This window comes from Salvelinus fontinalis, unplaced genomic scaffold (genome assembly GCF_029448725.1).
Source record: "Salvelinus fontinalis isolate EN_2023a unplaced genomic scaffold, ASM2944872v1 scaffold_0003, whole genome shotgun sequence".
In the NCBI taxonomy this organism is placed as follows: Eukaryota; Metazoa; Chordata; class Actinopteri; order Salmoniformes; family Salmonidae; genus Salvelinus; species Salvelinus fontinalis.
Genome location: NW_026600212.1, coordinates 1,679 through 145,857, shown reverse-complemented (window position 1 = coordinate 145,857; position 144,179 = coordinate 1,679). Strand labels below are relative to the sequence as shown.

Here is a 144,179-nt window from a genome sequence, read left to right as displayed (position 1 = left end):
ATTATGGCTCTAACCTGGTAGTGGTAGTGGTGTGGTAGATACCTAGTGTCCATTATGGCTCTAATCTGGTAGTGGTAGTGGGGTGGTAGATACCTAGTCTCCATTATGGCTCTAATCTGATAGTGGTAGTGGGGTGGTAGATACCTAGTCTCCATTATGGCTCTAATCTGATAGTGGTAGTGGGGTGGTAGATGCCTAGTGCCTTTATGGCTCTAATCTGATAGTGGTAATGGGGTGGTAGATGCCTAGTGCCCTTATGGGTCTAATCTGATAGTGGTAGTGGGGTGGTAGATACCTAGTCTCCATTATGGCTCTAATCTGATAGTGGTAGAGGGGTGGTAGATACTTAGTCTCCATTATGGCTCTAATCTGATAGTGGTAGTGGGGTGGTAGATACCTAGTCTCCATTATGGCTCTAATCTGATAGTGGTATTGGGGTGGTAGATGTCTAGTGCCCTTATGGCTCTAATCTGATAGTGGTAGTGGGGTGGTAGATACCTAGTCTCCATTATGGCTCTAATCTAATAGTGGTAGTGGGGTGGTAGATGCCTAGTGCCTTTATGGCTCTAATCTGATAGTGGTAGTGGGGTGGTAGATACCTAGTCTCCATTATGGCTCTAATCTGATAGTGGTAGTGGGGTGGAAGATACCTACTCTCCATTATGGCTCTAATCTGATAGAGGTAGTGGGGTGGTAGATACCTTGTCTCCATTATGGCTCTAATCTGATAGTGGTAGTGGGGTGGTAGATACCTAGTCTCCATTATGGCTCTAATCTGATAGTGGCAGTGGGGTGGTAGATACTTAGTCTCCATTATGGCTCTAATCTGGTAGTGGTAGTGTTGTGGTAGATACCTAGTGTCCATTATGGCTCTAATCTGATAGTGGTAGTGGGGTGGTAGATACCTACTCTCCATTATGGCTCTAATCTGATAGTGGTAGTGGGGTGGTAGATGCCTAGTCTCCATTATGGCTCTAATCTGATAGTGGTAGTGGGGTGGTAGATGCCTAGTGCCTTTATGGCTCTAATCTGATAGTGGTAGTGGGGTGATAGATGCCTAGTGCCCTTATGGCTCTAATCTGATAGTGGTAGTGGGGTGGTAGATTCTAGTCTCCATTATGGCTCTATTCTGGTAGTGGTAGAGGGGTGGTAGATACCTAGTCTCCATTATGGCTCTAATCTGATAGTGGTAGTGGGGTGGTAGATACCTAGTCTCCATTATGGCTCTAATCTGATAGTGGTAATGGGGTGGTAGATACCTAGTCTCCATTATGGCTCTAATCTGATAGTGGTAGTGGGGTGGTAGATACCTAGTCTCCATTATGGCTCTAATCTGGTAGTGGTAGAGGGGTGGTAGATACCTAGTCTCCATTATGGCTCTAATGTGATAGTGGTAGTGGGGTGGTAGATACCTAGTCTCCATTATGGCTCTAATCTGATAGTGGTAATGGGGTGGTAGATACCTAGTCTCCATTATGGCTCTAATCTGATAGTGGTAGTGGGGTGGTAGATACCTAGTCTCCATTATGGCTCTAATCTGGTAGTGGTACTGTTGTGGTAGATACCTAGTCTCCATTATGGCTCTAATCTGGTAGTGGTAGTGGGGTGGTAGATACCTAGTCTCCATTATGGCTCTAATCTGATAGTGGTAGTGGGGTGGTAGATACCTAGTCTCCATTATGGCTCTAATCTGATAGTGGTAGTGGGGTGGTAGATGCCTAGTGCCCTTATGGCTCTAATCTGATAGTGGTAGTGGGGTGGTAGATACCTAGTCTCCATTATGGCTCTAATCTGATAGTGGTAGTGGGGTGGTAGATGCCTAGTGCCTTTATGGCTGTAATCTGATAGTGGTAGAGGGGTGATAGGTGCCTAGTGCCCTTATGGCTCTAATCTGATAGTGGTAGTGGGGTGGTAGATACCTAGTCTCCATTATGGCTCTAATCTGATAGTGGTAGTGGGGTGGTAGATGTCTAGTGCCCTTATGGCTTTAATCTGATAGTGGTAGATGTCTAGTCTCCATTATGGCTCTAATCTGATAGTGGTAGTGGGGTGGTAGATACCTAGTCTCCATTATGGCTCTAATCTAATAGTGGTAGTGGGGTGGTAGATGCCTAGTGCCTTTATGGCTCTAATCTGATAGTGGTAGTGGGGTGGTAGATACCTAGTCTCCATTTTGGCTCTAATCTGATAGTGATAGTGGGGTGGAAGATACCTACTCTCCATTATGGCTCTAATCTGATAGAGGTAGTGGGGTGGTAGATACCTAGTCTCCATTATGGCTCTAATCTGATAGTGGTAGTGGGGTGGTAGATACCTAGTCTCCATTATGGCTCTAATCTGATAGTGGCAGTGGGGTGGTAGATACTTAGTCTCCATTATGGCTCTAATCTGGTAGTGGTAGTGTTGTGGTAGATACCTAGTGTCCATTATGGCTCTAATCTGATAGTGTTAGTGGGGTGGTAGATACCTACTCTCCATTATGGCTCTAATCTGATAGTGGTAGTGGGGTGGTAGATGCCTAGTCTCCATTATGGCTCTAATCTGATAGTGGTAGTGGGGTGGTAGATGCCTAGTGCCTTTATGGCTCTAATCTGATAGTGGTAGTGGGGTGATAGATGCCTAGTGCCCTTATGGCTCTAATCTGATAGTGGTAGTGGGGTGGTAGATACCTAGTCTCCATTATGGCTCTAATCTGGTAGTGGTAGAGGGGTGGTAGATACCTAGTCTCCATTATGGCTCTAATCTGATAGTGGTAGTGGGGTGGTAGATACCTAGTCTCCATTATGGCTCTAATATGATAGTGGTAATGGGGTGGTAGATACCTAGTCTCCATTATGGCTCTAATCTGATAGTGGTAGTGGGGTGGTAGATACCTAGTCTCCATTATGGCTCTAATCTGGTAGTGGTAGAGGGGTGGTAGATACCTAGTCTCCATTATGGCTCTAATGTGATAGTGGTAGTGGGGTGGTAGATACCTAGTCTCCATTATGGCTCTAATCTGATAGTGGTAATGGGGTGGTAGATACCTAGTCTCCATTATGGCTCTAATCTGATAGTGGTAGCGGGGTGGTAGATACCTAGTCTCCATTATGGCTCTAATCTGGTAGTGGTACTGTTGTGGTAGATACCTAGTCTCCATTATGGCTCTAATCTGGTAGTGGTAGTGGGGTGGTAGATACCTAGTCTCCATTATGGCTCTAATCTGATAGTGGTAGTGGGGTGGTAGATACCTAGTCTCCATTATGGCTCTAATCTGATAGTGGTAGTGGGGTGGTAGATGCCTAGTGCCCTTATGGCTCTAATCTGATAGTGGTAGTGGGGTGGTAGATACCTAGTCTCCATTATGGCTCTAATCTGATAGTGGTAGTGGGGTGGTAGATGCCTAGTGCCTTTATGGCTGTAATCTGATAGTGGTAGAGGGGTGATAGGTGCCTAGTGCCCTTATGGCTCTAATCTGATAGTGGTAGTGGGGTGGTAGATGCCTAGTGCCCTTATGGCGCTAATCTGATAGTGGTAGTGTGGTGGTAGATGCCTAGTGCCCTTATGGCTATTTTCTGATAGTGGTAGTGGGGTGGTAGATGCCTAGTGCCTTTATGGCTCTAATCTGATAGTGGTAGTGTGGTGGTAGATACCTAGTCTCCATTATGGCTCTAATCTGATAGTGGTAGTGGGGTGGTAGATACCTAGTCTCCATTATGGCTCTAATCACATAGTGGTAGTGGGGTGGTAGATACCTAGTCTCCAGTATGGCTCTAATCTGGTAGTGGTGGAGTTGTGGTAGATACCTAGTCTCCATTATGGCTCTAATCTGGTAGTGGTAGTGGGGTGGTAGATACCTATTCTCCATTTTGGCTCTAATCTGATAGTGGTAGTGGGGTGGTAGATGCCTAGTGCCTTTATGGCTCTAATCTGATAGTGGTAGTGGGGTGGTAGATGCCTAGTGCCCTTATGGCTCTAATCTGATAGTGGTAGTGGGGTGGTAGATACCTAGTCTCCATTATGGCTCTAATCTGATAGTGGTAGTGGGGTGGTAGATGCCTAGTGCCTTTATGGCTCTAATCTGATAGTGGTAGTGGGGTGGTAGATGCCTAGTGCCTTTATGGCTGTAATCTGATAGTGGTAGAGGGGTGATAGGTGCCTAGTGCCCTTATGGCTCTAATCTGATAGTGGTAGTGGGGTGGTAGATGCCTAGTGCCCTTATGGCGCTAATCTGATAGTGGTAGTGTGGTGGTAGATGCCTAGTGCCCTTATGGCTATTTTCTGATAGTGGTAGTGGGGTGGTAGATGCCTAGTGCCTTTATGGCTCTAATCTGATAGTGGTAGTGGGGTGGTAGATACCTAGTCTCCATTATGGCTCTAATCTGATAGTGGTAGTTGGGTGGTAGATGTCTAGTTTCCATTATGGCTCTAATCTGATAGTGGTAGTGGGGTGGTAGATACCTAGTCTCCATTATGGCTCTAATCACATAGTGGTAGTGGGGTGGTAGATACCTAGTCTCCAGTATGGCTCTAATCTGGTAGTGGTGGAGTTGTGGTAGATACCTAGTCTCCATTATGGCTCTAATCTGGTAGTGGTAGTGGGGTGGTAGATACCTATTCTCCATTATGGCTCTAATCTGATAGTGGTAGTGGGGTGGTAGATGCCTAGTGCCTTTATGGCTCTAATCTGATAGTGGTAGTGGGGTGGTAGATGCCTAGTGCCCTTATGGCTCTAATCTGATAGTGGTAGTGGGGTGGTAGATACCTAGTCTCCATTATGGCTCTAATCTGATAGTGGTAGTGGGGTGGTAGATGCCTAGTGCCTTTATGGCTCTAATCTGATAGTGGTAGTGGGGTGGTAGATGCCTAGTACCTTTATGGCTCTAATCTGATAGTGGTAGTGGGGTGGTAGATGCCTAGTGCCTTTATGGCTCTAATCTGATAGTGGTAGTGGGGTGGTAGATGCCTAGTGCCTTTATGGATCTAATCTAATAGTGGTAGCGGGGCGGTAGATGCCTAGGGCCCTTATGGCGCTAATCTGATAGTGGTAGTGGGGTGGTAGATACCTAGTCTCCAGTATGGCTCTAATCTGATAGTGGTAGTGGGGTGGTAGATGTTTAGTTTCCATTATGGCTCTAATCTGATAGTGGTAGTGGGGTGGTAAATACCTAGTCTCCATTATGGCTCTAATCACATAGTGGTAGTGGGGTGGTAGATACCTAGTCTCCATTATGGCTCTAATCTGATAGAGGTAGAGGGGTGGTAGATACCTAGTCTCCATTATGGCTCTAATCTGATAGTGGTAGTGAGGTGGTAGATACCTAGTCTCCATTATGGCTCTAATCTGATAGTGGTAGTGGGGTGGTAAATGCCTAGTGCCTTTATGGCTCTAATCTGATAGTGGTAGTGGGGTGATAGATGCCTAGTGCCTTTATGGCTCTAATCTGATAGTGGTAGTGGGGTGGTAGATGCCTAGTGCCTTTATGGCTCTAATCTGATAGTGGTAGTGGGGTGGTAGACGCCTAGTGCCTTTATGGATCTAATCTAATAGTGGTAGCGGGGCGGTAGATGCCTAGGGCCCTTATGGCGCTAATCTGATAGTGGTAGTGGGGTGGTAGATACCTAGTCTCCATTATGGCTCTAATCTGATAGTGGTAGTGGGGTGGTAGATGTTTAGTTTCCATTATGGCTCTAATCTGATAGTGGTAGTGGGGTGGTAGATACCTAGTCTCCATTATGGCTCTAATCACATAGTGGTAGTGGGGTGGTAGATACCTAGTCTCCATTATGTCTCTAATCTGATAGAGGTAGAGGGGTGGTAGATACCTAGTCTCCATTATGGCTCTAATCTGATAGTGGTAGTGAGGTGGTAGATACCTAGTCTCCATTATGGCTCTAATCTGATAGTGGTAGTGGGGTGGTAAATGCCTAGTGCCTTTATGGCTCTAATCTGATAGTGGTAGTGGGGTGATAGATACCTAGTCTCCATTATGGCTCTAATCTGATAGTGGTAGTGGGGTGGTAGATACCTAGTCTCCATTATGGCTCTAATCTGGTAGTGGTAGTGGGGTGGTAGATACCTAGTCTCCATTATGGCTCTAATCTGGTAGTGGTAGTGGGGTGGTAGAGACCTAGTCTCCATTATTGCGCTAATCTGATAGTGGTAGTGGGGTGGTAGATGTTTAGTTTCCATTATGGCTCTAATCTGATAGTGGTAGTGGGGTGGTAAATACCTAGTCTCCATTATGGCTCTAATCACATAGTGGTAGTGGGGTGGTAGATACCTAGTCTCCATTATGGCTCTAATCTGATAGAGGTAGAGGGGTGGTAGATACCTAGTCTCCATTATGGCTCTAATCTGATAGTGGTAGTGAGGTGGTAGATACCTAGTCTCCATTATGGCTCTAATCTGATAGTGGTAGTGGGGTGGTAAATGCCTAGTGCCTTTATGGCTCTAATCTGATAGTGGTAGTGGGGTGATAGATGCCTAGTGCCTTTATGGCTCTAATCTGATAGTGGTAGTGGGGTGGTAGATGCCTAGTGCCTTTATGGCTCTAATCTGATAGTGGTAGTGGGGTGGTAGATGCCTAGTGCCTTTATGGATCTAATCTAATAGTGGTAGCGGGGCGGTAGATGCCTAGGGCCCTTATGGCGCTAATCTGATAGTGGTAGTGGGGTGGTAGATACCTAGTCTCCATTATGGCTCTAATCTGATAGTGGTAGTGGGGTGGTAGATGTTTAGTTTCCATTATGGCTCTAATCTGATAGTGGTAGTGGGGTGGTAGATACCTAGTCTCCATTATGGCTCTAATCACATAGTGGTAGTGGGGTGGTAGATACCTAGTCTCCATTATGTCTCTAATCTGATAGAGGTAGAGGGGTGGTAGATACCTAGTCTCCATTATGGCTCTAATCTGATAGTGGTAGTGAGGTGGTAGATACCTAGTCTCCATTATGGCTCTAATCTGATAGTGGTAGTGGGGTGGTAAATGCCTAGTGCCTTTATGGCTCTAATCTGATAGTGGTAGTGGGGTGATAGATACCTAGTCTCCATTATGGCTCTAATCTGATAGTGGTAGTGGGGTGGTAGATACCTAGTCTCCATTATGGCTCTAATCTGGTAGTGGTAGTGGGGTGGTAGATACCTAGTCTCCATTATGGCTCTAATCTGGTAGTGGTAGTGGGGTGGTAGAGACCTAGTCTCCATTATTGCGCTAATCTGATAGTGGTAGTGGGGTGGTAGATACCTAGTCTCCATTTTGGCTCTAATCTGATAGTGGTAGTGGGGTGGTAGATGCCTAGTGCCTCTATGGCTCTAATCTGATAGTGGTAGTGGGGTGGTAGATACCTAGTCTCCATTATGGCTCTTATCTGATAGTGGTAGTGGGGTGGTAGATACCTAGACTCCATTATGGCTCTAATCTGATAGTGGTAGTGGGGTGGTAGATGCCTAGTGCCTTCATGGCTGTAATCTGATAGTGGTAGTGTGGTGATAGATGCCTAGTGCCCTTATGGCTCTAATCTGATAGTGGTAGTGGGGTGGTAGATACCTAGTCTCCATTATGGCTCTAATCTGGTAGTGGTAGTGGGGTGGTAGAGACCTAGTCTCCATTATTGCGCTAATCTGATAGTGGTAGTGGGGTGGTAGATACCTAGTCTCCATTATGGCTCTTATCTGATAGTGGTAGTGGGGTGGTAGATGCCTAGTGCCTTTATGGCTCTAATCTGATAGTGGTAGCGGGGTGGTAGATGCCTAGTGCCCTTATGGCTATTTTCTGATAGTGGTAGTGGGGTGGGAGATACCTAGTCTCCATTATGGCTCTAATCTGGTAGTGGTAGAGGGGTGGTAGATACCTAGTCTCCATTATGTCTCTAATCTGATAGTGGTAGTGGGGTGGTAGATACCTAGTCTCCATTATGGCTCTAATCTGATAGTGGTAGTGGGGTGGAAGATACCTACTCTCCATTATGGCTCTAATCTGATAGTGGTAGTGGGGTGGTAGATACCTAGTCTCCATTATGGCTCTAATCTGATAGTGGGGTGGTAGATACCTAGTCTCCATTATGGCCCAAATCTGGTTGTGGTAGTGGTGTGGTAGATACCTAGTCTCCATTATGGCTCTAATCTGGTAGTGGTAGTGGGGTGGTAGATACCTAGTCTCCATTATGGCGCTAATCTGATAGTGGTAGTGGGGTGGTAGATACCTAGTCTCCATTTTGGCTCTAATCTGATAGTGGTAGTGGGGTGGTAGATGCCTAGTGCCTCTATGGCTCTAATCTGATAGTGGTAGTGGGGTGGTAGATACCTAGACTCCATTATGGCTCTAATCTGATAGTGGTAGTGGGGTGGTAGATGCCTTGTGCCTTCATGGCTGTAATCTGATAGTGGTAGTGGGGTGATAGATGCCTAGTGCCCTTATGGCTCTAATCTGATAGTGCTAGTGGGGTGGTAGATACCTAGTCTCCATTATGGCTCTAATCTGGTAGTGGTAGTGGGGTGGTAGAGACCTAGTCTCCATTATTGCGCTAATCTGATAGTGGTAGTGGGGTGGTAGATACCTAGTCTCCATTTTGGCTCTAATCTGATAGTGGTAGTGGGGTGGTAGATGCCTAGTGCCTCTATGGCTCTAATCTGATAGTGGTAGTGGGGTGGTAGATACCTAGTCTCCATTATGGCTCTTATCTGATAGTGGTAGTGGGGTGGTAGATACCTAGACTCCATTATGGCTCTAATCTGATAGTGGTAGTGGGGTGGTAGATGCCTAGTGCCTTCATGGCTGTAATCTGATAGTGGTAGTGTGGTGATAGATGCCTAGTGCCCTTATGGCTCTAATCTGATAGTGGTAGTGGGGTGGTAGATACCTAGTCTCCATTATGGCTCTAATCTGGTAGTGGTAGTGGGGTGGTAGAGACCTAGTCTCCATTATTGCGCTAATCTGATAGTGGTAGTGGGGTGGTAGATACCTAGTCTCCATTATGGCTCTTATCTGATAGTGGTAGTGGGGTGGTAGATGCCTAGTGCCTTTATGGCTCTAATCTGATAGTGGTAGCGGGGTGGTAGATGCCTAGTGCCCTTATGGCTATTTTCTGATAGTGGTAGTGGGGTGGGAGATACCTAGTCTCCATTATGGCTCTAATCTGGTAGTGGTAGAGGGGTGGTAGATACCTAGTCTCCATTATGTCTCTAATCTGATAGTGGTAGTGGGGTGGTAGATACCTAGTCTCCATTATGGCTCTAATCTGATAGTGGTAGTGGGGTGGAAGATACCTACTCTCCATTATGGCTCTAATCTGATAGTGGTAGTGGGGTGGTAGATACCTAGTCTCCATTATGGCTCTAATCTGATAGTGGGGTGGTAGATACCTAGTCTCCATTATGGCCCTAATCTGGTTGTGGTAGTGGTGTGGTAGATACCTAGTCTCCATTATGGCTCTAATCTGGTAGTGGTAGTGGGGTGGTAGATACCTAGTCTCCATTATGGCGCTAATCTGATAGTGGTAGTGGGGTGGTAGATACCTAGTCTCCATTTTGGCTCTAATCTGATAGTGGTAGTGGGGTGGTAGATGCCTAGTGCCTCTATGGCTCTAATCTGATAGTGGTAGTGGGGTGGTAGATACCTAGACTCCATTATGGCTCTAATCTGATAGTGGTAGTGGGGTGGTAGATGCCTTGTGCCTTCATGGCTGTAATCTGATAGTGGTAGTGGGGTGATAGATGCCTAGTGCCCTTATGGCTCTAATCTGATAGTGCTAGTGGGGTGGTAGATACCTAGTCTCCATTATGGCTCTAATCTGGTAGTGGTAGTGGGGTGGTAGAGACCTAGTCTCCATTATTGCGCTAATCTGATAGTGGTAGTGGGGTGGTAGATACCTAGTCTCCATTTAGGCTCTAATCTGATAGTGGTAGTGGGGTGGTAGATGCCTAGTCTCCATTATGGCTCTAATCTTATAGTGGTAGTGGGTTGATAGATGCCTAGTGCCCTTATGGCTCTAATCTGATAGTGGTAGTGGGGTGGTAGATACCTAGTCTCCATTATGGCTCTAATCTGATAGTGGTAGTGGGGTGGTAGATGCCTAGTGCCTTTATGGCTCTAATCTGATAGTGGTAGCGGGGTGGTAGATGCCTAGGGCCCTTATGGCGCTAATCTGATAGTGGTAGTGTGGTGGTAGATGCCTAGTGCCCTTATGGCTATTTTCTGATAGTGGTAGTGGGGTGGGAGATACCTAGTCTCCATTATGGCTCTAATCTGGTAATGGTAGAGGGGTGGTAGATACCTAGTCTCCATTATGGCTCTAATCTGATAGTGGTAGTGGGGTGGTAGATACCTAGTCTCCATTATGGCTCTAATCTGATAGTGGTAGTGGGGTGGAAGATACCTACTCTCCATTATGGCTCTAATCTGATAGAGGTAGTGGGGTGGTAGATACCTAGTCTCCATTATGGCTCTAATCTGATAGTGGTAGTGGGGTGGTAGATACCTAGTCTCCAGTATGGCTCTAATCTGGTAGTGGTAGAGGGGTGCTAGATACCTAGTCTCCATTATGGCTCTAATCTGATAGTGGTAGTGGGGTGGTAGATACCTAGTCTCCATTATGTCTCTAATCTGATAGTGGTAGTGGGGTGGAAGATACCTACTCTCCATTATGGCTCTAATCTGATAGAGGTAGTGGGGTGGTAGATACCTAGTCTCCATTATGGCTCTAATCTGATAGTGGTAGTGGGGTGGTAGATACCTAGTCTCCATTATGGCTCTAATCTGGTAGTGGTAGTGGGGTGGTAGATACCTAGTCTCCATTATGGCTCTAATCTGGTAGTGGTAGTGGGGTGGTAGATACCTAGTCTCCATTTTGGCTCTAGTCTGATAGTGGTAGTGGGGTGGTAGATACCTAGTCTCCATTATGGCTCTAATCTGATAGTGATAGTGGGGTGGACGATGCCTAGTGCCCTTATGGCGCTAATCTGATAGTGGTAGTGTGGTGGTAGATGCCTAGTGCCCTTATGGCTATTTTCTGATAGTGGTAGTGGGGTGGTAGATGCCTAGTGCCTTTATGGCTCTAATCTGATAGTGGTAGTGGGGTGGTAGATACCTAGTCTCCATTATGGCTCTAATCTGATAGTGGTAGTGGGGTGGTAGATACCTAGTCTCCATTATGGCTCTAATCACATAGTGGTAGTGGGGTGGTAGATACCTAGTCTCCATTATGGCTATAATCTGATAGAGCTAGAGGGGTGGTAGATACCTAGTGTCCATTATGGCTCTAATCTGGTAGTGGTAGTGGGGTGGTAGATACCTAGTCTCCATTATGGCTCTCATCTGATAGTGGTAGTGGGGTGGTAGATACCTAGTCTCCATTATGGCTCTAATCTGATAGTGGTAGTGGGGTGGTAGATGCCTAGTGCCTTTATGACTCTAATCTGATAGTGGTAGTGGGGTGGTAGATGCCTAGTGCCCTTATGGGTCTAATCTGATAGTGGTAGTGGGGTGGTAGATACCTAGTCTCCATTATGGCTCTAATCTGATAGTGGTAGTGGGGTGGCAGATGCCTAGTGCCTTTATGGCTCTAATCTGATAGTGGTAGTGGGGTGGTAGATGCCTAGTGCCCTTATGGCTATTTTCTAATAGTGGTAGTGGGGTGGTAGATGCCTAGTGCCTTTATGGCTCTAATCTGATAGTGGTAGTGGGGTGGTAGATGCCTAGTCTCCATTATGGCTCTAATCTGATAGTGGTAGTGGGGTGGTAGATGTCTAGTCTCCATTATGGCTCTAATCTGATAGTGGTAGTGGGGTGGTAGATACCTACTCTCCATTATGGCTCTAATCTGGTAGTGGTAGTGGGGTGGTAGATACCTTGTCTCCATTATGGCTATAATCTCATAGTGGTAGTGGGGTGGACGATACCTACTCTCCATTATGGCTCTAATCTGATAGTGGTAGTGGTGTGGTAGATACCTAGTCTCCATTATGGCTCTAATCTGGTAGTGGTAGTGGGGTGGTAGAAACCTAGTCTCCATTATGGCTCTAATCTGATAGTGGTAGTGGGGTGGTAGATGTCTAGTGCCTTTATGGCTCTAGTCTGATAGTGGTAGTGGGGTGGTAGATGCCTAGTGCCTTTATGGCTCTAATCTGATAGTGGTAGTGGGGTGATAGATGCCTAGTGCCCTTATGGCTCTAATCTGATAGTGGTAGTGGGGTGGTAGATACCTAGTCTCAATTATGGCTCTAATCTGATAGTGGTAGTGGGGTGGTAGATGCCTAGTGCCTTTTTGGCTCTAATCTGATAGTGGTAGTGGGGTGGTAGATACCTTGTCTCCATTATGGCTATAATCTCATAGTGGTAGTGGGGTGGACGATACCTACTCTCCATTATGGCTCTAATCTGATAGTGGTAGTGGTGTGGTAGATACCTAGTCTCCATTATGGCTCTAATCTGGTAGTGGTAGTGGGGTGATAGATACCTAGTCTCCATTATGGCTCTAATCTGATAGTGGTAGTGGGGTGGTAGATGTCTAGTGCCTTTATGGCTCTAGTCTGATAGTGGTAGTGGGGTGGTAGATGCCTAGTGCCTTTATGGCTCTAATCTGATAGTGGTAGTGGGGTGATAGATGCCTAGTGCCCTTATGGCTCTAATCTGATAGTGGTAGTGGGGTGGTAGATACCTAGTCTCAATTATGGCTCTAATCTGATAGTGGTAGTGGGGTGGTAGATGCCTAGTGCCTTTTTGGCTCTAATCTGATAGTGGTAGTGGGGTGGTAGATACCTAGTGCCCTTATGGCTCTAATCTTATAGAGGTAGTGGGGTGGTAGATACCTAGTCTCCATTATGGCTCTAATCTGATAGAGGTAGTGGGGTGGTAGATACCTAGTCTCCATTATGGCTCTATTCTGATAGTGGTAGTGGGGTAGTAGATACCTAGTCTCCATTAAGTCTCTAATCTGATAGAGGTAGAGGGGTGGTAGATACCTAGTCTCCATTATGGCTCTAATCTGATAGTGGTAGTGGGGTGGTAGATACCTAGTCTCCATTATGGCTCTAATCTGATAGTGGTAGTGGGGTGGGAGATACCTAGTCTCCATTATGGCTCTAATCTGATAGAGGTAGTGGGGTGGTAGATACCTAGTCTCCATTATGGCTCTAATCTGATAGTGGTAGTGGGGTGGTAGATACTTAGTCTCCATTATGGCTCTAATCACATAGTGGTAGTGGGGTGGTAGATACCTAGTCTCCATTATGGCTCTAATCTGATAGTGGTAGAGGGGTGGTAGATACCTAGTCTCCATTATGGCTCTAATCTGATAGTGGTAGTGGGGTGGTAGATACCTAGTCTCCATTATGGCTCTAATCTGATAGTGGTAGTGGGGTGGTAGATACCTAGTCTCCATTATGGCTCTAATATGATAGTGGTAGTGGGGTGGTAGATGCCTAGTGCCCTTATGGCTCTAATATGATAGTGGTAGTGGGGTGGTAGATACCTAGTCTCCATTATGGCTCTAATCTGATAGTGGTAGTGGGGTGGTAGATACCTAGTCTCCATTATGGCTCTAATATGATAGTGGTAGTGGGGTGGTAGATGCCTAGTGCCCTTATGGCTCTAATCTGATAGTGGTAGTGGGGTGGTAGATACCTAGTCTCCATTATGGCTCTAATCTGATAGTGGTAGTGGGGTGGTAGATGTCTAGTGCCCTTATGGCTCTAATCTGATAGTTGTAGCGGGGTGGTAGATGCCTAGTGCCCTTATGGCTCTAATCTGATAGTGTTAGTGTGGTGGTAGATGCCTAGTGCCCTTATGGCTCTAATCTGATAGTGTTAGTGTGGTGGTAGATGCCTAGTGCCCTTATGGCTCTAATCTGATAGTGTTAGTGTGGTGGTAGATGCCTAGTGCCCTTATGGCTCTAATCTGATAGTGGTAGTGGGGTGGTAGATACCTAGTCTCCATTATGGCTCTAATCTGATAGTGGTAGTGAGGTGGTAGATACCTAGTCTCCATTATGGCTCTAATCTGATAGTGGTAGTGGGGTGGGAGATACATAGTCTCCATTATGGCTCTAACCTGGTAGTGGTATTGGGGTGGGAGATACCTAGTCTCCATTATGGCTCTAATCTGATAGTGGTAGTGGGGTGGTAGATACCTAGTCTCCATTATGGCTCTAATCTGATAGTGGTAGTGGGGTGGTAGATGCCTAGTGCCCTTATGGCTCTAATATGATAGTGGTAGTGGGGTGGTAGATACCTAGTCTCCATTATGGCTCTAATCTGATAGTGGTAGTGGGGTGGCAGATGCCTAGTGCCTTTATGGCTCTAATCTGATAGTGGTAGTGGGGTGGTAGATGCCTAGTGCCCTTATGGCTATTTTCTGATAGTGGTAGTGGGGTGGTAGATGCCTAGTGCCTTTATGGCTCTAATCTGATAGTGGTAGTGGGGTGGTAGATACCTAGTCTCCATTATGGCTCTAATCTGATACTGGTAGTGGGGTGGTAGATGTCTAGTCTCCATTATGGCTCTAATCTGATAGTGGTAGTGGGGTGGTAGATGCCTAGTGCCCTTATGGCTCTAATCTGATAGTGGTAGTGGGGTGGTAGATACCTAGTCTCCATTATGGCTCTAATCTGATAGTGGTAGTGGGGTGGTAGATGTCTAGTGCCCTTATGGCTCTAATCTGATAGTGGTAGCGGGGTGGTAGATACCTAGTCTCCATTATGGCTCTAATCTGATAGTGGTAGTGTGGTGGTAGATGCCTAGTGCCCTTATGGCTCTAATCTGATAGTGGTAGTGAGGTGGTAGATACCTAGTCTCCATTATGGCTCTAATCTGGTAGTGGTAGAGGGGTGGTAGATACCTCGTCTCCATTATGGCTATAATCTGATAGTGGTAGTGGGGTGGTAGATACCTACTCTTCATTATGGCTCTAATCTGGTAGTGGTAGAGGGGTGGTAGATACCTCGTCTCCATTATGGCTCTAATCTGATAGTGGTATTGGGGTGGTAGATACCTAGTCTCCATCATGGCTCTAATCTGATAGTGGTAGTGGGGTGGGAGATACCTAGTCTCCATTATGGCTCTAATCTGATAGAGGTAGTGGGGTGGTAGATACCTAGTCTCCATTATGGCTCTAATCTGATAGTGGTAGTGGGGTGGTAGATACCTAGTCTCCATTATGGCTCTAATCTGATAGTGGTAGTGGGGTGGTAGATACCTAGTCTCCATTATGGCTCTAATATGATAGTGGTAGTGGGGTGGTAGATGCCTAGTGCCCTTATGGCTCTAATATGATAGTGGTAGTGGGGTGGTAGATACCTAGTCTCCATTATGGCTCTAATCTGATAGTGGTAGTGGGGTGGTAGATACCTAGTCTCCATTATGGCTCTAATATGATAGTGGTAGTGGGGTGGTAGATGCCTAGTGCCCTTATGGCTCTAATCTGATAGTGGTAGTGGGGTGGTAGATACCTAGTCTCCATTATGGCTCTAATCTGATAGTGGTAGTGGGGTGGTAGATGTCTAGTGCCCTTATGGCTCTAATCTGATAGTTGTAGCGGGGTGGTAGATGCCTAGTGCCCTTATGGCTCTAATCTGATAGTGTTAGTGTGGTAGATGCCTAGTGCCCTTATGGCTCTAATCTGATAGTGGTAGTGGGGTGGTAGATACCTAGTCTCTATTATAGCTATAATCTGATAGAGCTAGAGGGGTGGTAGATACCTAGTCTCCATTATGGCTCTAATCTGATAGTGGTAGTGAGGTGGTAGATGCCTAGTCTCCATTATGGCTCTAATCTGATAGTGGTAGTGGGGTGGGAGATACATAGTCTCCATTATGGCTCTAACCTGGTAGTGGTATTGGGGTGGGAGATACCTAGTGTCCATTATGGCTCTAATCTGGTAGTGGTAGTGGTGTGGTAGATACCTAGTCTCCATTATGGCTCTAATCTGATAGTGGTAGTGGGGTGGTAGATACCTAGTCTCCATTATGGCTCTAATCTGATAGTGGTAGTGGGGTGGTAGATACCTAGTCTCCATTATGGCTCTAATCTGATAGTGGTAGTGGGGTGGTAGATGCCTAGTGCCCTTATGGGTCTAATCTGATAGTGGTAGTGGGGTGGTAGATACCTAGTCTCCATTATGGCTCTAATCTGATAGTGGTAGTGGGGTGGCAGATGCCTAGTGCCTTTATGGCTCTAATCTGATAGTGGTAGTGGGGTGGTAGATGCCTAGTGCCCTTATGGCTTTTTTCTGATAGTGGTAGTGGGGTGGTAGATGCCTAGTGCCTTTATGGCTCTAATCTGATAGTGGTAGCGGGGTGGTAGATACCTAGTCTCCATTATGGCTCTAATCTGATAGTGGTAGTGTGGTGGTAGATGCCTAGTGCCCTTATGGCTCTCATCTGATAGTGGTAGTGGGGTGGTAGATACCTACTCTCCATTATGGCTCTAATCTGGTAGTGGTAGAGGGGTGGTAGATACCTCGTCTCCATTATGGCTATAATCTGATAGTGGTAGTGGGGTGGTAGATACCTAGTCTCCATTATGGCTCTAATCTCATAGTGGTAGTGGGGTGGACGATACCTACTCTCCATTATGGCTCTAATCTGATAGAGGTAGTGGGGTGGAAGATACCTAGTCTCCATTATGGCTCTAATTTGGTAGTGGTAGTGGTGTGGTAGATACCTAGTCTCCATTAAGGCTCTAATCTGGTAGTGGTAGTGGTGTGGAAGATACCTAGTCTCCATTATGGCTCTAATCTGGTAGTGGTAGTGGGGTGGTAGATACCTAGTCTCCATTATGGCTCTAATCTGATAGTGGTAGTGGGGTGGTAGATGTCTAGTGCCTTTATGGATCTAGTCTGATAGTGGTAGTGGGGTGGTAGATGCCTAGTGCCTTTATGGCTCTAATCTGATAGTGGTAGTGGGGTGATAGATGCCTAGTGCCCTTATGGCTCTAATCTGATAGTGGTAGTGGGGTGGTAGATACCTAGTCTCAATTATGGCTCTAATCTGATAGTGGTAGTGGGGTGGTAGATGCCTAGTCTCCATTATGGCTCTAATCTCATAGTGGTAGTGGGGTGGACGATACCTACTCTCCATTATGGCTCTAATCTGATAGAGGTAGTGGGGTGGAAGATACCTAGTCTCCATTATGGCTCTAATCTGGTAGTGGTAGTGGTGTGGTAGATACCTAGTCTCCATTAAGGCTCTAATCTGGTAGTGTTAGTGGTGTGGAAGATACCTAGTCTCCATTATGGCTCTAATCTGGTAGTGGTAGTGGGGTGGTAGATACCTAGTCTCCATTATGGCTCTAATCTGATAGTGGTAGTGGGGTGGTAGATGTCTAGTGCCTTTATGGCTCTAGTATGATAGTGGTAGTGGGGTGGTAGATGCCAAGTGCCCTTATGGCTCTAATCTTATAGAGGTAGTGGGGTGGTAGATACCTAGTCTCCATTATGGCTCTAATCTGATAGTGGTAGTGGGGTGGTAGATGTCTAGTGCCTTTATGGCTCTAATCTGATAGTGGTAGTGGGGTGATAGATGTCTAGTGCCCTTATGGCTCTAATCTGATAGTGGTAGTGGGGTGGTAGATACCTAGTCTCCATTATGGCTCTAATCACATAGTGGTAGTGGGGTGGTAGATACCTAGTCTCCATTAAGGCTCTAATCTGATAGAGGTAGAGGGGTGGTAGATACCTAGTCTCCATTATGGCTCTAATCACATAGTGGTAGTGGGTTGGTAGATACCTAGTCTCCATTAAGGCTCTAATCTGATAGAGGTAGTAGATACCTAGTCTCCATTATGGCTCTAATCTGATAGTGGTAGTAGGGTGGTAGATACCTAGTCTCCATTATGGCTCTAATCTGATAGTGGTAGTGGGGTGGAAGATACCTACTCTCCATTATGGCTCTAATCTGATAGAGGTAGTGGGGTGGTAGATACCTAGTCTCCATTATGGCTCTAATCTGATAGTGGTAGTGGGGTGGTAGATACCTAGTCTCCATTATGGCTCTAATTTGGTAGTGGTAGTGGGGTGGTAGATACCTAGTCTCCATTATGGCTCTAATCTGGTAGTGGTAGTGGGGTGGAAGATACCTAGTCTCCATTATGGCTCTAATCTGATAATGGTAGTGGGGTGGTAGATACCTAGTCTCCATTATGGCTCTAATCTGGTAGTGGTAGTGGTGTGGTAGATACCTAGTCTCCATTATGGCTCTAATCTGGTAGTGGTAGTGGGGTGGTAGATACCTAGTCTCCATTATGGCTCTAATCTGATAGTGGTAGTGGGGTGGTAGATACCTAGTCTCCATTATGGCTCTAATCTGATAGTGGTAGTGGGGTGGTAGATGCCTAGTGCCTTTATGGCTCTAATCTGATAGTGGTAGTGGGGTGGTAGATGCCTAGGGCCCTTATGGCTCTAATCTGATAGTGGTAGTGGGGTGGTAGATACCTAGTCTCCATTATGGCTCTAATCTGATAGTGGTAGTGGGGTGGTGGAGACCTAGTGCCTTTATGGCTCTAATCTGATAGTGGCAGCGGGGTGATAGATGCCTAGTGCCCTTATGGCTCTAATCTGATATTGGTAGTAGGGTGGTAGATACCTAGTCTCCATTATGGCTCTAATCTGATAGTGGTAGTGTTGTGGTAGATGCCTAGTGCCTTTATGGCTCTAATCTGATAGTGGTAGTGGGGTGGTAGATGCCAAGTGCCCTTATGGCTCTAATCTTATAGAGGTAGTGGGGTGGTAGATACCTAGTCTCCATTATGGCTCTAATCTGATAGAGGTAGTGGGGTGGTAGATACCTAGTCTCCATTATGGCTCCCATCTGATAGTGGTAGTGGGGTGGTAGATGCCTAGTCTCCATTATGGCTCTAATCTGGTAGTGGTAGAGGGGTGATAGATGCCTAGTGCCCTTATGGCTCTAATCTGATAGTGGTAGAGGGGTGGTAGATACCTAGTCTCCATTATGGCTCTAAACTGATAGTGGTAGTTGGGTGGTAGATGTCTAGTGCCCTTATGGCTCTAATCTGATAGTGGTAGCGGGGTGGTAGATGCCTAGTGCCCTTATGGCTCTAATCTGATAGTGGTAGTGGGGTGGTAGATACCTAGTCTCCATTATGGCTCTAATCTGATAGTGGTAGTGGGGTGGTAGATACCTAGTCTCCATTATGGCTCTAATCTGATTGAGGTAGAGGGGTGGTAGATACCTAGTCTCCATTATGGCTCTAATCTGATAGTGGTAGTGGGGTGGAAGATACCTATTCTCCATTATGGCTCTAATCTGATATTGAAAAGTGAAAGACTAAAGTTACATACATGGGATGCTTCAGTGAATTTCAGTCTGGAATAGAAAAGGCAGAAATAAAACAATTCAATAAGCATTCGCAGCCAGTCATCCAATCATCCAAAACATAGAAAACAAACATTAAATTCCTATAGAAGGCTGATATTATAATACAGTTATAATATAATATAATATAATACAGGTCAGGTCTACAGGTCAGGTCTATTATAATAAAGGCCAGGTCTTTTATAATACAGACCAGGTCTATTATAATACAGGCCAGGTCTGTTATAATACAGGCCAGGTCTATTATAATACAGGCCAGGTCTATTATAATACAGACCAGGTCTATTATAATACAGACCAGTTATAATATAATACAGGTCAGGTCTACAGGTCAGGTCTATTATAATACAGGCCAGGTCTATTATAATACAGGCCAGGTCTGTTATAATACAGACCAGGTCTATTAAAATACAGGCCAGGTCTATTAAAATTTAGGCCAGGTCTATTATAATACAGACCAGTTATAATATAACACAAGTCAGGTCTACAGGTCAGGTATATTATAATACAGGCCAGGTCTATTATAATACAGACCAGGTCTATTATAATACAGACCAGGTCAATTATAATACAGACCAGGTCTATTATAATACAGACCAGGTCTATTATAATACAGACCAGGTCTATTATAATACAGACCAGGTCTATTATAATACAGGTCAGGTCTATTATAATACAGGCCAGGTCTGTTATAATACAGACCAGGTCTATTATAATACAGGCCAGGTCTGTTATAATACAGGTCAGGTCTACAGACCAGGTCTATTATAATACAGACCAGGTCTATTAAAATACAGGCCAGGTCTATTATAATACAGGCCAGGTCTGTTATAATTCAGGTCAGGTCTATTATAATACAGACCAGGTCTATTATAATACAGACTAGGTCTATTATAATACAGACCAGGTCTATTATAATACAGGCCAGGTCTATTATAATACAGGCCAGTTATAATATAGTACAGGTCAGGTCTACAGGTCAGGTCTATTATAATCCAAGCCAGGTCTATTATAATACAGACCAGGTCTATTATAATACAATCCATGTCTATTATAATACAGGCCAGGTCTATTATAATACAGGCCAGGTCTGTTATAATACAGGCCAGGTCTGTTATAATACAGGCCAGGTCTAATATAATACAGGTCAGGTCTATTATAATACAGACCAGTTATAATATAATACAGGTCAGGTCTACAGGTCAGGTCTATTATAATAAAGGCCAGGTCTATTATAAAACAGGCCAGGTCTATTATAATACAGGTCAGGTCTATTATAATACAGGCCAGGTCTGTTATAATACAGGCCAGGTCTATTATAATGCAGGTCAGGTCTATTATAATACAGACCAGGTCTATTATAATACAGACCAGGTCTATTATAATACAGACCAGGTCTATTATAATACAGGCCAGGTCTATTATAATACAGACCAGGTCTATTATAATACAGACCAATTATAATATAATACAGGTCAGGTCTACAGGCCAGGTCTATTATAATACAGACCAGGTCTATTAAAATACAGGCCATATCTATTATAATACAGGCCAGGTCTATTATAATACAGGTCAGGTCTATTATAATACAGACCAGGTCTATTATAATACAGACAAATTATAATATAATACAGGTCAGGTCTACAGACCAGGTCTATTATAGTACAGACAAGGTCTATTAAAATACAGGTCAGGTCTATTATAATACAGACCAGGTCTATTATAATACAGACCAGTTATAATATAATACAGGTCAGGTCTACAGGTCAGGTCTATTATAATAAAGGCCAGGTCTATTATAATACAGGCCAGGTCTATTATAATCCAAGCCAGGTCTATTATAATACAGACCAGGTCTATTATAATACAATCCAGGTCTATTATAATACAGGCCAGGTCTATTATAATACAAGTCAGGTCTATTATAATACAGGCCAAGTCTGTTATAATACAGGCCAGGTCTAATATAATACAGGTCAGGTCTATTATAATACAGACCAGGTCTATTATAATACAGACCAGTTATAATATAATACAGGTCAGGTCTACAGGTCAGGTAAATTATAATAAAGGCCAGGTCTATTATAAAACAGGCCAGGTCTATTATAATACAGGTCAGGTCTGTTATAATACAGGCCAGGTCTATTATAATACAGGTCAGGTCTATTATAATACAGACCAGGTCTATTATAATACAGACCAGGTCTATTATAATACAGACCAGTTATAATATAATACAGGTCAGGTCTACAGGTCAGGTCTATTATAATAAAGGCCAGGTCTATTATAATACAGGCCAGGTCTATAATAATCCAAGCCAGGTCTATTATAATACAGACCAGGTCTATTATAATACAATCCAGGTCTATTATAATACAGTCCAGGTCTATTATAATACAGGCCAGGTCTATTATAATACAGGCCAGGTCTGTTATAATACAGGCCAGGTCTGTTATAGTGCCTCTATGGCTCTAATCTGATAGTGGTAGTGGGGTGGTAGATACCTAGACTCCATTATGGCTCTAATCTGATAGTGGTAGTGGGGTGGTAGATGCCTAGTGCCTTCATGGCTGTAATCTTATGGTAGATACCTAGTCTCCATTTAGTCTCCATTTAGGCTCTAATCTGATAGTGGTAGTGGGGTGGTAGATGCCTAGTCTCCATTATGGCTCTAATCTTATAGTGGTAGTGGGTTGATAGATGCCTAGTGCCCTTATGGCTCTAATCTGATAGTGGTAGTGGGGTGGTAGATACCTAGTCTCCATTATGGCTCTAATCTGATAGTGGTAGTGGGGTGGTAGATGCCTAGTGCCTTTATGGCTCTAATCTGATAGTGGTAGCGGGGTGGTAGATGCCTAGGGCCCTTATGGCGCTAATCTGATAGTGGTAGTGTGGTGGTAGATGCCTAGTGCCCTTATGGCTATTTTCTGATAGTGGTAGTGGGGTGGGAGATACCTAGTCTCCATTATGGCTCTAATCTGGTAATGGTAGAGGGGTGGTAGATACCTAGTCTCCATTATGGCTCTAATCTGATAGTGGTAGTGGGGTGGTAGATACCTAGTCTCCATTATGGCTCTAATCTGATAGTGGTAGTGGGGTGGAAGATACCTACTCTCCATTATGGCTCTAATCTGATAGAGGTAGTGGGGTGGTAGATACCTAGTCTCCATTATGGCTCTAATCTGATAGTGGTAGTGGGGTGGTAGATACCTAGTCTCCAGTATGGCTCTAATCTGGTAGTGGTAGAGGGGTGCTAGATACCTAGTCTCCATTATGGCTCTAATCTGATAGTGGTAGTGGGGTGGTAGATGCCTAGTGCCTTTATGGCTCTAATCTGATAGTGGTAGTGGGGTGGTAGATACCTAGTCTCCATTATGGCTCTAATCTGATAGTGGTAGTGGGGTGGTAGATACCTAGTCTCCATTATGGCTCTAATCACATAGTGGTAGTGGGGTGTTAGATACCTAGTCTCCATTATGGCTATAATCTGATAGAGCTAGAGGGGTGGTAGATACCTAGTGTCCATTATGGCTCTAATCTGGTAGTGGTAGTGGGGTGGTAGATACCTAGTCTCCATTATGGCTCTCATCTGATAGTGGTAGTGGGGTGGTAGATACCTAGTCTCCACTATGGCTCTAATCTGATAGTGGTAGTGGGGTGGTAGATGCCTAGTGCCTTTATGACTCTAATCTGATAGTGGTAGTGGGGTGGTAGATGCCTAGTGCCCTTATGGGTCTAATCTGATAGTGGTAGTGGGGTGGTAGATACCTAGTCTCCATTATGGCTCTAATCTGATAGTGGTAGTGGGGTGGCAGATGCCTAGTGCCTTTATGGCTCTAATCTGATAGTGGTAGTGGGGTGGTAGATGCCTAGTGCCCTTATGGCTATTTTCTAATAGTGGTAGTGGGGTGGTAGATGCCTAGTGCCTTTATGGCTCTAATCTGATAGTGGTAGTGGGGTGGTAGATGCCTAGTCTCCATTATGGCTCTAATCTGATAGTGGTAGTGGGGTGGTAGATGTCTAGTCTCCATTATGGCTCTAATCTGATAGTGGTAGTGGGGTGGTAGATACCTACTCTCCATTATGGCTCTAATCTGGTAGTGGTAGTGGGGTGGTAGATACCTTGTCTCCATTATGGCTATAATCTCATAGTGGTAGTGGGGTGGACGATACCTACTCTCCATTATGGCTCTAATCTGATAGTGGTAGTGGTGTGGTAGATACCTAGTCTCCATTATGGCTCTAATCTGGTAGTGGTAGTGGGGTGGTAGAAACCTAGTCTCCATTATGGCTCTAATCTGATAGTGGTAGTGGGGTGGTAGATGTCTAGTGCCTTTATGGCTCTAGTCTGATAGTGGTAGTGGGGTGGTAGATGCCTAGTGCCTTTATGGCTCTAATCTGATAGTGGTAGTGGGGTGATAGATGCCTAGTGCCCTTATGGCTCTAATCTGATAGTGGTAGTGGGGTGGTAGATACCTAGTCTCAATTATGGCTCTAATCTGATAGTGGTAGTGGGGTGGTAGATGCCTAGTGCCTTTTTGGCTCTAATCTGATAGTGGTAGTGGGGTGGTAGATACCTTGTCTCCATTATGGCTATAATCTCATAGTGGTAGTGGGGTGGACGATACCTACTCTCCATTATGGCTCTAATCTGATAGTGGTAGTGGTGTGGTAGATACCTAGTCTCCATTATGGCTCTAATCTGGTAGTGGTAGTGGGGTGATAGATACCTAGTCTCCATTATGGCTCTAATCTGATAGTGGTAGTGGGGTGGTAGATGTCTAGTGCCTTTATGGCTCTAGTCTGATAGTGGTAGTGGGGTGGTAGATGCCTAGTGCCTTTATGGCTCTAATCTGATAGTGGTAGTGGGGTGATAGATGCCTAGTGCCCTTATGGCTCTAATCTGATAGTGGTAGTGGGGTGGTAGATACCTAGTCTCAATTATGGCTCTAATCTGATAGTGGTAGTGGGGTGGTAGATGCCTAGTGCCTTTTTGGCTCTAATCTGATAGTGGTAGTGGGGTGGTAGATACCTAGTGCCCTTATGGCTCTAATCTTATAGAGGTAGTGGGGTGGTAGATACCTAGTCTCCATTATGGCTCTAATCTGATAGAGGTAGTGGGGTGGTAGATACCTAGTCTCCATTATGGCTCTATTCTGATAGTGGTAGTGGGGTAGTAGATACCTAGTCTCCATTAAGGCTCTAATCTGATAGAGGTAGAGGGGTGGTAGATACCTAGTCTCCATTATGGCTCTAATCTGATAGTGGTAGTGGGGTGGTAGATACCTAGTCTCCATTATGGCTCTAATCTGATAGTGGTAGTGGGGTGGGAGATACCTAGTCTCCATTATGGCTCTAATCTGATAGAGGTAGTGGGGTGGTAGATACCTAGTCTCCATTATGGCTCTAATCTGATAGTGGTAGTGGGGTGGTAGATACTTAGTCTCCATTATGGCTCTAATCACATAGTGGTAGTGGGGTGGTAGATACCCAGTCTCCATTATGGCTCTAATCTGATAGTGGTAGTGGGGTGGTAGATACCTAGTCTCCATTATGGCTCTAATCTGATAGTGGTAGTGGGGTGGTAGATACCTAGTCTCCATTATGGCTCTAATCTGATAGTGGTAGTGGGGTGGTAGATACCTATTCTCCATTATGGCTCTAATATGATAGTGGTAGTGGGGTGGTAGATGCCTAGTGCCCTTATGGCTCTAATATGATAGTGGTAGTGGGGTGGTAGATACCTAGTCTCCATTATGGCTCTAATCTGATAGTGGTAGTGGGGTGGTAGATACCTAGTCTCCATTATGGCTCTAATATGATAGTGGTAGTGGGGTGGTAGATGCCTAGTGCCCTTATGGCTCTAATCTGATAGTGGTAGTGGGGTGGTAGATACCTAGTCTCCATTATGGCTCTAATCTGATAGTGGTAGTGGGGTGGTAGATGTCTAGTGCCCTTATGGCTCTAATCTGATAGTTGTAGCGGGGTGGTAGATGCCTAGTGCCCTTATGGCTCTAATCTGATAGTGTTAGTGTGGTGGTAGATGCCTAGTGCCCTTATGGCTCTAATCTGATAGTGTTAGTGTGGTGGTAGATGCCTAGTGCCCTTATGGCTCTAATCTGATAGTGTTAGTGTGGTGGTAGATGCCTAGTGCCCTTATGGCTCTAATCTGATAGTGGTAGTGGGGTGGTAGATACCTAGTCTCCATTATGGCTCTAATCTGATAGTGGTAGTGAGGTGGTAGATACCTAGTCTCCATTATGGCTCTAATCTGATAGTGGTAGTGGGGTGGGAGATACATAGTCTCCATTATGGCTCTAACCTGGTAGTGGTATTGGGGTGGGAGATACCTAGTCTCCATTATGGCTCTAATCTGATAGTGGTAGTGGGGTGGTAGATACCTAGTCTCCATTATGGCTCTAATCTGATAGTGGTAGTGGGGTGGTAGATGCCTAGTGCCCTTATGGCTCTAATATGATAGTGGTAGTGGGGTGGTAGATACCTAGTCTCCATTATGGCTCTAATCTGATAGTGGTAGTGGGGTGGCAGATGCCTAGTGCCTTTATGGCTCTAATCTGATAGTGGTAGTGGGGTGGTAGATGCCTAGTGCCCTTATGGCTATTTTCTGATAGTGGTAGTGGGGTGGTAGATGCCTAGTGCCTTTATGGCTCTAATCTGATAGTGGTAGTGGGGTGGTAGATACCTAGTCTCCATTATGGCTCTAATCTGATACTGGTAGTGGGGTGGTAGATGTCTAGTCTCCATTATGGCTCTAATCTGATAGTGGTAGTGGGGTGGTAGATGCCTAGTGCCCTTATGGCTCTAATCTGATAGTGGTAGTGGGGTGGTAGATACCTAGTCTCCATTATGGCTCTAATCTGATAGTGGTAGTGGGGTGGTAGATGTCTAGTGCCCTTATGGCTCTAATCTGATAGTGGTAGCGGGGTGGTAGATACCTAGTCTCCATTATGGCTCTAATCTGATAGTGGTAGTGTGGTGGTAGATGCCTAGTGCCCTTATGGCTCTAATCTGATAGTGGTAGTGAGGTGGTAGATACCTAGTCTCCATTATGGCTCTAATCTGGTAGTGGTAGAGGGGTGGTAGATACCTCGTCTCCATTATGGCTATAATCTGATAGTGGTAGTGGGGTGGTAGATACCTACTCTCCATTATGGCTCTAATCTGGTAGTGGTAGAGGGGTGGTAGATACCTCGTCTCCATTATGGCTCTAATCTGATAGTGGTATTGGGGTGGTAGATACCTAGTCTCCATCATGGCTCTAATCTGATAGTGGTAGTGGGGTGGGAGATACCTAGTCTCCATTATGGCTCTAATCTGATAGAGGTAGTGGGGTGGTAGATACCTAGTCTCCATTATGGCTCTAATCTGATAGTGGTAGTGGGGTGGTAGATACCTAGTCTCCATTATGGCTCTAATCTGATAGTGGTAGTGGGGTGGTAGATACCTAGTCTCCATTATGGCTCTAATATGATAGTGGTAGTGGGGTGGTAGATGCCTAGTGCCCTTATGGCTCTAATATGATAGTGGTAGTGGGGTGGTAGATACCTAGTCTCCATTATGGCTCTAATCTGATAGTGGTAGTGGGGTGGTAGATACCTAGTCTCCATTATGGCTCTAATATGATAGTGGTAGTGGGGTGGTAGATGCCTAGTGCCCTTATGGCTCTAATCTGATAGTGGTAGTGGGGTGGTAGATACCTAGTCTCCATTATGGCTCTAATCTGATAGTGGTAGTGGGGTGGTAGATGTCTAGTGCCCTTATGGCTCTAATCTGATAGTTGTAGCGGGGTGGTAGATGCCTAGTGCCCTTATGGCTCTAATCTGATAGTGTTAGTGTGGTGGTAGATGCCTAGTGCCCTTATGGCTCTAATCTGATAGTGGTAGTGGGGTGGTAGATACCTAGTCTCCATTATAGCTATAATCTGATAGAGCTAGAGGGGTGGTAGATACCTAGTCTCCATTATGGCTCTAATCTGATAGTGGTAGTGAGGTGGTAGATGCCTAGTCTCCATTATGGCTCTAATCTGATAGTGGTAGTGGGGTGGGAGATACATAGTCTCCATTATGGCTCTAACCTGGTAGTGGTATTGGGGTGGGAGATACCTAGTGTCCATTATGGCTCTAATCTGGTAGTGGTAGTGGTGTGGTAGATACCTAGTCTCCATTATGGCTCTAATCTGATAGTGGTAGTGGGGTGGTAGATACCTAGTCTCCATTATGGCTCTAATCTGATAGTGGTAGTGGGGTGGTAGATACCTAGTCTCCATTATGGCTCTAATCTGATAGTGGTAGTGGGGTGGTAGATGCCTAGTGCCCTTATGGGTCTAATCTGATAGTGGTAGTGGGGTGGTAGATACCTAGTCTCCATTATGGCTCTAATCTGATAGTGGTAGTGGGGTGGCAGATGCCTAGTGCCTTTATGGCTCTAATCTGATAGTGGTAGTGGGGTGGTAGATGTCTAGTGCCCTTATGGCTTTTTTCTGATAGTGGTAGTGGGGTGGTAGATGCCTAGTGCCTTTATGGCTCTAATCTGATAGTGGTAGTGGGGTGGTAGATACCTAGTCTCCATTATGGCTCTAATCTGATAGTGGTAGTGGGGTGGTAGATACCTAGTCTCCATTATGGCTCTAATCTGATAGTGGTAGTGGGGTGGTAGATGTCTAGTGCCCTTATGGCTCTAATCTGATAGTGGTAGCGGGGTGGTAGATACCTAGTCTCCATTATGGCTCTAATCTGATAGTGGTAGTGTGGTGGTAGATGCCTAGTGCCCTTATGGCTCTCATCTGATAGTGGTAGTGGGGTGGTAGATACCTACTCTCCATTATGGCTCTAATCTGGTAGTGGTAGAGGGGTGGTAGATACCTCGTCTCCATTATGGCTATAATCTGATAGTGGTAGTGGGGTGGTAGATACCTAGTCTCCATTATGGCTCTAATCTCATAGTGGTAGTGGGGTGGACGATACCTACTCTCCATTATGGCTCTAATCTGATAGAGGTAGTGGGGTGGAAGATACCTAGTCTCCATTATGGCTCTAATTTGGTAGTGGTAGTGGTGTGGTAGATACCTAGTCTCCATTAAGGCTCTAATCTGGTAGTGGTAGTGGTGTGGAAGATACCTAGTCTCCATTATGGCTCTAATCTGGTAGTGGTAGTGGGGTGGTAGATACCTAGTCTCCATTATGGCTCTAATCTGATAGTGGTAGTGGGGTGGTAGATGTCTAGTGCCTTTATGGCTCTAGTCTGATAGTGGTAGTGGGGTGGTAGATGCCTAGTGCCTTTATGGCTCTAATCTGATAGTGGTAGTGGGGTGATAGATGCCTAGTGCCCTTATGGCTCTAATCTGATAGTGGTAGTGGGGTGGTAGATACCTAGTCTCAATTATGGCTCTAATCTGATAGTGGTAGTGGGGTGGTAGATGCCTAGTCTCCATTATGGCTCTAATCTCATAGTGGTAGTGGGGTGGACGATACCTACTCTCCATTATGGCTCTAATCTGATAGAGGTAGTGGGGTGGAAGATACCTAGTCTCCATTATGGCTCTAATCTGGTAGTGGTAGTGGTGTGGTAGATACCTAGTCTCCATTAAGGCTCTAATCTGGTAGTGTTAGTGGTGTGGAAGATACCTAGTCTCCATTATGGCTCTAATCTGGTAGTGGTAGTGGGGTGGTAGATACCTAGTCTCCATCATGGCTCTAATCTGATAGTGGTAGTGGGGTGGTAGATGTCTAGTGCCTTTATGGCTCTAGTATGATAGTGGTAGTGGGGTGGTAGATGCCAAGTGCCCTTATGGCTCTAATCTTATAGAGGTAGTGGGGTGGTAGATACCTAGTCTCCATTATGGCTCTAATCTGATAGTGGTAGTGGGGTGGTAGATGTCTAGTGCCTTTATGGCTCTAATCTGATAGTGGTAGTGGGGTGATAGATGCCTAGTGCCCTTATGGCTCTAATCTGATAGTGGTAGTGGGGTGGTAGATACCTAGTCTCCATTATGGCTCTAATCACATAGTGGTAGTGGGGTGGTAGATACCTAGTCTCCATTAAGGCTCTAATCTGATAGAGGTAGAGGGGTGGTAGATACCTAGTCTCCATTATGGCTCTAATCACATAGTGGTAGTGGGTTGGTAGATACCTAGTCTCCATTAAGGCTCTAATCTGATAGAGGTAGTAGATACCTAGTCTCCATTATGGCTCTAATCTGATAGTGGTAGTAGGGTGGTAGATACCTAGTCTCCATTATGGCTCTAATCTGATAGTGGTAGTGGGGTGGAAGATACCTACTCTCCATTATGGCTCTAATCTGATAGAGGTAGTGGGGTGGTAGATACCTAGTCTCCATTATGGCTCTAATCTGATAGTGGTAGTGGGGTGGTAGATACCTAGTCTCCATTATGGCTCTAATTTGGTAGTGGTAGTGGGGTGGTAGATACCTAGTCTCCATTATGGCTCTAATCTGGTAGTGGTAGTGGGGTGGAAGATACCTAGTCTCCATTATGGCTCTAATCTGATAATGGTAGTGGGGTGGTAGATACCTAGTCTCCATTATGGCTCTAATCTGGTAGTGGTAGTGGTGTGGTAGATACCTAGTCTCCATTATGGCTCTAATCTGGTAGTGGTAGTGGGGTGGTAGATACCTAGTCTCCATTATGGCTCTAATCTGATAGTGGTAGTGGGGTGGTAGATACCTAGTCTCCATTATGGCTCTAATCTGATAGTGGTAGTGGGGTGGTAGATGCCTAGTGCCTTTATGGCTCTAATCTGATAGTGGTAGTGGGGTGGTAGATGCCTAGGGCCCTTATGGCTCTAATCTGATAGTGGTAGTGGGGTGGTAGATACCTAGTCTCCATTATGGCTCTAATCTGATAGTGGTAGTGGGGTGGTGGAGACCTAGTGCCTTTATGGCTCTAATCTGATAGTGGCAGCGGGGTGATAGATGCCTAGTGCCCTTATGGCTCTAATCTGATATTGGTAGTAGGGTGGTAGATACCTAGTCTCCATTATGGCTCTAATCTGATAGTGGTAGTGTTGTGGTAGATGCCTAGTGCCTTTATGGCTCTAATCTGATAGTGGTAGTGGGGTGGTAGATGCCAAGTGCCCTTATGGCTCTAATCTTATAGAGGTAGTGGGGTGGTAGATACCTAGTCTCCATTATGGCTCTAATCTGATAGAGGTAGTGGGGTGGTAGATACCTAGTCTCCATTATGGCTCCCATCTGATAGTGGTAGTGGGGTGGTAGATGCCTAGTCTCCATTATGGCTCTAATCTGGTAGTGGTAGAGGGGTGATAGATGCCTAGTGCCCTTATGGCTCTAATCTGATAGTGGTAGAGGGGTGGTAGATACCTAGTCTCCATTATGGCTCTAATCTGATAGTGGTAGTTGGGTGGTAGATGTCTAGTGCCCTTATGGCTCTAATCTGATAGTGGTAGCGGGGTGGTAGATGCCTAGTGCCCTTATGGCTCTAATCTGATAGTGGTAGTGGGGTGGTAGATACCTAGTCTCCATTATGGCTCTAATCTGATAGTGGTAGTGGGGTGGTAGATACCTAGTCTCCATTATGGCTCTAATCTGATTGAGGTAGAGGGGTGGTAGATACCTAGTCTCCATTATGGCTCTAATCTGATAGTGGTAGTGGGGTGGAAGATACCTATTCTCCATTATGGCTCTAATCTGATATTGAAAAGTGAAAGACTAAAGTTACATACATGGGATGCTTCAGTGAATTTCAGTCTGGAATAGAAAAGGCAGAAATAAAACAATTCAATAAGCATTCGCAGCCAGTCATCCAATCATCAAAAACATAGAAAACAAACATTAAATTCCTATAGAAGGCTGATATTATAATACAGTTATAATATAATATAATATAATACAGGTCAGGTCTACAGGTCAGGTCTATTATAATAAAGGCCAGGTCTTTTATAATACAGACCAGGTCTATTATAATACAGGCCAGGTCTGTTATAATACAGGCCAGGTCTATTATAATACAGGCCAGGTCTATTATAATACAGACCAGGTCTATTATAATACAGACCAGTTATAATATAATACAGGTCAGGTCTACAGGTCAGGTCTATTATAATACAGGCCAGGTCTATTATAATACAGGCCAGGTCTGTTATAATACAGACCAGGTCTATTAAAATACAGGCCAGGTCTATTAAAATTTAGGCCAGGTCTATTATAATACAGACCAGTTATAATATAACACAGGTCAGGTCTACAGGTCAGGTATATTATAATACAGGCCAGGTCTATTATAATACAGACCAGGTCTATTATAATACAGACCAGGTCAATTATAATACAGACCAGGTCTATTATAATACAGACCAGGTCTATTATAATACAGACCAGGTCTATTATAATACAGACCAGGTCTATTATAATACAGGTCAGGTCTATTATAATACAGGCCAGGTCTGTTATAATACAGACCAGGTCTATTATAATACAGGCCAGGTCTGTTATAATACAGGTCAGGTCTACAGACCAGGTCTATTATAATACAGACCAGGTCTATTAAAATACAGGCCAGGTCTATTATAATACAGGCCAGGTCTGTTATAATTCAGGTCAGGTCTATTATAATACAGACCAGGTCTATTATAATACAGACTAGGTCTATTATAATACAGACCAGGTCTATTATAATACAGGCCAGGTCTATTATAATACAGGCCAGTTATAATATAGTACAGGTCAGGTCTACAGACCAGGTCTATTATAATACAGGCCAGGTCTATTATAATACAGGTCAGGTCTATTATAAAACAGACCACGTCTATTATAATACAGGCCAGGTCTATTATAATACAGACCAGGTCTATTATAATACAGACCAGTTATAATATAATACAGGTCAGGTCTACAGGTCAGGTCTATTATAATCCAAGCCAGGTCTATTATAATACAGACCAGGTCTATTATAATACAATCCATGTCTATTATAATACAGGCCAGGTCTATTATAATACAGGCCAGGTCTGTTATAATACAGGCCAGGTCTGTTATAATACAGGCCAGGTCTAATATAATACAGGTCAGGTCTATTATAATACAGACCAGTTATAATATAATACAGGTCAGGTCTACAGGTCAGGTCTGTTATAATAAAGGCCAGGTCTATTATAAAACAGGCCAGGTCTATTATAATACAGGTCAGGTCTATTATAATACAGGCCAGGTCTGTTATAATACAGGCCAGGTCTATTATAATGCAGGTCAGGTCTATTATAATACAGACCAGGTCTATTATAATACAGACCAGGTCTATTATAATACAGACCAGGTCTATTATAATACAGGCCAGGTCTATTATAATACAGACCAGGTCTATTATAATACAGACCAATTATAATATAATACAGGTCAGGTCTACAGGCCAGGTCTATTATAATACAGACCAGGTCTATTAAAATACAGGCCATATCTATTATAATACAGGCCAGGTCTATTATAATACAGGTCAGGTCTATTATAATACAGACCAGGTCTATTATAATACAGACAAATTATAATATAATACAGGTCAGGTCTACAGACCAGGTCTATTATAGTACAGACAAGGTCTATTAAAATACAGGTCAGGTCTATTATAATACAGACCAGGTCTATTATAATACAGACCAGTTATAATATAATACAGGTCAGGTCTACAGGTCAGGTCTATTATAATAAAGGCCAGGTCTATTATAATACAGGCCAGGTCTATTATAATCCAAGCCAGGTCTATTATAATACAGACCAGGTCTATTATAATACAATCCAGGTCTATTATAATACAGGCCAGGTCTATTATAATACAAGTCAGGTCTATTATAATACAGGCCAAGTCTGTTATAATACAGGCCAGGTCTAATATAATACAGGTCAGGTCTATTATAATACAGACCAGGTCTATTATAATACAGACCAGTTATAATATAATACAGGTCAGGTCTACAGGTCAGGTAAATTATAATAAAGGCCAGGTCTATTATAAAACAGGCCAGGTCTATTATAATACAGGTCAGGTCTGTTATAATACAGGCCAGGTCTATTATAATACAGGTCAGGTCTATTATTATACAGACCAGGTCTATTATAATACAGACCAGGTCTATTATAATACAGACCAGTTATAATATAATACAGGTCAGGTCTACAGGTCAGGTCTATTATAATAAAGGCCAGGTCTATTATAATACAGGCCAGGTCTATAATAATCCAAGCCAGGTCTATTATAATACAGACCAGGTCTATTATAATACAGGCCAGGTCTGTTATAATACAGGCCAGGTCTGTTATAATACAGGCCAGGTCTAATATAATACAGGTCAGGTCTATTATAATACAGACCAGGTCTATTATAATACAGACCAGTTATAATATAATACAGGTCAGGTCTACAGGTCAGGTATATTATAATAAAGGCCAGGTCTATTAAAATACAGACCAGGTCTATTATAATACAATCCAGGTCTATTATAATACAGGCCAGGTCTATTATAATACAGGCCAGGTCTATTATAATACAGGCCAGGTCTGTTATAAAACAGGCCAGGTCTATTATAATACAGGTCAGGTCTATTATAATCGAGGTCAGGTCTATTATAATACAGGCCAGGTCTATTATAATACAGACCAGGTCTATTATAGTACAGGCCAGGTCTATTATAATACAGACCAGGTCTATTATAATACAGACCAGGTCTATTATAATACAATCCAGGTCTATTATAATACAGGCCAGGTCTGTTATAATACAGGTCAGGTCTATTATAAAACAGGCCAGGTCTATTATAATACAGGTCAGGTTTGTTATAATACAGGCCAGGTCTATTATAATACAGGTCAGGTCTATTATAATACAGACCAATTATAATATAATACAGGCCAGATCTATTATAATACAGGCCAGGTCTATTATAATACAGACCAGGTCTATTATAATACAGACCAATTATAATATAATACAGGTCAGGTCTACAGACCAGGTCTATTATAATACAGACAAGGTCTATTAAAATACAGGCCAGGTCTATTATAATACAGACCAGTTATAATATAATACAGGTCAGGTCTACAGGTCAGGTATATTATAATAAAGGCCAGGTCTATTAAAATACAGACCAGGTCTATTATAATACAATCCAGGTCTATTATAATACAGGCCAGGTCTATTATAATACAGGCCAGGTCTATTATAATACAGGCCAGGTCTGTTATAAAACAGGCCAGGTCTATTATAATACAGGTCAGGTCTATTATAATCGAGGTCAGGTCTATTATAATACAGGCCAGGTCTATTATAATACAGACCAGGTCTATTATAGTACAGGCCAGGTCTATTATAATACAGACCAGGTCTATTATAATACAGACCAGGTCTATTATAATACAATCCAGGTCTATTATAATACAGGCCAGGTCTGTTATAATACAGGTCAGGTCTATTATAAAACAGGCCAGGTCTATTATAATACAGGTCAGGTTTGTTATAATACAGGCCAGGTCTATTATAATACAGGTCAGGTCTATTATAATACAGACCAATTATAATATAATACAGGCCAGATCTATTATAATACAGGCCAGGTCTATTATAATACAGACCAGGTCTATTATAATACAGACCAATTATAATATAATACAGGTCAGGTCTACAGACCAGGTCTATTATAATACAGACAAGGTCTATTAAAATACAGGCCAGGTCTATTATAATACAGACCAGGTCTATTATAATACAGACCAATTATAATATAATACAGGTCAGGTCTACAGACCAGGTCTATTATAATACCGACCAGGTCTATTAAAATACAGGCCAGATCTATTATAATACAGGCCAGGTCTATTATAATACAGGTCAGGTCTACAGACCAGGTCTGTTATAATACAGACCAGGTCTATTAAAATACAGGCCAGGTCTATTATAATACAGGCCAGGTCTATTATAATACAGGTCAGATCTATTATAATACAGACCAGGTCTATTATAATACAGACCAGGTCTATTATAATAAAGACCAGGTCTATTATAATACAGATCAGGTCTATTATAATACGGACCAGGTCTTTTATAATACAGACCAGTTATAATATAATACAGGTCAGGTCTACAGGCCAGGTCTTTTATAATCCAGGCCAGGTCTATTAGAATACAGACCAGGTCTATTAGAATACAAACCAGGTCTATTAGAATACAGACCAGGTCTATTATAATACAGACCAGGTCTATTAGAATACAGACCAGGTCTATTATAATAAAGACCAGGTCTATTTTAATACAGACCAGGTCTATTATAATACAGGTCAGGTCTATTATAATACAGACCAGTTATAATATAATACAGACCAGTTATTATATAATACAGACCAGTTATAATATAATACAGGTCAGGTCTACAGTCCAGGTCTATTATAATACAGGCCATGTCTATTATAATACAGACCAGGTCTATTATAATCCAGGCCAGGTCTATTATAATACAGACCAGGTCTATTATAATACAGACCAGTTATAATATAATACAGGTCAGGTCTACAGGTCAGGTCTATTATAATAAAGGCCAGGTCTATTATAATACAGGCCAGGTCTATTATAATCCAAGCCCGGTCTTTTATAATACAGGCCAGGTCTGTTATAATACAGGCCAGGTCTAATATAATACAGGCCAGATCTATTATAATACAGGCCAGGTCTATTATAATACAGGTCAGGTCTACAGACCAGGTCTGTTATAATACAGACCAGGTCTATTAAAATACAGGCCAGGTCTATTATAATACAGGCCAGGTCTATTATAATACAGGGCAGATCTATTATAATACAGACCAGGTCTATTATAATACAGACCAGGTCTATTAAAATACAGACCAGGTCTATTATAATACAGGCCAGGTCTGTTATAATACAGGCCAGGTCTATTATAATACAGGCCAGGTCTATTATAATACAGACCAGGTCTATTATAATACAGACCAGTTATAATATAATACAGGTCAGGTCTACAGGTCAGGTCTATTATAATACAGGCCAGGTCTATTATAATACAGGCCAGGTCTGTTATAATACAGACCAGGTCTATTAAAATACAGGCCAGGTCTATTAAAATTTAGGCCAGGTCTATTATAATACAGACCAGTTATAATATAACACAGGTCAGGTCTACAGGTCAGGTATATTATAATACAGGCCAGGTCTATTATAATACAGACCAGGTCTATTATAATACAGACCAGGTCAATTATAATACAGACCAGGTCTATTATAATACAGACCAGGTCTATTATAATACAGACCAGGTCTATTATAATACAGACCAGGTCTATTATAATACAGGTCAGGTCTATTATAATACAGGCCAGGTCTGTTATAATACAGACCAGGTCTATTATAATACAGGCCAGGTCTGTTATAATACAGGTCAGGTCTACAGACCAGGTCTATTATAATACAGACCAGGTCTATTAAAATACAGGCCAGGTCTATTATAATACAGGCCAGGTCTGTTATAATTCAGGTCAGGTCTATTATAATACAGACCAGGTCTATTATAATACAGACTAGGTCTATTATAATACAGACCAGGTCTATTATAATACAGGCCAGGTCTATTATAATACAGGCCAGTTATAATATAGTACAGGTCAGGTCTACAGACCAGGTCTATTATAATACAGGCCAGGTCTATTATAATACAGGTCAGGTCTATTATAAAACAGACCACGTCTATTATAATACAGGCCAGGTCTATTATAATACAGACCAGGTCTATTATAATACAGACCAGTTATAATATAATACAGGTCAGGTCTACAGGTCAGGTCTATTATAATCCAAGCCAGGTCTATTATAATACAGACCAGGTCTATTATAATACAATCCATGTCTATTATAATACAGGCCAGGTCTATTATAATACAGGCCAGGTCTGTTATAATACAGGCCAGGTCTGTTATAATACAGGCCAGGTCTAATATAATACAGGTCAGGTCTATTATAATACAGACCAGTTATAATATAATACAGGTCAGGTCTACAGGTCAGGTCTGTTATAATAAAGGCCAGGTCTATTATAAAACAGGCCAGGTCTATTATAATACAGGTCAGGTCTATTATAATACAGGCCAGGTCTGTTATAATACAGGCCAGGTCTATTATAATGCAGGTCAGGTCTATTATAATACAGACCAGGTCTATTATAATACAGACCAGGTCTATTATAATACAGACCAGGTCTATTATAATACAGGCCAGGTCTATTATAATACAGACCAGGTCTATTATAATACAGACCAATTATAATATAATACAGGTCAGGTCTACAGGCCAGGTCTATTATAATACAGACCAGGTCTATTAAAATACAGGCCATATCTATTATAATACAGGCCAGGTCTATTATAATACAGGTCAGGTCTATTATAATACAGACCAGGTCTATTATAATACAGACAAATTATAATATAATACAGGTCAGGTCTACAGACCAGGTCTATTATAGTACAGACAAGGTCTATTAAAATACAGGTCAGGTCTATTATAATACAGACCAGGTCTATTATAATACAGACCAGTTATAATATAATACAGGTCAGGTCTACAGGTCAGGTCTATTATAATAAAGGCCAGGTCTATTATAATACAGGCCAGGTCTATTATAATCCAAGCCAGGTCTATTATAATACAGACCAGGTCTATTATAATACAATCCAGGTCTATTATAATACAGGCCAGGTCTATTATAATACAAGTCAGGTCTATTATAATACAGGCCAAGTCTGTTATAATACAGGCCAGGTCTAATATAATACAGGTCAGGTCTATTATAATACAGACCAGGTCTATTATAATACAGACCAGTTATAATATAATACAGGTCAGGTCTACAGGTCAGGTAAATTATAATAAAGGCCAGGTCTATTATAAAACAGGCCAGGTCTATTATAATACAGGTCAGGTCTGTTATAATACAGGCCAGGTCTATTATAATACAGGTCAGGTCTATTATTATACAGACCAGGTCTATTATAATACAGACCAGGTCTATTATAATACAGACCAGTTATAATATAATACAGGTCAGGTCTACAGGTCAGGTCTATTATAATAAAGGCCAGGTCTATTATAATACAGGCCAGGTCTATAATAATCCAAGCCAGGTCTATTATAATACAGACCAGGTCTATTATAATACAGGCCAGGTCTGTTATAATACAGGCCAGGTCTGTTATAATACAGGCCAGGTCTAATATAATACAGGTCAGGTCTATTATAATACAGACCAGGTCTATTATAATACAGACCAGTTATAATATAATACAGGTCAGGTCTACAGGTCAGGTATATTATAATAAAGGCCAGGTCTATTAAAATACAGACCAGGTCTATTATAATACAATCCAGGTCTATTATAATACAGGCCAGGTCTATTATAATACAGGCCAGGTCTATTATAATACAGGCCAGGTCTGTTATAAAACAGGCCAGGTCTATTATAATACAGGTCAGGTCTATTATAATCGAGGTCAGGTCTATTATAATACAGGCCAGGTCTATTATAATACAGACCAGGTCTATTATAGTACAGGCCAGGTCTATTATAATACAGACCAGGTCTATTATAATACAGACCAGGTCTATTATAATACAATCCAGGTCTATTATAATACAGGCCAGGTCTGTTATAATACAGGTCAGGTCTATTATAAAACAGGCCAGGTCTATTATAATACAGGTCAGGTTTGTTATAATACAGGCCAGGTCTATTATAATACAGGTCAGGTCTATTATAATACAGACCAATTATAATATAATACAGGCCAGATCTATTATAATACAGGCCAGGTCTATTATAATACAGACCAGGTCTATTATAATACAGACCAATTATAATATAATACAGGTCAGGTCTACAGACCAGGTCTATTATAATACAGACAAGGTCTATTAAAATACAGGCCAGGTCTATTATAATACAGACCAGTTATAATATAATACAGGTCAGGTCTACAGGTCAGGTATATTATAATAAAGGCCAGGTCTATTAAAATACAGACCAGGTCTATTATAATACAATCCAGGTCTATTATAATACAGGCCAGGTCTATTATAATACAGGCCAGGTCTATTATAATACAGGCCAGGTCTGTTATAAAACAGGCCAGGTCTATTATAATACAGGTCAGGTCTATTATAATCGAGGTCAGGTCTATTATAATACAGGCCAGGTCTATTATAATACAGACCAGGTCTATTATAGTACAGGCCAGGTCTATTATAATACAGACCAGGTCTATTATAATACAGACCAGGTCTATTATAATACAATCCAGGTCTATTATAATACAGGCCAGGTCTGTTATAATACAGGTCAGGTCTATTATAAAACAGGCCAGGTCTATTATAATACAGGTCAGGTTTGTTATAATACAGGCCAGGTCTATTATAATACAGGTCAGGTCTATTATAATACAGACCAATTATAATATAATACAGGCCAGATCTATTATAATACAGGCCAGGTCTATTATAATACAGACCAGGTCTATTATAATACAGACCAATTATAATATAATACAGGTCAGGTCTACAGACCAGGTCTATTATAATACAGACAAGGTCTATTAAAATACAGGCCAGGTCTATTATAATACAGACCAGGTCTATTATAATACAGACCAATTATAATATAATACAGGTCAGGTCTACAGACCAGGTCTATTATAATACCGACCAGGTCTATTAAAATACAGGCCAGATCTATTATAATACAGGCCAGGTCTATTATAATACAGGTCAGGTCTACAGACCAGGTCTGTTATAATACAGACCAGGTCTATTAAAATACAGGCCAGGTCTATTATAATACAGGCCAGGTCTATTATAATACAGGTCAGATCTATTATAATACAGACCAGGTCTATTATAATACAGACCAGGTCTATTATAATAAAGACCAGGTCTATTATAATACAGATCAGGTCTATTATAATACGGACCAGGTCTTTTATAATACAGACCAGTTATAATATAATACAGGTCAGGTCTACAGGCCAGGTCTTTTATAATCCAGGCCAGGTCTATTAGAATACAGACCAGGTCTATTAGAATACAAACCAGGTCTATTAGAATACAGACCAGGTCTATTATAATACAGACCAGGTCTATTAGAATACAGACCAGGTCTATTATAATAAAGACCAGGTCTATTTTAATACAGACCAGGTCTATTATAATACAGGTCAGGTCTATTATAATACAGACCAGTTATAATATAATACAGACCAGTTATTATATAATACAGACCAGTTATAATATAATACAGGTCAGGTCTACAGTCCAGGTCTATTATAATACAGGCCATGTCTATTATAATACAGACCAGGTCTATTATAATCCAGGCCAGGTCTATTATAATACAGACCAGGTCTATTATAATACAGACCAGTTATAATATAATACAGGTCAGGTCTACAGGTCAGGTCTATTATAATAAAGGCCAGGTCTATTATAATACAGGCCAGGTCTATTATAATCCAAGCCCGGTCTTTTATAATACAGGCCAGGTCTGTTATAATACAGGCCAGGTCTAATATAATACAGGCCAGATCTATTATAATACAGGCCAGGTCTATTATAATACAGGTCAGGTCTACAGACCAGGTCTGTTATAATACAGACCAGGTCTATTAAAATACAGGCCAGGTCTATTATAATACAGGCCAGGTCTATTATAATACAGGGCAGATCTATTATAATACAGACCAGGTCTATTATAATACAGACCAGGTCTATTATAATAAAGACCAGGTCTATTATAATACAGATCAGGTCTATTATAATACGGACCAGGTCTTTTATAATACAGACCAGTTATAATATAATACAGGTCAGGTCTACAGGCCAGGTCTTTTATAATCCAGGCCAGGTCTATTAGAATACAGACCAGGTCTATTAGAATACAGACCAGGTCTATTAGAATACAGACCAGGTCTATTATAATACAGACCAGGTCTATTAGAATACAGACCAGGTCTATTATAATAAAGACCAGTTCTATTTTAATACAGACCAGGTCTATTATAATACAGGTCAGGTCTATTATAATACAGACCAGTTATAATATAATACAGACCAGTTATTATATAATACAGACCAGTTATAATATAATACAGGTCAGGTCTACAGTCCAGGTCTATTATAATACAGGCCATGTCTATTATAATACAGACCAGGTCTATTATAATCCAGGCCAGGTCTATTATAATACAGACCAGGTCTATTATAATACAGACCAGTTATAATATAATACAGGTCAGGTCTACAGGTCAGGTCTATTATAATAAAGGCCAGGTCTATTATAATACAGGCCAGGTCTATTATAATCCAAGCCAGGTCTTTTATAATACAGGCCAGGTCTGTTATAATACAGGACAGGTCTGTTATAATGCAGGTCAGGTCTATTATAATACAGACCAGGTCTATTATAATACAGACCAGGTCTATTATAATACAGACCAGGTCTATTATAATACAGGCCAGGTCTATTATAATACAGACCAGGTCTATTATAATACAGACCAATTATAATATAATACAGGTCAGGTCTACAGACCAGGTCTATTATAATACAGACCAGGTCTATTAAAATACAGGCCAGATCTATTATAATACAGGCCAGGTCTATTATAATACAGGTCAGGTCTATTATAATACAGACCAATTATAATATAATACAGGTCAGGTCTACAGACCAGGTCTATTATAATACAGACAAGGTCTATTAAAATACAGGCCAGGTCTATTATAATACAGACCAGGTCTATTATAATACAGACCAATTATAATATAATAAAGGTCAGGTCTACAGACCAGGTCTATTATAATACAGACCAGGTCTATTAAAATACAGGCCAGATCTATTATAATACAGGCCAGGTCTATTATAATACAGGTCAGGTCTACAGACCAGGTCTATTATAATACAGACCAGGTCTATTAAAATACAGGCCAGGTCTATTATAATACAGACCAGGTCTATTATAATACAGACCAGGTCTATTAAAATACAGGCCAGGTCTATTATAATACAGGCCAGGTCTATTATAATACAGGTCAGATCTATTATAATACAGACCAGGTCTATTATAATAAAGACCAGGTCTATTATAATACAGATCAGGTCTATTTTAATACAGATCAGGTCTATTTTAATACAGACCAGGTCTATTATAATACGGACCAGGTCTTTTATAATACAGACCAGTTATAATATAATACAGGTCAGGTCTACAGGTCAGGTCTATTATAATCCAGGCCAGGTCTATTATAATACAGACCAGGTCTATTAGAATACAGACCAGGTCTATTAGAATACAGACCAGGTCTATTATAATACAGACCAGGTCTATTATAATACAGACCAGGTCTATTATAATACGGACCAGGTCTATTATAATACAGACCAGTTATAATATAATACAGACCAGTTATAATATAATACAGGTCAGGTCTACAGTCCAGGTCTATAATAATACAGGCCATGTCTATTATAATACAGACCAGGTCTATTATAATCCAGGCCAGATCTATTATAATACAGACCAGGTCTATTAAAATACAATCCAGGTCTATTATAATACAGGCCAGGTCTATTATAATACAGGCCAGGTCTGTTATAATACAGGTCAGGTCTACAGGTCAGGTCTATTATAATCCAGGCCAGGTCTATTATAATACAGACCAGGTCTATTAGAATACAGACCAGGTCTATTAGAATACAGACCAGGTCTATTAGAATACAGACCAGGTCTATTTTAATACAGACCAGGTCTATTATAATACGGACCAGGTCTATTATAATACAGACCAGTTATAATATAATACAGACCAGTTATAATATAATACAGGTCAGGTCTACAGTCCAGGTCTATAATAATACAGGCCATGTCTATTATAATACAGACCAGGTCTATTATAATACGGACCAGGTCTATTATAATACAGACCAGTTATAATATAATACAGACCAGTTATAATATAATACAGGTCAGGTCTACAGTCCAGGTCTATAATAATACAGGCCATGTCTATTATAATACAGACCAGGTCTATTATAATCCAGGCCAGATCTATTATAATACAGACCAGGTCTATTAAAATACAATCCAGGTCTATTATAATACAGGCCAGGTCTATTATAATACAGGCCAGGTCTGTTATAATACAGGTCAGATCTACAGGTCAGGTCTATTATAATCCAGGCCAGGTCTATTATAATACAGACCAGGTCTATTAGAATACAGACCAGGTCTATTAGAATACAGACCAGGTCTATTAGAATACAGACCAGGTCTATTTTAATACAGACCAGGTCTATTATAATACGGACCAGGTCTATTATAATACAGACCAGTTATAATATAATACAGACCAGTTATAATATAATACAGGTCAGGTCTACAGTCCAGGTCTATAATAATACAGGCCATGTCTATTATAATACAGACCAGGTCTATTATAATCCAGGCCAGATCTATTATAATACAGACCAGGTCTATTAAAATACAATCCAGGTCTATTATAATACAGGCCAGGTCTATTATAATACAGGCCAGGTCTGTTATAATACAGGTCAGGTCTATTATAATACAGGCCAGGTCTGTTATAATACAGGCCAGGTCTATTATAATACAGGTCAGGTCTATTATAATACAGACCAGGTCTATTATAATACAGACCAGTTATAATATAATACAGGTCAGGTCTACAGGTCAGGTCTATTATAATAAAGGCCAGGTCTATTATAACACAGGCCAGGTCTATTATAATACAGGTCAGGTCTATTATAATAAAGGCCAGGTCTGTTATAATACAGGCCAGGTCTATTATAATACAGGCCAGGTCTGTTATAATGCAGGTCAGGTCTATTATAATACAGACCAGGTCTATTATAATACAGACCAGGTCTATTATAATACAGACCAGGTCTATTATAATACAGACCAGGTCTATTATAATACAGACCAGGTCTATTATAATACAGACCAGGTCTATTATAATACAGACCAGTTATAATATAATACAGGTCAGGTCTACAGGCCAGGTCTATTCTAATACAGACCAGGTCTATTATAATACAGCCCAGGTCTATTATAATACAGACCAGTTATAATATAATACAGGTCATGTCTACAGACCAGGTCTATTATAATACAGACCAGGTCTATTAAATTACAGGCCAGGTCTATTATAATATAGACCAGGTCTATTATAATACAGACCAGGTCTATTAGAATACAGACCAGGTTTATTAGAATACAGACCAGGTCTATTAAAATACAGGCCAGGTCTATTATAATACAGACCAGGTCTATTAAAATACAGGCCAGGTCTATTATAATACAGGCCAGGTCTATTATAATACAGACCAGGTCTATTATAATACAGACCAGGTCTATTATAATACAGACCAGGTCTATTAGAATACAGACCAGGTCTATTAGAATACAGACCAGGTCTATTATAATACAGACCAGGTCTATTATAATACAGACCAGGTCTATTATAATACAGACCAGGTCTATTATAATACAGACCAGGTCTATTATAATACAATCCAGGTCTATTATAATACAGGCCAGGTCTATTACAATACAGGTCAGGTCTGTTATAATACAGGTCAGGTCTATTATAATACAGACCAGGTCTATTATAATACAGGCCAGGTCTATTATAATACAGGCCAGGTCGGTTATAATACAGGCCAGGTCTATTATAATACAGACCAGGTATATTATAATACAGGTCAGGTCTATTATAATACCTACCAGGTCTATTATAATACAGACCAGTTATAATATAATACAGGTCAGGTCTACAGGTCAGGTCTATTATAATAAAGGCCAGGTCTATTATAATACAGGCCAGGTCTATTATAATACAGACCAGGTCTATTAAAATACAGGCCAGGTCTATTATAATACAGGTCAGGTCTATTATAATACAGACCAGGTCTATTATAATACAGACCAGGTCTATTATAATACAGGCCAGGTCTATTATAATACAGGCCAGGTCTATTATAATACAGGCCAGGTCTATTATAATACAGGCCAGGTCTATTCTAATACAGACCAGGTCTATTATAATACAGGCCAGGTCTATTATAATACAGACCAGTTATAATATAATACAGGTCATGTCTACAGACCAGGTCTATTATAATACAGACCAGGTCTATTAAAAAACAGGCCAGGTCTATTATAATATAGACCAGGTCTATTATAATACAGACCAGGTCTATTAGAATACAGACCAGGTCTATTAGAATACAGACCAGGTCTATTAAAATACAGGCCAGGTCTATTATAATACAGGCCAGGTCTATTATAATACAGACCAGGTCTATTATAATACAGACCAGGTCTATTATAATACAGACCAGGTCTATTAGAATACAGACCAGGTCTATTAGAATACAGACCAGGTCTATTATAATACAGACCAGGTCTATTATAATACAGACCAGGTCTATTATAATACAGACCAGGTCTATTATAATACAGACCAGGTCTATTATAATACAATCCAGGTCTATTATAATACAGGCCAGGTCTATTACAATACAGGTCAGGTCTGTTATAATACAGGTCAGGTCTATTATAATACAGACCAGATCTATTATAATACAGGCCAGGTCTATTATAATACAGGCCAGGTCGGTTATAATACAGGCCAGGTCTATTATAATACAGACCAGGTCTATTATAATACAGGTCAGGTCTATTATAATACAGACCAGGTCTATTATAATACAGACCAGTTATAATATAATACAGGTCAGGTCTACAGGTCAGGTCTATTATAATACAGGCCAGGTCTATTATAATACAGACCAGGTCTATTATAATACAGACCAGGTCTATTATAATACATACCAGGTCTATTATAATACAGACCAGTTATAATATAATACAGGTCAGGTCTACAGGTCAGGTCTATTATAATAAAGGCCAGGTCTATTATAATACAGGCCAGGTCTATTATAATACAGACCAGGTCTATTAAAATACAGGCCAGGTCTATTATAATACAGGTCAGGTCTATTATAATACAGACCGGGTCTATTATAATACAGACCAGGTCTATTATAATACAGGCCAGGTCTATTATAATACAGGCCAGGTCTATTATAATACAGGCCAGGTCTATTATAATACAGGCCAGGTCTATTATAATACAGACCAGGTCTATTATAATACAGACCAGTTATAATATATAATACAGGTCAGGTCTACAGGCCAGGTCTATTGTAATACAGACCAGGTCTATTATAATACAGGCCAGGTCTATTATAATACAGACCAGTTATAATATAATACAGGTCAGGTCTACAGACCAGGTCTGTTATAATACAGACCAGGTCTATTAAAATACAGGCCAGGTCTATTATAATACAGGCCAGGTCTATTATAATACAGGTCAGATCTATTATAATACAGACCAGGTCTATTATAATAAAGACCAGGTCTATTATAATACAGGCCAGGTCTATTATAATACAGGCCAGGTCTGTTATAATGCAGGTCAGGTCTATTATAATACAGACCAGGTCTATTATAATACAGACCAGGTCTATTATAATACAGACCAGGTCTATTATAATACAGACCAGGTCTATTATAATACAGACCAGGTCTATTATAATACAGACCAGGTCTATTATAATACAGACCAGTTATAATATAATACAGGTCAGGTCTACAGGCCAGGTCTATTCTAATACAGACCAGGTCTATTATAATACAGCCCAGGTCTATTATAATACAGACCAGTTATAATATAATACAGGTCATGTCTACAGACCAGGTCTATTATAATACAGACCAGGTCTATTAAATTACAGGCCAGGTCTATTATAATATAGACCAGGTCTATTATAATACAGACCAGGTCTATTAGAATACAGACCAGGTTTATTAGAATACAGACCAGGTCTATTAAAATACAGGCCAGGTCTATTATAATACAGGCCAGGTCTATTATAATACAGACCAGGTCTATTATAATACAGACCAGGTCTATTATAATACAGACCAGGTCTATTAGAATACAGACCAGGTCTATTAGAATACAGACCAGGTCTATTATAATACAGACCAGGTCTATTATAATACAGACCAGGTCTATTACAATACAGACCAGGTCTATTATAATACAGACCAGGTCTATTATAATACAATCCAGGTCTATTATAATACAGGCCAGGTCTATTACAATACAGGTCAGGTCTGAAATAATACAGGTCAGGTCTATTATAATACAGACCAGGTCTATTATAATACAGGCCAGGTCTATTATAATACAGGCCAGGTCGGTTATAATACAGGCCAGGTCTATTATAATACAGACCAGGTCTATTATAATACAGGTCAGGTCTATTATAATACAGACCAGGTCTATTATAATACAGACCAGTTATAATATAATACAGGTCAGGTCTACAGGTCAGGTCTATTATAATACAGGCCAGGTCTATTATAATACAGACCAGGTCTATTATAATACAGACCAGGTCTATTATAATACCTACCAGGTCTATTATAATACAGACCAGTTATAATATAATACAGGTCAGGTCTACAGGTCAGGTCTATTATAATAAAGGCCAGGTCTATTATAATACAGGCCAGGTCTATTATAATACAGACCAGGTCTATTAAAATACAGGCCAGGTCTATTATAATACAGGTCAGGTCTATTATAATACAGACCAGGTCTATTATAATACAGACCAGGTCTATTATAATACAGGCCAGGTCTATTATAATACAGGCCAGGTCTATTATAATACAGGCCAGGTCTATTATAATACAGGCCAGGTCTATTCTAATACAGACCAGGTCTATTATAATACAGGCCAGGTCTATTATAATACAGACCAGTTATAATATAATACAGGTCATGTCTACAGACCAGGTCTATTATAATACAGACCAGGTCTATTAAAAAACAGGCCAGGTCTATTATAATATAGACCAGGTCTATTATAATACAGACCAGGTCTATTAGAATACAGACCAGGTCTATTAGAATACAGACCAGGTCTATTAAAATACAGGCCAGGTCTATTATAATACAGGCCAGGTCTATTATAATACAGACCAGGTCTATTATAATACAGACCAGGTCTATTATAATACAGACCAGGTCTATTAGAATACAGACCAGGTCTATTAGAATACAGACCAGGTCTATTATAATACAGACCAGGTCTATTATAATACAGACCAGGTCTATTATAATACAGACCAGGTCTATTATAATACAGACCAGGTCTATTATAATACAATCCAGGTCTATTATAATACAGGCCAGGTCTATTACAATACAGGTCAGGTCTGTTATAATACAGGTCAGGTCTATTATAATACAGACCAGGTCTATTATAATACAGGCCAGGTCTATTATAATACAGGCCAGGTCGGTTATAATACAGGCCAGGTCTATTATAATACAGACCAGGTCTATTATAATACAGGTCAGGTCTATTATAATACAGACCAGGTCTATTATAATACAGACCAGTTATAATATAATACAGGTCAGGTCTACAGGTCAGGTCTATTATAATACAGGCCAGGTCTATTATAATACAGACCAAGTCTATTATAATACAGACCAGGTCTATTATAATACATACCAGGTCTATTATAATACAGACCAGTTATAATATAATACAGGTCAGGTCTACAGGTCAGGTCTATTATAATAAAGGCCAGGTCTATTATAATACAGGCCAGGTCTATTATAATACAGACCAGGTCTATTAAAATACAGGCCAGGTCTATTATAATACAGGTCAGGTCTATTATAATACAGACCGGGTCTATTATAATACAGACCAGGTCTATTATAATACAGGCCAGGTCTATTATAATACAGGCCAGGTCTATTATAATACAGGCCAGGTCTATTATAATACAGGCCAGGTCTATTATAATACAGACCAGGTCTATTATAATACAGACCAGTTATAATATATAATACAGGTCAGGTCTACAGGCCAGGTCTATTGTAATACAGACCAGGTCTATTATAATACAGGCCAGGTCTATTATAATACAGACCAGTTATAATATAATACAGGTCAGGTCTACAGACCAGGTCTGTTATAATACAGACCAGGTCTATTAAAATACAGGCCAGGTCTATTATAATACAGGCCAGGTCTATTATAATACAGGTCAGATCTATTATAATACAGACCAGGTCTATTATAATAAAGACCAGGTCTATTATAATACAGATCAGGTCTATTTTAATACAGACCAGGTCTATTATAATACGGACCAGGTCTATTATAATACAGACCAGTTATAATATAATACAGGTCAGGTCTACAGGCCAGGTCTATTATAATACAATCCAGGTCTATTATAATACAGGCCAGGTATATTATAATACAGGCCAGGTCTATTATAATACAGGCCAGGTCTATTATAATACAGGCCAGGTCTGTTATAATACAGGCCAGTTATAATATAATACAGGTCAGGTCTACAGGTCAGGTCTATTATAATAAAGGCCAGGTCTATTATAATACAGGCCAGGTCTATTATAATACAGGTCAGGTCTATTATAATACAGGCCAGGTCTATTATAATACAGACCAGGTCTATTATAATGCAGGTCAGGTCTATTATAATACAGACCAGGTCTATTATAATACAGACCAGGTCTATTATAATACAGACCAATTATAATATAATACAGGTCAGGTCTACAGACCAGGTCTATTATAATACAGACCAGGTCTATTAAAATACAGGCCATATCTATTATAATACAGGCCAGGTCTATTATAATACAGACTAGGTCTATTATAATACAGACCAGGTCTATTATAATACAGGCCAGGTCTATTATAATACAGGCCAGGTCTATTATAATACAGGCCAGGTCTATTATAATACAGGCCAGGTCTATTATAATACAGACCAGTTATAATATAATACAGGTCAGGTCTACAGGCCAGGTCTATTATAATACAGACCAGGTCTATTAAAATACAGGCCAGGTCTATTATAATACAGGCCAGGTCTATTATAATATAGACCAGGTATATTATAATACAGACCAGGTCTATTAGAATACAGACCAGGTCTATTATTATACAGACCAGGTCTATTATAATACAGACCAGGTCTATTATAATCCAAGCCAGGTCTATTATAATACAGACCAGGTCTATTATAATACAATCCAGGTCTATTATAATACAGACCAGGTCTGTTATTATACAGGCCAGGTCTATTATAATACAGGCCAGGTCAGTTATAATACAGGCCAGGTCTATTATAATACAGACCAGTTATAATATAATACAGGTCAGGTCTACAGGTCAGGTCTATTATAATAAAGGCCAGGTCTATTATAATACAGGCCAGGTCTATTATAATACAGACCAGGTCTATTATAATACAGACCAGGTCTATTATAATACAGACCAGGTCTATTATAATACAGACCAATTATAATATAATACAGGTCAGGTCTACAGACCAGGTCTATTATAATACAGACCAGGGCTATTAAAATACAGGCCAGATCTATTATAATACAGGCCAGGTCTATTATAATACAGGCCAGGTCTATTATAATACAGGTCAGGTCTATTATAATACAGACTAGGTCTATTATAATACAGGCCAGTTCTATTATAATACAGGCCAGGTCTATTATAATACAGGCCAGGTCTGTTATAATACAGGCCAGTTATAATATAATACAGGTCAGGTCTACAGGTCAGGTCTATTATAATAAAGGCCAGGTCTATTATAATACAGGCCAGGTCTATTATAATACAGGTCAGGTCTATTATAATACAGGCCAGGTCTATTATAATACAGACCAGGTCTGTTATAATGCAGGTCAGGTCTATTATAATACAGACCAGGTCTATTATAATACAGACCAGGTCTATTATAATACAGACCAGGTCTATTATAATACAGACCAATTATAATATAATACAGGTCAGGTCTACAGACCAGGTCTATTATAATACAGACCAGGTCTATTAAAATACAGGCCATATCTATTATAATACAGGCCAGGTCTATTATAATACAGACTAGGTCTATTATAATACAGACCAGGTCTATTATAATACAGGCCAGGTCTATTATAATACAGGCCAGGTCTATTATAATACAGGCCAGGTCTATTATAATACAGACCAGTTATAATATAATACAGGTCAGGTCTACAGGCCAGGTCTATTATAATACAGACCAGGTCTATTAAAATACAGGCCAGGTCTATTATAATACAGGCCAGGTCTATTATAATACAGGCCAGGTCTATTATAATATAGACCAGGTATATTATAATACAGACCAGGTCTATTAGAATACAGACCAGGTCTATTATAATACAGACCAGGTCTATTATAATACAGACCAGGTCTATTATAATCCAAGCCAGGTCTATTATAATACAGACCAGGTCTATTATAATACAATCCAGGTCTATTATAATACAGACCAGGTCTGTTATTATACAGGCCAGGTCTATTATAATACAGGCCAGGTCAGTTATAATACAGGCCAGGTCTATTATAATACAGACCAGTTATAATATAATACAGGTCAGGTCTACAGGTCAGGTCTATTATAATAAAGGCCAGGTCTATTATAATACAGGCCAGGTCTATTATAATACAGACCAGGTCTATTATAATACAGACCAGGTCTATTATAATACAGACCAGGTCTATTATAATACAGACCAATTATAATATAATACAGGTCAGGTCTACAGACCAGGTCTATTATAATACAGACCAGGGCTATTAAAATACAGGCCAGATCTATTATAATACAGGCCAGGTCTATTATAATACAGGCCAGGTCTATTATAATACAGGTCAGGTCTATTATAATACAGACCAGGTCTATTATAATACAGGCCAGTTCTATTATAATACAGGCCAGGTCTATTATAATACAGACCAGGTCTATTATAATACAGACCAGATATAATAATATACAGGTCAGGTCTACAGGCCAGGTCTATTATAATACAGACCAGGTCTATTATAATACAGGCCAGGTCTATTATAATACAGACCAGTTATAATATAATACAGGTCAGGTCTACAGACCAGGTCTATTATAATACAGACCAGGTCTATTAAAATACAGGCCAGGTCTATTATAATACAGGCCAGGTCTATTATAATACAGACCAGGTCTATTATAATACAGACCAGGTCTATAATAATACAGACCAGGTCTATTAGAATACAGACCAGGTCTATTATAATACAGACCAGTTATAATATAATACAGACCAGTTATAATATAATACAGGTCAGGTCTACAGTCCAGGTCTATTATAATACAGTCCAGGTCTATTATAATACAGACCAGGTCTATTATAATCCAAGCCAGGTCTATTAGAATACAGACCAGGTCTATTATAATACAGACCAGGTCTATTATAATACAGACCAGGTCTATTTGAATACAGACAAGGTCTATTATAATACAGACCAGTTATAATATAATACAGACCAGTTATAATATAATACAGTTCAGGTCTACAGACCAGGTCTATTATAATACAGACCAGGTCTATTATAATACAGACCAGGTCTATTATAATACAGACCAGGTCTATTATAATACAGACCAGGTCTATTATAATACAGACCAGTTATAATATAATACAGGTCAGGTCTACAGGTCAGGTCTATTATAATAAAGGCCAGGTCTATTATAATACAGGCCAGGTCTACAGACCAGGTCTATTATAATACAGACCAGGTCTATTAAAATACAGGCCAGATCTATTATAATACAGGCCAGGTCTATTATAATACAGGTCAGGTCTATTATAATACAGACCAGGTCTATTATAATACAGACCAGGTCTATTATAATACAGGCCAGGTCTATTATAATACAGGCCAGGTCTATTATAATACAGACCAGTTATAATATAATACAGTTCAGGTCTACACGCCAGGTCTATTATAATACAGACCAGATCTATTATAATACAGGCCAGGTCTATTATAATACAGACCAGTTATAATATAATACAGGTCAGGTCTACAGACCAGGTCTATTATAATACAGGCCAGGTCTATTATAATACAGGCCAGGTCTATTATAATACAGGTCAGATCTATTATAATACAGACCAGGTCTATTATAATACAATCCAGGTCTATTATAATACAGGCCAGGTCTATTATAATACAGGCCAGGTCTATTATAATACAGGCCAGGTCTGTTATAATACAGGTCAGGTCTATTATAATACAGGCCAGGTCTGTTATAATACAGGCCAGGTCTATTATAATACAGGTCAGGTCTATTATAATACAGACCAGGTCTATTATAATACAGACCAGTAATAATATAATACAGGTCAGGTCTACAGGTCAGGTCTATTATAATAAAGGCCAGGTCTATTATAATACAGGCCAGGTCTATTATAATACAAGTCAGGTCTATTATAATACAGGCCAGGTCTGTTATAATACAGGCCAGGTCTATTATAATACAGGCCAGGTCTGTTATAATGCAGGTCAGGTCTATTATAATACAGACCAGGTCTATTATAATACAGACCAGGTCTATTATAATACAGACCAGGTCTATTATAATACAGGCCAGGTCTATTATAATACAGACCAGGTCTATTATAATACAGACCAATTATAATATAATACAGGTCAGGTCTACAGACCAGGTCTATTATAATACAGACCAGGTCTATTAAAATACAGGCCAGATCTATTATAATACAGGCCAGGTCTATTATAATACAGGTCAGGTCTATTATAATACAGACCAGGTCTATTATAATACAGACCAGGTCTATTATAATACAGGCCAGGTTTATTATAATACAGACCAGGTCTATTATAATACAGACCAGTTATAATATAATACAGGTCAGGTCTACAGACCAGGTCTATTATAATACAGACCAGGTCTATTAAAATACAGGCCAGGTCTATTATAATACAGGCCATGTCTATTATAATACAGGTCAGATCTATTATAATACAGACCAGGTCTATTATAATACAGACCAGGTCTATTATAATACAGGCCAGGTTTATTATAATACAGACCAGGTCTATTATAATACAGACCAGTTATAATATAATACAGGTCAGGTCTACAGACCAGGTCTATTATAATACAGACCAGGTCTATTAAAATACAGGCCATGTCTATTATAATACAGGCCATGTCTATTATAATACAGGTCAGATCTATTATAATACAGACCAGGTCTAATATAATAAAGACCAGGTCTATTATAATACAGATCAGGTCTATTTTAATACAGACCAGGTCTATTATAATACGGACCAGGTCTATTATAATACAGACCAGTTATAATATAATACAGGTCAGGTCTACAGGTCAGGTCTATTATAATAAAGGCCAGGTCTATTATAATACAGGCCAGGTCTATTATAATACAGGTCAGGTCTATTATAATACAGGCCAGGTCTGTTATAATACAGGCCAGGTCTATTATAATACAGGCCAGGTTTGTTATAATGCAGGTCAGGTCTATTAAAATACAGACCAGGTCTATTATAATACAGACCAATTATAATATAATACAGGTCGGGTCTACAGACCAGGTCTATTATAATACAGACCAGGTCTATTAAAATACAGGCCAGATCTATTATAATACAGGCCAGGTCTATTATAATACAGGCCAGGTCTATTATAATACAGACCAGGTCTATTATAATACAGACCAGGTCTATTATAATACAGGCCAGGTTTATTATAATACAGACCAGGTCTATTATAATACAGACCAGTTATAATATAATACAGGTCAGGTCTACAGGTCAGGTCTATTATAATACAGACCAGGTCTATTATAATACAGGCCAGGTCTATTATAATACAGACCAGTTATAATATAATACAGGTCAGGTCTACAGACCAGGTCTATTATAATACAGACCAGGTCTATTAAAATACAGGCCAGGTCTATTATAATACATGCCATGTCTATTATAATACAGGTCAGATCTATTATAATACAGACCAGGTCTATTACAATAAAGACCAGGTCTATTATAATACAGATCAGGTCTATTTTAATACAGACCAGGTCTATTATAATACGGACCAGGTCTATTATAATACAGACCAGTTATAATATAATACAGGTCAGGTCTACAGGCCAGGTCTATTATAATACAGGCCAGGTCTATTATAATCCAGGCCAGGTCTATTATAATACAGACCAGGTCTATTAGAATACAGACCAGGTCTATTAGAATACAGACCAGGTCTATTATAATACAAACCAGGTCTATTATAATACAGACCAGGTCTATTATAATACAGACCAGGTCTATTATAATACAGACCAGTTATAATATAATACAGACCAGTTATAATATAATACAGGTCAGGTCTACAGTCCAGGTCTATTATAATACAGGCCAGGTCTATTATAATACAGACCAGGTCTATTATAATACAGACCAGTTATGATATAATACAGGTCAGGTCTACAGGTCAGGTCTATTATAATACAGACCAGGTCTATTATAATACATACCAGGTCTATTATAATACAGGCCAGGTCTATTATAATACAGGCCAGGTCTATTATAATACAGGCCAGGTCTATTATAATACAGACCAGGTCTATTATAATACAGACCAGTTATAATATAATACAGGTCAGGTCTACAGGCCAGGTCTATTATAATACAGGCCAGGTCTATTATAATACAGACCAGGTCTATTATAATACAGACCAGTTATAATATAATACAGGTCAGGTCTACAGACCAGGTCTATTATAATACAGACCAGGTCTATTAAAATACAGGCCAGGTCTATTATAACACAGGTAAGGTCTGTTATAACACAGGTAAGGTCTGTTATAACACAGGTAAGGTCTGTTATAACACAGGTCAGGTCTATTATAATACAGGCCTAGTCTATTATAATACAGGCCAGGTCTATTATAAGACAGGCCAGGTCTATTATAAAACAGACCGGGTTAATTATAATACAGACCGGGTCTATTATAATACAGGCCAGGTCTTTTATAATACAGGCCAGGTCTTTTATAATACAGGCCAGGTCTACAGGCCAGGTCTAATACAGTACAGGCCAGGTCATTTATAATACAGGCCAGGTCTACAGGCCAGGTCTAGTATAATACATACCAGTTCTATTATAATACAGGCCAGGTCTATTATAATACAGGCCATGTCTATTATAATACAGGCCAGGTCTATTATAATACAGGCCAGGTACATTATAGTACAGGACAGGTCTACAGATCAGGTATATTATAATACAGGCCAGGTTTATTATAATACAGGACAGGTCTATAGGCTAGCTCTAGTTTAATACATGCCAGGTCTATCATAGTACAGGTTTACAGGCTAGGTCTATTATAATACAGGCCAGGTCTATTATAATACAGGCCAGGTCTATTATAATACAGGCCAGGTCTATTATAATACAGGTCAGGTCTACAGGCCAGGTATATTATAATACAGGCCAGGTCTATTATAATACAGGTCAGGTCTATTATTAAACAGGCCAGGTCTACAGGTCAGGTCTATTATTAAACAGGACAGGTCTATTATAATACAGGCCAGGTGAATATTAATACAGACCAGGTCTATTATAATATAGACCAGGTCTATTATTATTATACAGGCCGGGTGAATATTAATATAGGCCAGGTCTATTATAATACAGACCAGGTCTATTATAATACAGACCAGGTTTATTATAATATAGACCAGGTCAATTATAATACAGGTCAGGTCTATTAAAATACAGGCCAGGTCTATTATAATGCAGGTCTATTATAATACTGGCCAGGTGTACAGGCCAGGTGTAGTATAATACAGGCTAGGTCAAATATAATACAGGCCAGGGCTATTATAATACAGGCCAGGTCTATTATAATACAGGCCAGGTCTATTATAATACAAGCCAGGTCTATTATAATACAGGCCAGGTCTGTTATAATACAGGTCAGGTCTATTATAAAACTGCCCAGTTATAATATAATACAGGTCAGGTCTACAGGTCAGGTCTATTATAATAAAGGCCAGGTCTATTATAATACAGGCCAGGTCTATTATAATACAGGTCAGGTCTATTATAATACAGGCCAGGTCTGTTATAATACAGGCAAGGTCTATTATAATACAGGCCAGGTCTGTTATAATGCAGATCAGGTCTATTATAATACAGACCAGGTCTATTATAATACAGACCAGGTCTATTATAATACAGACCAGGTCTATTATAATACAGGCCAGGTCTATTATAATACAGACCAGTTATAATATAATACAGGTCAGGTCTACAGACCAGGTCTATTATAATACAGACCAGGTCTATTAAAATACAGGCCAGATCCATTATAAAACAGACCAGGTCTATTATAATACAGGCCAGGTCTATTATAATACAGACCAGGTCTATTATAATACAGACCAGGTCTATTATAATACAGACCAGGTATTTTAAAATACAGGCCAGATCTATTATAATACAGACCAGGTCTATTATAATACAGGCCAGGTCTATTATAATACAGACAAGGTCTATTATAATACAGACCAGTTATAATATAATACAGGTCAGGTCTACAGGCCAGATCTATTATAAAACAGACCAGGTCTATTATAATACAGGCCAGGTCTATTATAATACAGACCAGGTCTATTATAATACAGACCAGGTCTATTATAATACAGACCAGGTATTTTAAAATACAGGCCAGATCTATTTTAATACAGACCAGGTCTATTATAATACAGGCCAGGTCTATTATAATACAGACAAGGTCTATTATAATACAGACCAGTTATAATATAATACAGGTCAGGTCTACAGACCAGGTCTATTATAATACAGACCAGGTCTATTACAATACAGGCCAGGTCTATCATAATACAGGTCAGGTCTATTATAATACTGACCAGGTCTATTATAAAACAGACCAGGTCTATTGTAAAACAGGCCAGGTCTATTATAATACAGACCAGGTCTATTATAATACAGACCAGTTATAATATAATACAGGTCAGGTCTACAGGTCAGGTCTATTATAATACAGGCCAGGTCTATTATAATACAGGCCAGGTCTATTATAATACAGGTCAGGTCTATTATAATACAGGCCAGGTCTGTTATAATACAGGCCAGGTCTATTATAATACGGGCCAGGTCTATTATAATACAGGTGAGGTCTATTATAATACAGACCAGGTCTATTATAATACAGGCCAGGTCTATTATAATACAGACCAGGTCTATTATAATACAAACCAGGTCTATTATAATACAGGCCAGGTCTATTATAATACAGACCAGATCTATTATAATACAGACCAGTTATGATATAATACAGGTCAGGTCTGTTATAATACAGGTCAGGTCTATTATAATACAGACCAGGTCTATTATAATACAGGCCAGGTCTATTATAATACAGACCAGGTCTATTATAATACAGACCAGTAATAATATAATACAGGTCAGGTCTACAGGTCAGGTCTATTATCATATGGGCCAGGTCTATTATAATAGAGGCCAGGTCTATTATAATACAGACCAGGTCTATTATAATACAGACCAGTTATAATATAATACAGGTCAGGTCTACAGACCAGTTCTATTATAATACAGACCAGGTCTATTAAAATACAGGCCAGGTCTATTATAATACAGGCCAGGTCTATTATAATACAGGCCAGGTCTATTATAATACAGGTCAGGTCTATTATAATACAGACCAGGTCTATTATAATACAGACCAGGTCTATTATAATACAGACCAGTTATGATATAATACAGGTCAGGTCTACAGGTCAGGTCTATTATAATACAGACCAGGTCTATTATAATACAGACCAGGTCTATTATAATACAGGCCAGGTCTATTATAATACAGGCCAGGTCTATTATAATACAGGCCAGGTCTATTATAATACAGACCAGTTATAATATAATACAGGTCAGGTCTACGGGCCAGGTCTATTATAATACAGGCCAGGTCTATTATAATACAGACCAGGTCTATTATAATACAGACCAGTTATAATATAATACAGGTCAGGTCTACAGACCAGGTCTATTATAATACAGACCAGGTCTATTAAAATACAGGCCAGGTCTATTATAACACAGGTAAGGTCTGTTATAACACAGGTAAGGTCTGTTATAACACAGGTCAGGTCTATTATAATACAGGCCAGGTCTATTATAATACAGGCCAGGTCTATTATAAGACAGGCCAGGTCTATTATAAAACAGACCGGGTTAATTATAATACAGACCGGGTCTATTATAATACAGGCCAGGTCTTTTATAATACAGGCCAGGTCTTTTATAATACAGGCCAGGTCTACAGGCCAGGTCTAATACAATACAGGCCAGGTCATTTATAATACAGGCCAGGTCTACAGGCCAGGTCTAGTATAATACATACCAGTTCTATTATAATACAGGCCAGGTCTATTATAATACAGGCCAGGTCTATTATAATAAAGACCAGGTACATTATAGTACAGGACAGGTCTACAGATCAGGTATATTATAATACAGGCCAGGTTTATTATAATACAGGACAGGTCTATAGGCTAGCTCTAGTTTAATACAGGCCAGGTCTATCATAGTACAGGTTTACAGGCTAGGTCTATTATAATACAGGCCAGGTCTATTATAATACAGGCCAGGTCTATTATAATACAGGCCAGGTCTATTATAATACAGGTCAGGTCTACAGGCCAGGTATATTATAATACAGGCCAGGTCTATTATAATACAGGTCAGGTCTATTATTAAACAGGCCAGGTCTACAGGTCAGGTCTATTATTAAACAGGACAGTTCTATTATAATACAGGCCAGGTGAATATTAATACAGACCAGGTCTATTATAATATAGACCAGGTCTATTATTATTATACAGGCCGGGTGAATATTAATATAGGCCAGGTCTATTACAATACAGACCAGGTCTATTATAATACAGACCAGGATTATTATAATATAGACCAGGTCAATTATAATACAGGTCAGGTCTATTAAAATACACGCCAGATCTATTATAATGCAGGTCTATTATAATACTGGCCAGGTCTACAGGCCAGGTGTAGTATAATACAGGCTAGTTCAAATATAATACAGGCCAGGGCTATTATAATACAGGCCAGGTCTATTATAATACAGCCCAGGTCTATTATAATACAGGTCAGGTCTATTATAATACAGACCAGGTCTATTATAATACAGACCAGGTCTATTATAATACAGACCAGTTATGATATAATACAGGTCAGGTCTACAGGTCAGGTCTATTATAATACAGACCAGGTCTATTATAATACAGACCAGGTCTATTATAATACAGGCCAGGTCTATTATAATACAGGCCAGGTCTATTATAATACAGGCCAGGTCTATTATAATACAGACCAGTTATAATATAATACAGGTCAGGTCTACGGGCCAGGTCTATTATAATACAGGCCAGGTCTATTATAATACAGACCAGGTCTATTATAATACAGACCAGTTATAATATAATACAGGTCAGGTCTACAGACCAGGTCTATTATAATACAGACCAGGTCTATTAAAATACAGGCCAGGTCTATTATAACACAGGTAAGGTCTGTTATAACACAGGTAAGGTCTGTTATAACACAGGTCAGGTCTATTATAATACAGGCCAGGTCTATTATAATACAGGCCAGGTCTATTATAAGACAGGCCAGGTCTATTATAAAACAGACCGGGTTAATTATAATACAGACCGGGTCTATTATAATACAGGCCAGGTCTTTTATAATACAGGCCAGGTCTTTTATAATACAGGCCAGGTCTACAGGCCAGGTCTAATACAATACAGGCCAGGTCATTTATAATACAGGCCAGGTCTACAGGCCAGGTCTAGTATAATACATACCAGTTCTATTATAATACAGGCCAGGTCTATTATAATACAGGCCAGGTCTATTATAATAAAGACCAGGTACATTATAGTACAGGACAGGTCTACAGATCAGGTATATTATAATACAGGCCAGGTTTATTATAATACAGGACAGGTCTATAGGCTAGCTCTAGTTTAATACAGGCCAGGTCTATCATAGTACAGGTTTACAGGCTAGGTCTATTATAATACAGGCCAGGTCTATTATAATACAGGCCAGGTCTATTATAATACAGGCCAGGTCTATTATAATACAGGTCAGGTCTACAGGCCAGGTATATTATAATACAGGCCAGGTCTATTATAATACAGGTCAGGTCTATTATTAAACAGGCCAGGTCTACAGGTCAGGTCTATTATTAAACAGGACAGTTCTATTATAATACAGGCCAGGTGAATATTAATACAGACCAGGTCTATTATAATATAGACCAGGTCTATTATTATTATACAGGCCGGGTGAATATTAATATAGGCCAGGTCTATTACAATACAGACCAGGTCTATTATAATACAGACCAGGATTATTATAATATAGACCAGGTCAATTATAATACAGGTCAGGTCTATTAAAATACACGCCAGATCTATTATAATGCAGGTCTATTATAATACTGGCCAGGTGTACAGGCCAGGTGTAGTATAATACAGGCTAGTTCAAATATAATACAGGCCAGGGCTATTATAATACAGGCCAGGTCTATTATAATACAGCCCAGGTCTATTATAATACAGGTCAGGTATGTTATAATACAGACCAGGTCTATTATAATACAGGCCAGGTCTATTATAATACAGGCCAGGTCTATTATAATACAGGCCAGGTCTATTATAATGCAGGCCTATTATAATACTGGCCAGGTGTACAGGCCAGGTGTAGTATAATACAGGCTAGGTCAAATATAATACAGCCCAGGTCTGTTATAAATACAGCCCAGGTCTGTTATAAATACAGGCCAGGTCTGTTATAAATACAGGGCAGGTCTGTTATAAATACAGGCCAGGTCTGTTATAAATACAGGCCAGGTCTGTTATAAATACAGGCCAGGTCTATTAAAATACAGGCCAGGTCTATTAAAATACAGGCCAGGTCTATTAAAATACAGGCCAGGTCTATTAAAATACAGACCAGTTATAATATAATACAGGTCAGGTCTACAGGCCAGGTATATTATAATACAGGCCAGGTCTATTATAATACAGGTCAGGTCTATTATTAAACAGGACAGGTCTATTATAATACAGACCAGGTTTATTATAGTACAGGCCTGGTCTATTATAATACAGGCCGGGTCTATTATAATACAGACCGGGTTTATTATAATGCAGGCCAGGTCTACAGGCCAGGTCTAATATAATACAGGCCAGGTCTTTTACAATACAGGACAGGTCTACAGACCAGGTCTATTATAATACAGTACCAGGTCTTTTATAATACAGGCCAGGTCTATTAATAAACAGACCAGTTATAATATAATACAGTTCAGGTCTACACGCCAGGTCTATTATAATACAGACCAGATCTATTATAATACAGGCCAGGTCTATTATAATACAGACCAGTTATAATATAATACAGGTCAGGTCTACAGACCAGGTCTATTATAATACAGGCCAGGTCTATTATAATACAGGCCAGGTCTATTATAATACAGGTCAGATCTATTATAATACAGACCAGGTCTATTATAATACAATCCAGGTCTATTATAATACAGGCCAGGTCTATTATAATACAGGCCAGGTCTATTATAATACAGGCCAGGTCTGTTATAATACAGGTCAGGTCTATTATAATACAGGCCAGGTCTGTTATAATACAGGCCAGGTCTATTATAATACAGGTCAGGTCTATTATAATACAGACCAGGTCTATTATAATACAGACCAGTAATAATATAATACAGGTCAGGTCTACAGGTCAGGTCTATTATAATAAAGGCCAGGTCTATTATAATACAGGCCAGGTCTATTATAATACAAGTCAGGTCTATTATAATACAGGCCAGGTCTGTTATAATACAGGCCAGGTCTATTATAATACAGGCCAGGTCTGTTATAATGCAGGTCAGGTCTATTATAATACAGACCAGGTCTATTATAATACAGACCAGGTCTATTATAATACAGACCAGGTCTATTATAATACAGGCCAGGTCTATTATAATACAGACCAGGTCTATTATAATACAGACCAATTATAATATAATACAGGTCAGGTCTACAGACCAGGTCTATTATAATACAGACCAGGTCTATTAAAATACAGGTCAGATCTATTATAATACAGGCCAGGTCTATTATAATACAGGTCAGGTCTATTATAATACAGACCAGGTCTATTATAATACAGACCAGGTCTATTATAATACAGGCCAGGTTTATTATAATACAGACCAGGTCTATTATAATACAGACCAGTTATAATATAATACAGGACAGGTCTACAGACCAGGTCTATTATAATACAGACCAGGTCTATTATAATACAGACCAATTATAATATAATACAGGTCAGGTCTACAGACCAGGTCTATTATAATACAGACCAGGTCTATTAAAATACAGGCCAGGTCTATTAAAATACAGGCCAGGTCTATTAAAATACAGGCCAGGTCTATTAAAATACAGACCAGTTATAATATAATACAGGTCAGGTCTACAGGCCAGGTATATTATAATACAGGCCAGGTCTATTATAATACAGGTCAGGTCTATTATTAAACAGGACAGGTCTATTATAATACAGACCAGGTTTATTATAGTACAGGCCTGGTCTATTATAATACAGGCCGGGTCTATTATAATACAGACCGGGTTTATTATAATGCAGGCCAGGTCTACAGGCCAGGTCTAATATAATACAGGCCAGGTCTTTTACAATACAGGACAGGTCTACAGACCAGGTCTATTATAATACAGTACCAGGTCTTTTATAATACAGGCCAGGTCTATTAATAAACAGACCAGTTATAATATAATACAGTTCAGGTCTACACGCCAGGTCTATTATAATACAGACCAGATCTATTATAATACAGGCCAGGTCTATTATAATACAGACCAGTTATAATATAATACAGGTCAGGTCTACAGACCAGGTCTATTATAATACAGGCCAGGTCTATTATAATACAGGCCAGGTCTATTATAATACAGGTCAGATCTATTATAATACAGACCAGGTCTATTATAATACAATCCAGGTCTATTATAATACAGGCCAGGTCTATTATAATACAGGCCAGGTCTATTATAATACAGGCCAGGTCTGTTATAATACAGGTCAGGTCTATTATAATACAGGCCAGGTCTGTTATAATACAGGCCAGGTCTATTATAATACAGGTCAGGTCTATTATAATACAGACCAGGTCTATTATAATACAGACCAGTAATAATATAATACAGGTCAGGTCTACAGGTCAGGTCTATTATAATAAAGGCCAGGTCTATTATAATACAGGCCAGGTCTATTATAATACAAGTCAGGTCTATTATAATACAGGCCAGGTCTGTTATAATACAGGCCAGGTCTATTATAATACAGGCCAGGTCTGTTATAATGCAGGTCAGGTCTATTATAATACAGACCAGGTCTATTATAATACAGACCAGGTCTATTATAATACAGACCAGGTCTATTATAATACAGGCCAGGTCTATTATAATACAGACCAGGTCTATTATAATACAGACCAATTATAATATAATACAGGTCAGGTCTACAGACCAGGTCTATTATAATACAGACCAGGTCTATTAAAATACAGGTCAGATCTATTATAATACAGGCCAGGTCTATTATAATACAGGTCAGGTCTATTATAATACAGACCAGGTCTATTATAATACAGACCAGGTCTATTATAATACAGGCCAGGTTTATTATAATACAGACCAGGTCTATTATAATACAGACCAGTTATAATATAATACAGGACAGGTCTACAGACCAGGTCTATTATAATACAGACCAGGTCTATTAAAATACAGGCCAGGTCTATTATAATACTGGCCATGTCTATTATAATACAGGTCAGATCTATTATAATACAGACCAGGTCTATTATAATACAGACCAGGTCTATTATAATACAGGCCAGGTTTATTATAATACAGACCAGGTCTATTATAATACAGACCAGTTATAATATAATACAGGTCAGGTCTACAGACCAGGTCTATTATAATACAGACCAGGTCTATTAAAATACAGGCCATGTCTATTATAATACAGGCCATGTCTATTATAATACAGGTCAGATCTATTATAATACAGACCAGGTCTAATATAATAAAGACCAGGTCTATTATAATACAGATCAGGTCTATTTTAATACAGACCAGGTCTATTATAATACGGACCAGGTCTATTATAATACAGACCAGTTATAATATAATACAGGTCAGGTCTACAGGTCAGGTCTATTATAATAAAGGCCAGGTCTATTATAATACAGGCCAGGTCTATTATAATACAGGTCAGGTCTATTATAATACAGGCCAGGTCTGTTATAATACAGGCCAGGTCTATTATAATACAGGCCAGGTTTGTTATAATGCAGGTCAGGTCTATTATAATACAGACCAGGTCTATTATAATACAGGCCAGGTCTGTTATAATACAGGCCAGGTCTATTATAATACAGGTCAGGTCTATTATAATACAGACCAGGTCTATTATAATACAGACCAGTAATAATATAATACAGGTCAGGTCTACAGGTCAGGTCTATTATAATAAAGGCCAGGTCTATTATAATACAGGCCAGGTCTATTATAATACAAGTCAGGTCTATTATAATACAGGCCAGGTCTGTTATAATACAGGCCAGGTCTATTATAATACAGGCCAGGTCTGTTATAATGCAGGTCAGGTCTATTATAATACAGACCAGGTCTATTATAATACAGACCAGGTCTATTATAATACAGGCCAGGTCTATTATAATACAGACCAGGTCTATTATAATACAGACCAATTATAATATAATACAGGTCAGGTCTACAGACCAGGTCTATTATAATACAGACCAGGTCTATTAAAATACAGGTCAGATCTATTATAATACAGGCCAGGTCTATTATAATACAGGTCAGGTCTATTATAATACAGACCAGGTCTATTATAATACAGACCAGGTCTATTATAATACAGGCCAGGTTTATTATAATACAGACCAGGTCTATTATAATACAGACCAGTTATAATATAATACAGGACAGGTCTACAGACCAGGTCTATTATAATACAGACCAGGTCTATTAAAATACAGGCCAGGTCTATTATAATACAGGCCATGTCTATTATAATACAGGTCAGATCTATTATAATACAGACCAGGTCTATTATAATACAGACCAGGTCTATTATAATACAGGCCAGGTTTATTATAATACAGACCAGGTCTATTATAATACAGACCAGTTATAATATAATACAGGTCAGGTCTACAGACCAGGTCTATTATAATACAGACCAGGTCTATTAAAATACAGGCCATGTCTATTATAATACAGGCCATGTCTATTATAATACAGGTCAGATCTATTATAATACAGACCAGGTCTAATATAATAAAGACCAGGTCTATCATAATACAGATCAGGTCTATTTTAATACAGACCAGGTCTATTATAATACGGACCAGGTCTATTATAATACAGACCAGTTATAATATAATACAGGTCAGGTCTACAGGTCAGGTCTATTATAATAAAGGCCAGGTCTATTATAATACAGGCCAGGTCTATTATAATACAGGTCAGGTCTATTATAATACAGGCCAGGTCTGTTATAATACAGGCCAGGTCTATTATAATACAGGCCAGGTTTGTTATAATGCAGGTCAGGTCTATTATAATACAGACCAGGTCTATTATAATACAGACCAGGTCTATTATAATACAGACCAGGTCTATTATAATACAGGCCAGGTCTATTAAAATACAGACCAGGTCTATTATAATACAGACCAATTATAATATAATACAGGTCGGGTCTACAGACCAAGTCTATTATAATACAGACCAGGTCTATTAAAATACAGGCCAGATCTATTATAATACAGGCCAGGTCTATTATAATACAGGCCAGGTCTATTATAATACAGACCAGGTCTATTATAATACAGACCAGGTCTATTATAATACAGGCCAGGTGTATTATAATACAGACCAGGTGTATTATAATACAGACCAGTTATAATATAATACAGGTCAGGTCTACAGGTCAGGTCTATTATAATACAGACCAGGTCTATTATAATACAGGCCAGGTCTATTATAATACAGACCAGTTATAATATAATACAGGTCAGGTCTACAGACCAGGTCTATTATAATACAGACCAGGTCTATTAAAATACAGGCCAGGTCTATTATAATACATGCCATGTCTATTATAATACAGGTCAGATCTATTATAATACAGACCAGGTCTATTATAATAAAGACCAGGTCTATTATAATACAGATCAGGTCTGTTTTAATACAGACCAGGTCTATTATAATACGGACCAGGTCTATTATAATACAGACCAGTTATAATATAATACAGGTCAGGTCTACAGGCCAGGTCTATTATAATACAGGCCAGGTCTATTATAATCCAGGCCAGGTCTATTATAATACAGACCAGGTCTATTAGAATACAGACCAGGTCTATTATAATACAAACCAGGTCTATTATAATACAGACCAGGTCTATTATAATACAGACCAGGTCTATTATAATACAGACCAGTTATAATATAATACAGACCAGTTATAATATAATACAGGTCAGGTCTACAGTCCAGGTCTATTATAATACAGGCCAGGTCTATTATATTACAGACCAGGTCTATTATAATACAGACCAGTTATGATATAATACAGGTCAGGTCTACAGGTCAGGTCTATTATAATACAGACCAGGTCTATTATAATACATACCAGGTCTATTATAATACAGGCCAGGTCTATTATAATACAGGCCAGGTCTATTATAATACAGGCCAGGTCTATTATAATACAGACCAGGTCTATTATAATACAGACCAGTTATAATATAATACAAGTCAGGTCTACAGGCCAGGTCTATTATAATACAGGCCAGGTCTATTATAATACAGACCAGGTCTATTATAATACAGACCAGTTATAATATAATACAGGTCAGGTCTACAGACCAGGTCTATTATAATACAGACCAGGTCTATTAAAATACAGGCCAGGTCTATTATAACACAGGTAAGGTCTGTTATAACACAGGTAAGGTCTGTTATAACACAGGTAAGGTCTGTTATAACACAGGTCAGGTCTATTATAATACAGGCCAGGTCTATTATAATACAGGCCAGGTCTATTATAAGACAGGCCAGGTCTATTATAAAACAGACCGGGTTAATTATAATACAGACCGGGTCTATTATAATACAGGCCAGGTCTTTTATAATACAGGCCAGGTCTTTTATAATACAGGCCAGGTCTACAGGCCAGGTCTAATACAATACAGGCCAGGTCATTTATAATACAGGCCAGGTCTACAGGCCAGGTCTAGTATAATACATACCAGTTCTATTATAATACAGGCCAGGTCTATTATAATACAGGCCATGTCTATTATAATACAGGCCAGGTCTATTATAATACAGGCCAGGTACATTATATTACAGGACAGGTCTACAGATCAGGTATATTATAATACAGGCCAGGTTTATTATAATACAGGACAGGTCTTTAGGCTAGCTCTAGTTTAATACAGGCCAGGTCTATCATAGTACAGGTTTACAGGCTAGGTCTATTATAATACAGGCCAGGTCTATTATAATACAGGCCAGGTCTATTATAATACAGGCCAGGTCTATTATAATACAGGTCAGGTCTACAGGCCAGGTATATTATAATACAGGCCAGGTCTATTATAATACAGGTCAGGTCTATTATTAAACAGGCCAGGTCTACAGGTCAGGTCTATTATTAAACAGGACAGGTCTATTATAATACAGGCCAGGTGAATATTAATACAGACCAGGTCTATTATAATATAGACCAGGTCTATTATTATTATACAGGCCGGGTGAATATTAATATAGGCCAGGTCTATTATAATACAGACCAGGTCTATTATAATACAGACCAGGTTTATTATAATATAGACCAGGTCAATTATAATACAGGTCAGGTCTATTAAAATACAGGCCAGGTCTATTATAATGCAGGTCTATTATAATACTGGCCAGGTGTACAGGCCAGGTGTAGTATAATACAGGCTAGGTCAAATATAATACAGGCCAGGGCTATTATAATACAGGCCAGGTCTATTATAATACAGGCCAGGTCTATTATAATACAAGCCAGGTCTATTATAAAACTGCCCAGGTCTGTTATAATACAGGCCAGGTCTATTATAATGCAGGTCAGGTCTATTATAATACAGACCAGGTCTATTATAATACAGACCAGGTCTATTATAATAAAGACCAGTTATAATATAATACAGGTCAGGTCTACAGGTCAGGTCTATTATAATAAAGGCCAGGTCTATTATAATACAGGCCAGGTCTATTATAATACAGGTCAGGTCTATTATAATACAGGCCAGGTCTGTTATAATACAGGCAAGGTCTATTATAATACAGGCCAGGTCTGTTATAATGCAGATCAGGTCTATTATAATACAGACCAGGTCTATTATAATACAGACCAGGTCTATTATAATACAGACCAGGTCTATTATAATACAGGCCAGGTCTATTATAATACAGACCAGTTATAATACAATACAGGTCAGGTCTACAGACCAGGTCTATTATAATACAGACCAGGTCTATTAAAATACAGGCCAGATCCATTATAAAACAGACCAGGTCTATTATAATACAGGCCAGGTCTATTATAATACAGACCAGGTCTATTATAATACAGACCAGGTCTATTATAATACAGACCAGGTATTTTAAAATACAGGCCAGATCTATTATAATACAGACCAGGTCTATTATAATACAGGCCAGGTCTATTATAATACAGACAAGGTCTATTATAATACAGACCAGTTATAATATAATACAGGTCAGGTCTACAGGCCAGATCTATTATAAAACAGACCAGGTCTATTATAATACAGGCCAGGTCTATTATAATACAGACCAGGTCTATTATAATACAGACCAGGTCTATTATAATACAGACCAGGTATTTTAAAATACAGGCCAGATCTATTATAATACAGACCAGGTCTATTATAATACAGGCCAGGTCTATTATAATACAGACAAGGTCTATTATAATACAGACCAGTTATAATATAATACAGGTCAGGTCTACAGACCAGGTCTATTATAATACAGACCAGGTCTATTACAATACAGGCCAGGTCTATCATAATACAGGTCAGGTCTATTATAATACTGACCAGGTCTATTATAAAACAGACCAGGTCTATTGTAAAACAGGCCAGGTCTATTATAATACAGACCAGGTCTATTATAATACAGACCAGTTATAATATAATACAGGTCAGGTCTACAGGTCAGGTCTATTATAATACAGGCCAGGTCTATTATAATACAGGCCAGGTCTATTATAATACAGGTCAGGTCTATTATAATACAGGCCAGGTCTGTTATAATACAGGCCAGGTCTATTATAATACGGGCCAGGTCTATTATAATACAGGTGAGGTCTATTATAATACAGACCAGGTCTATTATAATACAGGCCAGGTCTATTATAATACAGACCAGGTCTATTATAATACAAACCAGGTCTATTATAATACAGGCCAGGTCTATTATAATACAGACCAGATCTATTATAATACAGACCAGTTATGATATAATACAGGTCAGGTCTGTTATAATACAGGTCAGGTCTATTATAATACAGACCAGGTCTATTATAATACAGGCCAGGTCTATTATAATACAGACCAGGTCTATTATAATACAGACCAGTAATAATATAATACAGGTCAGGTCTACAGGTCAGGTCTATTATCATATGGGCCAGGTATATTATAATAGAGGCCAGGTCTATTATAATACAGACCAGGTCTATTATAATACAGACCAGTTATAATATAATACAGGTCAGGTCTACAGACCAGTTCTATTATAATACAGACCAGGTCTATTAAAATACAGGCCAGGTCTATTATAATACAGGCCAGGTCTATTATAATACAGGCCAGGTCTATTATAATACAGGTCAGGTCTATTATAATACAGACCAGGTCTATTATAATACAGACCAGGTCTATTATAATACAGACCAGTTATTATATAATACAGGTCAGGTCTACAGGTCAGGTCTATTATAATACAGACCAGGTCTATTATAATACAGACCAGGTCTATTATAATACAGGCCAGGTCTATTATAATACAGGCCAGGTCTATTATAATACAGGCCAGGTCTATTATAATACAGACCAGTTATAATATAATACAGGTCAGGTCTACGGGCCAGGTCTATTATAATACAGGCCAGGTCTATTATAATACAGACCAGGTCTATTATAATACAGACCAGTTATAATATAATACAGGTCAGGTCTACAGACCAGGTCTATTATAATACAGACCAGGTCTATTAAAATACAGGCCAGGTCTATTATAACACAGGTAAGGTCTGTTATAACACAGGTAAGGTCTGTTATAACACAGGTCAGGTCTATTATAATACAGGCCAGGTCTATTATAATACAGGCCAGGTCTATTATAAGACAGGCCAGGTCTATTATAAAACAGACCGGGTTAATTATAATACAGACCGGGTCTATTATAATACAGGCCAGGTCTTTTATAATACAGGCCAGGTCTTTTATAATACAGGCCAGGTCTACAGGCCAGGTCTAATACAATACAGGCCAGGTCATTTATAATACAGGCCAGGTCTACAGGCCAGGTCTAGTATAATACATACCAGTTCTATTATAATACAGGCCAGGTCTATTATAATACAGGCCAGGTCTATTATAATAAAGACCAGGTACATTATAGTACAGGACAGGTCTGCAGATCAGGTATATTATAATACAGGCCAGGTTTATTATAATACAGGACAGGTCTATAGGCTAGCTCTAGTTTAATACAGGCCAGGTCTATCATAGTACAGGTTTACAGGCTAGGTCTATTATAATACAGGCCAGGTCTATTATAATACAGGCCAGGTCTATTATAATACAGGCCAGGTCTATTATAATACAGGTCAGGTCTACAGGCCAGGTATATTATAATACAGGCCAGGTCTATTATAATACAGGTCAGGTCTATTATTAAACAGGCCAGGTCTACAGGTCAGGTCTATTATTAAACAGGACAGGTCTATTATAATACAGGCCAGGTGAATATTAATACAGACCAGGTCTATTATAATATAGACCAGGTCTATTATTATTATACAGGCCGGGTGAATATTAATATAGGCCAGGTCTATTATAATACAGACCAGGTCTATTATAATACAGACCAGGATTATTATAATATAGACCAGGTCAATTATAATACAGGTCAGGTCTATTAAAATACACGCCAGATCTATTATAATGCAGGTCTATTATAATACTGGCCAGGTGTACAGGCCAGTTGTAGTATAATACAGGCTAGTTCAAATATAATACAGGCCAGGGCTATTATAATACAGGCCTGGTCTAGTATAATGCAGGCCAGGTCTATTGCTGAGCGGCCTTTCAGGTTATGTCGATATAGGACTCGTTTTACTGTGGATATAGATACTTTTGTACCCGTTTCCTCCAGCATCGTCACAAGGTCCTTTGATGTTGTTCTGGGATTGATTTGCACTTTTCGCACCAAAGTACGTTCATCTCTAGGAGACAGAACGCGTCTCCTTCCTGAGCTGTATGACGGCTGCGTGGTCCCATGGTGTTTATACTTGCATACTATTGTTTGTACAGATGAACGTGGTACCTTCAGGCGTTTGGAAATTCCTCCCAAGGATGAACCAGACTTGTGGAGGTCTCCAATTTATTTCGTGAGGTTTTAGCTGATTTCTTTTGATTTCGCCATGATGTCAAGAAAAGAGGCACTGAGTTTGAAGGTAGGCCTTGAAATACATCCACAGGTACACCTCCAAATAACTCAAATGATGTCAATAATCCTATCAGAAGCTTCTAAAGCCATGACATAATTTTCTGGAATTTTCCAAGCTGTTTAAAAGCACAGTCAATTTAGTGTATTTAAAACTTCTTGTGAATAGGGGGGCCCTGTTTTCACTTTGGAAAAAATCGTGCCCAAATTAAACGGCCTCGTACTCTGTTCTAGATCATACAATATGCATATTATTATTACTATTGGATAGAAAACACTCTGAAGTTTCTAAAACTGTATGAATTATATGTGTGAGTAAAACAGAACTCATTTGGCAGCAAACTCCCATACAGGAAGTGAAAATTCTGAAAATGTGGCTCTGTCAGGGCCTGCCTATTCAACTGGCTTATATTTATGGATCTGTATGCACTTCATACGCCTTCCACTAGATGTCAACAGGCAGTAGAAGGTTGAATGGGGTGTCTAGCTTGATGTGAGGCCGAATGAGAGCTTTTGGAGTGACAGGTCCGCCCTATCGTCAGTATTCAGCTGTGCGCCGGGGGAACCTCACATGGTCTTCTGAAAAGCGTTCGGTATACACTACGAATTGCTCCGGCTCTCATTATTGGATTCATATGAGAAGAACATCATCAACCGAGTTTAGTCGACATTTATTGGGAATTTTGGAATTTTTCGTTCCAGGCGCCATGATGAACATGATGGGCATGTTCGCGCCACAATGCTAGCCAGTTGCTAATTCGACATTAGAAATGGACATTCTAAAACCAAACAACGTTTTATTCTGGAAAGGACTTCTTGCACAACATTCTGATGGAAGCAAAAGTAAGAGAATATTTATGATGTTATTTTGTATTTTTGTGTAATATGTTGGCTCCAACACGGCGGAGAATAGGTGAGCGCTGTCTCACAATAATGCATGCTGTATGTTGTAGTAAAGTTATTTTTTTAAATCTAACACAGCGGTTGCATTAAGAACCAGTGTATCTTTCATTTGCCATACAAGTATTTTTATGTAAAGTTTATGATGAGTTCTTTGGTCAGATTAGGTGAGTGTCCAAAATATCTCCAGACATTCTGGTGAATTGTTGCTACGTATTCACAATGTATAACCACGATTTGCAGCTCTAAATATGCACATTTTCGAACAAAACATAAATGTATTGTATAACATGATGTTATAAGACTGTCATCTGATGAAGTTGTCCAAAGGTTAGTGATACATTTTATCTCTATTGCTGGTTTTTGTGAAAGCTATGTTGGCGGTGAATAAATGGCTTTGTGTGTTTGGCTATTGTGGTAAGATAATATAAATACATATTGTGTTTGCTGTATTGGACTTGTGATATCATGAAATTATATTATACGATATCCCTGTCCCGTTAGGCTAGGCTATGCTAGTCAGCTTTTTTGATGAGGATGCTCCCAGATCCGGGATGGGTAGCCCTGAAAGGTTAAACTTCTGACCCACTGGAATTGTGATACAGTGAATTATAAGTGAAATAATCTGTCTGTAAACAATTGTTGGTTAAAATTACTTGTCTCATGCACAAAGTAGATGTCCTAACCGACTTGCCAAAGCTATAGTTTGTTAACAATAAATTTGTGAAGTGGTTGAAAAACAAGTATTAATGACTCCAACCTAAGTGTAAACTTCCGACTTCAACTGTATACAAACTATACATCAGGGGGAATGGGAACCAGGTGTGTGTAATCAGACAAGACAGTCCGGGGTTTATGATAATGAATCGCGTTCAGTGATGTCGACCTCCGGAACTGGTGAACAGAATGAGCAGCAGTACCGTGGGGATCCGTGACACTGGCATTGTGTTGTGTGACAAAACTGCACATTTTAGAGTGGCCTTTTATTGTCCCCAGCACAAGGTGCACCTGTGTAATGGTCATGCTGTTTAATCAGCTTCTTGATATGCCACACCTGTCAGATGGATGGATTATCTTGACGAAGAGAGGGGAAGAGGAAGGAGAGAGGAAGAGAAAAAAGAGGAAGGAGAGATGGAGAGAGAAAGAGATATATATAACAGTACAATAAAATGCAAATTAATTACTTAAAAATCATACAATGTGATTTTCTGGATTTTTGTTTTAGATTCTGTCTCTCACAGTTGAAGTGTATCTATGATAAAAATTACAGATCTCTACATGCTTTGTAAGTAGGAAAACCTGCAAAATCGGCAGTGTATGAAATACTTGTTCTCCCACTGTATGTATATTTACTTTAGATGACATCATGTGTTGTTATAATCCCAATAAAACCTCAAACTACGGATAACTGAATAAAAGTTAACAGTTGTGTCTCCTAGCGACCAGGTCATCTCACTACACAGACAGACAGGTCTCACTACACAGACAGACAGGTCTCACTACACAGACAGACAGACAGGTCTCACTACACAGACAGACAGACAGGTCTCACTACACAGACAGACAGACAGGTCTCACTACACAGACAGACAGACAGGTCTCACTACACAGACAGACAGACAGGTCTCACTACACAGACAGACAGGTCTCACTACACAGACAGACAGACAGACAGGTCTCACTACACAGACAGACACGTGTCACTACACAGACAGACAGGTCTCACTACACAGACAGACAGACAGACAGGTCTCACTACACAGACAGACAGGTCTCACTACACAGACAGACAGACAGGTCTCACTACACAGACAGACAGGTCTCACTACACAAACAGACAGACAGGTCTCACTACACAGACAGACAGACACGTCTCACTACACAGACAGACAGGTCTCACTACACAGACAGACAGGTCTCACTACACAGACAGACAGGTCTCACTACACAGACAGACAGGTCTCACTACACAAACAGACAGACACGTCTCACTACACAGACAGACAGGTCTCACTACACAGACAGACAGACACATCTCACTACAAACCTGCTATTAAAATGTTTATTATGTCTTCAGTGTTGCCTTACAAACAGTACAAACATTAAAACAGTCTTTAGTTATTTTATTACTGATATTAAAAAATTACTTAATATTAATATGACTTTAGTGATGTAGATATGAAGCAGAGTAAATCTTAAAGGATGTTAGCTACAGATAAACACAGGATTAAAGTCTTATCACTCATAACCTATCACAGGGCTGCACCGTGGCCACCAGAGCTCTCCTATTGGCTTACACAGGACTTAGAGTGATTGATAGCTGGAGGGGCCATTCAGAGCGGATGTCTCTCCAGGTCCCGCCCCTTCAGGGGTCATCACCACGGTTACGCGTCATTGCCGCCACAGAGCAGGAGGAGGGCCTTACGGTAGTCACCAGAGGTATCCCCCTGCAACACACACATACTTACTCATAGAAACAGACCATTATGTGAAGTCCATAGATAGGCTGGGTAGAGGCAGGGAGAGAGAGATATACAGGTATAGTGAGAGGGAGAGAGAGAGACAAAGACTGTCTCTGACACACATTGGAAAAGACAGAGGATCAACAACATTACAGTCACTCTATTACTGGCCTGTAGTGCTGAGATTCTTCAAATACCCTTCGACTTGATGACAGCTTTGCACAATCTTGGCATTCTCTCAACCAGCTTCACGTGGAATGCTTTTTCCAACGGTCTTGAAGGAGTTCAGACCCAAGGACAGATTTCCACCGGTCTAATGTCCACCGGTTTAATGTCCACTGGTCTAATGTCCACCAGTCTAATGTCCACCGGTCTAATGTCCACTGGTCTAATGTCCACTGGTCTAATGTCCACCGGTTTAATGTCCACTGGTCTAATGTCCACCAGTCTAATGTCCACCGGTCTAATGTCCACTGGTCTAATGTCCACTGGTCTAATGTCCACCGGTCTAATGTCCACCGGTCTAATGTCCACCGGTCTAATGTCCACTGGTCTAATGTCCACTGGTCTAATGTCCACTGCTCGTGTTTCTTGGCCCAAGCAAGTCTCTTCTTCTTATTGGTGTCCTTTAGTAGAAGTTTCTTTGCAGCAATTCAACCATGAAGGACTGATTCACTTAGTCTCCTCTGAACAGTTGATGTTGAGATGTGTCTGTTACTTGAACTCTGTGAAGCATTTATTTGGGCTGCAATTTCTGAGTCTGGTGACTCTAATGAACTTATCCTCTGCAGCAGAGGTAACTCTGGGTCTTTCCTTTCCTGTGGTGGTCCTCATGAGAGCCAGTTTCATCATAGCGCTTGATGGTTTTTGCGACTGGACTTGAAGAAACTTTCAAAGTTCTTGAAATGTTCCGTATTGACTGACCTTCATGTCTTAAAGAATTGATGGACTGTCGTTTCTCTTTGCTTATTTGAGCTGTTTTTGTCATAATATGGACTTCGACTTTTACCAAATAGGGCTATCTTCTGTATACCCCCCTACCTTGTCACAACACAACTGATTGACTCAAACGCATTAAGAAGGAAAGAAATTCCACAAATTAACTTTAAAAAGGCACACCTGTTAATTGAAATGCATTCCAGGTTACTACCTTATGAAGCTGGTTGAGAGAATGCCAAGAGTGTGCAAAGCTGTCATCAAGGCAAAGGCTGGCCACTTTGAAGAATCTCAAAATATAAAATATATTTTGATTTGTTTAACACTCTTTTTTTGGTTACTACATGATTCCATACCTTGTATTTCATAGTTATGATGTCTTCACTATTATTCTACTTGGGTCAGTTAGGATCACCACTTTATTTTAAGAATGTGAAATGTCAGAATAATAGTAGAGAGAATTATTTATTTCAGCTTTTATTTCTTTCATCACATTCCCAGTGGGTCAGAAGTTTACATAAACTCAATTAGTATTTGGGAGCATTGCCTTTAAATTGTTTACCTTGGGTCAAACATTTTGGGTAGCCTTCCACAAGTTTCCCACAATAAGTTGGGTGAATTTTGGCCCATTCCTCCAGACAGAGCTGTTGTAACTGAGTCAGGTTTGTCGGCCTCCTTGCTCACACACGCCTTTTCAGTTCTGCCCACAAATTTTCTATGGGATTGAGGTCAGGGCTTTGTGATGGCCACTCCAATACCTCGACTTTGTTGTCCTTAAGCCATTTTGCCACAACTTTGGAAGTATGCTTGGGGTCATTGTCCAGTTGGAAGACCGATTTGCGACCAAGCTTTAACTTCCTGACTGATGGCTTGAGATGTTGCTTCAATACATCCACATCATTTTCCATCCTCATGATGCCATCTATTTTGTGCAGTGCACCAGTCCCTCCTGCAGCAAAGCACCCAACATGCACACAACATGATGCTGTCACCCCCGAGCGTCATGGTTGGGATGGTGTTCTTCGGCTTGCAAGCCTCCCCTTTTTCCTCCAAACATAACAATGGTCATTATGGCCAAACAGTTCTATTTTTGTTTCATCAGACCAGAGGATATTTCTCCAAAAAGTACGATCTTTGTCCCCATGTGCAGTTGCAAACCGTAGTCTGGCTTTTTATGGCGGTTTTGGAGCAGTGGCTTCTTCCTTGCTGAGCGGCCTTTCAGGTTATGTCAATATAGGACTCGTTTTACTGTGGATATAGATACTTTTGTACCTGTTTCCTCCAGCATCGTCACAAGGTCCTTTGCTGTTGTTCTGGGATTGATTTGCACTTTTCGCACCAAAGTACGTTCATCTCTAGGAGACAGAACGCGTCTCCTTCCTGAGCGGTATGACGGCTGTGTGGTCCCATGGTGTTTATACTTGCGTACTATTATTTGTACAGATGAACGTGGTTCATTCAGGCATTTGGAAATTGCTCCCAAGGATGAACCAGACTTGTGGAGGTCTACAATTGTTTTCTGAGGTCTTGGCTGATATCTTTTGATTTTCCCATAATGTCAAGCAAAGAGGCACTGAGTTTGAAGGTAGGCCTTGAAATACATCCACAGGTACACCTCCAATTAACTCAAATGATGTCAATTAGCCTATCAGAAGCTTCTAAAGCCATGACATCATTTTCTGGAATTTTCCAATCTGTTTAAAGGCGCAGTCAACTTACTGTATGTAAACTTCTGACCCACTGGAATTGTGAGACAGTGAATTATAAGTGAAATAATCTCTCTGTAAACAATTGTTGGAAAAATTACTTGTGTCCTGCACAAAGTAGATGTCCTAACCGACTTGCCAAAACTATAGTTTGTTAACAAGAAATTTGTGGAGTGGTTGACAAACGAGTGTTAATGACTCCAACCTAAGGCTTAATGATTCGGATTAAAATACGTCTTTATGTGTATGTAAACCTCCGACTTCAACTGTAAATATACCTGTATAGCAGAGTACAGACAGATATATATATATAAACAGTATATATATGTATAAATATACCTGTATAGCAGAGTACAGAGATAGATATAAACAGTATTTTGGGGGTATCTGTACTTTACTATACATTTTTTTACCTGTATAGCAGAGTAAAGACATATAGATATAACTACTTTCACTTTTACTTCACGAAGAAAATAATGTACTTTTTTACTCAATACATTTTCAGTCAAAAGTTCATTACAGACAGTATATACCTGTATAGCAGAGTACAGAGAGAGAGATATTCAGTATATACCTGTATAGCAGAGTACAGAGAGAGAGATAGTCAGTATATACCTGTATAGCAGAGTACAGAGAGAGAGATAGTCAGTATATACCTGTATAGCAGAGTACAGAGAGAGAGATAGTCAGTATATACCTGTATAGCAGAGTACAGAGAGAGAGATAGTCAGTATATACCTGTATAGCAGAGTACAGAGAGAGAGATAGTCAGTATATACCTGTATAGCAGAGTACAGAGAGAGAGATAGTCAGTATATACCTGTATAGCAGAGTACAGAGAGAGAGATATTCAGTATATACCTGTATAGCAGAGTACAGAGAGAGAGATAGTCAGTATATACCTGTATAGCAGAGTGCAGAGAGAGAGATATTCAGTATATACCTGTATAGCAGAGTACAGAGAGAGAGATAGTCAGTATATACCTGTATAGCAGAGTACAGAGAGAGAGATAGTCAGTATATACCTGTATAGCAGAGTGCAGAGAGAGAGATATTCAGTATATACCTGTATAGCAGAGTGCAGTGACTTGGCGAAGAGGCGTCTGTAATCAGCTCTGATATCCAACATGTCCACTTCACTACGACTCACCATCACTCTGATTAAGGTCTGGTCGTCAGTTCCACCGCCCTGCACACACACACACACACACACACACACACACACACACACACACACACACACACACACACACACACACACACACACACACACACACACACACACACACACACACACACACACACACACACACACACACACACACACACACACACACACAGTTCTAAAAACACATATCTAATATAGAATGATCTTCTTCGTAGTACGGAGAACATAGATTCTTACCTTCATCGAATAGTACAGAGTCTCTGCAAAGTAGGCTGGGACGCTTCTAGCACACTTTACTACAGAGGAGAGACAGAGGAAGGTAGAGAGGACAGATATGGAGAGAGGGGATAGAGAGAGAAAGAGAGACACAGAGAGAGAGAGACAAAGAGAGACAGAGAGAGACACAGAGAGACAGAGATGGAGGAAGAGAGAGACACAGAGAGACAGAGAGAGACACAGAGAGAGAGAGACAGAGAGAGAGAGAGAGACACAGAGAGAGAGAGAGAGAGAGAGAGAGACAGAGAGAGAGACAGAGAGAGAGAGACAGAGAGAGAGAGAGAGAGAGAGAGATAGAGAGACACACACAGAGAGACGGAGAAAGAGAGAGTCACAGAGAGACAGAGAGAGAGAGAGACACAGAGAGACAGAGAGAGAGAGAGTCACAGAGAGAGAGAGAGAGAGAGAGACACAGAGAGACAGAGAGAGAGAGAGAGACACAGAGAGACAGAGAGAGAATTAACAATTAACAAAAAAACAGAGCAAACTAGAATGCTATTTGGCCCTAAACAGAGAGTATACAGTGGCAGAATACCTGACCACTGTGACTGACCCAAACTTAAGGAAAGCTTTGACTATGTACAGACTCAGTGAGCATAGCCTTGCTATTGAGAAAGGCCGCCGTAGGCAGACATGGCTCTCAAGAGAAGACAGGCTATGTGCTCACTGCCCACAAAATGAGGTGGAAACTGAGCTGCACTTCCTAACCTCCTGCCCAATGTATGACCATATTAGAGAGACATATTTCCCTCAGATTACACAGATCCACAAAGAATTTGAAAACAAATCCAATTTTGATAAACTCCCATATCTACTGGGAGAAATTCCACAGTGTGCATCACAGCAGCAAGATTTGTGACCTGTTGCCACAAGAAAAGGGCAACCAGTGAAGAACAAACACCATTGTAAATACAACCCATATTTATGCTTATTTATTTTAACTTGTGTGCTTTAACCATTTGTACATTGTTACAACACTGTATATATATAATATGACATTTGTAATGTCTTTCTTGTTTTGAAACTTCTGTATGTGTAATGTTTACTGTTAATTTGTATTGTTTATTTCACTTTTGTGTATTATCTACCTCACTTGCTTTGGCAATGTTAACACATGTTTCCCATGCCAATAAAGCCCCTTGAATTGAATTGAATTGAGAGAGAGAGAGACAGAGAGAGAGAGAGACACAGAGAGACAGAGAGAGAGAGAGTCACAGAGAGAGAGAGAGAGAGAGAGATAGAGAGACACACACAGAGAGACGGAGAAAGAGAGAGTCACAGAGAGACAGAGAGAGAGAGAGACACAGAGAGACAGAGAGAGAGAGAGTCACAGAGAGAGAGAGACACAGAGAGAGAGAGAGAGAGACACAGAGAGAGAGAGAGAGAGAGAGAGACAAAGAGAGACAGAGAGAGAGAGACACAGAGAGAGACACAGAGAGAGACACAGAGAGACAGAGAGAGAGAGACAGAGAGAGACAGAGAGAGAGAGAGACAGAGAGAGAGAGCGAGAGAGACAGAGAGAGAGAGAGAGAGAGAGACACAGAGAGAGAGAGAGACAAAGAGAGACAGAGAGAGAGAGACACAGAGAGAGACACAGAGAGAGACACAGAGAGACAGAGAGAGAGAGACAGAGAGAGACAGAGAGAGAGAGAGACACAGAGAGAGACACAGAGAGAGAGAGATTATTATTATTGTTGTGATTGTGTGTGTGTGTGTGTGTGTGTGTGTGTGTGTGTGTGTGTGTGTGTGTGTGTGTGTGTGTGTGTGTGTGTGTGTGTGTGTGTGTGTGTGTGTGTGTGTGTGTGTGTGTGTGTGTGTGTGTGTGTGTGTGTGTGTGAGAGACTTACCCACAGCCAGTAGCAGGTCTCTCAGTCCTCCAGAAGTCTCTCTCTGAACACTCTCTTCCATCTCATACCCCGCCAGCTTCATGTACGCAGCAAACACTGATACACACACACACACACACGTCAATGTCACTGAGTGAGTGTGTGTTGATACCCTTTATAAACACAGATCTCTCTCACACACACACCTCTCCTCAGGTGTTCATCCCACACACACCTCTCCTCAGGTGTTCAGCCCCCACACACACCTCTCCTCAGGTGTTCAGCCCCCACACACACCTCTCCTCAGGTGTTCAGCCCCCACACACACCTCTCCTCAGGTGTTCAGCCCCCACACACACCTCTCCTCAGGTGTTCAGCCCCCACACACACACCTCTCCTCAGGTGTTCAGCCCCCACACACACACCTCTCCTCAGGTGTTTATCCCCCACACACACCTCTCCTCAGGTGTTCATCCCCCCCCACACACACCTCTCCTCAGGTGTTTATCCCCACACACCCCTCTCCTCAGGTGTTTATCCCCACACACACCTCTCCTCAGGTGTTCAGCCCCCACACACACCTCTCCTCAGGTGTTCATCCCCAACACACCTCTCCTCAGGTGTTCAGCCCCCCCACACACACCTCTCCTCAGGTGTTCAGCCCACACACACAACTCTCCTCAGGTGTTCATCCCCCCACACACACCTCTCCTCAGGTGTTTATCCCCCACACACACCTCTCCTCAGGTGTTTATCCCCCACACACACCTCTCCTCAGGTGTTCAGCCCCCACACACACCTCTCCTCAGGTGTTCATCCCCCACACACACCTCTCCTCAGGTGTTCAGCCCACACACACCTCTCCTCAGGTGTTCAGCCCCCACACACACCTCTCCTCAGGTGTTCATCCCCCCCCCACACACACCTCTCCTCAGGTGTTCAGCCCCCACACACCTCTCCTCAGGTGTTCAGCCCACACACACCTCTCCTCAGGTGTTCAGCCCACACACACCTCTCCTCAGGTGTTCAGCCCCCACACACACCTCTCCTCAGGTGTTCAGCCCCCACACACCTCTCCTCAGGTGTTCAGCCCCCACACACCTCTCCTCAGGTGTTCAGCCCACACACACCTCTCCTCAGGTGTTCAGCCCACACACACCTCTCCTCAGGTGTTCAGCCCCCACACACACCTCTCCTCAGGTGTTCAGCCCCCACACACCTCTCCTCAGGTGTTCAGCCCCCACACACCTCTCCTCAGGTGTTCAGCCCCCACACACAACTCTCCTCAGGTGTTCAGCCCACACACACCTCTCCTCAGGTGTTCAGCCCACACACACCTCTCCTCAGGTGTTCATCCCACACACACACCTCTCCTCAGGTGTTCATCCCACACACACACCTCTCCTCAGGTGTTCATCCCCCCCCCACACACCTCTCCTCAGGTGTTCAGCCCCCACACACACCTCTCCTCAGGTGATCAGCCCACACACACCTCTCCTCAGGTGTTCATCCCACACACACACACACCTCTACTCAGGTGTTCAGCCCCCACACACACCTCTCCTCAGGTGTTCATCCCACACACACACCTCTCCTCAGGTGTTCAGCCCCCACACACACCTCTCCTCAGGTGATCAGCCCACACACACCTCTCCTCAGGTGTTCAGCCCCAACACACACCTCTCCTCAGGTGTTCAGCCCACACACACCTCTCCTCAGGTGTTCATCCCCCCCCACACACACCTCTCCTCAGGTGTTCATCCCCCACACACACCTCTCCTCAGGTGTTCATCCCCCCCCACACACACCTCTCCTCAGGTGTTCATCCCCCCCCACACACACCTCTCCTCAGGTGTTCATCCCCCCCCCACACACACCTCTCCTCAGGTGTTCATCCCCCCCCACACACACCTATCCTCAGGTGTTCAGCCCCCCCCACACACACCTATCCTCAGGTGTTCATCCCCCCCCACACACACCTCTCCTCAGGTGTTCATCCCCCACACACACCTCTCCTCAGGTGTTCATCCCCCCCCACACACACCTCTCCTCAGGTGTTCATCCCCCCCCCCACACACACCTCTCCTCAGGTGTTCATCCCCCCCCACACACACCTATCCTCAGGTGTTCAGCCCCCCCCACACACACCTATCCTCAGGTGTTCATCCCCCCCCACACACACCTCTCCTCAGGTGTTCATCCCCCACACACACCTCTCCTCAGGTGTTCATCCCCCACACACACCTCTCCTCAGGTGTTCATCCCCCCCCACACACACCTCTCCTCAGGTGTTTATCCCCCACACACACCTCTCCTCAGGTGTTTATCCCCCCCACACACCTCTCCTCAGGTGTTCAGCCCCCCCACACACCTCTCCTCAGGTGTTCAGCCCCCCCACACACCTCTCCTCAGGTGTTCAGCCCCCCCACACACCTCTCCTCAGGTGTTCATCCCCCACACACAACTCTCCTCAGGTGTTCAGCCCCCCCACACACCTCTCCTCAGGTGTTCAGCCCCCCCACACACCTCTCCTCAGGTGTTCATCCCCCCCCACACACACCTATCCTCAGGTGTTCATCCCCCCCCACACACACCTCTCCTCAGGTGTTCATCCCCCACACACACCTCTCCTCAGGTGTTCATCCCCCCCCACACACACCTCTCCTCAGGTGTTTATCCCCCACACACACCTCTCCTCAGGTGTTTATCCCCCCCACACACCTCTCCTCAGGTGTTCAGCCCCCCCACACACCTCTCCTCAGGTGTTCAGCCCCCCCACACACCTCTCCTCAGGTGTTCAGCCCCCCCACACACCTCTCCTCAGGTGTTCATCCCCCACACACAACTCTCCTCAGGTGTTCAGCCCCCCCACACACCTCTCCTCAGGTGTTCAGCCCCCCCACACACCTCTCCTCAGGTGTTCAGCCCACACACACAACTCTCCTCAGGTGTTCATCCCCCCACACACACCTCTCCTCAGGTGTTTATCCCCCACACACACCTCTCCTCAGGTGTTTATCCCCCACACACACCTCTCCTCAGGTGTTCAGCCCCCACACACACCTCTCCTCAGGTGTTCATCCCCCACACACACCTCTCCTCAGGTGTTCAGCCCACACACACCTCTCCTCAGGTGTTCAGCCCCCACACACCTCTCCTCAGGTGTTCAGCCCCCACACACACCTCTCCTCAGGTGTTCATCCCCCCCCCACACACACCTCTCCTCAGGTGTTCAGCCCCCACACACCTCTCCTCAGGTGTTCAGCCCACACACACCTCTCCTCAGGTGTTCAGCCCACACACACCTCTCCTCAGGTGTTCAGCCCCCACACACACCTCTCCTCAGGTGTTCAGCCCCCACACACCTCTCCTCAGGTGTTCAGCCCCCACACGCCTCTCCTCAGGTGTTCAGCCCACACACACCTCTCCTCAGGTGTTCAGCCCACACACACCTCTCCTCAGGTGTTCAGCCCCCACACACACCTCTCCTCAGGTGTTCAGCCCCCACACACCTCTCCTCAGGTGTTCAGCCCCCACACACCTCTCCTCAGGTGTTCAGCCCCCACACACAACTCTCCTCAGGTGTTCAGCCCACACACACCTCTCCTCAGGTGTTCAGCCCACACACACCTCTCCTCAGGTGTTCATCCCACACACACACCTCTCCTCAGGTGTTCATCCCACACACACACCTCTCCTCAGGTGTTCATCCCCCCCCACACACCTCTCCTCAGGTGTTCAGCCCCCACACACACCTCTCCTCAGGTGATCAGCCCACACACACCTCTCCTCAGGTGTTCATCCCACACACACACACACCTCTACTCAGGTGTTCAGCCCCCACACACACCTCTCCTCAGGTGTTCATCCCACACACACACCTCTCCTCAGGTGTTCAGCCCCCACACACACCTCTCCTCAGGTGATCAGCCCACACACACCTCTCCTCAGGTGTTCAGCCCCAACACACACCTCTCCTCAGGTGTTCAGCCCACACACACCTCTCCTCAGGTGTTCATCCCCCCCCACACACACCTCTCCTCAGGTGTTCATCCCCCACACACACCTCTCCTCAGGTGTTCATCCCCCCCCCACACACACCTCTCCTCAGGTGTTCATCCCCCCCCCACACACACCTCTCCTCAGGTGTTCATCCCCCCCCACACACACCTATCCTCAGGTGTTCAGCCCCCCCCACACACACCTATCCTCAGGTGTTCATCCCCCCCCACACACACCTCTCCTCAGGTGTTCATCCCCCACACACACCTCTCCTCAGGTGTTCATCCCCCCCCCACACACACCTCTCCTCAGGTGTTTATCCCCCACACACACCTCTCCTCAGGTGTTTATCCCCCCCACACACCTCTCCTCAGGTGTTCAGCCCCCCCACACACCTCTCCTCAGGTGTTCAGCCCCCCCACACACCTCTCCTCAGGTGTTCAGCCCCCCCACACACCTCTCCTCAGGTGTTCATCCCCCACACACAACTCTCCTCAGGTGTTCAGCCCCCCCACACACCTCTCCTCAGGTGTTCAGCCCCCCCACACACCTCTCCTCAGGTGTTCATCCCCCCCCACACACACCTATCCTCAGGTGTTCATCCCCCACACACACCTCTCCTCAGGTGTTCATCCCCCCCCACACACACCTCTCCTCAGGTGTTCATCCCCCCCCACACACACCTCTCCTCAGGTGTTTATCCCCCACACACACCTCTCCTCAGGTGTTTATCCCCCACACACACCTCTCCTCAGGTGTTCATCCCCCCCCCCACACACCTCTCCTCAGGTGTTTATCCCCCACACACACCTCTCCTCAGGTGTTTATCCCCCACACACACCTCTCCTCAGGTGTTTATCCCCCACACACACCTATCATCAGGTGTTCAGCCCCCACACACACCTCTCCTCAGGTGTTTATCCCCCACACACACCTCTCCTCAGGTGTTCATCCCCCACACACACCTCTCCTCAGGTGTTCAGCCCACACACACCTCTCCTCAGGTGTTCAGCCCCCACACACCTCTCCTCAGGTGTTCAGCCCCCACACACAACTCTCCTCAGGTGTTCAGCCCACACACACAACTCTCCTCAGGTGTTCAGCCCACACACACCTCTCCTCAGGTGTTCAGCCCCCACACACACCTCTCCTCAGGTGTTCAGCCCCCACAAACAACTCTCCTCAGGTGTTCAGCCCCCCCACACCTCTCCTCAGTTGTTCATCCCCCACACACACCTCTCCTCAGGTGTTCAGCCCACACACACCTCTCCTCAGGTGTTCAGCCCCCACACACCTCTCCTCAGGTGTTCATCCCACACACACACCTCTCCTCAGGTGTTCATCCCACACACACACCTCTCCTCAGGTGTTCATCCCCCCCCACACACCTCTCCTCAGGTGTTCAGCCCCCACACACACCTCTCCTCAGGTGATCAGCCCACACACACCTCTCCTCAGGTGTTCATCCCACACACACACCTCTACTCAGGTGTTCAGCCCCCACACACACCTCTCCTCAGGTGTTCATCCCACACACACACCTCTCCTCAGGTGTTCAGCCCCCACACACACCTCTCCTCAGGTGATCAGCCCACACACACCTCTCCTCAGGTGTTCAGCCCCAACACACACCTCTCCTCAGGTGTTCAGCCCACACACACCTCTCCTCAGGTGTTCAGCCCCCACACACCTCTCCTCAGGTGTTCAGCCCCCACACACACCTCTCCTCAGGTGTTCAGCCCCCCCACACACCTATCCTCAGGTGTTCATCCCCCCCCACACACACCTATCCTCAGGTGTTCAGCCCCCCCCACACACACCTATCCTCAGGTGTTCAGCCCCCCACACACACCTCTCCTCAGGTGTTCATCCCACACACACACCTCTCCTCAGGTGTTCAGCCCCCACACACACCTCTCCTCAGGTGATCAGCCCACACACACCTCTCCTCAGGTGTTTATCCCCCACACATCTCTCCTCAGGTGTTCATCCCCCCCCACACACACCTCTCCTCAGGTGTTCATCCCCCCCCACACACACCTATCCTCAGGTGTTCAGCCCCCCCACACACACCTATCCTCAGGTGTTCATCCCCCCCCACACACACCTCTCCTCAGGTGTTCATCCCCCACACACACCTCTCCTCAGGTGTTCATCCCCCCCCACACACACCTCTCCTCAGGTGTTCATCCCCCCCCACACACACCTCTCCTCAGGTGTTCATCCCCCCCCACACACACCTCTCCTCAGGTGTTCATCCCCCCCCCACACACACCTCTCCTCAGGTGTTCATCCCCCCCCACACACACCTCTCCTCAGGTGTTCATCCCCCCCCACACACACCTCTCCTCAGGTGTTTATCCCCCACACACACCTCTCCTCAGGTGTTTATCCCCCACACACCTCTCCTCAGGTGTTCAGCCCCCACACACACCTCTCCTCAGGTGTTTATCCCCCACACACACCTCTCCTCAGGTGTTCATCCCCCACACACACCTCTCCTCAGGTGTTCATCCCCAACACACACCTCTCCTCAGGTGTTCAGTGCTCCTGTTCCCCAGGATGGTGATGAACTGTTCTTCATCGGTCCCAAACTTCTTCTCTCCTGCAGAGAACAAAGTCTACACACACACACACACACACACACACACACACACACACACACACACACACACACACACACACACACACACACACACACACACACACACACACACACACACACACACACACACACACACACACACACACACACACACACACATTGACTTTACATTGGAGGTCAAATACATTGTTGCTTAACTGAAATTGACTTGACCTGATTTGACCTGATTTGACCTGATTTGACCTGATTTGTGTATTTTGGTTTGATTCTGTATATCACCACCTGTTGTAAATACACATCATTCTGTACAGGACCGTATTCTTATTGGCAGACTCAACAGCCTTGGCTTGTCAAATTACTGCCTCGCCTGGTTCACCAACTACTTCTCAGATAGAGTTCAGTGTGTCAAATCGGAGGGCCTGTTGTCCGGACCTCTGGCAGTCCCTATGGGGGTGCCATGGGGTTCAATTCTCGGGCCGACTCTTTTCTCTGTATACATCAATGATGTCGCTCTTGCTGCTGGTGATTCTCTGATCCACCTCTACGCAGACGACACCATTCTGTATACTTCTGGCCCTTCTTTGGACACTGTGTTAACTAACCTCCAGACGAGCTTCAATGCCATACAACACTCCTTCCGTGACCTTAAATGCTAGTAAAACTAAATGCATGCTCTTCAACCGTTGTCCGCCCGACTAGCATCACTACTCTGGACGGTTCTGACTTAGAATATGTGGACAACTACAAATACCTAGGTGTCTGGTTAGACTGTAAACTCTCCTTCCAGATTCACATTAAGCATCTCCAATCCAAAATTAAATCTAGAATTGGCTTCCTATTTCGCAACAAAGCCTCCGTTCACTCATGCTGCCAAACATACCCTCGTAAAACTGACCATCCTACCGATCCTCGACTTCGGCGATGTCATTTACAAAATAGCCTCCAACACTCTACTCAGCAAATTGGATGCAGTCTATCACAGTGCCATCCGTTTTGTCACCAAAGCCCCATATACTACCCACCACTGCGACCTATATGCTCTAGTCGGCTGGCCCTCGCTACATATTCGTTGCCAAACGTACTGGCTCTAGGTCATCTACGAGTCTTTGCTAGGTAAAGCCCCGCCTTATCTCAGTTCACTGGTCACGATAACAACACCCACCCGTAGCACGCGCTCCAGCAGGTATATCTCACTGGTCATCCCCAAAGCCAACACCTCTTTGGCCGCCTTTCCTTCCAGTTCTCTGCTGCCAATGACTGGAACGAATTGCAAAAATCTCTGAAGTTGGAGACTTTTATCTCCCTCACCAACTTTAAACATCAGCTATCTGAGCAGCTAACCGATTGCTGCAGCTGTTACATAGCCCATCTGTAAATAGCCCACCCAATCTACCTACCTCATCCCCATATTGTTTTTATTTACTTTCTGCTCTTTTGCACATCAGTATTTCTACTTGCACATCATCATCTGCTCATCTATAACTCCAGTGTTAATTTGCTAAATTGTAATTACTTCGCTACTATGGCCTATTTATTGCCTTACCTCCTCACGCCATAGAAACTCTATAGAAAGGGGATGTAGCTCAGTGGTAGAGCGCATGCTTCGCATGTATGAGGTCCTGGGTTCAATCCCCAGCTTCTCCATTTTAAATTGTTGCATTGACCCAACTCCTACAGAATGTTGAACTTCTAAGCAGGAAACAGAGATGTGCTAAATAATTTGGTTTTGTAATCTGAAGAATATGCGTTCTATCCCTGTTCGTACATTTATAGAACAGAAGTGGCATGCCATTTGCACACACTGTATATAGACTTTCTTTTTCTTCTATTGTGTTATTGACTGTACGCTTGTTTATTCCATGTATAACTCTGTGTTGTTGTTTGTGTTGCACTGCTTTGCTTCATCTTTATCTTGGCCAGGTCGCAGTTGTAAATGAGAACTTGTTCTCAACTAGCTTACCTGGTTAAATAAAGTTGAAATAAAAAATAAATAAGAAAATATGACCACTAGATGGCAGCATTCAACACTTCTGGGTATCACTATCAACACACCTTCTGTCTCTGTCTCTCTCTCACACGCTTACACACACACGCTAACACAAGGGGTGCCTGTGTGGGGAGTGTTATTTTACACATACCCATCACACACACACTTTGTCACACAGCCCTGAGCAGAACATGTCAAATAAGTCAATGTGACTGAGCAGTAAATCTGATTGCTACACTGATACACACGTGATTCTCAAACTAACTCTCTCTCTCTCTCACACACACACACACACACACACACACACACACACACACACACACACACACACACACTCTCTCTTACCTGTGCATCAGTCTCTATGTTCCCCTCCTGTACCCCCTGCTGTCTGCTGGCCTGAGAGGAGAGAGAGCACATTCATGTCCCACACATCTGTCAGATCTATGTCCCACACATCTATAATTGTTAGATCTATGTCCCTCAGATCCATGTCCCACACATCTATATCTGTCAGATCTTTGTCCCACACATCTATATCTGTCAGATCTATGTCCCACACATCTATATCTGTCAAATCTATGTCCCACACATCTATATCTGTCAGATCTTTGTCCCACACATCTATATCTGTCAGATCTATGTCCCACACATCTATATCTGTCAGATCTATGTCCCACACATCTATATCTGTCAAATCTATGTCTTACACATCTATATCCGTTATATATATGTCCCACATATCTATATCTGTCAGATCTATGTCCCACACATCTATATCTGTCAAATCTATGTCTTACACATCTATATCTGTCATATCTATGTCCCATATATCTATATCTGTCAGATCTATGTCCCAGATATCTATATCTGTCAGATCTATGTCTGACATCAAAACCATAAAATAACACCAAAAAAGTGTTAAACAAATCAAAATATATTTGAGATTCTTCAAAGTAGCCACCCTTTGCCTTGATGACAGCTTTGCACACTCGTGGCATTCTCTGAACCAGCTTCACCAGGAATGCTTTTCCAACAGTCTTGAAGGAGTTCCCACATATGCTGAGCACTTGTTGGCTGCTTTTCCTTCACCCTGCGGTCCAATTCATCCCAAACCATCTCAATTTAGTTGAGGTCAGGTGATTGTGGAGGCCAGGTCATCTGATGCAGCATTCCATCACTCTCCTTCTTGGTCAAATAGCCCTTATACAGCTTGAAGGTGTGTTGGGTCATTGTCCTGTTGAAAACAAATGAAAGTCGTGCAAACCAGATGGATGGCGTATCGCTGCTGAATGCTGTGGTAGCCATGCTGGTTAAGTGTGCCTTGAATTCTAAATAAATCACTGACAGTGTCACCAGCAAAGCACCCCCACACCATCACACCTCCTCCTCCATGCTTCACGGTGGGAACCACACATGTGGAGATCATCCATTCACCTACTCCGCGTCTCACAAAGACATGGCGGTTTGAACAAAAAATCTCAAATTTGAAAAACAAATCTCAGACCAAAGAACAGATTTCCACCAGTCTAATGTCCATTGCTCGTGTTTCTTGGTCAAAGCAAGTCTCTTCTTATTATTGGTGTCCTTTAGTAGTGGTTTCTTTGTAGCAATTCAGCCATGAAGACCTGATTCACTCAGTCTCCTCTGAACAGCAGAGGTAACTCTGGGTATTCCTTTCCTGTGGCGGTCCTCATCAGAGCCAGTTTCAACATAGCACTTGATGGTTTTTGCGACTGCACTTGAAGAAACTTTCAAAGTTTCTTGAAATTTTCCCGATTGACTGACCTTCATGTCTTAAAGTAATGATGGACTGTCGTTCTTGCCATAATATGGTGTTTTACCAAATAGGGCTATCTTCTGTATACACCCCTACCAGGTCACAACACAACTGATTGACTCAAACGCATTAAGAAGGAAAGAAATTCCACAAATTAACTTTTAACAAGGCACACCTGTTAATTGAAATGCATTCCAGGTGACTACCTCATGAAGCTGGTTGAGAGAATGCCAAGAGTGTGCAAAACTGTCATCAAGGCACTTTTTTGGTTACTACATGATTCCAAGTGTGTTATTTCATAGTGTTGATGTCTTTATTCTACAATGTAGAACATAGTAAAAATAAAGAAAAACCCTGGAATGAGTAGGAGTGTCCAAACTTTTGACTGGTACTGTATATATACCAGATCTATGTTCCTTTGACCTCTGACCCCTAGGCCCTGACCTCTGACCCCTAGGCCCTGACCTCTGACCCCTCACCTGTAGCAGGATGACCAGCAGTCTCCTGAAGTGGCCTGACGTGTCTCCTGTTACATCCTCCTCCAGGTTCTTATTATACTCTGGAACACACACAGACAATCAGTGAGTCAGTGCGTCTGTGTGTGTGTGTGTGTGTGTGTGTGTGTGTGTGTGTGTGTGTGTGTGTGTGTGTGTGTGTGTGTGTGTGTGTGTGTGTGTGTGTGTGTGTGTGTGTGTGTGTTACCCTGGCGATAGGCAGCAGTGTGTGTGTGTGTGTTACCCTGGCGATAGGCAGCAGTGTGTCTGTGTGTTACCCTGGCGATAGGCAGCAGTGTGTCTGTGTGTTACCCTGGCGATAGACAGCAGTGTGTCTGTGTGTTACCCTGGCGATAGGCAGCAGTGTGTGTGTGTGTGTTACCCTGGCGATAGGCAGCAGTGATGTCCTTAATCTGCTGGGTCGTTCTAGAAGACAGGATCTCAATCAGCACCTTCTCATCGGTCCCCGCCCCCTACACCGTGACATCACACACAGTCACTATGACATCACACCGTCACTCACAGGATATGACATCACTAGTCCTTGGTCAAATACCTTGATGGCGTTCCGTAGTGATGTCACATCGTAGAGGATGGGGGGAGTCATCAGAGCCACTACCAGAGTCTCAAACTTTCCTCCCAGTTCACCCTGCAGATCACCTACCAGGTCCTGGAGGGAGGGAGGGAGGGAGGGAGGGAGGGAGGGAGGGAGGGAGGGAGGGAGGGAGGGAGGGAGGGAGGGAGGGAGGGAGAGAGAAAGATGGAGGGAGGGTTGTGTTATGGTTGTGTTGTGGTTGTAGATTACATTAGATGGGTTTATTAGTCACATGCACAGGGTCACAGATGTAATTACAGGGTACAGTGACATTATTATGCTCTAAGCTCCAACAGGTCCAAAACAGACAAGGGAACGAGACAATAATAATAATAATTCCACATTTACAACTGTAGCAATGATAAATGTCCATTGGGGGGTGGGGGGGTGGGGGGGGGGGGTGGGGGGGCTGAGAAGTGAATGAAACAATCATTAAAAATAATAATACATATTTACATATTTACAACTGTGTTTGTGTTATGGTTGTATTGGGGTTGTATTGGGGTTGTGTTGGGGTTGTGTTGGGGTTGTATTATGGTTGTATTGGGGTTGTATTGGGGTTGTATTGGGGTTGTATTGGGGTTGTGTTATGGTTGTATTGGGGTTGTATTGGGGTTGTGTTGGGGTTGTGTTATGGTTGTATTGGGGTTGTGTTATGGTTGTATTGGGGTTGTATTGGGGTTGTGTTGGGGTTGTATTGGGGTTGTGTTATGGTTGTATTGGGGTTGTATTGGGGTTGTGTTGTGTTTGTATTGGGGTTGTGTTGTGTTTGTGTTATGGTTGTATTGGGGTTGTATTGGGGTTGTATTGGGGTTGTATTGGGGTTGTGTTATGGTTGTATTGGGGTTGTGTTGGGGTTGTATTGGGGTTGTATTGGGGTTGTATTGGGGTTGTATTGGGGTTGTGTTGTGTTTGTGTTATGGTGTTTAGGGATGATATCATTTCACTTTTCGAATAGTGTCTTTTTTTAATTATATAAACTCAGCAAAAAAAGAAACGTCCCTTTTTCACAGTCATGAAAACTTAGGACACTAAAGAGGCCTTTCTACTGACTCTGAAAAACACCAAAAGAAAGATGCCCAGGGTCCCTGCTCATCTGCGTGAACGTCCCTTAGGCATGATGCAAGGAGGCATGAGAACTGCAGATGAGGCCAGGGGAATAAATTGCAATATCCGTACTGTGAGACGCCTAAGACAGCGCTACAGGGAGACAGGACGGACAGCTGATCGATCCTCGCAGTGGCAGACCGCGTGTAACAACACCTGCACAGGATCGGTACATCCGAACATCACACCTGCGGGACAGGTACAGGATGGCAACAACAACTGAATCCACCATTCCTCCATCTTGGCTCTCCCCCCACCAGTGGTTTGAATCCACCATTCCTCCATCTTGGCTCTCCCCCCACCAGGGTGATGAATCCACCATTCCTCCATCTTAGCTCTCCCCCCACCAGTGTAATGAATCCACCATTCCTCCATCTTGGCTCTCCCCCCACCAGTGGTTTGAATCCACCATTCCTCCATCTTGGCTCTCCCCCCACCAGTGGTTTGAATCCACCATTCCTCCATCTTGGCTCTCCCCCCACCAGGGTGATGAATCCACCATTCCTCCATCTTGGCTCTCCCCCACCAGTGTGATGAATCCACCATTTCTCCATCTTGGCTCTCCCCCCACCAGGGTGATGAATCCACCATTCCTCCATCTTGGCTCTCCCCCCACCAGTGTGATGAATCCTCCATTCCACCATCTTGGCTCTCCCCCCACCAGGGTGATGAATCCACCATTCCTCCATCTTGGCTCTCCCCCCACCAGGGTGATGAATCCACCATTCCTCCATCTTGGCTCTCCCCCACCAGGGTGATGAATCCACCATTCCTCCATCTTGTCTCTCCCCCCACCAGGGTGATGAATCCACCATTCCTCCGTCTTGGCTCTCCCCCCACCAGGGTGATGAATCCACCATTCCTCCATCTTGGCTCTCCCCCCACCAGGGTGATGAATCCACCATTCCTCCATCTTGGCTCTCCCCCCACCAGGGTGATGAATCCACCATTCCTCCATCTTGGCTCTCCCCCCACCAGTGGTTTGAATCCACCATTCCTCCATCTTGGCTCTCCCCCCACCAGTGGTTTGAATCCACCATTCCTCCATCTTGGCTCTCCCCCCACCAGGGTGATGAATCCACCATTCCTCCATCTTGGCTCTCCCCCACCAGTGTGATGAATCCACCATTCCTCCATCTTGGCTCTCCCCCCACCAGGGTGATGAATCCACCATTCCTCCATCTTGGCTCTCCCCCCACCAGTGTGATGAATCCTCCATTCCACCATCTTGGCTCTCCCCCCACCAGGGTGATGAATCCACCATTCCTCCATCTTGGCTCTCCCCCCACCAGGGTGATGAATCCACCATTCCTCCGTCTTGGCTCTCCCCCACCAGGGTGATGAATCCACCATTCCTCCATCTTGGCTCTCCCCCACCAGGGTGATGAATCCACCATTCCTCCATCTTGGCTCTCCCCCCACCAGTGGTTTGAATCCACCATTCCTCCATCTTTGCTTACCCCCCACCAGGGTGATGAATCCACCATTCCTCCATCTTGGCTCTCCCCCACAAGGGTGATGAATCCACCATTCCTCCATCTTGGCTCTCCCCCCACCAGTGTGTTGAATCCACCATTCCTCCATCTTGGCTCTCCCTCCACCAGGGTGATGAATCCACCATTCCTCCATCTTGGCTCTCCCCCCACCAGTGGTTTGAATCCACCATTCCTCCATCTTGGCTCTCCCCCCACCAGGGTGATGAATCCACCATTCCTCCATCTTGGCTCTCCCCCCCACCAGGGTGATGAATCCACCATTCCTCCATCTTGGCTCTCCCCCCACCAGGGTGATGAATCCACCATTCCTCCGTCTTGGCTCTCCCCCCACCAGGGTGATGAATCCACCATTCCTCCATCTTGGCTCTCCCCCCACCAGGGTGATGAATCCACCATTCCTCCATCTTGGCTCTCCCCCCACCAGGGTGATGAATCCACCATTCCTCCATCTTGGCTCTCCCCCCACCAGGGTGATGAATCCACCATTCCTCCATCTTGGCTCTCCCCCCACCAGGGTGATGAATCCACCATTCCTCCATCTTGGCTCTCCCCCCACCAGTGTGATGAATCCACCATTCCTCCGTCTTGGCTCTCCCTCACCAGGGTGATGAATCCACCATTCCTCCATCTTGGCTCTCCCCCACCAGGGTGATGAATCCACCATTCCTCCATCTTGGCTCTCCCCCCACCAGTGTGTTGAATCCACCATTCCTCCATCTTGGCTCTCCCCCCACCAGTGTGATGAATCCACCATTCCTCTGTCTTGGCTCTCCCCCACCAGGGTGATGAATCCACCATTCCTCCATCTTGGCTCTCCCCCACCAGGGTGATGAATCCACCATTCCTCCATCTTGGCTCTCCCCCACCAGGGTGATGAATCCACCATTCCTCCATCTTGGCTCACCCCCCACCAGGGTGATGAATCCACCATTCCTCCATCTTGGCTCTCCCCCCACCAGGGTGATGAATCCACCATTCCTCCATCTTGGCTCTCCCCCCACCAGGGTGATGAATCCACCATTCCTCCATCTTGGCTCTCCCCCCACCAGTGGTTTGAATCCACCATTCCTCCATCTTGGCTCTCCCCCCACCAGTGGTTTGAATCCACCATTCCTCCATCTTGGCTCTCCCCCCACCAGTGGTTTGAATCCACCATTCCTCCATCTTGGCTCTCCCCCCACCAGGGTGATGAATCCACCATTCCTCCATCTTGGCTCTCCCCCCACCAGTGGTTTGAATCCACCATTCCTCCATCTTGGCTCTCCCCCCACCAGGGTGATGAATCCACCATTCCTCCATCTTGGCTCTCCCCCCACCAGTGGTTTGAATCCACCATTCCTCCATCTTGTCTCTCCCCCCACCAGGGTGATGAATCCACCATTCCTCCATCTTGGCTCTCCCCCCACCAGGGTGATGAATCCACCATTCCTCCATCTTGGCTCTCCCCCCACCAGGGTGATGAATCCACCATTCCTCCATCTTGGCTCTCCCCCCACCAGGGTGATGAATCCACCATTCCTCCATCTTGTCTCTCCCCCCACCAGGGTGATGAATCCACCATTCCTCCATCTTGGCTCTCCCCCACCAGTGTGATGAATCCACCATTCCTCCATCTTGGCTCTCCCCCCACCAGGGTGATGAATCCACCATTCCTCCATCTTGGCTCTCCCCCCACCAGTGTGATGAATCCTCCATTCCACCATCTTGGCTCTCCCCCCACCAGGGTGATGAATCCACCATTCCTCCATCTTGGCTCTCCCCCACCAGGGTGATGAATCCACCATTCCTCCATCTTGGCTCTCCCCCCACCAGTGGTTTGAATCCACCATTCCTCCATCTTTGCTTACCCCCCACCAGGGTGATGAATCCACCATTCCTCCATCTTGGCTCTCCCCCACAAGGGTGATGAATCCACCATTCCTCCATCTTGGCTCTCCCCCCACCAGTGTGTTGAATCCACCATTCCTCCATCTTGGCTCTCCCTCCACCAGGGTGATGAATCCACCATTCCTCCATCTTGGCTCTCCCCCCACCAGTGGTTTGAATCCACCATTCCTCCATCTTGGCTCTCCCCCCACCAGGGTGATGAATCCACCATTCCTCCATCTTGGCTCTCCCCCCCACCAGGGTGATGAATCCACCATTCCTCCATCTTGGCTCTCCCCCCACCAGGGTGATGAATCCACCATTCCTCCGTCTTGGCTCTCCCCCCACCAGGGTGATGAATCCACCATTCCTCCATCTTGGCTCTCCCCCCACCAGGGTGATGAATCCACCATTCCTCCATCTTGGCTCTCCCCCCACCAGGGTGATGAATCCACCATTCCTCCATCTTGGCTCTCCCCCCACCAGGGTGATGAATCCACCATTCCTCCATCTTGGCTCTCCCCCCACCAGGGTGATGAATCCACCATTCCTCCATCTTGGCTCTCCCCCCACCAGTGTGATGAATCCACCATTCCTCCGTCTTGGCTCTCCCTCACCAGGGTGATGAATCCACCATTCCTCCATCTTGGCTCTCCCCCACCAGGGTGATGAATCCACCATTCCTCCATCTTGGCTCTCCCCCCACCAGTGTGTTGAATCCACCATTCCTCCATCTTGGCTCTCCCCCCACCAGTGTGATGAATCCACCATTCCTCTGTCTTGGCTCTCCCCCACCAGGGTGATGAATCCACCATTCCTCCATCTTGGCTCTCCCCCACCAGGGTGATGAATCCACCATTCCTCCATCTTGGCTCTCCCCCACCAGGGTGATGAATCCACCATTCCTCCATCTTGGCTCTCCCCCCACCAGGGTGATGAATCCACCATTCCTCCATCTTGGCTCTCCCCCCACCAGGGTGATGAATCCACCATTCCTCCATCTTGGCTCTCCCCCCACCAGGGTGATGAATCCACCATTCCTCCATCTTGGCTCTCCCCCCACCAGTGGTTTGAATCCACCATTCCTCCATCTTGGCTCTCCCCCCACCAGTGGTTTGAATCCACCATTCCTCCATCTTGGCTCTCCCCCCACCAGTGGTTTGAATCCACCATTCCTCCATCTTGGCTCTCCCCCCACCAGGGTGATGAATCCACCATTCCTCCATCTTGGCTCTCCCCCCACCAGTGGTTTGAATCCACCATTCCTCCATCTTGGCTCTCCCCCCACCAGGGTGATGAATCCACCATTCCTCCATCTTGGCTCTCCCCCCACCAGTGGTTTGAATCCACCATTCCTCCATCTTGTCTCTCCCCCCACCAGGGTGATGAATCCACCATTCCTCCATCTTGGCTCTCCCCCCACCAGGGTGATGAATCCACCATTCCTCCATCTTGGCTCTCCCCCCACCAGGGTGATGAATCCACCATTCCTCCATCTTGGCTCTCCCCCCACCAGGGTGATGAATCCACCATTCCTCCATCTTGGCTCTCCCCCCACCAGGGTGATGAATCCACCATTCCTCCATCTTGTCTCTCCCCCCACCAGGGTGATGAATCCACCATTCCTCCATCTTGGCTCTCCCCCCACCAGGGTGATGAATCCACCATTCCTCCATCTTGGCTCTCCCCCCACCAGGGTGATGAATCCACCATTCCTCCATCTTGGCTCTCCCATCACCAGGGTGATGAATCCACCATTCCTCCATCTTGGCTCTCCCCCCACCAGGGTGATGAATCCACCATTCCTCCATCTTGTCTCTCCCCCCACCAGGGTGATGATTCCACCATTCCTCCATCTTGTCTCTCCCCCCACCAGGGTGATGAATCCACCATTCCTCCATCTTGGCTCTCCCCCCACCAGGGTGATGAATCCACCATTCCTCCATCTTGTCTCTCCCCCCACCAGGGTGATGAATCCACCATTCCTCCATCTTGGCTCTCCCCCCACCAGGGTGATGAATCCACCATTCCTCCATCTTGGCTCTCCCCCCACCAGTGGTTTGAATCCACCATTCCTCCATCTTGTCTCTCCCCCCACCAGGGTGATGAATCCACCATTCCTCCATCTTGGCTCTCCCCCCACCAGGGTGATGAATCCACCATTCCTCCATCTTGTCTCTCCCCCCACCAGGGTGATGAATCCACCATTCCTCCATCTTGGCTCTCCCCCCACCAGGGTGATGAATCCACCATTCCTCCATCTTGGCTCTCCCCCCACCAGGGTGATGAATCCACCTTTCCTCCATCTTGTCTCTCCCCCCACCAGGGTGATGAATCCACCATTCCTCCATCTTGGCTCTCCCCCCACCAGGGTGATGAATCCACCATTCCTCCATCTTGGCTCTCCCCCCACCAGGGTGATGGATCCACCATTCCTCCATCTTGGCTCTCCCCCCACCAGGGTGATGAATCCACCATTCCTCCATCTTGGCTCTCCCCCCACCAGGGTGATGAATCCACCATTCCTCCATCTTGGCTCTCCCCCCACCAGGGTGATGAATCCACCATTCCTCCATCTTGTCTCTCCCCCCACCAGGGTGATGAATCCACCATTCCTCCATCTTGGCTCTCCCCCCACCAGGGTGATGAATCCACCATTCCTCCATCTTGGCTCTCCCCCCACCAGTGGTTTGAATCCACCATTCCTCCATCTTGGCTCTCCCCCCACCAGGGTGATGAATCCACCATTCCTCCATCTTGGCTCTCCCCCCACCAGGGTGATGAATCCACCATTCCTCCATCTTGGCTCTCCCCCCACCATATGGTCCGTTCGGATGTTAGAATAACCATCCCTAGTTGTATTGTTGTTGTGGTTGTGTTGTGGTTGTGTTGTGGTTGTATTGTGGTTGTTTTGTGGTTGTGGTTTTATTGTGGTTGTATTGTGGTTGTGTTGTGGTTGTGTTGTGGTTGTATTGTGGTTGTGGTTTTATTGTGGTTGTATTGTGGTTGTGTTGTGGTTGTGTTGTGGTTGTATTGTGGTTGTGGTTTTATTGTAGTTTTATTGTGGTTGTATTGTGGTTGTGTTGTGGTTGTGTTGTGGTTTTATTGTGGTTGTGTTGCGGTTGTGTTGTGGTTGTATTGTGGTTGCATTGTGGTTGTGTTGTGGTTGTATTGTGGTTGTGGTTGTATTGTGGTTGTATTGTGGTTGTGGTTGTATTGTGGTTGAATTGTGGTTGTGGTTGTATTTCTGTTGTATTGTGGTTGTATTGTGGTTGTGGTTGAATTGTGGTTGTGGTTGTGTTGTGGTTGTATTGTGGTTGTGGTTGTATTTTGGTTGTATTGTGGTTGTGGTTGTATTGTGGTTATATTGTGGTTGTGGTTTTATTGTGGTTGTATTGTGGTTGTGGTTGTATTGTGGTTATATTGTGATTGTTGTTGTATTGTGGTTGTATTGTGGTTGTATTGTGGTTGTATTGTTGTTGTGGTTGTATTGTGGTTGTGGTTGTATTGTGGCAATATTGTGGTTGTATTGTGGTTGTGGTTGTGTTGTGGTTGTATTGTTGTTGTATTGTGGTTGTATTGTGGTTGTATTGTGGTTGTATTGTTGTTGTGGTAGTATTGTTGTTTTAGTTGTATTGTGGTTGTGGTTATATTGTGGTTGTGGTTGTATTGTGGTTGTATTGTGGTTGTATTGTGGTTGTATTGTGGTTGTGGTTGTATTGTGGTTATATTGTGGTTGTGGGTTTTATTGCAGTTGTGGTTCTATTGTGGCAATATTGTGGTTGTATTGTGGTTGTGGTTGTGTTGTGGTTGTATTGTGGTTGTATTGGGGTTGTGGTTTTATAGTGGTTGTGGTTGTGTTGTGGTTGTATTGTGGTTGTATTGTGGTTGTATTGTGGTTGTATTGTGGTTGTGGTTGTGTTGTGGTTGTATTGTGGTTATATTGTGGTGGTGCTTTTATTGCAGTTGTGGTTGTATTGTGGTTGTGTTGTGGTTGTGTTGTGGTGGTATTGTGTTTGTGGTTTTATTGTGGTTGTATTGTGGTTGTGGTTGTATTGTGGTTTTATTGTGGTTGTGATTGTATTGTGGTTGTATTGTGGTCGTGGTTGTATTGTGGTTGTATTGTGGTCGTGGTTGTATTGTGGTTGTATTGTGGTTGTGGTTGTATTGTGATTTTATTGTGGTTGTTGTTGTATTGTGGTTAAATTGTGGTTGTATTGCGGTTGTGGTTGTGTTGTGGTTGTGTTGTGGTTGTATTGTGGTTGTATTGTGGTTGTGTTGTGGTTGTATTGTGGTTGTGTTGTGGTTGTACTGCGGTTGAATTGCGGATGTGTTGCGGTTGTGTTGTGGTTGTATTGTGGTTGTATTGTGGTTGTATTGTGGTTGTATTGCGGTTGTGGTTGTGTTGTGGTTGTATTGTGGTTGTATTGTGGTTGTATTGTGGTTGTGTTGTGGTTGTATTGTGGTTGTGTTGTGGTTGTATTGTGGTTGTGTTGTGGTTGTGGTTGTATTGTGGTTGTGTTGTGGTTGTATTGTGGTTGTGGTTGTATTGGGGTTGTATTGTGGTTGTATTGTGGTTGTATTGTGGTTGTGGTTGTATTGTGGTTGTATTGTGGTTGTGGTTGTATTGTGGTTGTATTGTGGTTGTGGTTGTATTGTGGTTGTATTGTGGTTGTGGTTGTATTGTGGTTTTGTTGTGTTTGTGGTTGTATTGTGGTTGTGGTTGTATTGTGGTTGTGGTTGTATTGTGGTTGTATTGTGGTTGTGTTGTGGTTATATTGTGGTTGTATTGTGGTTGTGTTCTGACCTTGCCATGCAGGGTCTTGTATGCAGCTTTGATCTGCTGTCTCTGGCTGTTGCTACGAGACGTCAACAACTTCATGATGGAATCCTCATCGGTTCCTATGGCAACAACAAACACCATAGTCAAATCTTTGGTGCCATGGTTACTCCCTCAGTTTGCATAATATTCAGACCAACCACACCACTGACCCAGTCCCTTCATGGCCTTGTAGAGGGTCGCTGCATCTTGGTTGGCGTTGAAGTTTCCACTGGCTTTCACACTGCCTCGACCAGCCTATCAGAGAACAGACACATAGGAGGACCCTGGGTAATGTAGTTCAGGGTAGACCAGAGAGGACTGTGGGTAAAGTAGTTTAGGGTAGACCAGAGAGGACTGTGGGAATGTAGTTCAGGGTAGATCAGAGAGGACTGTGGGTAAAGTAGTTCAGGGTATATCAGAGAGGATTGTGGGTAATGTAGTTCAGGGTAGACCAGAGAGGACTGTGGGTAATGTAGTTCAGGGTAGACCAGAGAGGACTGTGGGTAATGTAGTTCAGGGTAGACCAGAAAGGACTGTGGGTAATGTAGTTCAGGGTAGACCAGAGAGGACTGTGGGTAAAGTAGTTTAGGGTAGACCGGAGAGGACTGTGGGTAATGTAGTTCAGGGTAGACCAGAGAGGACTGTGGGTAATGTAGTTCAGGGTAGACCATAGATGACTGTGGGTAATGTAGTTCATGGTAGACCAGAGAGGACTGTGGGTAATGTAGTTCAGGGTAGACCAGAGAGGACTGTGGGTACAGTAGTTTAGGGTAGACCAGAGAGGAATGTGGGTAACGTAGTTCAGTGTAGACCAGAGAGGACTGTGGGTAATGTAGTTCAGGGTAGACCAGAGAGGACTGTGGGGGTAATGTAGTTCAGGGTAGACCAGAGATGACTGTGGGTAATGTAGTTCAGTGTAGACCAGAGCGGACTGTGGATAAAGTAGTTCAGGGTAGAACAGAGAGGACTGTGGGTAAAGTAGTTCAGGGTAGACCAGAGAGGACTGTGGGTAATGTAGTTCAGGGTAGACCAGAGAGGACTGTGGGTAAAGTAGTTCAGGGTAGACCAGAGAGGACTGTGGGTAAAGTAGTTCAGGGTAGACCATAGATGACTGTGGGTAATGTAGTTCAGGGTAGACCATAGATGACTGTGGGTAATGTAGTTCAGGGTAGACCAGAGAGGACTGTGGGTAATGTAGTTCAGGGTAGACCAGAGAGGACTGTGGGTAATGTAGTTCATGGTAGACCAGAGAGGACTGTGGGTAAAGTAGTTTAGGGTAGACCAGAGAGGACTGTGGGTAATGTAGTTCAGGGTAGACCAGAGAGGACTGTGGGTACAGTAGTTTAGGGTAGACCAGAGAGGAATGTGGGTAACGTAGTTCAGTGTAGACCAGAGAGGACTGTGGGTAATGTAGTTCAGGGTAGACCAGAGAGGACTGTGGGGGTAATGTAGTTCAGGGTAGACCAGAGATGACTGTGGGTAATGTAGTTCAGTGTAGACCAGAGCGGACTGTGGATAAAGTAGTTCAGGGTAGAACAGAGAGGACTGTGGGTAAAGTAGTTCAGGGTAGACCAGAGAGGACTGTGGGTAAAGTAGTTCAGGGTAGACCAGAGAGGACTGTGGGTAATGTAGTTCAGGGTAGACCAGAGAGGACTGTGGGGGTAATGTAGTTCAGGGTAGACCAGAGATGACTGTGGGTAATGTAGTTCAGTGTAGACCAGAGCGGACTGTGGATAAAGTAGTTCAGGGTAGAACAGAGAGGACTGTGGGTAAAGTAGTTCAGGGTAGACCAGAGAGGACTGTGGGTAATGTAGTTCAGGGTAGACCAGAGAGGACTGTGGGTAAAGTAGTTCAGGGTAGACCAGAGAGGACTGTGGGTAAAGTAGTTCAGGGTAGACCATAGATGACTGTGGGTAATGTAGTTCAGGGTAGACCATAGATGACTGTGGGTAATGTAGTTCATGGTAGACCAGAGAGGACTGTGGGTAAAGTAGTTTAGGGTAGACCAGAGAGGGCTGTGGGTAATGTAGTTCAGGGTAGACCAGAGAGGACTGTGGGTAATGTAGTTCATGGTAGACCAGAGAGGACTGTGGGTAAAGTAGTTTAGGGTAGACCAGAGAGGACTGTGGGTAATGTAGTTCAGGGTAGACCATAGATGACTGTGGGTAATGTAGTTCATGGTAGACCAGAGAGGACTGTGGGTAATGTAGTTCAGGGTAGATCAGATAGGACTGTGGATAATGTAGTTCAGGGTATACCAGAGAGGATTGTGGGTAATGTAGTTCAGGGTAGACCAGAGAGGACTGTGGGTAATGTAGTTCAGGGTAGACCAGAGAGGACTGTGGGTAATGTAGTTCGGGGTAGACCAGAGAGGACTGTGGGTAATGTAGTTCAGGGTAGACCAGAGAGGACTGTGTGTAATGTAGTTCAGGGTAGACCAGAGAGGACTGTGGGTAATGTTGTTCAGTGTAGACCAGAGAGGGCTGTGGGTAATGTAGTTCAGGGTAGACCAGAGAGGACTGTGGGTAATGTAGTTCATGGTAGACCAGAGAGGCCTGTGGCTAATGTATACTGTAATGTAATTACTACTAATTACTACATATAAAGTGGTGTAGTCCCAGTCTACTAATGTAATGAACCTGTTGATAGTATAAAGTGGTGTAGTCCCAGTCTACTAATGTAATGAACCTGTTGATAGTATAAAGTGGTGTAGTCCCAGTCTACTAATGTAATGAACCTGTTGATAGTATGAAGTGGTGTAGTCCCAGTCTACTAATGTAATGAACCTGTTGATAAAGTGGTGTAGTCCCAGTCTACTAATGTAATGAACCTGTTGATAGTATAAAGTGGTGTAGTCCCAGTCTACTAATGTAATGAACCTGTTGATAGTATAAAGTGGTGTAGTCCCAGTCTACTAATGTAATGAACCTGTTGATAAAGTGGTGTAGTCCCAGTCTACTAATGTAATGAACCTGTTGACAGTATAAAGTGGTGTAGTCCCAGTCTACTAATGTAATGAACCTGTTGATAAAGTGGTGTAGTCCCAGTCTACTAATGTAATGAACCTGTTGATAGTATAAAGTGGTGTAGTCCCAGTCTACTAATGTAATGAACCTGTTGATAGTATAAAGTGGTGTAGTCCCAGTCTACTAATGTAATGAACCTGTTGATAGTATAAAGTGGTGTAGTCCCAGTCTACTAATGTAATGAACCTGTTGATAGTATAAAGTGGTGTAGTCCCAGTCTACTAATGTAATGAACCTGTTGATAAAGTGGTGTAGTCCCAGTCTACTAATGTAATGAACCTGTTGATAAAGTGGTGTAGTCCCAGTCTACTAATGTAATGAACCTGTTGATAGTATAAAGTGGTGTAGTCCCAGTCTACTAATGTAATGAACCTGTTGATAGTATAAAGTGGTGTAGTCCCAGTCTACTAATGTAATGAACCTGTTGATAAAGTGGTGTAGTCCCAGTCTACTAATGTAATGAACCTGTTGACAGTATAAAGTGGTGTAGTCCCAGTCTACTAATGTAATGAACCTGTTGATAAAGTGGTGTAGTCCCAGTCTACTAATGTAATGAACCTGTTGATAGTATAAAGTGGTGTAGTCCCAGTCTACTAATGTAATGAACCTGTTGATAGTATAAAGTGGTGTAGTCCCAGTCTACTAATGTAATGAACCTGTTGATAGTATAAAGTGGTGTAGTCCCAGTCTACTAATGTAATGAACCTGTTGATAGTATAAAGTGGTGTAGTCCCAGTCTACTAATGTAATGAACCTGTTGATAAAGTGGTGTAGTCCCAGTCTACTAATGTAATGAACCTGTTGATAAAGTGGTGTAGTCCCAGTCTACTAATGTAATGAACCTGTTGATAGTATAAAGTGGTGTAGTCCCAGTCTACTAATGTAATGAACCTGTTGATAAAGTGGTGTAGTCCCAGTCTACTAATGTAATGAACCTGTTGATAAAGTGGTGTAGTCCCAGTCTACTAATGTAATGAACCTGTTGATAGTATAAAGTGGTGTAGTCCCAGTCTACTAATGTAATGAACCTGTTGATAGTATAAAGTGGTGTAGTCCCAGTCTACTAATGTAATGAACCTGTTGATAGTATAAAGGGGTGTAGTCCCAGTCTAATAATGTAATGAACCTGTTGATAAAGTGGTGTAGTCCCAGTCTACTAATGTAATGAACCTGTTGATAAAGTGGTGTAGTCCCAGTCTACTAATGTAATGAACCTGTTGACAGTATAAAGTGGTGTAGTCCCAGTCTACTAATGTAATGAACCTGTTGACCGTAAAAAGTGGTGTAGTCCCAGTCTACTAATGTAATGAACCTGTTGATAAAGTGGTGTAGTCCCAGTCTACTAATGTAATGAACCTGTTGACAGTATAAAGTGGTGTAGTCCCAGTCTACTAATGTAATGAACCTGTTGATAAAGTGGTGTAGTCCCAGTCTACTAATGTAATGAACCTGTTGACAGTATAAAGTGGTGTAGTCCCAGTCTACTAATGTAATGAACCTGTTGATAGTATAAAGTGGTGTAGTCCCAGTCTACTAATGTAATGAACCTGTTGATAAAGTGGTGTAGTCCCAGTCTACTAATGTAATGAACCTGTTGACAGTATAAAGTGGTGTAGTCCCAGTCTACTAATGTAATGAACCTGTTGACAGTATAAAGTGGTGTAGTCCCAGTCTACTAATGTAATGAACCTGTTGACAGTATAAAGTGGTGTAGTCCCAGTCTACTAATGTAATGAACCTGTTGATAGTATAAAGTGGTGTAGTCCCAGTCTACTAATGTAATGAACCTGTTGACAGTATAAAGTGGTGTAGTCCCAGTCTACTAATGTAATGAACCTGTTGATAAAGTGGTGTAGTCCCAGTCTACTAATGTAATGAACCTGTTGATAAAGTGGTGTAGTCCCAGTCTACTAATGTAATGAACCTGTTGACAGTATAAAGTGGTGTAGTCCTAGTCTACTAATGTAATGAACCTGTTGATAAAGTGGTGTAGTCCCAGTCTACACTACGTATCGATGTGGCAGGAAGCGTCTGTCAGAGAACATCTGATTAATGACAACAGTAAACACACTATCTACTGTTGACTCAAACTATCAGTGTCCGGTTTGCGTGCGTGCGTGCGTGCGTGCGTGCGTGCGTGCGTGCGTGGCAGACAGACAGACAGACAGACAGACAGACAGACAGACAGACAGACAGACAGACAGACAGACAGACAGACAGACAGACAGACAGACAGACAGACAGACAGACAGACAGACAGACAGACAGACAGACAGACACTATCAGACCATTTCTATTGTTTATCCATTTCACTTGCTTTGGCAATGTAAACATATGTTCCGATGCCAATAAAGCCCCTTGAAGAAAGGCCCACACACATGACTCATACTGACTTCCCCAAATACAGCCCCTCTGCTCCACAAACACACACACTGGTTTGCTAGAAACTAGAATTGACTTTCATCAGAAGCATTACAACATTTTTGTGAGAAAACCATCAGTAGAGTTGAAAATGCGATGGAAACCCATTTAACTTGGATTAAACCAGGATGGAAACCCATTTAACTTGGATTAAACCAGGATGGGGACCCATTTAACTTGGATTAAACCAGGATGGGAACCCATTTAACTTGGATTAAACCAGGATGGGAACCCATTTAACTTGGATTTAACCAGGATGGGGACCCATTTAACTTGGATTAAACCAGGATGGGGACCCATTTAACTTGGATTAAACCAGGATGGGGACCCATTTAACTTGGATTAAACCAGGATGGGGACCCATTTAACTTGGATTAAACCAGGATGGGGACCCATTTAACTTGGATTAAACCAGGATGGGAACCCATTTAACTTGGATTAAACCAGGATGGGGACCCATTTAACTTGGATTAAACCAGGATGGGGACCCATTTAACTTGGATTAAACCAGGATGGGGACCCATTTAACTTGGATTAAACCAGGATGGGGACCCATTTAACTTGGATTAAACCAGGATGGGGACCCATTTAACTTGGATTAAACCAGGATGGGAACCCATTTAACTGGTCTAGTGTAATAACCTATTCTATAATGACCTCCCTCCATTCTACTGGTCTAGTGTAATAACCTATTCTATAATGACCTCCATTCTACTGGTCTAGTGTAATAACCTATTCTATAATGACCTCCCTCCATTCTACTGGTCTAGTGTAATAACCTATTCTATAATGACCTCCATTCTACTGGTCTAGTGTAGTAACCTATTCTATAATGACCTCCATTCTACTGGTCTAGTGTAATAACCTATTCTATAATGACCTCCATTCTACTGGTCTAGTGTAATAACCTATTCTATAATGACCTCCCTCCATTCTACTGGTCTAGTGTAATAACCTATTCTATAATGACCTCCATTCTACTGGTCTAGTGTAATAACCTATTCTATAATGACCTCCATTCTACTGGTCTAGTGTAATAACCTATTCTATAATGACCTCCCTCCATTCTACTGGTCTAGTGTAATAACCTATTCTATAATGACCTCCATTCTACTGGTCTAGTGTAATAACCTATTCTATAATGACCTCCATTCTACTGGTCTAGTGTAATAACCTATTCTATAATGACCTCCATTCTACTGGTCTAGTGTAATAACCTATTCTATAATGACCTCCATTCTACTGGTCTAGTGTAATAACCTATTCTATAATGACCTCCATTCTACTGGTCTAGTGTAATAACCTATTCTATAATGACCTCCATTCTACTGGTCTAGTGTAATAACCTATTCTATAATGACCTCCCTCCATTCTACTGGTCTAGTGTAATAACCTATTCTATAATGACCTCCATTCTACTGGTCTAGTGTAATAACCTATTCTATAATGACCTCCATTCTACTGGTCTAGTGTAATAACCTATTCTATAATGACCTCCATTCTACTGGTCTAGTGTAATAACCTATTCTATAATGACCTCCATTCTACTGGTCTAGTGTAATAACCTATTCTATAATGACCTCCCTCCATTCTACTGGTCTAGTATAATAACCTATTCTATAATGACCTCCCTCCATTCTACTGGTCTAGTGTAATAACCTATTCTATAATGACCTCCCTCCATTCTACTGGTCTAGTGTAATAACCTATTCTATAATGACCTCCATTCTACTGGTCTAGTGTAATAACCTATTCTATAATGACCTCCCTCCATTCTACTGGTCTAGTGTAATAACCTATTCTATAATGACCTCCATTCTACTGGTCTAGTGTAATAACCTATTCTATAATGACCTCCATTCTACTGGTCTAGTGTAATAACCTATTCTATAATGACCTCCATTCTACTGGTCTAGTGTAATAACCTATTCTATAATGACCTCCCTCCATTCTACTGGTCTAGTGTAATAACCTATTCTATAATGACCTCCATTCTACTGGTCTAGTGTAATAACCTATTCAATAATGACCTCCATTCTACTGGTCTAGTGTAATAACCTATTCTATAATGACCTCCATTCTACTGGTCTAGTGTAATAACCTATTCTATAATGACCTCCATTCTACTGGTCTAGTGTAATAACCTATTCTATAATGACCTCCATTCTACTGGTCTAGTGTAATAACCTATTCTATAATGACCTCCATTCTACTGGTCTAGTGTAATAACCTATTCTATAATGACCTCCATTCTACTGGTCTAGTGTAATAACCTATTCTATAATGACCTCCCTCCATTCTACTGGTCTAGTATAATAACCTATTCTATAATGACCTCCCTCCATTCTACTGGTCTAGTGTAATAACCTATTCTATAATGACCTCCCTCCATTCTACTGGTCTAGTGTAATAACCTATTCTATAATGACCTCCATTCTACTGGTCTAGTGTAATAACCTATTCAATAATGACCTCCATTCTACTGGTCTAGTGTAATAACCTATTCTATAATGACCTCCATTCTACTGGTCTAGTGTAATAACCTATTCTATAATGACCTCCATTCTACTGGTCTAGTGTAATAACCTATTCTATAATGACCTCCATTCTACTGGTCTAGTGTAATAACCTATTCTATAATGACCTCCATTCTACTGGTCTAGTGTAATAACCTATTCTATAATGACCTCCATTCTACTGGTCTAGTGTAATAACCTATTCTATAATGACCTCCCTCCATTCTACTGGTCTAGTATAATAACCTATTCTATAATGACCTCCCTCCATTCTACTGGTCTAGTGTAATAACCTATTCTATAATGACCTCCCTCCATTCTACTGGTCTAGTGTAATAACCTATTCTATAATGACCTCCATTCTACTGGTCTAGTGTAATAACCTATTCTATAATGACCTCCCTCCATTCTACTGGTCTAGTGTAATAACCTATTCTATAATGACCTCCATTCTACTGGTCTAGTGTAATAACCTATTCTATAATGACCTCCATTCTACTGGTCTAGTGTAATAACCTATTCTATAATGACCTCCATTCTACTGGTCTAGTGTAATAACCTATTCTATAATGACCTCCATTCTACTGGTCTAGTGTAATAACCTATTCTATAATGACCTCCATTCTACTGGTCTAGTGTAATAACCTATTCTATAATGACCTCCATTCTACTGGTCTAGTGTAATAACCTATTCTATAATAACCTCCATTCTACTGGTCTAGTGTAATAACCTATTCTATAATGACCTCCATTCTACTGGTCTAGTGTAATAACCTATTCTATAATGACCTCCATTCTACTGGTCTAGTGTAATAACCTATTCTATAATGACCTCCATTCTACTGGTCTAGTGTAATAACCTATTCTATAATGACCTCCATTCTACTGGTCTAGTGTAATAACCTATTCTATAATGACCTCCATTCTACTGGTCTAGTGTAATAACCTATTCTATAATGACCTCCATTCTACTGGTCTAGTGTAATAACCTATTCTATAATGACCTCCATTCTACTGGTCTAGTGTAATAACCTATTCTATAATGACCTCCATTCTACTGGTCTAGTGTAATAACCTATTCTATAATGACCTCCATTCTACTGGTCTAGTGTAATAACCTATTCTATAATGACCTCCATTCTACTGGTCTAGTGTAATAACCTATTCTATAATTACCTCCCTCCATTCTACTGGTCTAGTGTAATAACCTATTCTATAATGACCTCCATTCTACTGGTCTAGTGTAATAACCTATTCTATAATGACCTCCATTCTACTGGTCTAGTGTAATAACCTATTCTATAATGACCTCCATTCTACTGGTCTAGTGTAATAACCTATTCTATAATGACCTCCATTCTACTGGTCTAGTGTAATAACCTATTCTATAATGACCTCCATTCTACTGGTCTAGTGTAATAACCTATTCTATAATGACCTCCATTCTACTGGTCTAGTGTAATAACCTATTCTATAATGACCTCCATTCTACTGGTCTAGTGTAATAACCTATTCTATAATGACCTCCCTCCATTCTACTGGTCTAGTATAATAACCTATTCTATAATGACCTCCCTCCATTCTACTGGTCTAGTGTAATAACCTATTCTATAATGACCTCCCTCCATTCTACTGGTCTAGTGTAATAACCTATTCTATAATGACCTCCATTCTACTGGTCTAGTGTAATAACCTATTCTATAATGACCTCCCTCCATTCTACTGGTCTAGTGTAATAACCTATTCTATAATGACCTCCATTCTACTGGTCTAGTGTAATAACCTATTCTATAATGACCTCCATTCTACTGGTCTAGTGTAATAACCTATTCTATAATGACCTCCATTCTACTGGTCTAGTGTAATAACCTATTCTATAATGACCTCCCTCCATTCTACTGGTCTAGTGTAATAACCTATTCTATAATGACCTCCATTCTACTGGTCTAGTGTAATAACCTATTCAATAATGACCTCCATTCTACTGGTCTAGTGTAATAACCTATTCTATAATGACCTCCATTCTACTGGTCTAGTGTAATAACCTATTCTATAATGACCTCCATTCTACTGGTCTAGTGTAATAACCTATTCTATAATGACCTCCATTCTACTGGTCTAGTGTAATAACCTATTCTATAATGACCTCCATTCTACTGGTCTAGTGTAATAACCTATTCTATAATGACCTCCATTCTACTGGTCTAGTGTAATAACCTATTCTATAATGACCTCCATTCTACTGGTCTAGTGTAATAACCTATTCTATAATGACCTCCATTCTACTGGTCTAGTGTAATAACCTATTCTATAATGACCTCCATTCTACTGGTCTAGTGTAATAACCTATTCTATAATGACCTCCATTCTACTGGTCTAGTGTAATAACCTATTCTATAATGACCTCCATTCTACTGGTCTAGTGTAATAACCTATTCTATAATGACCTCCATTCTACTGGTCTAGTGTAATAACCTATTCTATAATTACCTCCCTCCATTCTACTGGTCTAGTGTAATAACCTATTCTATAATGACCTCCATTCTACTGGTCTAGTGTAATAACCTATTCTATAATGACCTCCATTCTACTGGTCTAGTGTAATAACCTATTCTATAATGACCTCCATTCTACTGGTCTAGTGTAATAACCTATTCTATAATGACCTCCATTCTACTGGTCTAGTGTAATAACCTATTCTATAATGACCTCCATTCTACTGGTCTAGTGTAATAACCTATTCTATAATGACCTCCATTCTACTGGTCTAGTGTAATAACCTATTCTATAATGACCTCCATTCTACTGGTCTAGTGTAATAACCTATTCTATAATGACCTCCCTCCATTCTACTGGTCTAGTATAATAACCTATTCTATAATGACCTCCCTCCATTCTACTGGTCTAGTGTAATAACCTATTCTATAATGACCTCCCTCCATTCTACTGGTCTAGTGTAATAACCTATTCTATAATGACCTCCATTCTACTGGTCTAGTGTAATAACCTATTCTATAATGACCTCCCTCCATTCTACTGGTCTAGTGTAATAACCTATTCTATAATGACCTCCATTCTACTGGTCTAGTGTAATAACCTATTCTATAATGACCTCCATTCTACTGGTCTAGTGTAATAACCTATTATATAATGACCTCCATTCTACTGGTCTAGTGTAATAACCTATTCTATAATGACCTCCCTCCATTCTACTGGTCTAGTGTAATAACCTATTCTATAATGACCTCCATTCTACTGGTCTAGTGTAATAACCTATTCAATAATGACCTCCATTCTACTGGTCTAGTGTAATAACCTATTCTATAATGACCTCCATTCTACTGGTCTAGTGTAATAACCTATTCTATAATGACCTCCATTCTACTGGTCTAGTGTAATAACCTATTCTATAATGACCTCCATTCTACTGGTCTAGTGTAATAACCTATTCTATAATGACCTCCATTCTACTGGTCTAGTGTAATAACCTATTCTATAATGACCTCCATTCTACTGGTCTAGTGTAATAACCTATTCTATAATGACCTCCCTCCATTCTACTGGTCTAGTATAATAACCTATTCTATAATGACCTCCCTCCATTCTACTGGTCTAGTGTAATAACCTATTCTATAATGACCTCCCTCCATTCTACTGGTCTAGTGTAATAACCTATTCTATAATGACCTCCATTCTACTGGTCTAGTGTAATAACCTATTCTATAATGACCTCCATTCTACTGGTCTAGTGTAATAACCTATTCTATAATGACCTCCATTCTACTGGTCTAGTGTAATAACCTATTCTATAATGACCTCCATTCTACTGGTCTAGTGTAATAACCTATTCTATAATGACCTCCATTCTACTGGTCTAGTGTAATAACCTATTCTATAATGACCTCCATTCTACTGGTCTAGTGTAATAACCTATTCTATAATGACCTCCATTCTACTGGTCTAGTGTAATAACCTATTCTATAATGACCTCCATTCTACTGGTCTAGTGTAATAACCTATTCTATAATGACCTCCATTCTACTGGTCTAGTGTAATAACCTATTCTATAATTACCTCCCTCCATTCTACTGGTCTAGTGTAATAACCTATTCTATAATGACCTCCATTCTACTGGTCTAGTGTAATAACCTATTCTATAATGACCTCCATTCTACTGGTCTAGTGTAATAACCTATTCTATAATGACCTCCATTCTACTGGTCTAGTGTAATAACCTATTCTATAATGACCTCCATTCTACTGGTCTAGTGTAATAACCTATTCTATAATGACCTCCATTCTACTGGTCTAGTGTAATAACCTATTCTATAATGACCTCCATTCTACTGGTCTAGTGTAATAACCTATTCTATAATGACCTCCATTCTACTGGTCTAGTGTAATAACCTATTCTATAATGACCTCCCTCCATTCTACTGGTCTAGTATAATAACCTATTCTATAATGACCTCCCTCCATTCTACTGGTCTAGTGTAATAACCTATTCTATAATGACCTCCCTCCATTCTACTGGTCTAGTGTAATAACCTATTCTATAATGACCTCCATTCTACTGGTCTAGTGTAATAACCTATTCTATAATGACCTCCCTCCATTCTACTGGTCTAGTGTAATAACCTATTCTATAATGACCTCCATTCTACTGGTCTAGTGTAATAACCTATTCTATAATGACCTCCATTCTACTGGTCTAGTGTAATAACCTATTCTATAATGACCTCCATTCTACTGGTCTAGTGTAATAACCTATTCTATAATGACCTCCCTCCATTCTACTGGTCTAGTGTAATAACCTATTCTATAATGACCTCCATTCTACTGGTCTAGTGTAATAACCTATTCAATAATGACCTCCATTCTACTGGTCTAGTGTAATAACCTATTCTATAATGACCTCCATTCTACTGGTCTAGTGTAATAACCTATTCTATAATGACCTCCATTCTACTGGTCTAGTGTAATAACCTATTCTATAATGACCTCCATTCTACTGGTCTAGTGTAATAACCTATTCTATAATGACCTCCATTCTACTGGTCTAGTGTAATAACCTATTCTATAATGACCTCCATTCTACTGGTCTAGTGTAATAACCTATTCTATAATGACCTCCCTCCATTCTACTGGTCTAGTATAATAACCTATTCTATAATGACCTCCCTCCATTCTACTGGTCTAGTGTAATAACCTATTCTATAATGACCTCCCTCCATTCTACTGGTCTAGTGTAATAACCTATTCTATAATGACCTCCATTCTACTGGTCTAGTGTAATAACCTATTCAATAATGACCTCCATTCTACTGGTCTAGTGTAATAACCTATTCTATAATGACCTCCATTCTACTGGTCTAGTGTAATAACCTATTCTATAATGACCTCCATTCTACTGGTCTAGTGTAATAACCTATTCTATAATGACCTCCATTCTACTGGTCTAGTGTAATAACCTATTCTATAATGACCTCCATTCTACTGGTCTAGTGTAATAACCTATTCTATAATGACCTCCATTCTACTGGTCTAGTGTAATAACCTATTCTATAATGACCTCCCTCCATTCTACTGGTCTAGTATAATAACCTATTCTATAATGACCTCCCTCCATTCTACTGGTCTAGTGTAATAACCTATTCTATAATGACCTCCCTCCATTCTACTGGTCTAGTGTAATAACCTATTCTATAATGACCTCCATTCTACTGGTCTAGTGTAATAACCTATTCTATAATGACCTCCCTCCATTCTACTGGTCTAGTGTAATAACCTATTCTATAATGACCTCCATTCTACTGGTCTAGTGTAATAACCTATTCTATAATGACCTCCATTCTACTGGTCTAGTGTAATAACCTATTCTATAATGACCTCCATTCTACTGGTCTAGTGTAATAACCTATTCTATAATGACCTCCATTCTACTGGTCTAGTGTAATAACCTATTCTATAATGACCTCCATTCTACTGGTCTAGTGTAATAACCTATTCTATAATAACCTCCATTCTACTGGTCTAGTGTAATAACCTATTCTATAATGACCTCCATTCTACTGGTCTAGTGTAATAACCTATTCTATAATGACCTCCATTCTACTGGTCTAGTGTAATAACCTATTCTATAATGACCTCCATTCTACTGGTCTAGTGTAATAACCTATTCTATAATGACCTCCATTCTACTGGTCTAGTGTAATAACCTATTCTATAATGACCTCCATTCTACTGGTCTAGTGTAATAACCTATTCTATAATGACCTCCATTCTACTGGTCTAGTGTAATAACCTATTCTATAATGACCTCCATTCTACTGGTCTAGTGTAATAACCTATTCTATAATGACCTCCATTCTACTGGTCTAGTGTAATAACCTATTCTATAATGACCTCCATTCTACTGGTCTAGTGTAATAACCTATTCTATAATGACCTCCATTCTACTGGTCTAGTGTAATAACCTATTCTATAATGACCTCCATTCTACTGGTCTAGTGTAATAACCTATTCTATAATGACCTCCCTCCATTCTACTGGTCTAGTGTAATAACCTATTCTATAATGACCTCCATTCTACTGGTCTTTTGTTCTGAGCTCATATTGTCTATTGTTCTATGTTGGCCGGGTATGGTTCCCAATCATAGGCAGCTGTCTATCGTTGTCTCTGATTGGAGATCATATTTAGGCAGCCTTTTCCCAACCTGTTGTTTGTGGGATCTTGTTTTTGTATAGTTGCCTTGAGCACTGCATTACTGGACGTTTATTATATTCTTTGTTGTTTTGGTTGATAGATTCACTATTAAATATAATGTGGAACTCTACGCACGCTGCGTCCACTCATTTCAACAAGCGTGAAATAATGATTATTTAATGACAGTCTCCTGGGCTGTGCTGCGGATAGCGTTTCACATTACAGGCAGAGATGGAAAGTTAAACATTAACATTTTACCAGAATCGTCAGGGTGGGGCAGTGAAACATTCCACTCTAGAGGGGTCTTCGGTGAGGTCAACTTACCATTGTGGTAGATTGGTGATCGTTGGTTTGATTCGGAGGAGGAGGGGGTGTCTGAAAAGAGAAACACACTTAGAACGACAACCAACAAGCCAAACGCTTCAAAACGCCGTCAAAACGTTTTCCACTTTTAAAGTCATGAAAAACACACTGCATGTTTCCATTCATACAACAGTTATAGAACATGTTCTGCAACAGCCCACAGCTCACCCTTAACTAGCTTCTTATTATCCGTATTATGCTTCTATTATGCTTCTCAGCGGTCAGCGGCGTCCACAGCTCACCCATAACTAGCTTCTTATTATCCGTAGGCTTTTCAGCGGTTAGCGGCGTCCACAGCTCACCCATAACTAGCTTCTTATTATCCGTATGCTTCTCAGCGGTCAGCGGCGTCCACAGCTCACCCATAACTAGCTTCTTATTATCCGTAGGCTTTTCAGCGGTTAGCGGCGTCCACAGCTCACCCATAACTAGCTTCTTATTATCCGTAGGCTTTTCAGCGGTCAGCGGCGTCCACAGCTCACCCTTAACTAGCTTCTTATTATCTGTAGGCTTTTCAGCGGTCAGCGGCGCCCACAGCTCACCCTTAACTAGCTTCTTATTATCCGTAGGCTTCTCAGCGGTCAGCGGCGCCCACAGCTCACCCATAACTAGCTTCTTATTATCTGTATGCTTCTCAGCGGCGCCCACAGCTCACCCTTAACTAGCTTCTTATTATCTGTAGGCTTTTCAGCGGTTAGCGGCGTCCACAGCTCACCCATAACTAGCTTCTTATTATCCGTAGGCTTTTTAGCGGTTAGCGGCGTCCACAGCTCACCCATAACTAGCTTCTTATTATCCGTATGCTTCTCAGCGGTCAGCGGCGTCCACAGCTCACCCATAACTAGCTTCTTATTATCCGTAGGCTTTTCAGCGGTCAGCGGCGTCCACAGCTCACCCATAACTAGCTTCTTATTATCCGTAGGCTTTTCAGCGGTTAGCGGCGTCCACAGCTCACCCTTAACTAGCTTCTTATTATCCGTACGCTTTTCAGAGGATAGCGGCGTCCACAGCTCACCCATAACTAGCTTCTTATTATCTGTAGGCTTTTCAGCGGTTAGCGGCGTCCACAGCTCACCCTTAACTAGCTTCTTATTATCGGTAGGCCCCTCAGCGGATAGCGGCGTCCACAGCTCACCTATAACTAGCTTCTTATTATTTGTAGGCTTTTCAGCGGTTATCGGCGCCCACAGCTCACCCATAACTAGCTTCTTATTATCCGTAGGCTTTTCAGCGGTTAGCGGCGTCCACAGCTCACCCATAACTAGCTTCTTATTATCCGTAGGCTTTTCAGCGGATAGCGGCGCCCACAGCTCACCCTTAACTAGCTTCTTATTATCCGTAGGCTTTTCAGCGGTCAGCGGCGTCCACAGCTCACCCATAACTAGCTTCTTATTATCCGTAGGCTTTTCAGCGGTTAGCGGAGCCCACAGCTCACCCATAACTAGCTTCTTATTATCTGTAGGCTTTTCAGCGGATAGCGGCGCCCACAGCTCACCCTTAACTAGCTTCTTATTATCGGTAGGCCCCTCAGCGGATAGCGGCGTCCACAGCTCACCTATAACTAGCTTCTTATTATTTGTAGGCTTTTCAGCGGTTATCGGCGCCCACAGCTCACCCATAACTAGCTTCTTATTATCCGTAGGCTTTTCAGCGGTTAGCGGCGTCCACAGCTCACCCATAACTAGCTTCTTATTATCCGTAGGCTTTTCAGCGGATAGCGGCGCCCACAGCTCACCCTTAACTAGCTTCTTATTATCCGTAGGCTTTTCAGCGGTCAGCGGCGTCCACAGCTCACCCATAACTAGCTTCTTATTATCCGTAGGCTTTTCAGCGGTTAGCGGAGCCCACAGCTCACCCATAACTAGCTTCTTATTATCTGTAGGCTTTTCAGCGGATAGCGGCGCCCACAGCTCACCCTTAACTAGCTTCTTATTATCCGTAGGCTTTTCAGCGGTTAGCGGCGCTGTAACGGCAGCCTTCCTCCTCTTCACGAGAAGAGAAGGTGTAGCAGGGATCGGACCAACACGCAGCGTAGCCAGTGCTCAACATGTTTAATTACGAATAACGTGAACACTTACAACAATACAAAATAAACAAATGTGGCAAACCGATACAGTCCTAGCTGGTGCAGAGAAAACACAGAGACAGGAAACAACCACCCACAAACCCCAACACAAAACAAGCCACCTATATATGATTCCCAATCAGAGACAACACAAAACACCTGCCTCTGATTGAGAACCATATTAGGCCAAACATAGAAACAGACAAACTAGACACACAACATAGAATGCCCACCCAGCTCACGTCCTGACCAACACTAAAACAAGCAAAACACACAAGAACTATGGTCAGAACGTGACAGTTGCCTGCGTGTAACTTACAATTGCCACGCTGTGTTGAAACGTTTAGGAACGTCATTAATCATCACTTGCTTAACTATTGTCTAAACATTTTTATCTTGGAAGCTTTTAGTGTCTACATTGGTTTATACCACGTGCATTCTATTACATCCCTGGTCATCCCTACTGTCTCTGATCTGGAGGACTCACAAAACAGAGAACATCCCTGGTCATCCCTACTGCCTCTGATCTGGAGGACTCACTAAACAGAGAACATCCCTGGTCATCCCTACTGCCTCTGATTTGGAGGACTCACTAAACAGAGAACATCCCTGGTCATCCCTACTGCCTCTGATCTGGAGGACTCACTAAACAGAGAACATCCCTGGTCATCCCTACTGCCTCTGATCTGGAGGACTCACAAAACAGAGAACATCCCTGGTCATCCCTACTGCCTCTGATCTGGAGGACTCACTAAACAGAGAACATCCCTGGTCATCCCTACTGCCTCTGATCTGGAGGACTCACTAAACAGAGAACAACCCTGGTCATCCCTACTGCCTCTGATCTGGAGGACTCACTAAACAGAGAACATCCCTGGTCATCCCTACTGCCTCTCATCTGGAGGACTCACTAAACAGAGAACGTCCCTGGTCATCCCTACTGCCTCTGATCTGGAGGACTCACTAAACAGAGAACATCCCTGGTCATCCCTACTGTCTCTGATCTGGAGGACTCACTAAACAGAGAACATCCCTGGTCATCCCTACTGCCTCTGATCTGGCAGACTCACTAAACAGAGAACATCCCTGGTCATCCCTACTGCCTCTGATGTTTTGTTTGTAAATGATGTCTGAGTGTTGGATTATGACCCTGGCTATCCGTAAACAATAAAAATAAAAAGATTGTGCCGTCTGGTTTACATAATAGAAGGAATATAAAATGATTCATACTTGTAAGTACATTTAAAATCAAATACCTTTACTCAAGTAGTATTTTACTGGGTGACTTTCACTTGAGTCATTTTCTATTAAGGTATCTTAACTTTGACTCAACTATGAGAATGCAGTAGTTTTTCCACCGCTGGGAGACACTATCGTGTAGCTAAAGGTAGTTAGCATGAACGTGTTAGCCCAGGGGTTACCAATGTAATGTAATCCGCGGCCAATGTTTACTTTCGTAAATTGGGGTTATGACAGTCTATTACAAACCAGTCTGACGGTACTTTTGACAGTATTTTCAATCCCAAGGAAGTCTGGTTTGAAGTGACTGGAATGCATCGGAAAGGGAAGTGCATAAGATTATTAGACAATCATTTTGACTGAACTTCTGTGTTGAAAAGATTCAGAACATCGTTATTGACGATGTTATTTTCCCTCCAGTTTGATTTAGTGCCTGAAGACACATACTGTATGTGTTATCCTTCAGTGATGGGGTGGTCTTGTCCACTCTGTTGTAGAAGACAAATACTGCAAATACTATTGTTCATGAGAGTCTTATCTTTCAGTGATGGGGTCATGTGCTCAAAATATGTTGTAGTTTAAACTGTTCCGAAGATAGAGCCACATTCGTAGGAAGAAAACAGAAACCCGCTTTGGTTATTAAAACCGAATTTTGCCTACCAGAGGTTAATGACATAACTCCGGTTCTATGAACCGAAGTTCAATTGTATTTATTTTGCCCCTAATCTGATATAATCCTGGTGTCTCTCACTGCTCACAGAATAAACATCAACTGTCTAATTCAGCAGACTAGCCACTTTAACAACTCATAAACTCACTATCTGATGTTGTCGGTTAATAAGAGCGGTATAAACTTACCGGAGATCGAGTCTGCACCGGAGCTCAGTGAATGGAGGAGAAAGAGAAAGGAGAAGGGAGGCTGAGAAAGAGTGGAAAAACGAGTTCCCGAGAGCGGGTCGGGACTCCACCCTATATGACTAAACAACTCACCGCACAGCGACTCGTCAGACTGGCTGAAGCAAACGGTTAGTAAATATGTTGTCTGACTGTAGTGCGCTTTAGGGACTGGCCGAGGAGTAGGGCTGATCTGAAACAGCTGTAATATGTTGTCTGACTGTAGTGGCTTTAGGGACTGGCCGAGGAGTAGGGTTGATCTGAAACAGCTGTAATATGTTGTCTGACTGTAGTGCGCTTTAGGGACTGGCCGAGGAGTAGGGTTGAGCCGAAACGGCTGTCAAGCACCCGAGCTAACACAGGCTAGCTTGTTAGTAGTTACTTCCAGACACAATGAGAGAACACCATTTTACTCACCCTAGCGAATCAAATCAGATTTTATTGGTCACATACACATGGTTAGCAGATGTTAATGCGAGTGTAGAGAAATGCTTGTGCTTCTAGTTCCGACAGTGCAGTAATAACCAACAAGTAATCTACCAATTCCCCAACAACTACCTAATACACACAAATCTAAAGGGGTGAATGAGAATATGTACAAATATATGGCTGAGCGGCACAGGCAAGATGCAATAGATGGTATAAAATACAGTATATACATATGAGATGAATAATGTAAGATATGTAAACAGTATTAAAGTGGCATTGTTTAAAGTGGCTAGTGATCCATTTATTTAAGTGGCCAGTGATTTGGCCACTGTAGGCAGCAGCCTCTGAGTTAATGATTGCTGTTTAGCAGTCTGATGGCCTTGAGATAGAAGCTGTTTTTCAGTCTCTCGGTTGATGAACCTGTACTGACCTCGCCTTCCCGGATGATAGTGGGGTGAACAGGCAGTGACTAATTAACTGAAGAATAAAGAATAGATAGTGTAGGATACAGTATCTACAGTGGGGCAAAAAAGTATTTAGTCAGCCACCAATTGTGCAAGTTCTCCCACTTAAAAAGATGAGAGAAGCCTGTAATTTTCATCATAGGTACACTTCAACTATGACAGACAAAATGAGGGGGAAAAGTCCAGAAAATCACATTGTAGGATTTTTAATGAATTTATTTTCAAATTATGGTGTAAATACTTTTTTGCCCCACTGTACATATGAGATGAGTAATGCGAGATATGTAAACATTATTAAAGTGACATTATTTAAAGTCACTAGTGTTCCATTTACTAAAGTGGCCAATGATATCTTGTCTGTATGTTGGCAGCCGCCTCTCTGTGCTAGTGATGGCTGTTTAACAGTCTGATGGCCTTGAGATAGAAGCTGTTTTTCAATCTCTCTGTCCCAGCTTTGATGCACCTGTACTGACCTCGCCTTCTGGACGGTAGCGGTGTGAACAGGCAGTCAATCAATCACATTTATTTATAAAGCCCTTCTTACATCAACTGATGTCACAAAGTGCTGTACAGAAACCCAGGATAAAACCCCAACAGCAAGCAATGCAGGTGTAGAGGCACGGTGGCCAGGAAAAACTCCCTAGAAAGGACAAAACCTAGGAAGAAACCTAGAGAGGAACCAGGTTATGAGGGGTGGCCAGTCCTCTTCTGGCTGTGCCGGGTGGAGATTATAACAGAGCATGGCCAAGGTGTTCAAATGTTCATAAATGACCAACAGGGTCAAATAATAATAATCACAGTGGTTGTCGAGGGTGCAACAGGTCAGCACCTCAGGAGTAAATATCAGTTGGCTTTTCATAGCAGATCATTCAGAGTATCTCTACCGCTCCTGCTGTCTCTAGAGAGTTGAAAACAGCAGGTCTGGGACAGGTAGCACGTCCGGTGAACAGGTCAGGGTTCCTCAGCCGCAGGCAGAACAGTTGAAACTGGAGCAGCAGCACGACCAGGTGGACTGGGGACAGCAAGCAGTCATCAGGCCAGGTAGTCCTGAGGCATGGTCCTAGGGCTCAGGTTCTCCGAGAGAGAGAAAGAAAGAAAGAAAGAGAGAGAGAAAAAGAGAGAGAGAATTAGAGAGAGCATTCTTAAATTCACACAGGACACCGGATAAGACAGGAGAAATACTCCAGATATAACAGACTGACCCTAGCCCCCGGTGATGCGTTGTGCAGATCGCAACTACCCTCTGGAGAGCACTGCGGTTGTGGGCGGTGCAGTTGCCGTACCAGGCGGTGATACAGCCTGACATGATGCTCTCAATTGTGTACCTATAAAAGTTAGTGAGGGTTTGTGACAAGCCACATTTTTTCAGCCTTCTGAGGTTGAAGAGGCGCTGTTGCGCCTTCTTCACCACACTATCTGTGTGGGTGGACCATTTCAGTTTGTCGCTAATATGTACATCGAGGAACTTAAAACTTTCCACCTTCTCCACTGCTGTCCCATCGATATGGATAGGGGGCGTGCTCCCTCTGCTGTTTCCTGAAGTCCACAATCATCTCCTTTGTTTTGTTGACGTTGAGTGAGAGGTTATTTTCCTGACACCACACTCCGAGGGCCCTCACCTCCTCCCTGTAGGCCGTCTCGTTGTTGTTGGTAATCAGGCCTACTTCTGTAGTGTCGTCTGCAAACTTGATGATTGAGTTGGAGGCGTGCTTGGCCACACAGTCGTGGGTGAACAGGGAGTACAGGAGAGGGCTCAGAACGCAGCCTTGTGGGGCCCCAGTGTTGAGGATCAGCGAAGTGGAGGTGTTGTTTCCTACCTTCACCACCTGGGGGCGTCCCGTCAGAAAGTCCAGGACCCAGTTGCACAGGGTTGGGTCGAGACCCAGGGCCTCCAGCTTAATGACGAGTTTGGAGGGTACTATGGTGTTAAATGCTGAGCTGTAGAGCTGTAAACAGCCCATCTAACTATCTCATCCCCATACTGTATTTATTTATCTATCTTGCTCCTTTGCACCCAAGTATCTATACTTGCACATTCATCTTCTGCATATCCTACCATTCCAGTGTTTAACTGCTATATTGTAATTACTTCGCCACCATGGCCTATTTATTGCCTTACCTCCCTTATCTTACCTCATTTGCTCACATTGTTTATACACTTTTTGTTTTCTTTTGTTCTACTGTATTATTGACTATGTTTTGTTTACTCCATGTGTAACTCTGTGTTGCTGTATGTGTCGAACTGCTTTGCTTTATCTTGGCCAGATCTCAATTGTAAATGAGAACTTGTTCTCAACTGGCCTACCTGGTTAAATAAAGGTGAAATAAAATCAAATTTAAAAAAGTCAATGAACAGCATAGGTATTCCTCTTGTCCAGATGGGATAGGGCAGTGTGCAGTGTGCAGGCGATTGCATCGTCTGTGGACCTATTGGGGCGGTAAGCACATTGAAGTGGGTCTAGGGTGTCAGGTAGGGTGGAGGTGATATGGTCCTTGACTAGTCTCTCAAAGCACTTCATGATGACAGAAGTGAGTGCTACGGGGCGGTAGTCGTTTAGCTCAGTTACCGTAGCTTTCTTGGGTACAGGAACAATGGTGGCCCTCTTGAAGCAGACTGGGATAAGGATTGATTGAATATGTCCGTAAACACACCAGCCAGCTGGTCTGCACATGCTCTGAGGACACGGCCGGGGATGCCAAGAGTGTGCAAAGCTGTCATCAAGGCAAAACTATTTGAAGAATCTCAAATATAAAATATATGTTGATTTGTTTAACACTTTTTTTGGTTACTACATGATTCCATATGTGTTATTTCATAGTTGTGATGTCTTCACTATTATTCTACAATGTAGAAAATAGTAAAAATAAAGAAAAACCCTTGAATGAGTAGGTGTTGGAAAACTTTTGACCGGTAGTGTATATAAATCGTTACCTATTATCAGGTTGATTTCCTTTTCAACTCATAAGAGGCTTGACCTGACAAAGATCTGTTTTTGATGGAAACATCGTCATTAAAGGTGGTTTATGGGAGCGATTTCGGTGTGGAGGCCTTCTGTTCTTTTCAAGTTATTTTAAGATATATTTTATTAAACTTCGGGGGGATGTTTCACACGTAGGCCAGGCTAATTGATTACCGGGATTTATCCTTTGTCACACTAATCGAAAGGTGTGAAAACAGATAATACTGTTTGTGTTTGCCTTGCTAAGTGGATGAGCTGATTTCTCACACCTCACCCCCATTAGGCTACTAATTCAGGCCTTTCATCATGTGACTGTGATGGAGACAGAGGGAAACCTCTGGACTGTCAGGGAGAAAGTGAACCAACTCTTCAAACGCCAACAGCAGAATTAGCCTTGATGCTGCTAAATAGCCTACTTAAAATTGGCCAAGCCTAAAAAAATAAACAATTCTTGTGGAATTTGTTAGACATTAGGTTTTGTTGTGTAATTTGTTAGATATTAGGTTTTGTTGTGGAATTGTTTCGATATTACCTGTTAGATACTGCTGCACTGTTTATGATTTTTATTAATAGGTCCAAAAGAAGTTGGTTGAAAATACACTTTCATTTACGAGCTTAGATGGTTCTCGAATTAATCAGGTCTCTGCATATAAATACTTAGGGATATGGTTGGGTGATAAACTGTATTTTAAAATGCATGTTGACGAACTTTGTAAACGGCAACAACAACAAAAATCAAGCTCGGCTTCCTCTATAGAAACAGGACGTGTTTGTCGTCTACAAATAGAAGACACATTATGCTTATGATTACACTTGAGGTCCATGCGATCTCCACAGAGTTGGGTATGGCTGCTTTTTCCTGTTACGCTCCTTGTTTATGGAATAGCCTGCAGACTAAACTTCAACTTGAGACTCTTGTCGCCAATTTTAAACATTTATTGGAGGATTTGTATTTTTGTATTGCTTGTAACTGCTTCGGGTAATGCAAGTTCTTGTGCTGTTAGGAGAATAACCTGTATGTAAATGTAACAATCTGCTGCTGTATTTTTGTGTTATCTGTGATCGTTTTGTTTTGTTTGTCTTGTGTAATTTCTTAATCATTGTACCTAAACTGTATGTGTAAACATGTATACGCAGGGCCCACATCTCATCATGTGCCCAATACAAACTTTATCTATTTAACTTATCATATATTTGCCAGGCATGTAAATGAGATGTTAATGAGTAAAGGTTGATTTCATGAAGACCAAGGAGAAGCAGCCTGTGGACATTACAGGGATAATATATTACATCCCCACAACAGAAACAGGGATAATATATTACATCCCCACAACAGAAACAGGGATAATATATTACATCCCCACAACAGAAACAGGGATAATATATTACATCCCCACAACAGAAACAGGGATAATATATTACATCCCCACAACAGAAACAGGGATAATATATTACATCACCACAACAGAAACAGGGATAATATATTACATCCCCACAACAGAAACAGGGATAATATATTACATCCCCACAACAGAAACAGGGATAATATATTACATCCCCACAGCAGAAACAGGGATAATATATTACATCCCCACAACAGAAACAGGGATAATATATTACATCCCCACAACAGAAACAGGGATAATATATTACATCCCCACAGCAGAAACAGGGATAATATATATTACATCCCCACAACAGAAACAGGGATAATATATTACATCCCCACAACAGAAACAGGGATAATATATTACATCCCCACAACAGAAACAGGGATAATATATTACATCCCCACAACAGAAACAGGGATAATATATTACATCCCCACAGCAGAGACAGGGATAATATATTACATCCCCACAACAGAAACAGGGATAATATATTACATCCCCACAACAGAAACAGGGATAATATATTACATCCCCACAACAGAAACAGGGATAATATATTACATCCCCACAACAGAAACAGGGATAATATATTACATCCCCACAGCAGAAACAGGGATAATATATTACATCCCCACAACAGAAACAGGGATAATATTTTACATCCCCACAACAGAAACAGGGATAATATATTACATCCCCACAACAGAAACAGGGATAATATATTACATCCCCACAGCAGAAACAGGGATAATATATTACATCCCCACAACAGAAACAGGGATAATATATTACATCCCCACAACAGAAACAGGGATAATATATTACATCCCCACAACAGAAACAGGGATAATATATTACATCCCCACAACAGAAACAGGGATAATATATTACATCCCCACAGCAGAGACAGGGATAATATATTACATCCCCACAACAGAAACAGGGATAATATATTACATCCCCACAACAGAAACAGGGATAATATATTACATCCCCACAACAGAAACAGGGATAATATATTACATCCCCACAACAGAAACAGGGATAATATATTACATCCCCACAGCAGAAACAGGGATAATATATTACATCCCCACAACAGAAACAGGGATAATATATTACATCCCCACAACAGAAACAGGGATAATATATTACATCCCCACAACAGAAACAGGGATAATATATTACATCCCCACAACAGAAACAGGGATAATATATTACATCCCCACAACAGAAACAGGGATAATATATTACATCCCCACAACAGAAACAGGGATAATATATTACATCCCCACAACAGAAACAGGGATAATATATTACATCCCCACAGCAGAGACAGGGATAATATATTACATCCCCACAGCAGAGACAGGGATAATATATTATATTTTAATATCAGGGTTGGGGTCAATTCCATTTCAATTGCAGTCAATTGAGAAAGTGGACCCAATTCCAATCAGAAATGTTCCTCATTGAAATGAATTGAATTGGAATTCCAGTGTACTTCCTGAATGGGCAGGAATTGTTTATCTGTAAGACGTTACTTTAGATGACTGCATATCATGTGTTGTTATAATCCCAATAAAACCTCAAACTACGGATAACTGAGTAAAAGTTAACAGTTGTGTCTCCTAGCGACCAGGTCATCTCACTACACAGACACGTCTCACTACACAGACAGACAGGTCTCACTACACAGACAGACAGACAGGTCTCACTACACAAACAGACAGACACGTCTCACTACACAGACAGACAGACACGTCTCACTACAAACCTGCTATTAAAATGTTTATTAGGTCTTCAGTGTTGCCTTACAAACAGTACAAACATTAAAACAGTCTTTAGTTGTTATATTACTGATATTAAAAAATTACTTAATATTAATATGACTTTAGTGATGTAGATATGAAGCAGAGTAAAGCTTAAAGGATGTTAGTTACAGATACACACAGGATTAAAGTCTTATCACTCATAACCTATCACAGGGCTGCACCGTGGCCACCAGAGCTCTCCTATTGGCTTACACAGGACTCAGAGAGTGATTGACAGCTAGAGGGGCCATTCAGAGCGGATGTCTCTCTGGGTATCGCTCCTTCAGGGATCATCGCCATGGTTACGCATCGTCGCCACCACAGAGCAGGAGGAGGGCCTTACGGCAGTCACCAGAGGTATCACCCTGCAACACACACATACAGAAACAGACCATTATGTCAAGTCCTTAGACAAAGAGAGGCTGGGTAGAGGTAGGACAGGCAGAGAGAGAGAGGTAGGAGAGGCACAGAGAGAGAGGCAGAGAGAGAGAGAGGTAGGAGAGAGAGAGAGAGGTAGGAGAGAGGTACAGGTACACTGGAGAAAACTAAACATCTAGTTTCTAATCAGAGACAGTCTTTATCTCTGGACAACATGGTTCCCATTATGTCTGGGGAAAACCAAACATCTAGTTTCTAATCAGAGACAGTCTTTCTCTCTGGACGACACGGGTCCCATTATGCCTGGGGAAAACCAAACATCTAGTTTCTAATCAGAGACAGTCTTTCTCTCTGGACGACACGGGTCCCATTATGCCTGGGGAAAACCAAACATCTAGTTTCTAATCAGAGACAGTCTTTCTCTCTGGACGACACGGGTCCCATTATGCCTGGAGAAAACCAAACATCTAGTTTCTAATCAGAGACAGTCTTTCTCTCTGGACGACACGGGTCCCATTATGCCTGGGGAAAACCAAACATCTAGTTTCTAATCAGAGACAGTCTTTCTCTCTGGACGACACGGGTCCCATTATGCCTGGGGAAAAACAAACATCTAGTTTCTAATCAGAGACAGTCTTTCTCTCTGGACGACACGGGTCCCATTATGCCTGGAAAAAACCAAACATCTAGTTTCTAATCAGAGACAGTCTTTCTCTCTGGACGACACGGGTCCCATGTCTTTAGAAATTGTTTGAGGCTTCTACTGTAAAGGAGGGGCTCATAAGGGCTCTTTGAGTCAGTGGTCTGGCAGAGTGCCACAGGCTCGTGACGCTCGTTCACGTGAACGGTAGCTCGCGTTCCATTGCTTTTCTACAGACAAAGGAATTCTCCGGTTGGAACATTATTGAAGATTTATGTTAAAAACATCCTAAAGATTGATTCTATACATCGTTTGACATGTTTCTACGGACTGTAACGGAACCTTTTGACATTTCGTCTGCTCCTAGTGAACGTGCTTCGTGACTTTGGATTTGTTTACAAAACGCGCAAAAAAAAAGTAGCTATTTGGACATAAATGATGGACATTATCGAACAAAACAAACATTTATTGTGGAACTGCGATTCCTGGGAGTGCATTCTGATGAAGATCATCAAAGGTAAGTGAATGTTTATAATGTTATTTCTGACTTCTGCACAATATGGTGTATATCTTTTTGGCTGGTTTGAGCTCTGAGCGCTGTCCTCAGATTATTGCATGGTTTGCTTTTTCCGTAAAGCTTTTTTGAAATCTGACACAGCGGTTGCATTAAGGAGAAGTGGATCTATAATTCCATGTATAACAGTTGTATCTTTTAGCAATGTTTATTATGAGTATTTGTGTAAATTGATGTGTCTCTCTGCAAAATCACGGGATGTTTTTGGAACTACTGAACGTAACGCGCCAATGTAAACTCAGATTTTTTTATATAAATATGAACTTTACCGAACAAAACATACATGTATTGTGTAACATGAAGTCCTATGAGTGTCATCTGATGAAGATCATCAAAGGTTAGTGATTAATTTTATCTCTATTTCTGCTTTTTGTGACTCCTGTCTTTGGCTGGAAAAATGGCTGTGTTTTTCTGTGACTTGGCGGTGACCTAACATAATCGTTTGTAGTGCTTTCGCTGAAAAACCTATTTGAAATCGGACACTGTGGTGGGATTAACAACAAGATTACCTTTAAAATGATATAAGACACATGAATGTCTGAGGAATTTTAATTATGAGATTTCTGGTGTTTGAATTTGGCGCCCTGCACTTTCACTGGCTGTTGTCATATCGATCCCGTTAGCAGGATCTCAGAGATAGTCAGTATATACCTGTATAGCAGAGTACAGATAGAGATAGTCAGTATATATATGTATAAATGTACCTGTATAGCAGAGTGCAGAGACTTGGTGAAGAGGCGTCTGTAATCAGCTCTGATATCCAACATGTCCACCTCACTACGACTCACCATCACTCTGATTAAGGTCTGGTCGTCAGTTCCTGCACCCTGCACACACACACACACACACACACACACACACACACACACACACACACACACACACACACACACACACACACACACACACACACACACACACACACAGTTCTAAAAACACATATCTAATATAAAATGATCTTCTTCCTAGTATGGAGAAAATAGATTCTTACCGACATCGAATAGTACAGAGTGTCTGCAAAGTAGGCTGGGACGCTTCTAGCACACTTTACTACAGAGGAAAGACACACAGAGACAGAGAGAGACACACAGAGAGACACAGAGAGAGAGAGACACAGAGAGAGAGAGACACAGAGAGAGAGAGACACACACAGAGAGAGAGAGAGACAGAGAGAGACACAGAGAGAGAGAGACACAGAGAGAGAGAGAGAGAGACACAGAGAGAGACACAGAGAGAGAGAGAGACACAGAGAGACAGAGAGAGACACACACAGAGAGAGAGAGACAGAGAGAGAGACACAGAGAGAGAGAGAGACACAGAGAGACAGAGAGAGACACACAGAGAGACAGAGAGAGAGAGAGAGAGAGAGAGAGAGAGAGAGACACACAGAGAGAGAGAGAGAGATTATTATTATTGTTGTGATTATTATTCCAAGTAGGGTAGTAATCACAGCAGTTTAGTGATGGTGTTGGTGGTGGTAGTGGTGTGTGTGTGTGTGTGTGTGTGTGTGTGTGTGTGTGTGTGTGTGTGTGTGTGTGTGTGTGTGTGTGTGTGTGTGTGTGTGTGTGTGTGTGTGTGTGTGTGTGTGTGTGTGTGTGTGTGTGTGTGTGTGTGTGTGTGTGTGTGTGTGTGTGTGTGTGTGAGAGACTTACCCACAGCTAGTAGCAGGTCTCTCAGTCCTCCAGAAGTCTCTCTCTGAACACTCTCTTCCATCTCATACCCCGCCAGCTTCATGTACGCAGCAAACACTGATACACACACACACACACGTCAATGTCACTGAGTGAGTGTTGATACCCTTTATAAACACAGATCTCAAACACACACCTCTCCTCAGGTGTTCAGCGCTCCTGTTCCCCAGGATGGTGATGAACTGGTCTTCATCGGTCCCATAATTCTTCTCTCCTGCAGAGAACAAAGTCTACACACACACACACACACATACACACACACTTACACAGTCAAAGAACTGACATGCTGTATGAAGCTCTACTAATCACAAATGTTTGGTCTTTAAATAAACTGTTAGTTTAAAAACACAGTTCCCACAATACCCCATAATGACATCACAATACCCCATATTGACATCACAATACCCCATAATGACATCACAATACCCCATAATATTGTGTATTGTGATGTCATTATGGGGTATTGTGATGTCATTATGGGGTATTGTGATGTCATTATGGGGTATTGTGATGTCATTATGTGTTATTGTGATGTCATTATGGGGTATTGTGATGTCATTATGGGGTATTGTGATGTCAATATGGGGTATTGTGATGTCATTATGGGGTATTGTGTGTAGATTGATGAGGGGGAAACATTAAGGCTAGTAAGGTAACAAAATGTGGAATAAGTCAAGATGTCTGAATACTTTCCTAATTCTCTGTATTAGTGTTTAATTTTTCATATTTCTTTTTTTTAATGTTAGAATTTTTCTTCCACTTTCTCATTAAAGAGTATGTTGTAGAAATTGTTGAAACAAACGGACAATGAAATCCATTTCAATCCCACTTGGTAACAACAACATGTGGAACCAGTCAACGTTCTGAAGGCTCTGCCATTGATTATTAAAATACGTCTCACTTTGGGGACTTCTTTAAGACCAGAATATGGAAGGCTTTTTCTAAGGCTTTTCCTTTAGACTATTGAAACCTATTGTATTGATCTGGTCAGAAACCTATTGTATTGATCTGGTTAGAAACCTATTGTATTGATCTCGCCAATGTCCAGTCTCTTGAGAATAAGGTCGATGAAATCCGAGCACGGGTAACATTCGAGAGAGACATCAGGGATTGCAACGTGCTCTGCTTCACGGAAACATGGCTAACTGAAAAGACGCTAACGGAGTCGGTGCAGCCAGCTGGTTTCTTCACGCATCGCGCAGACAGAAACATACATCTTTCTGGTAAGAAGAGGGGCGGGGGGGTATGCCTCATGATTAACGAGACGTGGTGTGACCATCATAACAACACTCAGGAACTAAAGTCATTCTGTTCACCTGATCTAGAACTCCTCACAATCAAATGTAGACCGCATTATCTACCAAGGGAATTCACTTCGGTCATAATCACAGCCGTATATATTCCCCCCCAAGCAGACACATCGATGGCCCTGAACGAACTCTATCTGACTCTCTGTAAACTGGAAACCACACACCCTGAGGCTGCATTCATCGTAGCTGGGGATTTTAACAAGGCTAATCTAAAAACAAAACTCCCTAAATTCTACCAGCACATCGATTGTCCGACCAGGGCTGGCAGAACTCTGGACCATTGTTATACTAACTTCCGCGACGCATATAAGGCCCTCCCCCGCCCTCCTTTCGGAAAAGCTGACCACGACTCCATTTTGTTGCTTCCAGCCTACAAACAGAAATTAAAACTACAAGCTCCCGCGCTCAGGTCTGTTCAACGCTGGTCCGACCAATCTGAATCCACGCTTCAAGACTGCTTTGATCACGCGGATTGGAATATGTTCCGCACGGCGTCCAACAACAACAATGATGAATATGCAGATTCGGTGAGCGAGTTCATTAAGAAGTGCATTGACGATGTCGTACCCAGAGCAACGATTAAAACATTCCCAAACCAGAAACCGTGGATTAACGGCAGCATTCGCGTGAAACTGAAAGCGCGAACCACTGCTTTTAACCAGGGCAAGGTGACCGGAAACATGACCGAATACACACAGTGTAGCTATTCTCTCCGCAAGGCTATCAAACAGGCTAAGTCCCAGTACAGAGACAAAATTGAATCGCAATTCAACAGCTCAGACACAAGGGGTATGTGGCAGGGTCTACAGTCTATCACGGATTACAAAAAGAAAAGCAGCCCCGTCGCGGATCAGGATGTCTTGCTCCCAGACAGGCTAAATACCTTTTTTGCCCGCTTTGAGGATAATACAGTGCCACTGACACGGCCCACTACCAAAACCTGCGGGCTCTCCTTCACTGCAGCCGAGGTGAGTAAAACATTTAAACGTGTTAACCCTCGCAAGGCTGCAGGCCCAGACGGCATTCCCAGCCGCGTCCTCAGAGCATGCGCAGACCAGCTGGCTGGTGTGTTTACGGACATATTCAATCAATCCTTAGCCCAGTCTGCTGTTCCCACATGCTTCAAGAGGGCCACCATTGTTCCTGTTCCCAAGAAAGCTAAGGTAACTGAGCTAAACGACTACCGCCCCGTAGCACTCACTTCCGTCATCATGAAGTGCTTTGAGAGACTAGTCAAGGACCATATCACCTCCACCCTACCGGACACCCTAGACCCACTCCAATTTGCTTACCGACCCAATAGGTCCACAGACGACGCAATCGCAACCACACTGCACACTGCCCTAACCCATCTGGACAAGAGGAATACCTATGTGAGAATGCTGTTCATCGACTACAGCTCAGCATTTAACACCATAGTACCCTCCAAACTCGTCATCAAGCTCGAGACCCTGGGCCTCGACCCCGCCCTGTGCAACTGGGTCCTGGACTTCCTGACGGGCCGCCCCCAGGTGGTGAGGGTAGGTAACAACATCTCCACCCCGCTGATCCTCAACACTGGGGCCCCACAAGGGTGCGTTCTGAGCCCTCTCCTGTACTCCCTGTTCACCCACGACTGCGTGGCCATGCACGCCTCCAACTCAATCATCAAGTTTGCGGACGACACTACAGTGGTAGGCTTGATTACCAACAACGACGAGACGGCCTACAGGGAGGAGGTGAGGGCCCTCGGAGTGTGGTGTCAGGAAAATAACCTCACACTCAACGTCAACAAAACAAAGGAGATGATTGTGGACTTCAGGAAACAGCAGAGGGAGCTCCCCCCTATCCACATCGACGGGTCAGTAGTGGAGAAGGTGGAAAGTTTTAAGTTCCTCGGTGTACACATCACGGACAAACTGAATTGGTCCACCCACACAGACAGCGTTGTGAAGAAGGCGCAGCAGCGCCTCTTCAACCTCAGGAGGCTGAAGAAATTCGGCTTGTCACCAAAAGCACTCACAAACTTCTACAGATGCACAATCGAGAGCATCCTGTCGGGCTGTATCACCGCCTGGTACGGCAACTGCTCCGCACACAACCGTAAGGCTCTCCAGAGGGTAGTGAGGTCGGCAGAACGCATCACCCGGGGCAAACTACCTGCCCTCCAGGACACCTACACCACCCGATGTCACAGGAAGGCCATAAAGTTCATCAAGGACAACAACCACCCAAGCCACTACCTGTTCACCCCGCTATCATCCAGAAGGCGAGGTCAGTACAGGTGCATCCAAGCAGGGACCGAGAGACTGAAAAACAGCTTCTATCTCAAGGCCATCAGACTGTTAAACAGCCACCACTAACATTTAGCGGCCGCTGCCAACAAACTGACTCAGCTCCAGCCACCTTAAAAATGGGAATTGATGGAAATTATGTAAAAATGTACCACCAGCCACTTTAAACAATGCCACCTAATATAATGTTTACATACCCTACATTACACATCTCTTATGTATATGTATATACTGTACTCTATATCATCTACTGCATCTTGCCATCTTATGTAATACATGGACCACTAGCCACTTTAAACTATGCCACTTTATGTTTACATACCCTACAGTACTCATCTCATAGGTATATACCGTACTCTATACCATCTACTGCATCTTGCCTATGCCGTCTGTACCATCACTCATTCATATATCTTTATGTACATATTCTTTATCCCTTTACACTTGTGTGTATAAGGTAGTAGTTGTGGAATTGTTAGGTTAGATTACTCGTTGGTTATTACTGCATTGTCGGAACTAGAAGCACAAGCATTTCGCTACACTCGCATTAACATCTGCTAACCATGTGTATGTGACTAATAAATTTGATTTGATTTGATTTGATTTGATCTGGTTAGAAACCTATTGTATTGATCTGGTTAGAAACCTATTGTATTGATCTGGTTAGAAACCTATTGTATTGATCTGGTTAGAAACCTATTGTATTGATCTGGTCAGAAACCTATTGTATTGATCTGGTTAGAAACCTATTGTATTGATCTGGTTAGAAACCTATTGTATTGATCTGGTTTGAAACCTATTGTATTGATCTGGTTAGAAACCTATTGTATTGATCTGGTCAGAAACCTATTGTATTGATCTGGTCAGAAACCTATTGTATTGAACTGGTTAGAAACCTATTGTGTTGATCTGGTCAGAAACCTATTGTATTGATCTGGTTAGAAACCTATTGTATTGATCTGGTTAGAAACCTATTGTATTGATCTGGTTAGAAACCTATTGTATTGATCTGGTTAGAAACCTATTGTATTGATCTGGTCAGAAACCTATTGTATTGATCTGGTTAGAAACCTATTGTATTGAAACCTTCGTTGGAGTTTTGCTGATTTTCTTTGTGGATTTTGGTTTGATTCTGTAAACCACCACCTGTTGTAAATAAACATCATTCTGTACATGACAGTCCTTCAATATGACCACTAGATGGGAGCATTTAACACTGGGTATCAACACACCTTCTGTCTCTCACACACCAACACACACACACGCTTACACAAGGGCTGCCTGTGTGGGGAGTGTTATTTTACACACACACAACTGTCACACACAGACACACACTTTGTCACACACCCCTGAGCAGAACACAAGTCAAAGAAGTCATTGTTGAGCAGTAAATCTGATTGCTATCACATATTTCAGAGATACACATGTGATTCTCTCTCTCTCTCTCACACACACACACTCACTCTCTCTTACTTGTGCGTCAGTCTCTATGTTCCCCTCCTGTACCCCCTGCTGTCTGCTGGCCTGAGAGGAGAGAGAGCACATCTGTCAGATCTATGTCTGACACATCTATATCTGTCAGATCTATGTCTGAGTGTGCAAAGCTATCATCAAGACAAAGGGTGGCTACTTTGAAGAATCTCAAATATATTGATTTGTTTAACACTTTTCTGGTTACAACATGATTCCATGTGTGTTATTTCATAGTTTTTATGTCTTCACTATTATTCTACAATGTAGAAAATAGTAAAAAATAAAGAAAAACTCTGGAATGTATAGGTGTGTCCAAACTTTTGACTGGTACCAGATCTATATCCCACGCATCTATATATACCAGATCTATGTTCCTTTGACCTCTGACCCCTAGGCCCTGACCTCTGACCCCTAGGCCCTGACCTCTGACCCCTCACCTGTAGCAGGATGACCAGCAGTCTCCTGAAGTGGCCTGACGTGTCTCCTGTTACATCCTCCTCCAGGTCTGCATCATACTCTGGAACACACACACACAATCAGTGAGTCAGTGTGTCTGTCTGTGTGTGTGTGTGTTTGTATCTGTGTGTTACCCTGGCGGTAGGCAGCAATGTGTCTGTGTGTTACCCTGGCGATAGGCAGCAGTGTGTGTGTGTTACCCTGGCGATAGGCAGCAGTGTATCTGTGTGTTACCCTGGCGATAGGCAGCAGTGTATCTGTGTGTTACCCTGGCGATAGGCAGCAGTGTGTCTGTGTGTTACCCTGGCGATAGGCAGCAGTGTGTGTGTGTTACCCTGGCGATAGGTAGCAGTGTATCTGTGTGTTACCCTGGCGATAGGCAGCAGTGTATCTGTGTGTTACCCTGGCGATAGGCAGCAGTGTGTCTGTGTGTTACCCTGGCGATAGGCAGCAGTGATGTCCTTAATCTGCTGGGTCGTTCTAGAAGACAGGATCTCAATCAGCACCTTCTCATCGGTCCCAGCCCCCTACACCGTGACATCAACACACAGTCACTATGACATCACAGCGTCACTCACAGGATATGACATCACTAGTCCTGGGTCAAATACCTTGATGGCGTTCCGTAGTGATGTCACATCGTAAAGGATGGGCGGAGTCATTAGAGCCACTACCAGAGTCTCAAACGTTCCTCCCAGTTCACCCTGCAGATCACCTACCAGGTCCTGGAGAGAGGAGGACGAGGAGGAGGGAGGGAGGGAGGGAGGGAGGGAGGGAGGGAGGGAGGGAGGGAGGGAGGGAGGGAGGGAGGGAGGGAGGGAGGGAGAGGGGAGGAGGGAGAGAGGTTTGTGTTGTGATGTTGTGACGTGGTTATAGATGATCAGATAATACAGCCTCCCTGTTGGTTGCTCCTTGTAGTCTACAACCCCATTCAGATAAAACAGCCTCCCTGTTGGTTGTTCCTTGTAGTCTACAACCCCATTCAGATAAAACAGCCTCCCTGTTGGTTGTTCCTTGTAGTCTACAACCCCATTCAGATAAAACAGCCTCCCTGTTGGTTGTTCCTTGTAGTCTACAACCCCATTCAGATAAAACAGCCTCCTGTTGGTTGTTCCTTGTAGTCTACAACCCCATTCAGATAAAACAGCCTCCTGTTGGTTGTTCCTTGTAGTCTACAACCCCATTCAGATAAAACAGCCTCCCTGTTGGTTGTTCCTTGTAGTCTACAACCCCATTCAGATAAAACAGCCTCCCTGTTGGTTGTTCCTTGTAGTCTACAACCCCATTCAGATAAAACAGCCTCCTGTTGGTTGTTCCTTGTAGTCTACAACCCCATTCAGATAAAACAGCCTCCTGTTGGTTGTTCCTTGTAGTCTACAACCCCATTCAGATAAAACAGCCTCCTGTTGGTTGTTCCTTGTAGTCTACAACCCCATTCAGATAAAACAGCCTCCTGTTGGTTGTTCCTTGTAGTCTACAACCCCATTCAGATAAAACAGCCTCCTGTTGGTTGTTCCTTGTAGTCTACAACCCCATTCAGATAAAACAGCCTCTCTGTTGGTTGTTCCTTGTAGTCTACAACCCCATTCTGATAAAACAGCCTCCTGTTGGTTGTTCCTTGTAGTCTACAACCCCATTCAGATAAAACAGCCTCCTGTTGGTTGTTCCTTGTAGTCTACAACCCCATTCAGATAAAACAGCCTCTCTGTTGGTTGGTCCTTGTAGTCTACACCCCCATTCAGATAAAACAGCCTCCTGTTGGTTGTTCCTTGTAGTCTACAACCCCATTCAGATAAAACAGCCTCTCTGTTGGTTGTTTCTTGTAGTCTACAACCCCATTCAGATAAAACAGCCTCCCTGTTGGTTGTTCCTTGTAGCCTACAACCCCATTCAGATAAAACAGCCTCCTGTTGGTTGTTCCTTGTAGTCTACAACCCCATTCAGATAAAACAGCCTCCTGTTGGTTGTTCCTTGTAGTCTACAACCCCATTCAGATAAAACAGCCTCCCTGTTGGTTGTTCCTTGTAGTCTACAACCCCATTCAGATAAAACAGCCTCCTGTTGGTTGTTCCTTGTAGCCTACAACCCCATTCAGATAAAACAGCCTCCTGTTGGTTGTTCCTTGTAGTCTACAACCCCATTCAGATAAAACAGCCTCCCTGTTGGTTGTTCCTTGTAGTCTACAACCCCATTCAGATAAAACAGCCTCCCTGTTGGTTGTTCCTTGTAGTCTACAACCCCATTCAGATAAAACAGCCTCCTGTTGGTTGTTCCTTGTAGTCTACAACCCCATTCAGATAAAACAGCCTCCCTGTTGGTTGTTCCTTGTAGTTTACAACCCCATTCAGATAAAACAGCCTCCCTGTTGGTTGTTCCTTGTAGTCTACAACCCCATTCAGTATTGTGGTTGTGTTGTGGTTGTATTGTGGTTGTATTGTGGTTGTATTGTCGTTGTATTGTGGTTGTGGTTGTATTGTGGTTGTATTGTGGTTATCGTTGTATTGGGGTTGTATTTTAGTTGCGGTTGTATTATGGTTGTATTGTGGTTGTATTGTGGTTGTATTGTGGTTGTTTTGTGGTTGTGTTGTGGTTGTATTGGGGTTGTATTGTGGTTGTATTGTGGTTGTATTGCGGTTGTATTGTGGTTGTGGTTGTATTGTGGTTGTGTTGTGTTTGTGGTTGTATTGTGGTTGTATTGTGGTTGTGGTTGTATTGTGGTTGTATTGTGGTTGTATTGTGGTTGTATTGTGGTTGTGGTTGTATTGTGGTTGTATTGTGGTTGCATTGTGGTTGTGGATGTATTGTGGTTGTGGTTGTGTTGTGGTTGTATTGTGGTTGTGGTTTTATTGTGGTTGTGTTGTGGTTGTATTGTGGTTGTGGTTGGATTGTGGTTGTATTGTGGTTGTGGTTGTATTGTATTGTGGTTGTGTTGTGGTTGTATTGTGGTTGTATTGTGGTTGTGTTCTGACCTTGCCATGCAGGGTCTTGTATGCAGCTTTGATCTGCTGTCTCTGGCTGTTGCTACGAGATGTCAACAACTTCATGATGGAATCCTCATCGGTTCCTATGGCAACAACAAACACCGTAGTCAAATCTTTGGTGCCATGGTTACTCCCTCAGTTTGCATAATATTCAGACCACACACACCACTGACCCAGTCCCTTCATGGCCTTGTAGAGGGTCGCTGCATCTTGGTTGGCGTTGAAGTTTCCACTGGCTTTCACACTGCCTCGACCAGCCTATCAGAGAACAGACACATAGGAGGACCCTGGGTAATGTAGTTCAGGGTAGATCAAAGAGGACTGTGGGTAATGTAGTTCAGGGTAGACCACAGAGGACTGTGGGTAATGTAGTTCAGGGTAGACCAGAGAGGACTGTGGGTAATGTAGTTTAGGGTAGACCAGAGAAGGACTGTGGGTAATGTAGTTCAGGGTAGACCATAGAGGACTGTGGGTAATGTAGTTCTGGGTAGATACTGTGGGTAATGTATACTGAACAAAAATATAAAACGTATATGGAAATCAGTCAATTTAAATAAATGTATTATAACCTAATCTATGAATTTCACATGACTGGGAAAACAGATATTCATATGTTGGTCACAGATACCTTTATATACAAACACACACACACACACACACACACACATACACACACTAAAACATCATTGATCTTTACTGCATGAATGAGTCCGTCACAACGAGTGAGTTTTAGTTAGTCAATAGTTTACTAAATTAAATAGTTTACCGCAACACACACACACACACACACTCACACGCACACTCACACGCACACACACACACACACACACACACACACACACACACACACACTCATTAACCATGCACACAGGACTGGCTCCTCCCCTCAGCTAACAGGAGGTGTGTGTGTGTGTGTGTGTGTGTGTGTGTGTGTGTGTGTGTGTGTGTGTGTGTGTGTGTGTGTGTGTGTGTGTGTGTGTGTGTGTGTGTGCGTGTGCGTGTGCGTGTGCGTGTGCGTGTGCGTGCGTGTGTGTGTGTGTGTCCACGGTCAGTGTTGTTAGCTGACACTGGTGGTTTTGGGAACATTGTTATTTAGGGAGGAGAACCACGGAATGTTTCTGGAATGAGACGAACACAACAGAGTCCAGGATTCTGTCTGTCAGAGGAACAAACAACATCCTCCCAAGACCAAACACACACAGCAGCTGATTGGATTGTAATGGAGAGGCTAGTGAGACCTGCAGGAGAGGTGAAGAGCAGACAGACAGGAAGGAGAGGGGCAGACAGACAGGAAGGAGAGGAGCAGACAGACAGGAAGGAGAGGAGCAGACAGACAGGAAGGAGAGGAGCAGACAGACAGGAAGGAGAGGAGCAGACAGACAGGAAGGAGAGGAGCAGACAGACAGGAAGGAGAGGAGCAGACAGACAGGCAGGAGAGGAGCAGACAGACAGGAAGGAGAGGAGCAGACAGACAGGAAGGAGAGGAGCAGACAGACAGGCAGGAGAGGAGCAACATTTCTCCATGTTGTTACGGTTCTTATTCTAAAACGGACATTAAAACCATCGACACACAGTACTCCATAATGAAAAAGCAAAAACAGGTTTTTAGAAATTTGTGCACATGTAATATAAATAAAAAACAGAAATACCCAGAGGTGTAAAGTACTTAAGTAAAAACATACTTGAATGTACTACTCAAGTCGTTTGAGTAGCTATACTATTTATATTTTTGACAACTTTTACTTTCCTATATCCCTAAAGAAAACAACTTTTTACTCCATCCATTTTCTCTGACACCCAAAAGTATTAGTTACATTCTGAATGCTCAGCAGGACAGGAAAATGATCTGGAGGACTCACTAAACAGAGAACATCCCTGGTCATCCCTACTGCCTCTGATCTGGAGGACTCACTAAACAGAGAACATCCCTGGTCGTCCCTACTGCCTCTGATCTGGAGGACTCACTAAACAGAGAACATCCCTGGTCATCCCTACTGCCTCTGATCTGGAGGACTCACTAAACAGAGAACATCCCTGGTCATCCCTACTGCCTCTGATCTGGAGGACTCACTAAACAGAGAACATCCCTGGTCATCCCTACTGCCTCTGATCTGGAGGACTCACTAAACAGAGAACATCCCTGGTCATCCCTACTGCCTCTGATCTGGAGGACTCACTAAACAGAGAACATCCCTGGTCATCCCTACTGCCTCTGATCTGGAGGACTCACTAAACAGAGAACATCCCTGGTCATCCCTACTGCCTCTGATCTGGAGGACTCACTAAACAGAGAACATCCCTGGTCATCCCTACTGCCTCTGATCTGGAGGACTCACTAAACAGAGAACATCCCTGGTCATCCCTACTGCCTCTGATCTGGAGGACTCACTAAACAGAGAACATCCCTGGTCATCCCTACTGCCTCTGATCTGGAGGACTCACTAAACAGAGAACATCCCTGGTCATCTCTACTGCCTCTGATCTGGAGGACTCACTAAACAGAGAACATCCCTGGTCATCCCTACTGCCTCTGATCTGGAGGACTCACTAAACAGAGAACATCTGTGAAAAGACCCCTGGTGGCATGTCTGGTGGGATAAGTGTGTATAAGAGCTGTGTGTAAGTTGACTATGCAAACAATTTGGGATTTTCAACACATTAATGTTTTATATAAAAAGAAGTGATGCAGTCAG

At 42.3% G+C, this 144,179-nt stretch overlaps 2 protein-coding genes and 1 non-coding gene across 3 annotated transcripts; 1 reads left to right on the top strand and 2 right to left on the bottom strand.

Annotated features, from left to right (window-relative positions):
* Positions 1 to 76,383: 76,383 nt before the first annotated feature.
* LOC129841923 (annexin A5-like) lies at positions 76,384 to 118,461 on the bottom strand. Its single transcript, XM_055910293.1, has 12 exons — positions 118,416 to 118,461; positions 103,593 to 103,677; positions 103,408 to 103,502; positions 94,093 to 94,206; positions 93,919 to 94,009; positions 93,522 to 93,601; positions 91,611 to 91,661; positions 89,201 to 89,294; positions 82,693 to 82,788; positions 80,807 to 80,865; positions 80,468 to 80,590; positions 76,384 to 76,744 (listed from the first exon to the last, which is right to left on the bottom strand). The coding sequence occupies exons 1-12, from the start codon at positions 118,416 to 118,418 to the stop codon at positions 76,682 to 76,684; spliced, it is 954 nt and encodes a 317-aa protein (XP_055766268.1). The 5' UTR covers positions 118,419 to 118,461; the 3' UTR covers positions 76,384 to 76,681.
* Positions 90,851 to 90,922, top strand: trnaa-cgc (transfer RNA alanine (anticodon CGC)). The gene has a single exon. It is a non-coding gene; the product is annotated as a tRNA-Ala (tRNA).
* An 11,213-nt stretch (positions 118,462 to 129,674) lies between the features above and the next one.
* On the bottom strand, positions 129,675 to 141,744 carry LOC129841922 (annexin A5-like; the record flags this gene model as incomplete). The annotated part of the gene is made up of 11 exons (XM_055910292.1): positions 129,675 to 130,075; positions 132,007 to 132,129; positions 132,294 to 132,352; positions 132,955 to 133,050; positions 133,130 to 133,223; positions 138,050 to 138,100; positions 138,487 to 138,566; positions 138,942 to 139,032; positions 139,117 to 139,230; positions 141,475 to 141,569; positions 141,660 to 141,744. Coding segments are annotated over 11 exons (951 nt in total), but the record flags the coding sequence as incomplete, so codon positions are not given.
* Positions 141,745 to 144,179: the final 2,435 nt, after the last annotated feature.

Excerpts from the sequence above, each read along its gene's own strand:
- LOC129841923 (XM_055910293.1), bottom strand. Across the intron at positions 103,503-103,592 it reads CAAGGCCATGAAGGGACTGG|GAACCGATGAGGATTCCATC; the intron begins GTCAGTGGTGTG and ends TTGTTGCCATAG. Across the intron at positions 80,866-82,692 it reads AGACCTGCTACTGGCTGTGG|TAAAGTGTGCTAGAAGCGTC; the intron begins GTAAGTCTCTCA and ends TCTCCTCTGTAG.